The sequence below is a fragment of the Podarcis filfolensis genome (genome assembly GCF_964270895.1).
Source record: "Podarcis filfolensis genome assembly, chromosome: W".
NCBI lineage: Eukaryota > Metazoa > Chordata > Lepidosauria > Squamata > Lacertidae > Podarcis > Podarcis filfolensis.
This window is the reverse complement of record NC_139619.1, coordinates 42,604,040-42,748,218: the sequence shown is the minus strand read 5'-3', so window position 1 is coordinate 42,748,218 and position 144,179 is coordinate 42,604,040. Positions and strand designations below refer to the sequence as shown.

At 46.9% G+C, this 144,179-nt stretch overlaps 1 protein-coding gene across 1 annotated transcript; it reads right to left on the bottom strand.

Moving 5' to 3' along the window:
* Positions 1 to 38,762: 38,762 nt before the first annotated feature.
* Positions 38,763 to 116,010, bottom strand: LOC310753818 (inositol polyphosphate 5-phosphatase OCRL-like; the record flags this gene model as incomplete). Its single annotated transcript, XM_083595152.1, is given in 17 exon segments — positions 38,763 to 38,878; positions 38,962 to 39,073; positions 39,894 to 40,021; positions 40,712 to 40,796; positions 41,320 to 41,369; positions 41,372 to 41,505; positions 44,222 to 44,384; positions 45,193 to 45,358; positions 45,833 to 45,839; positions 45,841 to 45,932; positions 46,431 to 46,566; positions 47,972 to 48,075; positions 50,063 to 50,101; positions 51,587 to 51,798; positions 51,906 to 52,005; positions 52,718 to 52,825; positions 115,972 to 116,010. Coding segments are annotated over 17 exon segments (1,791 nt in total).
* Positions 116,011 to 144,179: the final 28,169 nt, after the last annotated feature.

Genomic DNA, 144,179 nt, shown 5'->3' with positions numbered 1-144,179 from the left:
GAGTTTGTGCATCATGCGTGACAGACCTCAGCAACTCAGCATTTTGGCTAATCGACTTTATTTACATATCAACACACACACGGAGCACTGCAACATGGCTCCCTCTCTCTCGAGCATCAGACAGCAAAGAGAAAAAGAACAAAGGACAATAGTCCCACTTCACGGAACACAGGAACACAAACATCCTGTCGCCGTCACTTCCCACTCTGTAGAGTCAAAACATAGACAACAATCCCATGACTGCAATCATGGAGCTGGAATTCTAACAGTTTCAAGCGCTACCACAGGTTCCGCAGAATATCTGTACTGCATGGTTTAGTGTGGCAGCACCTGCCCTTTGGAACTCCCCGCCTCTTGCAACAAAGCACGTGCCTTTGCTAGACACTTTTCAGGCACCTGCTAAAAGCATTCTTGTTTAGGCAAGCATACCTAGGAGCTTAGGAAGTTGAAGAAATTTTCATCTCTTTTAATATTTTAGCTTTTGTATGTTTTAAAGTAGGATTGTTGATTTTTCTTGATTTTACTGCTGTGGTGGTTTTTTGGTTTTTTGTTTTGGTAAACTACTTTGCAGGCTTTTTAAAATAAATTTTATTAAATAAAGAAGCAATACATAGAACTCAGAATAGAAATATATAGGAAAATATATACCCCCCCATTTTCTTTATTTTTCCTTCTCCTCCTCCTGCTGCTGCTCCTCCTCCTCGTGTTCCTCATCTGAAGGAAAAGGCAAAGAACCACCATTAAAATTGGTGCCTGGTATGTGCAACCATATGCTGTATTTTTATTCTTTTTGGCAAGAAAATGGGCACACAAGGAGGCAGCAAACCTTTGTGCCCTTCCGAGGCACATGCGCAGTCTGCTACTGGCCTCTGGTCTCCTGCGCATGGGGTGGGGGTGGGGGGGAGGCCACCCCTTCCACGCAGCGAAGGCGACCTTGGCATGGGTACCAGCTGCCCACAAAGGCGCACTGAACTGGGCTCCAGACTGTGGTGGGACTCCCCTAAGCCCCAGCCAACATGGCCAGCGCTCATCAGGGATGATGGGACTTGAAACCCATTGGGAGGGAGGGCCATGTGAAGACAGGATTCTCAAAAATACCTCTGGCTTGCGGCTGCTGGAGTGTTGCTGGCAACGCCTGGAGTTTCTCTTCAAGCTCCCAGAGCTTCAAACGGAATACTTCAGCTTCCTTAAATACTGTTTCAGCTGCATGCCACACCTCAGCCAAAAGAGCTGCTTTAACTCAGAAAAAGAAGGGAGCATCTGTGCATGTCATTCCGGTCAAGTTGCACCAAAGTGGGACTTGTTCATCTGAGCTCCCCAAGCTGGTTTTTCTAATTGTTTGACTGGGGTTGTTTGTTGGTTTTTCTTTAATTTGGAGCAAGGCCTCTTTATGTGCCCTTTCAATCCCCAAGAGCCAGCACTGTAAATCAGTTTTAAGGGAGTCTTAGAAGCACAGCTGCCGCCACCCCCCACCCCCCACACCTCAACATCACCAGCAGTTACACATACAGGCTTTTAAAACTTATTTAATATCTTTTTTAAAAAGTTAACCTTGTAATTCCTAAATCATTTTAAACACTTTGAAATACTTCCTAAAATTCTGCTTTTTAACATTTAGGTAAATGATGTAATAAAGGAACCCAAATGGCCAGATATTTCCCTGTTTCAGTTTTATCCCATAATGTATCCATTTTGCTACATGCCAACAATACGGTGTTGTTAGCACAAACATTCTGAGCGTCTGCACATGCGCGAGCAGTGAAACCTGGAAGTAACCCGTTCCGTTACTTCTGGGTCGCCGCGGGACGCAACCTGAAAAGACGTAACCTGAACCAAGCGGAAGAAGAGGTATGACTGTATTTGAGGATTTGCTTCTCTGATAGGAGTACCGGGTCTCATCAGATGACAGCCTCGGCCTTGAAGGCATCAAGATCTGCACAAGCAATTCTTAGCTTTACCAGAACTGAAGGCGGCAATGGGATTGCCCCTGCTCTGAGAAGATATACAGTGGTACCTCGGAAGTCAAACGGAATCCATGCCAGAAGTCCGTTTGACTTCCAAAACATTCGGAAACCAAGGCGCGGCTTCCGATTGGCTGCAGGAGCTTCCTGCACTCGATCCAAAGCCGCGGAAGCCCCGTCGGACATTTGGGCTCCAAAGAACATTCACAAACCGGAACACTCACTTCCGGGTTTGTGGCGTTCGGGAGCCAAAACATTCGAGTCGCAAGGCGTTTGGGATCCAAGGTACGACTGTATTGGTAAGGGGTCCCCACAGGTAACATGGGGGGGGGGAGAATGATGGGGGGATCGGGAGAGACAGGGAAGCCCGGAGGGAACGCCCCCCCTAGCCCAGCTCCCACCCCAAGCCAATATCACCAGTGGCTGGAGCAAAAGAGCAGAGGAACCATGCACCGGGGACCGGCTGGGGGCTAGAAGAACGCGGCGTGGACCCTCCCCTGCCAGTGCAGGGGGGCACAGCAAAAACCATGCTTTATCTTATTTAGTTTATTTTCAGTCCATTTCTTATCCGTATTTTAAAACCCTAGGAACCCAGGTAGGCGGCCTGAACCACTGGAGCTCATTTCCTGGAACTGCCACCTCAGCCCTGAACTAGGGACCCAACACCAAGCCCTGGGGGTCCCACGGGAGAATTCAAACTGCCCCTTTTTCTTGTTCCCTTCTCTCTCTCTCTCTCTCTCTCTCTCTCTCTCTCTCTCTCTCTCTCCTCCTTCTTCTTTAGTTATACAAACAACCCTCCCTTTTTTATTAATACATTATTACTCATTATTCATCCATTTCTATTCACTTCTTACTCATTTACTCATTTTCATTATTATTACTTTCTCTTTTTTTTTAAAAAAAGTTTTTTTTAAAAATTTCTCATTAAAGAATTCTCTCTATATATCTACTTTTCCATCCCCACTCCCCCCTTTTTCTATTTACTTATTAAAATGGTTTTTTTCTTTTCCTTCTCTTTTCTGAACAAACAATTTTCAGTAGGATTTTTTATGTTTTCTTTTTCTTTCTTTCTTCTTTTTCTCTCTATCTCTTTTCTCTCTTTCTTATCTTTTCTTTTCCATCTTGTCTTTTGTCTCACACTATAACTTGAACCACCACAGCGACTTTTGATTTTTAAATAGAATTCCATTAGCCTTTACATTTTTAACTTTTGACTCTTATCTGCAAACCCGCAGCCCCACCTCCCCACCTTAACACTGGGAGGGCCATGTCCCCGGAATTTGTGAAGACAGGATTCTCAAAAATACCTCTGGCTTGCGGCTCCTGGAGTGTTGCTGGCAACAGCTGGAGTTTTTCTTCAAGCTCCTGGACCTTCATACGCAATGCTTCATCATCCTTAAGTACTGCTTCCGCCCCCATCTTAGGGCTATTGGGCGCCTTCTTCAGTATTTCAACATCCTGGAGAGGACAGACACTTCCTGCTAGACATTTACTCCAGACATTTACAGAAGGCACAGAGGCACTGGTTGAAGAAGTTGGGAATGAGCAGACAGTGCTATTGCTGAGAAGGAGCTCCACCCCAGGGTGCTAAAGAGCTCTTTCCCTAGCCTGCAGGTGCCAGAAGGCCAAGCACTCGTGTTGCAGTGGTGGTACTTCAGAGGAGAATGAGAAAAGGCTGCTCTGGATTCTGGGTATATAAATGGCCTTGCCTGAAGCTGTGGATTGTGCTCTGCATTAGCAGAGAGGCTCTACTTAGTTGCAAATGAAGCACATTTCAGTCATTATAGAAACCGGTGTTTCCATGCATGCTTGTTCAGGAACTATGTGAACTAGACAGCCGCTGTTTTAAACTAACCCTTTTTCTGGCAGGTTAAATGATTAAAGTTGACTTGATTCACTTCATCCGCCAACTACCCTTCTAAGCAACCAGAGCAATTGCAAATAAAAGGCTCTCCAACTGCTCGCTATCCCTATCTGCAAGCAAGCTCTCCCACAAAATGGGGGGGGGGGACAGGGGATCCCCGCTGCTGTGCTTTGCCTCAACGCCCCAAAGACAAGCCGTCCAGCTGGAGAAAAGGGGGGAGGGGTGTACGCCACAGGAACGGCCAAGAAAGTTGTTTTTTGCTCAGCAATGAGACGTTAAAGCAGACATACCTTCGTCTGGGTCTCTTCTCTCTCGAGTCGGGCTCTCCCTCTACTCAGCGGCGGCGGCTGCAGCAAGGTCGGGGCACCCCCCCAGCCAGCGGATTGGCTGGCTGGAACTGGCTGGAATGTCCCCGGATTTAATTAATGTCCCCGGATGTAGTCGGGACCTCCGATGCTGCTTGCTGCCATGGCGTCAGCCATTTTGCAGCGCAGGAAGTCCCCAGGCGTAAATCCGGGGACATTCCGGGGACAAATTTCTGCCGGGGACAGATTGCTGAATCCGGGGACTCTCCCTGGCAACTGGGGATGCCTGGTAAGCCTCCTTCTGGCCTTACCTGAGCAGCAAGTGCAGCTTGTCCTGGATCACCGTGGATCCCTTCAGCTGCCATCAAGCTCCCAGGTGTGGATCTGTTGTCCTGACCTGATTTTTAAATAGAATTCCATTAGCCTTTACATTTTTAACTTTTAACTCTTTATCTGCAAACCCGCAACCCCACCTCCCCACCTTAACACTGGGAGGGCCATGTCCCCGGAATTTGTGAAGACAGGATTCTCAAAAATACCTCTGGCTTGCGGCTCCTGGAGTGTTGCTGGCAACGCCTGGAGTTTCTCTTCAAGCTCCCAGAGCTTCACAAGGAATCTTTGAGTTTCCTTAAATACTGTTTCAGCTCCTTGCCACACCCCAGCCAAAAGAGCTGCTATCACTGAGAAAAAGAAGGGAGCATCTGTGCATGTCATTCCGGTCAAGTTGCACCAAAGTGGGACTTGTTCATCTGAGCTCCCCAAGCTGGTTTTTCTAATTGTTTGACTGGGGTTGTTTGTTGGTTTTTCTTTAATTTGGAGCAAGGCCTCTTTATGTGCCCTTTCAATCCCCAAGAGCCAGCACTGTAAATCAGTTTTAAGGGAGTCTTAGAAGCACAGCTGCCGCCACCCCCCACCCCCCAACATCACCAGCAGTTACACATACAGGCTTTTAAAACTTATTTAATATCTTTTTTAAAAAGTTAACCTTGTAATTCCTAAATCATTTTAAACACTTTGAAATACTTCCTAAAATTCTGCTTTTTAACATTTATGTAAATGATGTAATAAAGGAACCCAAATGGCCAGATATTTCCCTCTTTCAGTTTTATCCCGTAATGTGTCCATTTTGCTACATGCCAACGATACGGTGTTGTTAGCACAAACGCAAGTGGGTATGAGGCGATTACTAAAGAACTTTGGGGGACTGTGTCGTAACAAAGATTTGAATACAAATTATTCCAAGACAAAAGCCGTAGTATTGGGGGCACAGCCCAGGAAGCAGAAATGGCTCCTAAATGGACAAGCCATTGAACAAGTCAGGCATTTCAACTACAGTGGTACCTCTGGTTGCGAACGGGATCCATTCCGGAGCCCCATTCGCATCATGAGCAGAACGCAACCCGCGTCTGCGCGTGTGTGGGTCGCGATTTGCAGCTTCTGCGCATGCGCGTGACATCATTCTGTGCGTCTGCACATGCGCGAGCAGCGAAACCTGGAAGTAACCCGTTCCATTACTTCCGGGTCGCCGCGGGACGCAACCTGAAAAGACGTAACCTGAACCGAGCGGAAGAGGAGGAATGACTGTATTTGAGGATTTGCTTCTCTGATAGGAGTACCGGGTCTCATCAGATGACAGCCTCGGCCTTGAAGGCATCAAGATCTGCACAAGCAATTCTTAGCTTTACCAGAACTGAAGGCGGCAATGGGATTGCCCCTGCTCCGAGAAGATATACAGTGGTACCTCGGAAGTCAAACGGAATCCATGCCAGAAGTCCGTTTGACTTCCAAAACATTCGGAAACCAAGGCGCGGCTTCCGATTGGCTGCAGGAGCTTCCTGCACTCGATCCAAAGCCGCGGAAGCCCCGTCGGACATTTGGGCTCCAAAGAACATTCACAAACCGGAACACTCACTTCCGGGTTTGTGGCGTTCGGGAGCCAAAACATTCGAGTCGCAAGGCGTTTGGGATCCAAGGTACGACTGTATTGGTAAGGGGTCCCCACAGGTAACATGGGGGGGAGGAGAATGATGGGGGGATCGGGAGAGACAGGGAAGCCCGGAGGGAACGCCCCACCTAGCCCAGCTCCCACCCCAGGCCAATATCACCAGCGGCTGGAGCAAAAGAGCAGAGGAACCATGCACCGGGGACCGGCTGGGGGCTAGAAGAACGCGGCGTGGACCCTCCCCTGCCAGTGCAAGGGGGGCACAGCAAAAACCATGCTTTATCTTATTTAGTTTATTTTCAGTCCATTTCTTATCCGTATTTTAAAACCCTATGAACCCAGGTAGGCGGCCTGAACCATTGGAGCTCATTTCCTGGAACCGCCGCCTCAGCCCTGAACTAGGGACCCGACACCAAGCCCTGGGGGTCCCACGGGAGAAAGCAAACTGCCCCTTTTTCTTGTTCCCTTCTCTCTCTCTCTCTCTCTCTCTCTCTCTCTCTCTCTCTCTCTCCTCCTTCTTCTTTAGTTATACACACAACCCTCCCTTTTTTATTAATACATTATTACTCATTATTCATCCATTTCTATTCACTTCTTACTCATTTACTCATTTTCATTATTATTACTCATTTTTCTCTTTTTTAAAAAAAGGTTTTTTTAATTTCTCATTAAAGAATTCTATATATATATCTACTTTTCCATCCCCACTCCCCACCCCCTTTCCTCAAAAATACCTCTTGCTTGCGGCTCCTGGAGTATTGCAGGCAATGGCTGGAGGTTTTCTACAAGCTCCTGGACCTTCATACACAATGCTTCATCATCCTTAAGTACTGTTTCCGCCCCCGTCTTAGGGCTATTGGGCGCCTTCTTCAGTATTTCAACATCCTGGAGAGGACAGACACTTCCTGCTAGACATTTACTCCAGACATTTACAGAAGGCACAGAGGCACTGCTTGAAGAAGTTGGGAATGAGCAGACAGTGCTATTGCTGAGAAGGAGCTCCACCCCAGGGTGCTAAAGAGCTCTTTCCCTAGCCTGCAGGTGCCAGAAGGCCAAGCACTGGTGTTCCAGTGGTGGTACTTCAGAGGAGTATGAGAAAAGGCTGCTCTGGATTCTGGGTATATAAATGGCCTTGCCTGAAGCTGTGGATTGTGCTCTGCATTAGCAGAGAGGCTCTACTTAGTTGCAAATGAAGCACATTTCAGTCATTATAGAAACCGGTGTTTCCATGCATGCTTGTTCAGGAACTCTGTGAACTAGACAGCCGCTGTTTTAAACTAACCCTTTTTCTGGCAGGTTAAACGATTAAAGTTGACTTGATTCACTTCATCCGCCAACTACCCTTCTAAGCAACCAGAGCAATTACAAATAAAAGGCTCTCCAACCGCACGCTATCCCTATCTGCAAGCAAGCTCTCCCACAAAGTGGGGGGGGGACAAGGGATCCCCTCTGCTGTGCTTTGCCTCAACGCCCCAAAGACAAGCCGTCCAGCTGGAGAAAAGGGGGGAGGGGTGTACACCACAGGAACGGCAAAGAACACTGTCTTTTGCTCAGCAATGAGGCGTTAAAGCAGACATACCTTCCTCTGGGTGTGCTCTCTCGAGTCGGGCTCTCCCTCTACTTAGCGGCAGCGGCTGCAGCAAGGTCGGGGCACCCCCCCCAGCCAGCGGATTGGCTGGCTGGAACTGGCTGGAATGTCCCCGGATTTAATTAATGTCCCCGGATGTAGTCGGGACCTCCGTTGCTGCTTGCTGCCATGGCGTCAGCCATGTTGCAGCGCAGGAAGTCCCCAGGCGTAAATCCGGGGACATTCCGGGGACAAATTTCTGCCGGGGACAGATTGCTGAATCCGGGGACTCTCCCTGGCAACCAGGGACGCCTGGTAAGCCTCCTTCTGGCCTTACCTGAGCAGCAAGTGCAGCTTGTCCTGGATCACCGTGGATCCCTTCAGCTGCCATCAAGCTCCCAGGTGTGGATCTGTTGTCCTGACCTGATTTTTAAATAGAATTCCATTAGCCTTTACATTTTTAACTTTTGACTCTTATCTGCAAACCCGCAGCCCCACCTCCCCACCTTAACACTGGGAGGGCCATGTCCCCGGAATTTGTGAAGACAGGATTCTCAAAAATACCTCTGGCTTGAGGCTCCTGGAGTGTTGCTGGCAACGCCTGGAGTTTCTCTTCAAGCTCCTGGAGATTCACGCGGAATGTTTGAGTTTCCTTAAATACTGTTTCAGCTGCATGCCACACCTCAGCCAAAAGAGCTGCTATCACTCAAAAAAAGTTTAAAAAGTTTTTTTTTAAATTTCTCATTAGAGAATTCTATATATATATATAAGTACTTTTCCTTCCCCACTCCCCCAGTTTTTCTATTTATTTATTACAATGTTTTTTTTCTTTTCCTTCTCTTTTCTGAACAAACAAACAAACCATTTTCAGTAGGATTTTTTGTGTTTTCTTTTTCTCTCTATCTCTTTTCTCTCTTCCTTATCTTTTCTTTTCCATCTTGTCTTTTGTCTCACACTATAAGTTGAACCACCACAGCGACTTTTGATTTTTAAATAGAATTCCATTAGCCTTTACATTTTTAACTTTTGACTCTTATCTGCAAACTCCCAACCCCACCTCTCCACCTTAACACTGGGAGGGCCATGTCCCCGGAATTTGTGAAGACATGATTCTCAAAAATACCTCTTCCTTGTGGATCCTGGAGTATTTCTGGCAACAGCTGGAGTTTTTCTTCAAGCTCCTGGACCTTCATACGCAATGCTTCATCATCCTTAAGTACTGTTTCCGCCCCCGTCTTAGGGCTATTGGGCGCCTTCTTCAGTATTTCAACATCCTGGAGAGGACAGACACTTCCTGCTAGACATTTACTCCAGACATTTACAGAAGGCACAGAGGCACTGGTTGAAGAAGTTGGGAATGAGCAGACAGTGCTATTGCTGAGAAGGAGCTCCACCCCAGGGTGCTAAAGAGCTCTTTCCCTAGCCTGCAGGTGCCAGAAGGCCAAGCGCTGGTGTTGCAGTGGTGGTACTTCAGAGGAGTATGAGAAAAGGCTGCTCTGGATTCTGGGTATATAAATGGCCTTGCCTGAAGCTGTGGATTGTGCTCTGCATTAGCAGAGAGGCTCTACTTAGTTGCAAATGAAGCACATTTCAGTCATTATAGAAACCGGTGTTTCCATGCATGCTTGTTCAGGAACTCTGTGAACTAGACAGCCGCTGTTTTAAACTAACCCTTTTTCTGGCAGGTTAAACGATTAAAGTTGACTTGATTCACTTCATCCGCCAACTACCCTTCTAAGCAACCAGAGCAATTACAAATAAAAGGATCTCCAACCGTGCACTATCCCTTTCTGCAAGCGAGCTCTCCCACAAAGTGGGGGGGGACAGGGGATCCCCACTGCTGTGCTTTGCCTCAACGCCCCAAAGACAAGCCGTCCAGCTGGAGAAAAGGGGGGAGGGGTGTACACCACAGGAACGGCCAAGAACGCTGTTTTTTGCTCAGCAATGAGGCGTTAAAGTAGACATACCTTCCTCTGGGTGTGCTCTCTCGAGTTGGGCTCTCCCTCTACTCAGCGGCGGCGGCTGCAGCAAGGTCGGGGCACCCCCCCCCCCAGCCAGCGGATTGGCTGGCTGGAACTGGCTGGAATGTCCCCGGATTTAATTAATGTCCCTGGATGTAGTCGGGACCTCCGATGCTGCTTGCTGCCATGGCGTCAGCCATGTTGCAGAGCAGGAAGTCCACAGGCGTAAATTCGGAGACATTCCGGGGACAAATTTCTGCCGGGAAAAATTGCTGAATCCGGGGACTCTCCCTGGCAACCGGGGACGCCTGCTAAGCCTCCTTCTGGCCTTACCTGAGCAGCAAGTGCAGCTTGTCCTGGATCACCGTGGATCCCTTCAGCTGCCATCAAGCTCCCAGGTGTGGATCTGTTGTCCTGACCTGATTTTTAAATAGAATTCCATTAGCCTTTACATTTTTAACTTTTGACTCTTATCTGCAAACCCGCAGCCCCACCTCCCCACCTTAACACTGGGAGGGCCATGTCCCCGGAATTTGTGAAGACAGGATTCTCAAAAATACCTCTGGCTTGCGGCTCCTGGAGTGTTGCTGGCAACGCCTGGAGTTTCTCTTCAAGCTCCTGGACCTTCATAGGCAATGCTTGAGTTTCCTTAAATATTGTTTCAGCTGCATGCCACACCTCAGCCAAAAGAGCTGCTATCACTCAAAAAAAGTTTTAAAAGTTTTTTTTTTTAAATTCTCATTAAAGAATTCTATATATATATAACTACTATTCCATCCCCACTCCCCCCCTTTTTCTATTTACTTATTACAATGGTTTTTTTCTTTTCCTTCTCTTTTCTGAACAAACAAACAAACCGTTTTCAGTAGGATTTTTTGTGTTTTCTTTTTCTTTCTTTCTTCTTTTTCTCTCTATCTCTTTTCTCTGTTCCTTATCTTTTCTTTTCCATCTTGTCTTTTGTCTGACACTATAACTTGAACCACCACAGCGACTTTTGATTTTTAAACAGAATTCCATTAGCCTTTACATTTTTAACTTTTGACTCTTATCTGCAAACCCGCAGCCCCACCTCCCCACCTTAACACTGGGAGGGCCATGTTCCCGGAATTTGTGAAGACAGGATTCTCAAAAATACCTCTGGCTTGCGGCTCCTGGAGTGTTGCTGGCAACGCCTGGAGTTTCTCTTCAAGCTCCTGGACCTTCATAGGCAATGCTTGAGTTTCCTTAAATACTGTTTCAGCTGCATGCCACACCTCAGCCAAAAGAGCTGCTATCACTCAAAAAAAGTTTTAAAAGTTTTTTAAAAAAATTTCTCATTAAAGAATTCTATATATATATAACTACTATTCCATCCCCACTCCCCCCCTTTTTCTATTTACTTATTACAATGGTTTTTTTCTTTTCCTTCTCTTTTCTGAACAAACAAACAAACCATTTTCAGTAGGATTTTTTGTGTTTTCTTTTTCTTTCTTTCTTCTTTTTCTCTCTATCTCTTTTCTCTCTTCCTTATCTTTCCTTTTCCATCTTGTCTTTTGTCTGACACTATAACTTGAACCACCATAGCGACTTTTGATTTTTAAATAGAATTCCATTCGCCTTTATATTTTAAACTTTTGACTTTTACATTTTTAACTTTTAACTTTTGACAAGCTCCCAGGTGTGGATCTGTTGTCCTGACCTGAATACAAAAGAAGTGATTTTACATCTCCATTCCAACACGAAACGAAAGCCCAGAGCCTGGCTTCATGCTCCCCCTCATCTGGAATATGGTCACTTCCAGCCCCCTCCCAGCCCAAGGATCTCCTTGTAGAGGACTGCTTGTATGACAGAGAGGTTTTCTGTGGAGTGCTGCCTCCCTCTGCTGGTGCAAGCTGTTTCTCCAGCAGAAAAATGCTTCCTGGTAGATTGGAAGTGGCCACCCCTCTTTCCTGAACCCATTCCATATGCATCCCGACCCCAACTATCAGGATTTGCCATCTGGCCTGACTCTACAGTGCTGCTGATACACAAGATAGGCAATAGCCTGCCACTCACTAACCTAACTGCAGCCTTGCAGGAAAAGAATATAAGAGCAGCCAGAGATTTTGTAGTCCAGCCTATTCACATAAGCAGACCAGTCCCCTGCAGCGCACACCCTCCTACTCAAAACCAAGTCAGCTCACCGCCATAAACTGGGCCTCTTTCTCCTGCTTCACTTCTGAGATATTTCAGGGCAGGCTGGATTAAAGTCGGCTCACATTCCTGGCAAGGCTGTTTTCGTCCACGGAGTTTGTTCTATGAGACACATGAGCCAAATAGCCGAGGAGACAGTTTTTTAGCTGCCTGTCATTCATACACTTTATACTGAAAGGATTTCAGGGGCAGATGCTCTTTTTCTGCATGGAGGGTGGGGGTTTCCAAAGGGGCACTATTCAGACCTGCATTCATGGCTTATGAGTCGTCGCCATGTGACAACTGCACATCATGCTGATGTGTTGAAGGGCTGATGTTGCACTTCCAGGTAGAAGAGCTCGTTGGCATTATTTTAGGCTCTCTGTCAATTGACTTTGTGACATGATGGGGGGGGGGGAGTTCTTATTTTTAGAGTATTTACCTGCAACCTATTATGTGGGAATCTCAAGGTACTTTACAACTAGGTCTGAAAATAGGCAAACATTGAAATGCAGCAGAATAAACAGGCCTACAGTAAAAAAATATCTTTCAAAGCCCATATTGGCTGGCAGCAGCATCCCCCCAAATCCATGATGGATAAACACTTTCCCCACATGGAGCAGAATTGCACCCATGTTGGCAAAGGCCTCCTTTCTAGAAGGGGGAGCAGAGGCTGCCCCCACCCACTGCTCTCTTCTCCCAGGCATCTGAAGAGACAAACAGCTCCCCTTCTCTACCTGGCTCCATCTCTCACCAGGCCCAAGCAGTATGGCCAGGGGTCAGGGATGGGGGCAGTTGTCCAAACCAGCTGGAGAGACTCAAGGAGGCATTACAGCCTCAAAGCCCTTTCCCTACCTCTCAATCTGGACTTACCTGGCCTTGCCCCTGGCCGCCTTTAGCCAGATCAGCTGTGCTCGGAGCTGGGACAGACCCCTCTGGAGACTTAGAGGTAGAGGAAACAGCCTGGGTCCCCGCAAAGGTGATCACACTTTTCCTACTCCCAGACTGCAGGCTAGAGAATGTCGCTGCACGCTGGTGACCCGTTCCCTGGGTGGTGCACTGGGAAGAAGAAACCTCATCCAGTGATGGGAGGGAAGCACTTTGGCCAGTGCCATGGGGCCTTTCTTCGGAAAGCTGCTCGGGGACCTGCAATGGAGCACTGCCCAAGGAGGAGGAAATGTGGGAGGCCTGCTGGGAAGGCTGCTGGGACCCCGACTCTTCCTGGCTAAGGGAAGCAGCTCTTCCAGTGGTATCTCTGGGAACAGAGGGCATCAAAGTGAGCTGGCAATGAGAAGGCTCAGCCAGGTGGGAGCCGGAGGTCTCTGGGGTCGCACCCAGGGATTCGTTGGGCGAACTTTTCTTCTCCATTCTGTGGACACGAAGGCAAGTCTTCTGACCACTGTACCAGCTGGTTTCAAAGGCTATTTTTTATGAAAGCTTGAAAAACAAAGAAAACACAGTGTCAGATAGCAAGCATTTTGAAAACATAAAAATGAAAAGAAACAGAAGACGAAAAGCTTTCTTCTTTGTTGCAAAGTAATGCCCAAGAATAAGCCCAGAGTAGGTAGGCCTTTTTACTCCTGGGGAAATCACCGGCAATTTCATGCCAAATGCAGCAGAGGGAAGGGGCACAGGAGCTGCTATGAAACAGACGATCCTCAAATCACAGCTGTTTGATGCAGGGATGGAATCAATCCTTTTGCTTCAGTAAAAACCTCAAGGGTCGTAGGTTGTGCTTAAATGAAGTGGATGGTGTTACAAAGGATCTCAAAATGAAAGACCGTTTTTCGATTTGAAAACTGTTGAATAATCTTTACCTATCCTGGGAACAGTACATGAAGAACTACATGAAGATGATGTACAGATGGTATACAACACCAGTGCAGTTAGGGAAAATGTTCAAAACTAGTTCAAATATATGTTGGAAGTGTAAGGAAAAGGAGGGAATATTTTATCATATGTGGTGGGAGTGTAAGGTAATTAAAACATTTTGGGAAATGATATACAATGAATTGAAGAAAATACCCCATTTAACATTTGTTTAAAAACCCGAGGCATTTTTGTTGGGGATTGTAGGGAAAGATCTGCCAAAAAAGTTGAAAAACATCTTCATGTATGCGACAACGGCCGCGAGAGTTCTGGTTGCACAAGGATGGAAGACTGAAGAAACCCCAACTAAAGAATCATGACGAGAAAAGTTGATGGACTATGCAGAAGTGGCAAAATTGACATATAAGCTACAGGACAAGGATAACTGTGACTTTAAGGATGAATGGGAACCTTTTACAAAGTCTCTGAAGACGCAACAAAGTGAATTGGACTCCTTGGCAGGTTTTGAATAAACATCCACAATTTTTTTTTACTGATAATAATCAGCTCTACAGTTTGAGGATCTATACAACTTTGTAACATGCAGAAAACAGCAATATTAGAGAAATCAAAGACTGGAACTGAGGGAAGTTGGGAGGTGGAGTGGGGGGGTGGGTTCTGGGGGGGAGGGGGAAGGGGGAGGGAGGAAAAATGGGGGGGGACTAAGGATATGTTTTTGGATAATATGTCTTGTTATAACTTTGAATATATATATATATTTAATATCCTGGGAACAGTACACCGCAGTGGTGGGCAGTTCCACAGACCCTCCTCCTCTGCTCAAAATGCATACAGACCCATCTTTGCGCGGGGAAGATCCAGACAAAAGGAGTCTGTTTTCAAAGTACCCGCGGAGGGGTTTCCATCCTCTTGCCTCCCCCGCCCCCCGATCACTGTTTCACTCCGGAAGGCGTCTCAGACCTGGGTGGAGCAGCCACAAATGACAGGCAAAGAGACAAGGTCCTGCCCACATTCAGGCTTCCTCATGATCGTGTGGAATCTGTACACGTTTCTGTTGGCGCTTCCACTAGTGATTTATCTGTACAATATCGGACTTCATTTCAGCCAACCACATCCTTCCTCTTCCCCCGACAGCATACTAGAGTTCATACGGATTTCAAAGCATGCTTTGGGAACTTGTATGCTTAGCTTTAAACTCCACAAAATTAGCCTATGGCTAGGATGCTATTTATCAAAGTCTGTGTCCATTAAGATATGGTCAGATACAAGTATGCTTTCCCCCTTGTTATACAATTATTATTTTTAAAATTGCATTCAACCATTTACTATTTAAACAGCTTATACACCACTTGACTATAATCATCTCTGAAGTGACACACGAGAAATACATTGCCGAAAAAGTTAACATTGAAGACATCAGACTTCCGTTACAAAGACCTGCTGGCATAAAAAAAGGATTCGGTAGGTGCTGGGTGCTCTGCCTGATGCTCTCAACTGACAAGATGTAGGTGTGGTTGAATCAAATGGGAACAGTGACCACAGTGCTATCAAATTCAACCTACACAGTATGGAAGTGGACAATTGCTAAGGAAATCCAGAACAGACACATTTGACTTCAAAAGAGGAGACTTCCTCAAAATGAGGGATTGGGTAAAAAGGCAGTTGAAGGGGGAAAGTCAAGGATGGTGAGCCCTTCTGTGCTCCAGAGGGCCTGGGTGGCCTCATTCCCCTCTTGTTCTGAGCACTGCAGAGGGAGGCAAACATGTCCTTCCTGGGGGCTGGTCCCTCCCCGCCCTGTTCCTGGAGGGCAGCAGGAGGAGGGGGCTGCTGCAGCTGCCTCCTTTGGGGGCATGGCTCACCTTGCCTGCTCCTGCCCTCCTCCAACACACACAACCTTACCTGCCTCAGCCATCCATGGGGGCTTGAGAGTGTGTGAGCAGACTTTGTCATGGGAGGAGGCAGGCCTTGCAGAGGAGGAATGCTGGGGGCAGGCATTCAAACTCAGCCCTGAAGCTCACTGGGTGACCCTGGGCCAGGCACTCACGCTCAGCCTAACCTACCTCAAAGGGTTGTTGTGAGGATAAAATGGGGGGGGGGGAGAACTCTGCACACCAACTGGACCTCCTTGCAGGAAATGGGGGCTATAAATGTAATTGTGTTATTTGTACCCCACCCACCTCACTGGGTTTCCCCAGCCTCTCTGGGCGGCTTCCAACACATATTAAAACAACAAACATTCAAAGCCCCCCTATAAAGGGCTGCCTTCCAGAGGTTTGATAGTTGCTCATCTCCTTGTCACCTGTAGGGAGGGCGTTCCACAGAGAGGCTGCCACCACCGAGAAGGCCCTCCCTCTGCCTGGTTCCCTGCAACCTCGCTTCTCGCGGGGAGGGAACCACCAGAAGACCCTCGGAGGAGGACCTCCGGGCTGAAGGATGGGGGTGGAGATGCTCCTTCAGGTATACTGCGCTGAGCTTCCTGACCTAACATTTGCCTCGCTTAACATAATTAATTAGTAAGTGAAGTTTTCCTCTTCCATTCAAGCAGTACAGGAAGTAAGAACGTGCAAAAAGGAGTACTACTTCTAGAATTCCCAGCTCCTGACATAAAACAGCACAAAGGTTGCCTTTTCTTGACCATCAATCACCTGCGCAAAGTCCCTACACCACCCCCTATTGTGCTTCATTACAGCCCCATCGGTCAGGCCGGACACTGAGGTCCAGCGCTGAGGGCCTTCTGGTGGTTCCCTCATTGCGAGAAGCGAAGTTACAGGGAACCAGGCAGAGGGCTTCTCGGTAGTGGCGCCCGCCCTGTGGAATGCCCTCCCACCAGATGCCAAAGAAATAAACAAGTATACGACATTTAGAAGACACCTGAAGGCTGCCCTGTTTCGGGAAGCTTTTAATGACTGATGTTTTAATGTATTTTTAATCTTTTGCTGGAAGCCGCCCAGAGTGGCTAGGGAAACCCAGCCAGATGGGCCGGGTAGAAATAATTAAAAAATATAATTATTAAATTATTATACGCGTTAGAAACAGAATTTGAAGGGGCAGTCTTTTCTGGCATTGCCAAATGAAGCTGCTGACCCATTTCTAAGTCCTAAAATCCACAATTTCTCTGAATGCCTGAAAAACCCAGTGGTGCAGGACCTCCTAGCATGCCATCTGCTGGGGAACATTTCCTAGCACTTGGCTGGGAGCTGCTGCAGCGCTATAGTCAGGAAAGGCTTTCTGTATATCGGTAAGTCCCAACAGTTGAATAGGAACCTTCAAAAACAATGTATGTATTTGTATCTCATATGTTTTAAGCTATTTCACATGTCCACCAAGCACGAGAAACTGTCCCTTCATCTTCTTGACATTTCCAACAAATATTTGGTATGTTTACATGTATTCTAAATAACTTCTCGGGAGTTAGATGCCAACAATACTGAAATATATATATATTTAAAAGTCTATTTTAAGTCATAACTCAATTATTATTTTAACTCTTTAGTCCACATATGTTACCACTATTCCAACGGTACAATATAACCAAAAAAAGAGAAAATCTTGCCCCTTTAATCATGCACTTTTTAATCTGTTCCTCTTCCATTTAGGATTTCAACAAAAGTTTGTACATTTTTGATATCACATGATGTGCACAATTGTATCTCAAAACCCGTCTTCCACTCTTCCGTACCCCAAGTCTTCATTTCCAACTAGAATCTCTCAATCAATCAATCAATCATTTATTTGTATGTTGCCTTTCCAAATTTCAAACCATGTGCAAGGCAGCTTACAAAAAAATTAAAATATTACATAACTGCAAACATAACAAAACTAGTCGTAAACAATGAACAAAATATCAAAAAGTACACAACGAAATTGAAAAAAAATCCACATAAATAATAAGATTCCATGGAAATCATATAATCCAAACTAAAGAGATAAAAAATTATCATCAGCAACAGCAAACCCCCCCCCCCGGAAAAAGAACCCATAAACAACACCCCAACCCTCTTTTATTAAGTGTAAAAGAGAAACCCCTTGTTTAAATTTTACAATCTCCCCGTTTCCACTTTAAGAACTCTCAGTAGATTAACCATTTCTCTTTATCCGTCACCCTTTTGTCTATAAAAAGGGTCTTCTGGTGAAACAGAGCCTTTGTGTATAAACTAACTTTATATCTATTTTCAGATTCTTAATACGCCACACACGTCTAATACAGTGGTTCTCAAGGTGCGCATTTACTCTGATTTGATCTACCACAAATATCCAAGCCATCTAACCCTGAAATCCTAACCTTCTAATTCCAAGTCTCTTCTTTCTCAATATCCCCCATTCCGTTAACCGCACCAAGCAACAAGCTGTAAAATGCAAGTTTAAAACGCAAGCTTTCCTTTGCATCTCGCAGAACTTTAAATGTAATTCGTGGTTTTTTCACCTGTCCTCCAAACTTCGGTCTTTTTGCCATCCTTTAAATGGGAAATCAGTAGTCGAGCCATACTTTTTGGTAAAATGTTCGTCTGGATCCCGGAAGTCCTACCTGAGAAGAACAATAGGAGTGTCCGCTAGCGCCAGCCACTTCTCCTTCTGCAAGCAGCGCCACCCGAATTCCCGCCTGGGATGAGCCGCTAAACTCAGCCGCCGGAGAACGACTGGGGCGGGCGGCAAGTGGGAGGGGGAAGTTGTGTGCTTCTGTCCCGTCAGAAAAGTGCTGGTCCTCCCCGGAGGCAGCCTGCTTGCAGAAAAGGGGGCTGGGCTGCCTCAAAGCCCGTCAAGGCCACAGGCTGCTAGCATGACTCATCCCGGCTTTATCATCTGAGGGGAAAGGGTGCGTGGTCTTAAATGCTGGCCTTGGCAACTTGGCTGGGCCAGCTTAGCCTCCCTCACAGAAGGTTGTTCTGAAGATACACTCAGGAAAACACCCGAGGCATGAAGAAGAAGAACGAGGAGAGTCTGGAAAGGGGGGTGGGGAGCGCTCCCACCCCAGCCGCTCCAGGATGGGAAGTGCGTCCCAGGGGAAGCGGGATTCAGGCGGAGGAGGACGTCGGGTTGGGTGGGGGTTGCCAGGAGCAGCACAATGTCCTTCGAACCCCCGGCTTCCACTCTCCAGGCAGGCACCCAATGTGGCCAGCTGGCACTCCAGCCTTGGCGTGCAGATCCCGGGTTCAGCCCCAGATCTCTGGAGCAGAAAGGCTCTTGGGCGTGAATATGAAAGGCAGCATCTGTCAGAATAGGTCATACTGAGCCAGTACAGATGAACGTGACTATTGGTTCGCTTCCTCTGCTATCTGCCTTTTTGGGCACCTCAGAGGTGGCAGAGAGAGGCAGGGGAGAGACTCCGGCCTCTACAGAAGGCTGCACCCCTTTCCTCCATGTCCCCACCCCAACTCTTAGGACCAGAAGCAAGAGACAGCTTTGCTGAGCACGTGCCCCTTCCCAGGGAGATGCAACTCTGCACTACTGTTCCCTGAATTGCTTGCGAAGCCATACTCCAGGCTCCAGGCTCTTATTGTCACAGCCCTGCAGGATCAGACCAAGGCCCATCTAGTCCAGCTCTCAGCAGCCCAGCAGATGTCCAAGGGAAGCCCCAAGCAGACTCCAAATGCAGCCCCACTCTCCCCACTGGGGACACCCGCAACTGGTAAGCAGAGGTAGAGTGCCTCTGCGGCTGGAGGTGCAACATGGTCTAACCCTCCATGAATTTGACGAATCCTTTCTTAAAGCCATCCCCGTCAGTGCCTCTGGAAGGAGGAAATTTCAGTGTCACTAGGCACTCTGTGTCTGGCCTGAATCTGCCATCATTCCGCTTTCTTAAAGAGATCCAGGTTCTGATATTATGAGGAGGAAACATCGCTCTGCACCTTTCCCACATCATGCATACTTCTATGATGTCCCCACTTTCCCCCCCCCCCTCGCAAAGCCCCAAAGCCTCCTACATTGTAAGCCTTCCTTACAGGGGAATCATCAGAACCACCTGTGCTGCAGAGCTTCTGGCTGCAGGCGACTCATGGAGATTTGCATTGACTGCTGCAATGCACCCCTAATGATTCAGATTGTATCATTATAGTGTCATTGTGTTGATTTGTTATTGATATATTAAAGGGGCCTGGGACTTGCCTGTCCATTCCCAACAGCAAGGGCCCCTCGCCAGTTGGCTTGCTTCCTCTGAGGCCGCCTCAGCTCCTGGCAGCCCACACCCCCTGGCCAGCCCCAGAGGCACCATTCTCTGGGGGAGAACAGCTGGGCAAGCCTTGGGGAGGCAGAGATGGCATCCGAGGAGGGAGGGAAGGAAAGAGGGACAGAGGCCAGTGTCTCCCGCGGCACCCCGACCATCATTCAAGGCACCCCAGCTGCCACAGCACACTGCTTGAAAACCACTGCAGAACTGGGATGGGAAAGGTTTCTAGTCCAACTAACTGGTCTGGAGAAGAGGAAAGGCAGCCATGCTTGCTCCTTTGTCTTCTCCGAGGAGACTTCCAGCCTGACTTCTCATCTTGAGGCCCCAGCGAGAAGTGGGAAGAGGAGGAGGAGGAGGAGAAGGAAGCATCCCCAGAAGAAGTGTGCTCCCCACCAGTAGGTGCTTCCACCCCCCACTCCTAAATCTGCTTCCAACAGATACTGGGGGGGGGGGCATCCTGCACCATCTGGTCAATTCCTGGTGTTAGGAGAATTAGAAGGTCTAAGATATAAACACATACATAAATACCGTAAGTAGTTCTCATCACAAAAGAATATGCAGGTAAACCCATGAACAGACAGGTAAACCCATCAACAGGTTTCCTGCCAGACAGGAGTCTGCTGTAGGCCGCCCCTTCTGTGATTTATGTATCGTTTTTCGCTGTATCGAATCGTATCCTTTTTGCTGTATCTTTCTCATTGACTTTAAGAATGGATCTGAATGTATTTTTCCTCAAAATGCTGTACTTTTTCTTGGTCAAATTTGAAGCTTTCCTTGTTGGGTCGAATTGCAGCTATAAAGATGAATGTATTGCCTAGAATGCTGTTTTTGTTTCAAACACTGCAAATTGTGGACAAGATGGATTGTTTCAAGAAGTGGCAGAAAGATATCTCTAGATTTGTCTGGCAGGGCAAGAAGCCCAGAATAAAATTTAAGATATTAACTGATGCAAAGGAAAGGGGTGGATTTGCCCTGCCAGACTTTAAACTTTACTATGAATCAGCAGCATTCTGCTGGTTGAAAGACTGGCTGCTTCTTGAGAACACAGACATTTTGGATTTAGAAGGTTTTAACAATGTTTTCGGGTGGCATGCATATTTGTGGTATGACAAGGTTAAAGCACATAAAGCATTTAAGAACCATATTGTCAGGAAAGCTTTGTTCAATGTTTGGATAAGATATAAGGATCTATTGGAAAACAAAACACCAAGGTGGCTGTCACCAATGGAAGCAAAAGCCCAGAAAAAGCTCAGTATGGAGGCCAAATGGCCGAAATATTGGGAAATTTTGGAACAAGAGGGAGATAGACTAAAACTGCAGAGTTTTGAGAAACTAAAAAACAAAGTGCGAGATTGGCTTCATTACTATCAGATAATGGAGGCATATCATTTGGACAAGAAAACTGAAAACTGTATATCATGAAAATGATATACAGGTGGTACATGACCCCAGTCAAGCTTGCAAAAATATATCACTTGCCCGATAATAAATGTTGGAAATGTAAAGAAAATGAAGGTACATTCTTTCACCTTTGGTGGACGTGCCCAAGAATCAAGGCTTTCTGGGAGATGATATATAATGAAATGAAAAAGGTATTTAAATATACCTTCCTGAAGAAACCAGAGGCCTTTCTTCTGGGCATTGTCGGCCAATTGGTGCCAAAGAAGGACAGAACTTTTTTTACGTACGCTACAAGAGCAGCAAGAATACTTATTGCAAAGTATTGGAAGACACAAGATTTACCCACTTTGGAAGAATGGAAGATGAAGATGATGGACTATATGGGATTGGCAGAAATGACTGGCAGAATCCGGGACCAGGGAGAAGAGGCGGTGGAAGAAGATTGGAAGAAATTTAAAGACTATCTACAGAAATATTGCAAAATTAATGAATGTTAGAAGGTTGTTGGATAGAAATTAAGTGGTTTCCAGCTGTAATGCTTTAAGAATATGGAAGAAGGGTATGGTGTTGGATTGGAAATAAGTGGTATTAGTAACAAAGTTAATAAGAATATGCAAAAATGAATTGATAATGGATGAAAATACTGAGTTATAAAATGTCAAGATATAGAGATAAGATAAATGAAAGAGGGTAAGGATTTGCTGATTTGATTATTTAAATGGGAATACAAGAAGGGGAGGTGTGAGGAAGTCAAAGAAACAAGCAAATGAGTTTTAAATTATGAAAAAGAATTGTTTTTAATTTTTTGTATCTTTTTTGTGTGTGTTTATTCTTATTTTTTTCTTGTTTTTTTATTATGTGTTTCTGCATATCTGTTTTTTGTAAAATCTTAATAAATATTTCTTTTTAAAAAAATGCTGTTCTTTTCTAAATGTATCCAAATGTATCCGCATGGGTTTTTGTATTTCCCCCCAATCTCATCGCCTAGAGAATGTTCCTTAAATGTAACAATCACTTGTTCCAAATGTATTTGATTCAAATGTATTTAAGGCCCCACTTTTCACATGGTGTCCTGTTGTGTGTTCGGAAAGTACTCTTTATTGTTTGATTTGGGTTAATGTCAGAATAAAAGCGAGTTCCTTCAAAATAACACATTCCTTTTTATCTTACCAATTTCTCATATTGTAAGAAGCGGAAGAAGAAACCATAGAGAGCATTCATATTTTCCTTCTGATCAATGAAGTCAAACGTTACAATTATCCATTTTAGAATGAGCACCTATAGGGAGAAGACAGATCTCAGTAAGCCAAAGCAAGGCCAAGACAACAAACCCCTTCTGGAATATGCTCAGCGTGTACAACATCTAGCTGAATCATCACCAGGATAACTAAGTCAGACTGGGGAAAATATCATTCTTCAGAACCAAGACATCATTACCATGCTTTCCAAGTTACCTGAAAGTCACTAGAACACTTGCGAGCACAGAGCCAAGACACAGCTGAAATAAGAGAATCCTGCAAACTTCGGGGTTTGTAGATGGTTGTAAAGGTTGCTGAAAGGTTTCTAGTTCACTAGTTGGAAACAGCTTCCAGGCTAGGCAGGACCAAGGTTGCTTTGTAACTGTTGCTGTCTGCCTGCTTGCCATCGTGCATATTTGTAAACCATTTCTGCCAAAATATATCCATCTGCAATAGTAGTTTCTGGAAGCAGACCCTGCAAGAGTGCACACTCCATGAAGTCCATTTGAAGAGTGTTACGGAATGGAGGGGGGGCATATGAACGAAGTCTTACTCCCGAGTAAGAGACGTAGAGCCCGAGGCGATGACCTCAAGGGAACCCTGCCACACTAGGACTCCCCTCGCCCCGTCACAACGTTGCACCAAGCACCGCACAAAAGTCCAAAACCCCGAGAAGAAAGCGCCATTTCTGACCCCGTATCCCGATGCTATACACGATCGATGTATTTGATGAATGAACAATGTATTTGCATGAGGATGCGCTCTAGCCAATCAGATGGCATTGAATGTAGCCCTTCAGCCAATCGCAGCAATGCCATGGCTCTGCAGAGGCAGCTCAGCTCCAGCTGTTTTGCACGCTCCACTGAGCGCTGACAAGGTGATGACAGCTCCCGCTGCGAGAACAACGGACTGAGTCAATCGAAACCTCCTTACCCTGTTAATCCAATCAAAACTAGATGTTGTTCAGTCGTTTAGTCGTGTCCGACTCTGCGTGACCCCCTGGACCAGAGAAGAAGAAGAAGAAGAAGAAGAAGAAGAAGAAGAAGAAGAAGAAGAAGAAGAGGAGGAGGAGGAGGAGGAGGAGGAGGAGGAGTTTGGATTTCATATCCCGCCTTTCACTCCCCTTCAGGAGTCTCAAAGCGGCTAACAATCTCCTTTCCCTTCCTCCCCCACAACAAACACTCTGTGAGGTGAGTGGGGCTGAGAGACTACAAAGAAGTGTGACTGGCCCAAGGTCACCCAGCAGCTGCATGTGGAGGAGCGGAGACTCGAACCCGGGTCCCCAGATTACGTGACTACCGCTCTTAACCACTACACCACGCCAGGCCCTCCTGTCTTCCACTGCCTCCCGCACTTTGCTCAAACTCATGCTGGTAGCTTCGAGAACACTGTCCCACCATCTCGTCCTCTGCCGTCCCCTTCTCCTAGTGCCCCCCATCTTTCCCAACATCAGGGCCTTTTCCAGGGAGTCTTCTCTTCTCCTGAGGTGGCCAAAGTCTTGGAGCCTCAGCTTCAGTATCTGTCCTTCCAGTGAGCACTCAGGGCTGATTTCCTTCAGAATGGATAGGTGTGATCTTCTTGCAGTCCATGGGACTCTCAAGAGTCTCCTCCAGCAGCAGAATTCAAAAGCATCAATTCTTCGGCGAATGTGAGCGGTATTGGCTTAGGCATTGATTGGACCTGACTATATCTGACTCCTGCCCATTGTGCAGGAAGTCCCAGTAAGGGTAAGCCACCGGTAGGGAGAGCCCTGTCGATGCGAACCAACTCAAGCTCCCCCTGGTGCTCCCGTCGGGGTCGTGTCAAGGCCTTAGTCCCCCAGCCGGGCTTCAGACTAGATCAACACCCCCGGATTCCTTTAACGGAATACCCTTAAGCATGGAGGGGCAGGTGATGGCCACACCTCCCCTCCCCCACACAAGGTCAAACAATGCCTAACCGCAACCCTAACAAAGTTGTGACGATTGCTACGAGGTAGGCGAAAACCAAGTGTCCAGTGCCAATTTGCCAAGTGGTAAAATTCCTACCAGGCCCCTCGGACAACCAAGGCGAACAACCAAAGTCCACAGCAAGGCCATTGCCTAACCTGCAAAATAGGGAGGGAGGGCGGGTGATTGAGGAAGCGAGCCAAAGAGGAAGTCCTCTGGGGGCTGGCTGGCCCGGCTCTGACGTGGCCGGGATCCCATAGGCAACGGGGGACAGAGTCCCCCGCCCCTGGTGGGGAGTGGGTGGCCACGTGGTCCACCACAACTCCTCCCCACCGGGAAGTGGAGCGGATTTCCCAAGACATATCCTGTATTTGCATGTTACCCCAACACATTCCCCCTATGTTAACCATGTATAACCCTCCCCTTTTCTGGTGGAGTGCTGATGTTTAGTGAACTGTCTGCTGGGATAAGATAGGAACTTTTAAAAGTCCTTGTCACCCCGTTCTCGGGGTTCAATTCCTCTCTGAACCTGTTGCGCGATAAACTTTGGTCTCCGCTATTTGCTCCGGTTGGTGGCTGGACTCCTTCTTTGTTCCGCAGGGACCCACGGGCTCTGAGCAGCCTCCCATCTCGATTTTTCCGTAACAACAGAAACTCGACTAACCCTCTTGAGAGAAGAAAGGTGGCTTTTGCTCCCGCTGCAATGTTGTAATCTAAATAAGCACATCTTCCTACAAGTGAATAGTAGCCACCTATCTGGGGGGAAATAAAGTGGTATGCTGAGAGACATGGTTACGGTGGAGAGCAAATCTGTGTTCCACAATCCGAACATCCCGAGAGAAACCAGGTGGCAGCTTTTTTTTACTGTGTCCACAGAACTCAATGAAAGCCTGTGGGATGTAAACACAGGAGCAGTCAGTGACAACATTCCTAGAGTGTACATGTTAGAACATGGGGAGGGATGTTTTTCCAGCAAGCAGGTAAACTTCCTGGGGACGGACTTCCTCCGCATGTGACCAGAGGTGGGTGTGGCCTCACCTGTGCAGGTAAATGATAAAAGCACAGGGCAGGCAGCCATCTCTCTCTCTTGCCTCTTGCCTCTCTCATCTTCATCTTTCAAAGAAGCAGGATGCCCTCTTGGCTCTCAGCCAAGAGAGGAGGATAGGATTATCTTCCTGTAAGATAGATTCTAAATGTATTTTACCTTTTTAAGCCTGTCTGCCTTCTGGGATCATATTGTGAACAGAACGTGAGTAAACTCTTTTATACTTTTATAAAGACTGTGTCGTGTCTTGTATTTTAAGAGGGATCAAAAGGGGGAAATTACCAGAGTAATTATTATAGAGGTTCTAGCGAACCTGTGCAGACGTTACCGTTGCGAACTTAAAAGGGGGAATGTTATAAACTCTGCTGATATTTTGGGAACTTGTTAGCACAAGTTGGACTAGGATATAATCTCACAATATATCCTCTCCTGCATCCCTGAACATTCCCACAAAGCCAACCAGTGGTTTTGCAGTTGCTTTCCATGGACATTTTGCAACCAAGCACAGAATTCCTTGAACCTCGGAAACGCTTCTGATTTCTGCTTGAGCATGAACACATGAATGTACCTGGAAAAAGCATCAATCAATACCATGAAGTACTTTGCTCCACCTAGAGAGGTTGCAAGTGGACCAACAAGGTCTGCGTGGACAGTCTGGTAGGCTTTAGATGCCCACCTGCCAGAAACCTTGCCCTATTGAACTGTGTGTCATCATGATGGCCTTGGCCGGTTGTGAGTTGTGAAGGCCGCTTCCTGCAAGGCCCTTTCCACCTGGCCTGGGGGGCAGGGCCCAGACACCAGCTCTACTAAAGAGGCTCCTGGTGAGACCAGAGGGACATCGCTCGGCCTGACAAGAAGCCCAAACTATTGGATTCTTTTGCCCCATCTTTTTGTGCCTGCTAAACAGCCGTGTCATGCTTATGATCATATTTTATTCTCTTGGGAATTCTGCTGTTTTAAATGTGCATTTTATATTTGACTTTACTTAGCAATGTTGTTGTTTTTTTGGGGGGGGTGCTTAAGTTTTTTGTTTTGTTTTTGTTAACTTTGTGTTAAATATGTATTCTGTAGTTGACTTCCTTTGTAATGTTTTATTTTGAAATCTTTAATATTTCAGTTTTTGGTTAACTATGTTGCTTTAACTGTATACTCTATATTTGACATTCTTCAGATTGTTTTATTTATGTTTTAATATGCTGTAAACTGCTTTGAATTTTTTCTTGAAAATATAAAGCGCTATAGAAATGAAATAAATAATAATAATAATAATAATAATAATAATAATAATAATAATAACGTTCATTGAAATGTTGTGTCCAAAGACTGCAGCCGATGGAGAGATCACCCCTCCCTCAATTTTCTATCAGATTATTTAGATTTGGTAAATAATTCTTAATGCTATTCTTATTGTATTGATTATTATAATTGATTTATGTAGTTCTGACGGTTTAGCTGCCTTGAGCATGAAAATAGAAAGGCAGGATACAAACCTAATCTAATAAAGAGCCCTCCTCCTCCTCCTCCTCCTGAGCCTGGGGCAGGACCGTAGCCTGAGAGAGAGAGGGTTGCACAGTTCCCCAATTATTTTGGAGGAATTCCACACCACACATTTAAAGCTCTTACACCACTTGAAAGAGTCCAGGCTTTCCCTCAAGAATCCTGGGAACTGCAGTTTGCCAAGGGTGCTGAGAGATGTTAGATCTGTAGCAAACAGAGGTTCCCAGGATGTGTTGGGTGAATCTGTGACTCTTAGTGCAATGCTTCTTGAAATGTGTGGTTGTGACCATTGTCCTCATAACAGCACTGGGGTTCGGAGTGCAGTGTGTGTGTGTGTGTGTGTGTGTGTGTTGCAGAATGGTTTAATTAGCTCATTCTCCTCCTAGCACATCGTCTTCATTCAACTCTGGCTGTTGACTGAATGCTTTCTTATAATTATTCTTATGTTTAAGTGGGCTTTGGCCTCCTTCCAGACAGCAGCTTGAAAGGGAAGCAGAGGAAAGCTCAAATGATGACAGAAGGCAGGGGCATCCAACAAGCAAGAGTTTTGGTTTGGATGTGACACTTTTAGACTTCCCCAGGCCATCCCGAAGCCCCAATTTCACTCGGCCCCATTTCACTCTGGTCCATCTGAGTATCTCCTTTCCACCTATGCCTCCCCTCCCCCCCAAATATTCACAATTAAGAAATCAGAAAACAACCCCCACCTCTCTTTCGACAGAACTAGATGGAATGATCAGGCATAGCAACTCCTGCAGAGAGGATAAAACCAAAATGTTTCCAAGGGACACATTTATCAAACAAGCTATCTGCCCATAGCTCAGTCAGTAGAGTGTGAGACTCTTCATCTCAGGGTCGTGGGTTGGAGCCCCACGTTGGGCAAAATATTCCTGCATTGCAGGGGGTGGACTAGATGACTCTTGTGGTCCCTTCCAACTCTACAATTCCATGATATCCTGTGAGGAGTAGTCTGAAGTGAAGGCACAAGACAGGAGTTGATCATCATGTGAGCTGCGCACAGGTGGGCTGAAGCGAGCTGCTGACCAGTCCTGTGGAGCCTCCTTTTATTGAGACAAATATGCAAGCTAGGCAGATACATTTTGGGCTGTGACCTTTACACACCTTTGGTCCCAAGATCGTGGGGTGGTACAAAGTTATTTTGGCACCTGTTTCCACCGCGTCATTTTCCCCTTGCACAGTGTATGACGAAGGAGACAAAAGGTCTCAGGGACAAAGGTTACAGACAGGACACCGCAGACTGCTGGGACCGCAAAAGGTCAGACAGAGGGAACGATGTTCCAGACAGCCATGACTTTGTCTGTGAGGGGGAGTATGCTACGCACCCCAGGGTGACGCGTGCAGGCAGACTGTGGCTGCCTGCTGGTGGGGAGTGTGCTCCCTCTGGACCCCACTGCCCACTCCGCGATTATCCCTACAGTAGTCAACTGAGTTTTACTCAGAAGAGATGCGTCAAAATCAACACAGCCATGTAATTTGTGCCCATCAATTTAAATAGGTCTGCTGTGGAAAGGACTGATGTTGACTACAACCCTGATGTTTTCTGATTATTTTATAGAGCGTTTCCCTCAATACCAAAAAATGGAGGCAGAGACAATTTACTGAATTTCAAAACCACCGAAGCTTTATTGAATGAACAAATCAATTTATTACAGCCACAAACCAGAATATGGACTTATACAGAGATAGAGAACATGTAGAAGAAGAAGAAGAGTTTGGATTTGATATCCCGCTTTATCACTACCCTAAGGAGTCTCAAAGCGGCTAACATTCTCCTTTCCCTACCCCCCCCCCCCAACAAACACTCTGTGAGGTGAGTGGGGCTGAGAGACTTCAGAGAAATGTGACTGCCCCAAGGTCACCCAGCAGCTGCATGTGGAGGAGCGGAGACGCGAACCCGGTTCCCCAGATTACGAGACTACCGCTCTTAACCACTACACCACACTGGCTCTCATATATATGTAGGTTAAAATTAAAATCTATAAGCTAGAACACAGTAAAGAATACAGATGTGAAACTATTAAAATGTGTAGTTTAAGACCTTAACCGCTAATTTTAAATATGCATGTCAATGCTTTATTATAAGTAAGGCAGGTAAAATAATTATTACTCTTAATAGTGTTCATTGCTATGAGGCTTCTTGAAGCAATTCAGAATACAATCAACATTAGCAGAACACTTTCCTTTACAAGGACAATTTAAAAAGCAACAATTTAAAAGCAATAAAAAAGTAATATTGCATAGGAAAGAATTCTAAAACAACAGCAATGATCACAATTAGCAACAACACACAATGAAACAGCAAGCAAAAATTGCCACTCCATCATCGCTGAGTCTTGAAACTTGTGTCTTCTCCCCATAATCGAAACTGACATCAAGTCTTATGTCATCTGGAAGAGAATGAAGGAGAAGAGAGATGAATTTCTGCCACATTTACTGATTCACCAAATTGACCTGGCCCCCATTCCACCCTATTTACAAGGAGGCTTTATGGATCCTGTCTTTGGTGGCAACGACTCCTTCCAAGCCTGCAGTTTGGCCATCTTTGTGCTGTGGCAGGATTTCACAGCCACATGACCCAGGAGGTCTGCATCAAGCAAGGATGCTGCAGCTACTGAGTGGGCTCTCCTTAGTCTGGAAAGTACGACTGAGGGAATTGGCTGGCTCAGGGGGCGTGACCAGCCCTATTTATCGCTGGCACGGCCGGGGATCTCCCTCTTTTGCCGGACTTGGTTTTTCGCCTACCTGGGGGGGGGGGGGTTGCGAGTTGATGTGCATCAGCAGGACTCCCTCTACTGGTGGTTAACCCTTCCCGGGCTTCAAGCGGACAGGCTGAAGCCGGATAGTCAGTTAGGACCAATGCCTAAGCCAATACCACTCATCACCTGTAACCAATAAAGTTGTGGCCATATTTAGCCCATTAACCTGAAATAATTGTGTCATGTGTCTTTATTTCCACTTTGGAACTCGCCACGCAATAGGGCTCTTTTTGTTTTTTTATGCACCCACAGACCCCAAACGGCTCTCCACAGGAACACAGTGGTGCATCTCATGTATGGGGGGGGGGGGATTCCAACACTCCCCCCACCCCCAGCAAAGGAAAGATAAGAGAAGCATTTCCAGCATTTAAAAGAGCCCTCAGCATAATGCTTTTAGGACAGCAGCCCTGCCTGGAGAGCGAAGGGGGCTGCTAGGAAGGTCGTCAAAGCATCAAGGCATAGATGAGCCAAAGAATGCAATGAAAACTCTCTTAGAGTCAGAGTGACTGACAGGAAGACTGACAGAACCCCTGTCTGTTGCAGTTGATGGCTGAAGAGTTGAGAAACGGAGAAGGGGTAGAGAGAGGGGGGTGTATAGTGGCTAGAATTCTGGACTAGGAGGACCTGGGAGATCCGAGTGCAAATCCCCACTCAGTCATGAAGTGCACTGTTTGATGTTGGGTCCAGTCACTCTCATCCTAGCCTGCCTAACAGGTTTGTTGTGAGGGGGCAAACAGGGGGAAAGGCAAGCCATAAATGCCACCTTGAACTGCTTGGATGAAAAGTGGGCTACGAATGTAATAAAAAGCATCCCAAAATAATGATCATGGAAGGTACCCTGGGGATCATCTAGTCCAACCCCCTGCAATGCAGGAATATGCAGCTGTACCTTATGGGAATCGAACCTGCAACCTTGGTGCTATCTGCAGCTCCCTCTAACCAGCTGAGCTGCAATGAGATTTGAGGGAGAATGGGAAGGCGGGTGGGAAGAGAAGTTAAGCTGTTCAGGAAGGGGTTGAATTCCATGGGGATGCTGGCCGTGTGGGGGACCCCAAACCCTCGCCCCAGAAGATTACAAAAAAGAAGCAGTCGAAATCCTACTTACAGATTCACGATGCTGGCCATCTCTTCAGGTGAAATCCCCTCCTGTTTAAACTCAACTGCTTTAAAATGCTCACACAACACTAACTCTGACCCTTGCCTCTAACCCTATTGCTACTCCTCTCTGTCTAAAACATACAGGAAAATATGTGCACAAAATATACAGATGAAAATGAAATGATAAAGTGAAAGCATTTGTTGAAATACAGTAGAGAACTCACGCCTCCCGAGTTGAGGGAGGCCTTGCTTTGCATGCAGGAGATCCCAGGTTCAGTCCAGGATCTCCACCAGACAGGGCTGGGACTGCCCCCTGTTTGAAAACCCTGCAGCGCTGCTGCCAGTCAGTGTAGGCAGTGCTAGGCTAGATTGACTCTGTCAAGTGCAACTTCCTATGAATGCTCCTCTTATACGATTTCTCGAAACACAAGCAAGCTACCTTATCAACGAGTTGTGAGAGTTCATTCATGGCTTTTAACAAACAGCAGAAACCATTTTATTATTTCTATGTGAGTACAGAAATCCTGAATATGAAAGGAAGGAAACTTCCTGCCTCTGCAATAAAGGCAGCTGCACTGCTAGGTGAGCTGTCCCGATGCCAACTGAAACAGACCCTCCAAAGATTCAAAGGTGAAAAGGGAATTTTGAGCATCTGAGCACAACTGGGCCGTCTTCTGCGTTAACGTGAAGTGCAGGAAGTGATTGCCTTGAGCAGGGGTAGGCAACCGAAGGCCCGGGGGCCGGATGCGGCCCAATCGTCTTCTCAATCCGGCCCACGGACAGTCCGGGAATCAATGTGTTTTTCCATGAGTAGAATGGGTCCTTTCATTTAAAATGCACCTCTGGGTTCTTGGTGGGGCATAGGAATTCGTTCATTTTCTCTCTCCAAATTATAGTCCGGCCCCCCACATGCTGTGAGGGACGGTGGACCAGCCCACGGCTGAAAAAGGTTGCTGACCCCTGGCCTTGAGCCTCCTCAGGACTGGCGCAGGGGCCGTGCATTTCAGGGTGCCAGCCAAGGCCCCTGCCCCAGTACTGATTGCTGATTCTACTGAGTCCATCAGTATATTGTTGTGAAGTGACCTGGCATTTTTAATGAAGTGCAATATAGGCTTGTCTTACATCTTTAACAACAACAACAACACAGTAAATTGCACAGAAGAATTCCATGTTGCCTGTGGGAGCGGCTGGGTAGACCTCTTTGCAGCTGCATGATCCAGGCATTTGATCTATAAGCAACTGGTCAATCTTCATAATTGGCTCTGACTTCGTGTAGGAGATGGAACGCATTCTTCTATTTCTCACCCCCGTATTCCACCCCCACCCCCCTCCTCCTATACTCGGACGGTGCCGACTACTCATCTCTACAGAGTGAAATGTTTATGAGTCCTGCAGATCTAGTCTCAGACGTCAAACCTCTACCCCAAAGACGGGGGAGCCTGTGACCTTCTAGAGCATACATTTCTTTGGACTGCTATATGCTGAAGTGAACAAATGTTTTGTCTGAAACCCTTGAGAGCTTCTGTGGGCCGCCCGAGAGAGCACTGGGCTAGAGGGATCATGGGGATGACTTGTTCCACAACAGCAGATGGCATGCAGAAATTTAAACTGTAGCAAAGGGAGGTAAACTGTCTAGCTAGCTAGCTAGCTATGTCTTGCTGAAAGTGCATGCACTCCTCTTAGCCAAAGCCCCAATAACTGCAAGCGTGAAGCCACACAAACACGCCTGATCTCAACACTGTCTTGGGGGAAACTCCCGATGCTGGAAAATTCATGTGCTCAATTTCTGCACATTGAGACAGGAGCCAAAGAAAGCACACGCAGAGTAGGGGGGCTCATAAAAAAGGTTTCTTTGGGAGGGGGTGGGTTGAGGTTTGCTCCGATGTGAAAGCTAAAGAGCAGGCTTTCACAGAGAAAGGAGCAGAGTGAGGCGGAAACTACCGGGACCCGTGCTTTCCAGGCACGCTGACGGGAGGGATGAGTCCAGCATTGCATTGTTGGGTCGTATTTTCAGTGACAACTATTTATGACAGAGGTTTACAGAAAATTGATCTAAAACCTCTGCTTGTAAGAGGCTATGGGCATTTGAAGAAGCCCATCATAATCTTTACATGAAATGTATCTTTAGAACACCGGTGGCGTCATGTCCCCATTTGTTGCCTTAGTTTCTCCATCAATGCACCACCCACAATTTGCCATCATATTGGCATCAGGTGTTTTCCAGGCCAGTGAATGTCAGCAACCCCTTCTTCTAAAGCTGCTTCCCCAGTTTCATCCAAAATAGAAAGAAATGCCATTTGGTAGCCCATTGAGAAGCTTTGGGAAGTAATGAAATACATTTCTGAAAGTTATTTATGGATGCACAAGGTCACCACATCTTTGCTTAAGGTGAATGGAAAGGAACATTTCCCCAGGCGGCACACCACTGTCCCCGAATCTTGTCCGCTGCTTGGTCATTTCAACAGATTGTGTGTCTTAGTAAGATTTTGTACATTTCAGAAAGCTTTCCCTTGCCTACAAATGAAGTGCATGATTTTTCAAAAACTTATTAATGCCCCGTGCTTTTACTTCTGGTGTGGTAAAAAATTGCAGAATCTGGCTATCATTTAAAGCAGTGTAAGACGCTGGTTTACGTTTCCCCTCACATTTGGTGACTAGGTAGGGATATGCAGTTTTGTGTTTTGTTTTTTGAAGAGTTCCTAAGGAGTCCTGCTGCTTCCGAGTTTTATTTTGGGGGTTGTTGTTGTTTTTGTTTACAAAAAGGTAATCCAGTTGTAACCTTTTTCTAGGTACAATTCTGTACATTCTGGTACTACCTGTTCACTCATGGTCCCTCCAAATCCCTTTGTTTCTTTTAGCAATGTGTCCTTGTGTATCTGCTACCTTTGCTTACAGAATTTCTCCTGAGGGGCGCTTTGAACATGTCCCGTAATACATGTGGATAAAAGGAATCGCCTTTGTTAATTTCAAAAGCCATTTTATTTCTTCCATGATTTTCTTCTGTTGTTAATTTATTTTGCAAACGCAAGTGGGGTTTAGTCACCAGAGAGGTGGAGTCTGTGGTTTTGCTCAATAGGTCATGGTCATTTCAAGAGCCATAGGGCCTGAGATGGTTCCAGCTCTAATTTACGTGTAAGATTAGGAGTCCAAGAATGTGGAATCAGTACTGCAGAAGGTCAGTTCTGACATACTTCCCCCCTAAATAGTGGGTGAAGTCCTTTTGGAAAGGACTCAAAGGTTTCAAAGTGTCAAGTTTTGCTGTACTGAAGGACTGTCCATATCTAATCTATTAGAACATTGAACCCTCCTCCCCACTCCAGGAATTTTGCTATCCAAAGTGGGTTTGAATTTGGATAATAAAAGTTTCCAGTCGAGTAGATTTATATATTTTAGTGAAGGTAAGCAACTTAAAATGACCACAGACCCAGTAAAACTCATTACAAAGAGAAGAGAAACAACATTTAAAAGCAGATACAAATAATGAGGCATTATTCTTTTCTCAAGAAACCAGCAAAATTTCACTTTTCCTGTTTTATTTTAAGCATGCTTTTTATTCAAGTTTTTAACAAACAACAAGGGGGTAAGCTGCTGACTATAGGCAGACTATCCTTTCTCAAGGGCCATTCCAAATGTGTACAATTGATGGCTCCAAAGTAAGCTGCACTCTGTGAGTCCAGAGGGCAACTGGTGCCATTGTCCCTGTTAGCATTTTGTAAGAAAGGGCACCAAGATTTCATCAAGCTGTCTGCCTTGATGAGACTTGCAGTGAGGATCCCTTTGATAAGCCATCGGCAATGCATAAAGGAGGGCAGGTGGCTTGGTGAGCAGGGAAAGTCTTTCAAAGATTTGGACCAGCGATGTGCCTTTGCTTCGGGCAAAGGGTGATGGTGGATGGATCATAGCTACCTAACTCAGCACTGTCTGTACTGATTGGCAGTGGCTCTACAAGGTTCCAGGCAGGTGATGTTTTCAGTTTCACCTGGAGATGCTGGAGACTGTTCTGGGACCTGCATCACCAGTGAGCTCTGGTCCTCCCTTAAGGAGTTCGGCGGCTCAATGGTCTGACTCTGTGGAAGGCACCATGCTATTCCCCTTTAAATTAGCCATTTCGACAGAAAACATGAGAACTGGAATTTTGCTCTTGAATTGATTTTTGGATCGCCTGCATGCCAAGCACATACTTCTACCACTGGGCCAGCACCCTTCCTCAGTGACTGAGGTCTCATTGCACACAGCCATCCAGCAAGCAAAAAAATGGTATTGTTAGAAGGGCAGAGTGGGGAGCAAGAGATTCAGGGGCCGGTTTTAGACCCACAGTGCTCGGGTTTATTCTGCTGCCTGCTTGACATTGTGCCTCCTTTCCCCCTACCTTTTATTCCTATGAAAGTTTCACAGTGTCGCTGCTTGGGATTCTGGATAATCTATGGTGTTTTTCTTTTCAGTTTTTTTAATTAATTTTCCAAAAAAATTTTAAGACAAACAAACAAACAAACAAACTGAAATATACTCAGAGTCGCAAAGTGATTTCATGCTCTTTATTCAGCTCATAGTGGTGAGGAGGAATGAATGAATGTCTCCTCAAAGTATCTGCTTTATATACATTATTTACACAATGGGCTGCACATGATTGGCTAATTCCGGAATTCTACTGTAAGCCAATCAGGTTGTGGATTCACTTCTATCTGGAGCATGATTGGGTGGTTCCTGCCAACCAATCATACTGCTGCATTGTTCTAGGACCAATCAGACTGCTGCATTCTGAATCCTATTGTTCTAGGACCAATCAGACTGCTGCCTTTTGGATCCTATTGTTCTAGGACCAATCAGACTGCTGCAGTTTGGATCCTATTGAACTCAGTACATAACACAAACAAACATACATCCTAATTGTAATTAAACCAATCTTGATAACATTGTTAAGTGACTTCCTCAAATCCCCCTGGTTGAATTTCATTGTATTTCATTTTAACAGTTTTCCAAAATCAATCTTCTTTAAAAAAAAAATATAACTTGATCACTTCACATCTTTCATTCTTTCTAATCTAGCTTGAAACATCTTAATTCCTATCCTTACATATTTAAACCCTAAGCCTATCTCATATTTGCAAGCTTTTCCAGTTAGGTTATCTTGACATATTTAGCTAAATAATCTTTGACTTTTGTCCATTCTTCCTGGTACTCCTCCTCCTTCTGGTCGCGGACTCTTCCCGTCAGGTGGGCTAGGCCCGGGATTCTGGAGAATCTATGTGACTAGATGCTTGTAACGTATGCCAGGCAATCTGGCACAAGTGGGTAGGGTTGCCATCCGCCGGGATTTGGCCGTTGGAAACAAGTGTCCATGCGGGAAACGCTTGAATGTCCAGGAAAATCCCAAGGTATAGCAATTCTACACGTGGGGAGTAGGGACGCAAGCGCAAATCAGAATAAAGCAAAGGCTGGGAAAGTTCAGACAGAAACACACACACACACACTATTCCTCAAGACACAGGATCATAGAATTGTGGAGTTGGAAGGGACACCGAGGACCATCTAGTTCCGTTATTCCCAATCAGGGGTCCGTGGCCCCATCCCTTGCCTCCCTCCAACTAATTTTCTCTCATATTGGCATGGCAATAGCATACATTTTATGGGTGGTCTTGTTGTTTTTAGTATACCTAAAATCCTTTGCTTATTACCCCACATTTTGTTCAAAAAATTGCTTTGCAGAGGTAACTACCATAGAGTTATCAATTTTTTCAAAAGTAGGGGGTCTGCGGCTTGGCTTTTGAAAAATAAGGGGTCCTCAGTAATTAGCCAATTAGGAACCACTGATCTAGTTCAATCCCCTACAATGCAGGAATAATGCAGTTGGCCTATACAGGGATCAAACTTAGGACCTTGGCATTATCAGCACCCCGCTCTGAACATCTGCGTCACCTTCAGAGTTGTTGTTGTGGGAGCTGTAGTTCACCAAAGTAAATATTGAAAGGATCCTCTTTTCACATCAAGGACAGACCATGCCAAACATCTACCTTATGCACAAAATTGACTCCCCAAGCTCTTCTTGTGTTTTAAGACGCTGGGATGTGGGGAGCCGGAAATTCCACTGGGCTGGCAGAAGCCCCTTTTGTGACTCAATCGAGCTCTGTCTTCAACCCCCATTTTAGTTTGGAAAACTCCTCCCTTTTCCTTTAACACACTCCCCTCCCCCCACTTTCCTGCATTCCACTCTTTTTCATATCGAAAGCAATTTCTAATGTCCACTGCCAGGACCAGCTGAGGATGTTCTTGCTTGAGGCAGAAACACCCTGAGCCTTGCCTCTGCTTCTCCTTTAGGAAAGGAGGCTGGAGAGGAGCAGGTTGTGTTGGCGAAACCCTCACAAGGGCCTGACCGTGGTCACAATAGTGGCATGGCTGCAAGCATGGTGCTCTATGGACCTTGATCTGCCCCCCCTTGAGCCAATGGCCTCGCAACGCCTCATGCGCAGGTTGGCCCTGCCAATTCCTAGGGTGCCCAGTTGGATTATTTCAGTGGGGAAGGGGGAAGTTCCCAATCCCGTTCCACTGCTCAGCACCTGCTTCCCCCCCCTCAAAGTGATCCATCTAGCCTCCACTCCATCCCACTTCAAATGAAAATAAGTAATAAAAGAGCTCCCATCCAGACTCTGCAGTCTCCATAGCTGCTCTCAGAGCTCCAGTCTCCTTTGGTCATTTTTGGGACTCCCTTGAGAAGAACAAGTGGACATCTAGGAGTTGCTGTTGGTGGTGGTGGCGGGAGCAGGGCTCAGCTCCTCCTGCTCTTAAGTGTGCTCTGCTCAGTTCTGCAGCCTTATCCCTTGGCACCAGGTGCACATATGCTCTCATAACCCCCTCAAGCCAAGCCCAGTTCTTTTTCTTCCTCTGCTCTCCCTCCTACCACTGAGCCCTGGAGACAAAGCTTAATGGGGAGAGGGGAGGGCAGACCTCCCCTCAAGAGTCTATTCAATAATTCGCAGCCAGCTGCTGCTGGGCTGAAACTTGCAAGCTGCAAGCAGTATGAGGAAGGAAAGCAATTGAGAAACACCTTGGGGAAGCAATGTAGCCCTCTTTCTGCACCTGCAAGCCTTGTTGTGAAGAGCGAAGTCAGATTCCATGGTATCTGCACGACCTGATGCCCCATGCAGCACCCCCTCTCCACAGCCTCTCCCTCATGTGTGCTGCGAGGGCCCAAGGCGGCTACATTTGGAAAGTCTGGCTGAGCTTCAGAGCAGTGGAGAAACCAGCCAAGGCAAGTGTAGCTCCCCTCCAAACACCAGAACAATCTCTGCACAACGGATCTTTCATTTTGAAACAACCGCTTCCCAATAAATTAAGAGTGTGTGTGCACCAAGTACAGGAACCCAGGACAGAAAAGCAGAAAGACAAAGTTGCAGAACTTGGGGTCGGGTGGGGAGCCCAACCCAACCCAGCTGTACCCACTGCCTCAGCTCCCCTCCTGCTTCCCAGCCTGCGCCCCCTCCTCCTCCCTGGTCCCTTTAGGCAGTGCTTAGTGTCTCATGAAGAATGAACACCCTAGAACTCTACTTGGCAGAATGGGGACAGATAGCTGAACTATAGAGAGCAGGCTAAGGCGTACGTGGGCCACAGTGGCTGCCCTGCCCCTTCTTGATGAGCATCAAGGCTGGGGGGACAGAGAAAGAGGTCCTGCAATCCCAGGACAGGCCAGGAATCCTTATGCCTGGTACCCACCAAGAGTAGCACATGCTCAGCTGCAGCAGAAGGGGAGAGCGTGGACTACTGCGCAGGGACTGAGAGCAGCAGTGGTGGTAGTAGGATGGGCAGGGGAATGACTGTCCTCCAACAGGGTCCCTCCCCAAGCACCCTGAACCTGCTGCCAATGCCCTGGAACCATGTGGAAAGCCAAGTGTGCAACCGTGTCAGGAGTCAAGAGGAAAAGGTGGAAAGGGCAAAGCACAGGGAAGGGAGCTGGCACATGGCAAGATGGCACAAGGGGAAGGGCAGGCACCAGAGAACAGAGGCTGGGCCTTGCCTCTTCCCTCCCCACTTCGTCTCCAGTCACGCTTGGCACCTTTCGCAGTCATCCACCCCCAGCAGGAAGCCCAGGAGGAAGCCGATGGCACTCGGCAGAACGTTGGGCAGAGGCCGTAGCAGGAGGCTGGCGAAGAGGGTGGCTGCAGGGAAGCGAAAACATTTGCATGAGAGGAGGCGGGAGCAGGAGGAAGGCCAGCTCCCAGCCAGGACAGGCAGGCCTTACCTAGCATGTTGCCACTGACATTGTTGCTCTCAGAGTATTTCAGCAGCTCCCGCAGGAAAGCCACCACGAAGCGGAACACGTTCTGGTGCGACCGCGGCAACTGGCAGATCACCTGCAAGACAGGGAGGGGCGGTTTGGAGTTTCAGTGCAGAGCTTTGCTAGAGGAGGGGCATGGATCACTAGCACGGTGTACTTGTTATGTTTGCAGGTTTAGACCTGGCATAAAAAAAAAAAAAGAATGTTTAAAATGGTAACCGGACTACAACTCTGCTGGGAACTTTGGGGAATAATGCAACTGCAGAGTCGGAAGGGACCACAAGGGTTAACTAATCGAACCCCCTGCAATGCCTAAGGTGGGACTTGAACTCAGGACACTGAGATGAAGAGTCTTATGCTCTACCAACTGAGATATCTTGGGGGAAGGGCCATAGCTCTGCAGTAAACCACCTGCTTTTCATGCAGAAAGTCTCAGGCTCCACCCCCAGCATCTCCCAGGAGGGTAGGGAACATCCCTTGTCTGAAATCCTGGAGAGCCACTGCTTGTCAATTTCAACAATACTGAGCTAGATGGCCCAGTATATGGCCGCTTCCTGGGTTGGAAATTCAAGCGAGGTTCACTGAAACAGGTGGGCTATTGTTACAAGTCCTGGTCAGAAAGCAAAAAGGCAACATGTGCGCACCCCACCCCCCTCCACAACGGAGAGGGATGGTTATCAAAGGAGACATCAGCAACCTCTGCAGTTAACAAGGCTTCCCAGACCAGACTAGCCCTCCTGCCAGTGTGCCGGTTTACTGGCTTTCAGGGATGTTTTAGTGGATTTCCTGTTACTCGCGGCAACATTTGGACTAGATGACTTTGGAAATCCCTTCTGATTCTATGCTTCTGTACACACCACAGACCAGCCAGGAAGAGATGGGGCTCTGGGGCCGACCTGGCAACAGAGGTGGCTGTCATGTGAGCACTCAAGGCAGCGCTGATACAGTTCATAGCAAAGGACTGGTTCTGGCACTGCCTCCAGGAAGATGAGCAGAGCTTCGGCCACCGAGTGGTCACTGCCAGCTATTGACAGCCTGGCAAGGGAAATGTTCTGTCCTGTTACCTGCAGCCTGCCTCCTTCCCAGGCTGGTCCAAAGCAAGAAGCTTGGTCCTTATACATCTGGGCCCACCTTGCAAGTTTCCCCTTTTGGCGCAAGGTGGACCTTGAACCCGCAGCCCTGAGATTAAGAGTGTCACGCTCTACCAACTGAGCCACCCCACTGTAATTATCCCACACCTCCCCTCTTGACGAAGCTGCCTGCAAAGCTGATCTGCCGAGGAAATGTCCTTCTGCAGGCATGGTTTCAATCCAAACAGCAAATACTAGTGGTCAACTCCAAAAGTGCGGTCAACAAACCCTGCTTGCCAAAGAACAATTGAACGCACCCTTGAAGCTCCTTTGCAGCCATGTCTTTACCTTGACACCACGTATGATGCTAGATGTGGGGCCTGCGGGCCTGTCAAGATTCCCCACCTCTGCTCTATCTAGCCAGGCTGATGTTTTCAAATGGGGGTTAAAGCTGTGAAGCTGTTTGGATGCATGACTGGACTTGACTGTGGGCATTTCATTGTGCTGTGTCCCAGAGCCTTAAGGATGGGCTGGCCTAGGAACCTAAGCCACCAGGTATATAAAAGTGAGGTCCACTCCAGCCAAGAGCGAAAGAAAACCACCAAGCAGCCCTGCTCCCCAACAATGTCCCCCAGAGAGGATACGGATCGTCTCGGAAATGCTGGTGTCCAGGCACTCAGTTATCTCCTGCAGCTCGTCCTGCGTCCCCGGGGTCTGGAAGAGGTCCTCCTGAAGCAGAGTATCACCCATGCGTTCGGAAGGGATGAGGTACATCCTGGATAGCATGAAGAACAATCCAGCCCTGGGGTGCATAATGTGAGGTCGAGGAATGCCACAGTGGAGAGAAGCCCATCACCAAGAGAGCTGGCGCAAGGGCTGAGAATTGTATCCCGCCTGCTTTCCACAGTAGCATTCCTACTACCCTTCTCCTGATTTGGGGCAATGGGAGAGTGAAATCATTCCCCGCTTCTTCTAGTGGCCAGTCTCAGAGAGCCGCTTTGCTAGGGAGAGACAGACAATGGTTGGGAACACTTGGGTTCTTCTGAGCCGCTCTAAGGAAGACCGTATGCTGGATGTCCCACCCGCTGCCGCTCCACCAAGGTGCCACTATACTCACAGCAGGAGTTTGTAAGAGCGAGTCGGTAGCTAAGATATAAATCAATTGGGACGTTTGGAACCTGCACACCCCAAAACTGGTACTGGATTCCAGCCCACACCCATCCTTTCAATGGTACCGTCCCCCTCAGCTCACCTGGTGGCAGGCATTCTTGAAGAGGTGGTCCACCAAAAGGCAGATCTCCTTGGCCGCTCAGTGGAGTCATCACCATCCTGGGGTACGATATCCAGAAACTGCTTCTCCTGGAGGTCCAATGACAAGGGGGACTGGCATGAGAGCCTGACAGAATGTGTGCCTGTATGCATTCTTTCCTTGCTCCAGCTGGGTGGACAAGTCTTGCCCTCTGAGGCCACAACTAGGGCTGGGTGATAGCTGGCTTTCAACACAGTGATATATCACTAGCTAAACATTGCAATACACCAATATATCACGATGTCTGAAATAAGATGGAGCTATGTAGAGGCATTCGCTGGCTTCACGGTTTCCCCCGCATTGTGATTTCTGCTGCCCCCTGCAGGAGGGCAGGGGAAAGCTGAACCGGCAGAGTCCACAGGGGCTGCAGGAATCTAGAGAAGCATCGTCTGGCTTCACAGTTTCCCCCCACATGGTGTTTTTTGCATAGTACACACACACATCATGATTTGCAATATATTGCCAGGTCAGAAATTATGAAACCAGTCTCACTATCTAGACTTCAAGCTGATTTGAAAATATATCTATATTGACGTATTGCCCGGCCCTAGCCACAGCAAGCATCTCAAGGGGGAAAACAAAAAACAAATTGCTCGCACCCCAAATCCAAGCTCCCCCTCCCCCTATTAATATGCAGCTCGTAATCCTCCCACTCCGGATGTGCAGTTCACCCAAAAGCTTACTGAATATGCAGCTGTGGACATGAGGTTTGGCTAACATTTTATTCAAATTGCTGGAATCTGCCCTGGGACCTTAGGGTGAAGGGCAGGAAATAAGTAACAAAAACAGCAACAGAACATGGATGGGCCTTCATAGGTTGATGGGCTGCAGCCCCAGCCAGCATGATGAGATGATGGGGTCACATGTTCACCACCCCTTGTCTAGAGCACGTTGCAGAGGCAGTGGTAGAAACTGAGCAACAGCTGGAGCCCCAGCCCACGACTTTGTCTGGGCAATGCAGCACACAGCAGCTGGTGAACCATGCCTCCTGCCTCCTTCCCATCTTCCTCTCCAGAAATGTTCAGGGTGGTTAGTTCTATCTCAAGCTACCACATTCAAGAGAAAGAGAAAGAGAGGAGGGGGGAGCAAGAGAGCTTTAGGAGCACAGCAGTGGCAAGCAGCCCATCACTAAAAGGAGTTGACAAGGATGGAGAATTTGATCCCCTCATCCCCAGGGCAGCTGTTGATTAGGACCCAGTTCATCCCGCCACCAATACTCCCCGCCCCTGTCTTGAGAGAGAGAGAGAGAGAGTGTATTGATGTGGGGAATGACACATACTGTATCAGAGTCTTAGTGCAAGAGTAGCTGGTGCATGCTAAAGAACACAGGAGCCTTGCTGGGTTAGATCAGCATTTTGTTCCCAGAATGGCCAACCACATGCCCTTGGGAGTCCATAGGGACACGGGGACAAGAGCACTCTGTCCATCATGTTCCCCAGAAACTGGTAATCAAAAGCATGTGGTTTGTGATAATAGTGGCAAGAAATAGCCCTGACCGGTAGCCACTGATAAACATATCCTCCATGATTCTCAATGTCTACAGCTGTCCAAATTGACAGTCACCACTGTCTCCTTGTGGCTAGGATAATACACCCAAGTATATCTGATTTCGAGAGGAGTGACATTTCCCTGAGCCACCCCAAAGCAGCCACTACCGCTTCCCAAATGCCAGTGCTCAGGTGGTAAGAGTAAGCCAGAGTGGCATAGCCTGTGCAGCAGTGGCTGAGCACAGAAACAAGGAGAAAACTGGCTCTTGGGGCCAGAGGGGGCTGGCGCCTGCATCATGAGACTGGGCTTTCTGCCTCCCGTGCTGCCAATCGCAAGCGGACCCAGAGTCAAGCAGCGCAAAATCAGTTACAAGCAGTGCTGGCAAATTCTGGTTTCGTCTCCGTTCTCCTCTGCCGAGTTCTACAAGGGCCACGTTGAGACTAGGGAAGAGAAAAACGCAGAGAGCTAGAGTCACCACCTGGACTGGATTTGAGTCAGAAGGCAGGCAGGTGAGGTTGGTGGGGTAGTGCCTGGTTTGCCCTAAGGGACCAGCTGCCACTGCATGGAGCAGCTGCTGATCGTTGACAAGGGCAACTCCATTTACGTGCCTTCGAGGCACATGCACACTGCCGCAAAGCTGGAAGGGGCACTTGAAGGGGCAAAAATGTCCCCCCCCCCCAAGAGCACAAAAGCGGCAAAGTGGCATGGAAACAGCATCTCGACTCCCTCCCAGGAGCTTTGGCACCGACCTCTCAGGCCTGTGGAGAGTTGGAGCAAGGAGTTTTGCAGGGAGGCTGCTGGTTTTCAAAAGGCCTTTCCAAAGGGCTTCCGGAAGTTTAGAGGGTGTTTGCAGGCTTTTCCAATGCTGTCCCCAATATACGCAATTTCATTTAAACGCACGGTACCTCGGAACGCAACCCCCGTGTAAACGGGGCGTTGCCTGTACCTGATTTGAGCCCGCTACAAGAACATCTAGAGGATAGCAAACCAACTGTTACCTTTTCTAGGAAGCTGTCTTCTCCCTGAGATCAGAGGAGGAAGGCAAGAGCAAAAGACAACCAAGGGTGTTAATGGCACAGGCCCTGAGAAGAGAAAGAAACAGCCCGTTGGCTGAACAGTATCTGGGCAGATGGCAGGGAAATGCACACGGTTCAGTGGCCCTGCGAAAGGGCAGGTGGGAGGACCAGAACCTGGGATGACTCAGTCAAGGCAAACAAAGGGCATGAACAGCACACAGGAAGCGGACGCACAGCTACAGAAGCTGAAGCTGAATGCAGCGGAGGACCCCCAGCCCCCACATTTCTGAGTGGAAGAGCAGCTGTTTTTCAAGCAGGCAAGCAGAGTGGGAAGGGTAGACATCCAGCACAAGGCTTCCAAGGAGGTCCCGAAGCAGCTTGGTAGGTAGCTCCCACTGATGGTGAGGAAATAGTCCTTGCCACGGTCAAGGTGAAGGACAAAGATAGCCTCAATCTTCTCTTCCTTGCTGACGTACACATCCAGGGAAATGTCCACCGTCTCACCTAAAATGGGAGGAGGTCAGGTAGATACACTCTTTGGCACAGCCAGGTTTGCTTGTCTGTAAATTAAAAGTGAAGACAGTGAAGAATTGAACAGAAGGACACAATGCGAGCCTGCTGGATCAGGCCAATGGCCCATCTAGTACAGCATCCTGTTCTCACAGGTGTATGGGGGAAACCTTAACTTCAAGAATTAGGAGAAGAAGCGACTCAGTCCCCCCCCCCCCACTTTCCTCTCTAGTCCTCCAAAGCAGCAGCTGCACAGAAGATGGTGACAGGATACTGGAGGGTAAGAGAAAGTGATCCTAACAAAAGAATATAAAAAGGGAAAGGATTTTTGCGCCCCCAATGTAACTTTCTTTTTTAGTTTACATTTCATTGAGTTTTTAAAAGTTTGGCTAGTTGTATATGTTCCCCAAGATATTTTTGTGCCTCCACAACATAAAAATATGCATTGTTTTAAAAAAGTAATTTTTGGACGGACTGCTCTCACTGGTTCCCTGCGATGCCAAAAGGTGTTTGGGGACCCTCCAGCATTGTTTGGCTTCAATTCATTTGTGTGTGTGTGTTTGTTTAAAGCTGGCCACACACACTTTTACACTTTGGGCTCCACTGCTTTGACGTGTGGCCCTTGGAGGCTTGAGCATGGGGCAATGCAGCCCACAAATGTTAAGCCTCCCCTGCTCTACCAAACTCCCAAGGTTTGAGGGAGGAGGGTTGGGAAGAGGAGGAGAAAAGGAAGGCCTTCCCTAGATGACCCTTGGGGTCCCTTTCCAACTCTACAGTTCTCTGATTCCAGAGAGAGACGCGCTGGGCTCCAAGTATCCCTCGCAGGGCTCAGCGCAAAGCCATGGCTTCCAATACTGGCTGTCACTGAGCTTGGGGATAAAGGAGAAGTGGAGGGTGACCTGCCCGTTGTTTGTGATCTGGAACCTCTCCTTCTGCAGCTGCCGGAACTTCACATTCTCAAACGGAAACTGCAGAGCAAAAGGGGGGGGGGGGAGGAAAGAGAGTGCTTGCCTTCAGCAGAGGCAAGGAAACGTGCTCCAGGGGGAAGTTTGTCCTTGGCCCCGGGCTCTCATTTAGGGGACTGCACATGCAACAGGTCCACGTGGGGCTCTCCAGATATTGCTGCACTTGCCACTGGCCATGTTGGCTGGGGATGATGGGAGTTGTAGTCCAGCATCTGGAGGGCACCACGCTGGCTACCCCTGGAGTCTTTGCCTGCGAGGAAGAGGAAGAGGCTGCCGCTCAGTGGAAGGGCATCGGCCTTGCATGCAAAGGTCCCAGGTTCTATCCCCAGCATCTCCAGGTAGGGCTGGGAGAGATCACCCGGAAATCCTGGGGAACCGCTCAAGACTGAGCTAGATGGGCCAAGGGCTTCTTTCCCCCCTGGTCTTTTTGCAGCAAACCCTCTTTAAGGGGTTGGAGAGGATCCTATTAGTCTTTACCTCCCTCCAGGGAGGGAAGGAATTCGTTCTCCATCCTGTCCATCAACTGAACAATATCCTCAAACACTTTCCGGTACCGTCGGTCAGCCACAACCTTCACCTATGGGGGGGGGGGCAGAGCACATTTGTTGGAGCTATGGACTGAAAGGGGGGGGCATGAGTTAAGAGCAGAAAGGCCTGATGCACCCCCCTGTTCCCAGCCCTGAAAGAGGCAAGTACTGTAACTCTGAGAGCTTCCCCAGGATGGCAGCGGCTGTGACTTCCAGAGCCAATGGGCTGAAGCCAAATGCTCCAAGCCAAGTACCACAGAAGCTCCATTGCATGAATGGAGCCAACGGTTAAGGTATACAGTTCATCCCATGTGGTCTGCCATGCCTGCAGGAGCAGCGTGTACTCAGAAGAGTGGAGAATGGAAGCCTAGGGATTTAACAGAGCCAAAACCTGCCCACTCCTTGCACCGGAAGTCATTGGCCAAGGAGGAGCTCTGTGGAAAGGGGCCTGGTTGTTGGTCAGGACCTGCCCAGATTCGAGGAGGTGCCACATAGCAGGCAACTAAAAACCCTGAATAGACGATAGCCCTGGCCAGGGCAGGTCTTACCCCTGTGAGGAAGAGGGAGCTGACGGGCTTGTGGTCGCTCCTTTTTAATTCCATGTGGCTTCGGTAGCTGAGCTGATTCACGCTGCCTCCTCTCCAGAGGATTGGCTCACACCATGCTGGCACACGGCACTTCCCACTGCAAGGAGACAGTTGGACTGGCTGAGGCAACACACAAGGCTCACACAGTCCAACTTTGGCTCCACACACGGCCTGTGATCTTGACCACGGTTAAGAGCTGGAGATGATGGGGCTTGGGAGTCCAACTTCTGAAGGGGCGGACCTTGCAGGTGTGCAGGCATTTTGCCTCATGGAGAGAGTTGTCAGGAAATCAAAAGCTGCCATCTACCAGGTCAGAATGAATTTCTGACCTCCCCCAGTTTGGATTCCTACATTGCAGGGGGTTGGACTAGATGACCCTCGTGATCCCTTCCAACCCCACAATTCATTAATTAAGTCTCCTCTGGCTGGCAGCAGCTCTCTGTGGCCCAATCCTTTTTCAGGTGGAGGTGCCTTTCAACTTGAGACTCTGCATACAAAGCATATGGCACACCACCAAATGATGATCCTTCCCCAAAGCAAGGGGCCCCGTTATTCTTGTTCAGACACTATTTTTTCAGTGATCCAAAAGACCCTTTCTGGCACCTGAAATGCTGCCCAAAGGAGCCTGCCCTTTTCCGGCTTCGTCACTACATGTTCCGCCTGTCCTTTTGATTTCCCCATTACCACAGCAAGAGCAATGAAACTAGCAGGCCTAGGTGGCTTCTGACAGTTGTCAAGAACCACAAGAATATGCCAAATCATGGATGGTGAGGCTCAATGGCTACTAGCCATAATGGCCACAGAACATACTCCACCAAGAGAAGCAGTATGGCTTGGAGGAGGGGAGCGTGCTGTTGCACCCAGGTCCTGTTTGTGGGCTCCCCAAGAGGCATCTCATTGGCCAATGTGAGAACAGGACGCTGGGCCAGATGGACCAATGGCCTGATCCAGCAGGGCTGCTCTCATGCTCTTATGAGAGAGCACCAAGTCTAATTCCCAGACTTCCTTGACACAAAGAGGATTCTCATTCAGCCTGCTGCACCTTTCAAGGAACTGCAACACCGCTTATACACACCACGAAACAGAGGATGCTGGTTATCAGGACAAATGTGGGGGAAAGGAGCCAAAACATTTCCAGAGCAGGGATGGCTTGAGGAAGACAACATATCACAGCCTTGCATTTCACAACTCGCCTAGCAGCCTTTGGCAACCCGGAATTCCATGCAAGCAAAGTGAGCAGGTGAAGGAGAGCTGGATCTCTCTCTTCCTCTGTGGCTTGGTGTCCATTCTGGCTGCAGAGGAAAGGAAGTCCGTCCAGCCCTCAACTCTAGCCCTCCTCCAACAGCTTGCTTAGCAGAAAGCCATGTTTAAAATATATGTTTTACTAGCCTGCTCAGGAGGATGGAAAGGCAGGACACTACTAGCATCTCAGCAGACTAGGAAAAACAAACAAGCCTTGCAGAAGAATGTTTGAGAGGACTTACTTACAAAGGCTCAACTATCAAGCAGGATCTGTTTTAGAGTCAAATTTGTACGTCGGGATGAACTTGATCTCTCCCTCTGTGAAATCAGCAAAAGCTGTCTTTTGGGTACGCTGAATGTTTAGCTAAAGCCAAAAAGAAATTGCTTATCAACAGAGAAGCAAAAGACCCCCTGTTGCCTGACAATGGAATCTATTAACAGCCACTGTTGTGCTGGAAGACCAAGGTGAAGTACTAGTAGGTTAAAGGTAAAGGGACCCCAGGTTGGACAGTGTTCTCGAAGCTACAAACATGAGTCTGACCAAACTGCGGGAGGCAGTGGAAGACAGGAGTGCCTGGCGTGCTCTGGTCCATGGGGTCACGAAGAGGCGGACACGACTAAACGACTAAACAACAACAACAACAACAAAGGGACCCCTGACCATTAGGTTCAGTTGTGACCGACTCTAGGGTTGCGGCGCTCATCTCGCTTTATTGGCCAAGGGAGCCGGCATACAGCTTCCGGGTCATGTGGCCAGCATGACTAAGCCGCTTCTGGTGAACCAGAGCAGCACACAGAAACGGTGTTTACCTTCCCGCCAGAGCGGTACCTATTTATCTACTTGCACTTAGACGTGCTTTCGAACTGCTAGGTTGGCAGGAACAGGGACCGAGCAAGGGAAGCTCACCCCGTCGCGGGGATTCGAACTGCCGACCTTCTGATCGTCAAGCCCTAGGCTCTGTGGTTTAACCCACAGCGCCACCCGCGTCCCTACTAGTAGGTTAGCCAAGTGCAAAAAAAGGGGTATACCTGCTGAAATCCTATCTTATACACAATTATTAAAGGTACAGGATGCTTGTGCATTTTTGCCCCATGTCATCTTAAATTACTTTGCTGCATCACACAACAGGAAAATCCTCTAACTCAGGAGCAGCAGACACGTGGCCCTCACAATGCTGCAGAACTACAATTCCCATCATCCCTGATTACTGGCCATGATGGCTGGAGCCAACAGGAACTGCAGCTCAGTAACATCTGGCAGACCACAGGTTAGCCATACCTACAATATGCAATGTTATATGTACCAATAATCCATACAAACTGTTAACAACCACCAGAATACACCCCGACACTATGAGCAACTGCAAAACCATCCTTTCGCATCCTACGTTGGCTCCCAGGACGTTTCTGAGCACAATTCTGAGTGTTGGTGCCAACCTTTAAAGCCCTAAATGGCCTCAGCCCTGAAAGAGTGTCTCCATCCCCATTGTTCAGCCCAGGCATCAGGGTCCAGCACCGAGGGCCTTCTGGCGGTTTCCTCACTGTGAGAAGCAAAGTTACAGGGAAGCAGGCAGAGGGCCTTCTGAGTAGTGGCACCTGCCCTGTGGGACACCCTCCCGTCAGATGTCAAGGAGATAAGTAACTATACAGCCTTTAGGGAAGTTTTTAATGTTTTATGATGGTTTTGCGTATGTTGGAAGTCTGAGGCTGCCCCCCCTTGCCTTCCTTGCAGCATCCTTCTCAAAGGGCTAAGGCATGACTACGCTCACAGAGTTTAAATCCACCATAAGGTGCAGCAATCAGGCCTCTGTTTCAACACAAAATACCAATGATCCTTATGCCAAGTGGGAGAAAGGTCGTCAACATGATGAACACACAAACCTTGGAGAGAAAAATGTAAAACAAAAAGCACCAGCAATTTAATTGGACTTAATGGAAGTATCTGCTGATAAGAACATGTGAGCAACGCAGATTTTCCAGACAGATGCAAAACCTAGAGCAGGAAACCTTAGACCTTTCGATATTGCTGGACAGCAGCTATGCTGGGGCTGATGGGAGTCCAACAACATCTGGAGCGTGTGCTGAGCTAGGAAAGCCCTCTAACTGGGAAACTGCAGAGCAGTCCTACTTATTCCAAGGCAACCCTCCAACTTAATTGGGACTTGCTTCTAATTCAGGTTGCACAAACCTGCAACCTTAAAAAGCATTTGTAGAAGTCGCAGTCATCCTATGTTCTTTGCTCCTAACTGCCTGAAAGTGGCTTCTCTAGCCTAGGCTGGGGTATCCCAGACAAAGGAAATAAACAGGGCAATATCCTAAACCACCACATATAACACAAAGATGTCTCTCACCTGGTCGTAGGTCAGAAGTCTCTGAAGCTCATTTTTAGTGATCAGATGACAATGCTGGAAAAAAGCAAAGCAACCACAGCTACAGGCTAGCTCACGGGGTCGGGGGGCGGGGGGGCAGCCTGCTGCCACTTCCTGCAATATGTAGTAAGACTGATAACTAGGATTGGGCAGTATGATCATATTAGGCTAGTGCTCTGTGAACTAGACTGGCTCTTGAACTGCTTCCAGGCCCAATTCAGAGCATCCCATTTGGCCTTTCAAGTGTTTCAAGGTTTGGGAAAAGGGTACCAGAAGAAGGCCCACTTATGTTTGCACTGCCTCTCCACTGACTAGAATCCCTTTCCCAGGGAACTCCTGCTCTTTCAAGCATGGCAGGGCCTTTTCAGTCATGGCACCCGACCTTTCAGAATAATCTCCCAAAGAGGTTCACCTGGCCCCTGCTTTGATGTCCTTTCAGCAAAGACTTTTCGAATTTCCCCTGGTACGTTAATTCATGGGCAGGGCGCTTGTGGCCCTCCAAACCCTGCTGTAGTACACAGGAACATAGGAAGCTACCTTATATTGAGGCAGACCATTGACCCATCAAGCTCAGGACTGACTACATGGACTGGCAGCAGCTTTCAGGCAGAGATCATGCCCAGCCCGATCTGCACACACTGGTGACTGAGCCTGGAACCTTCTCCATGCAAAATGGCCGCTCTGCTTTCGCCTTACTGCCCTTAACAAACTGCAACTCCCACCCCGATCACTGGAGAAGTTGCCCACATTTGCTATAATCTAATCTAATACATCTCTGCCACTCGCTTTATGTTGCTCTCTACTGGCTGCTCTAGTAGAAACCTTAGTGGTGCAGCTGCAGCAGCAGGGATCGCCGACACTGCACCCTCCTGGTGTTGCTGAAGTGGAACTCTCATGAGCCCCAGTCAGCAAGGCCAATTCTTAGCAATTATGGGAATTTTGGTCTATCAACATTTGGAGAGCACTATGCTGCCTGCCATAAAGAAGGCTGATCACCGAAGAATGGATGCTTTTGAATTCTGGTGCCGGAGGAGACTCTTGAGAGTCCCATGGACTGCAAGAAGATCAAACCTCTCCATTCTGAAGGAAATCAGCCCTGAGTGCTCACTGGAAGGACAGATCGTGAAGCTGAGGCTCCAAGACTTTGGCCACCTCATGAGAAGAGAAGACTCCCTGGAAAAGACCTTGATGTTGGGAAAGATGGAGGGCACAAGGAGAAGGGGACGACAGAGGACAAGATGGTTGGACCGTGTTCTCGAAGCTACTAGCATGAGTTTGACCAAACTGCGGGAGGCAGTGGAAGATAGGAGGGCCTGGCGTTCTCTGGTCCAGGGGGTCACGAAGAGGCGGACACGACTAAACAACTAAACAACAACAAATGCTGCCTACCCTGAGCTACACACAGGCAGGAAAGTTACAGAAACATGACTCAGTTTGCTTCTCCAGATAGCGGAGACCAACAAGTTACATCAGCCAAGGCTCTCTCCCTCCAAGCCCTCAAAACGCACTCGTTTTCATGATTGTCAGCTGCGGCAGACCCTGGTCAGGGGGCAGGAAGCTCATCTGGGCACAGATATCCTTGTAATCCTGGTTTCGGCGCTCAAAGTCTTCCACGTGGGCAGCAAGGTGGGAATTGACCATGCAGAAGCTGGTATTGTTGCAGACAAACCTCGCGTCCACACACCCCTTGTTACCCTGCAGGGGCGGAGCAAAGATGGCTGTTAGTGAGCAAGCAGGAAAGAGGGGGGAACTGGTTGGCAGAGATTAGAAAAACAGATAGACAGACAGAAAGATAGACGTGGGGAATTCCGCTGTCAGGGTCTACTCCCCATCTTCCCCATGATGCCTGTGCCCACTGTCTCCCTCATCACTTCCTTGATGCGGCTGAGCTGGTCCTTCCTGACAAAGATGAGCACCAGCTGCACCTAGAAGATGCAAGGTACTGGGATGTCTATCAGCTCTGTTCATTGCTTGCTGTCCTGGGCCGGCTGGATGCAGATAGGAGTGGCAGGTGGCACCAACTGGGGATCCCCCAAGGGAAGAAGGCTCAGAGCCAGGGAACTGGTGGGGGGTCGTCAGAGGGAGAAGAGGGAGCAGACTGTGAGCAAGAGGAGGTGTTGGAAACTGAAGAGGCAGGAGGGCAGGAAGATTCTACGGCAAACAGCAGTCCAGAATCCGAGGCAGAAGTGGAGGCTTGAGGCGGGGGTCAAGAGGCAGAGATCAGGCAGGCTGCTGAAGAAGCCAGGGGGTCTCCCCATCCTGCTGCGATCAGCTCCCCTCCCTGCTGGTCTCCCAGAACACAGAGAAATTAAGAGGATGGAGCAAAGACAGGCAAGGTGTCAGAGTCTCAGGTTGCTTGGGAAGGACCAGGGGGAGGAGGAGACTTCAGAGAGTGGTGGGAGGGTAGCAACCTTCAGCCTTCACAACTACCTCACTGGGGCAAGACCTGTTGGGAAAGGTTTCTGTGATCACTAGGCCTGCACGGTTTGGGTTTCTTTGAATAAAGAATGTTGGCTTCTTTTGAATAAAACACCACTGACACCAGGAGTTTTTTCTTGCTGACCTCCTCCTCCTCCTCCTCACTCCAGCTCCTGACAGCTGTCTGGCTGCTGAAGAAATGGGTGGGGTTGGACTTACTTTCTTGTACTTGGATTTGGAACGCAAAGCCTTTCCCACAGCTGTCAGCCACTCTTGCTCCTTTGTCGAGTCCAAGTAGAAGAAAGCCTCTGTGCTCAGGTCCAGCTCCTGGAACCGAATGCCCAAGTGCCAAAGAGAAGGATGTGGAACTGCAGGAATAGGACTCCCATCGGAACAGACGTGCTGGTTAAATATGCAAAGACAACAGGAGTGTGCAAGGGCAGGCAAGATCAGGACCAAGAACAAACAAGTAATACCAGCCACTTCCTCCTCAGCTTAGCTATTCGGGGCCCCAAAGGAGCTTTGCTAATGAAAGAAAAAAAGCCTTTTCCTTGTATTTTTTAAGATGTGTCAGCCAGCCTGATATCTAAGCACTATCCCAGTAGCCACAGGCAACCAGAAATTCTTTGAAGGCAAGTGAGTTGGTTGATCTTTCCATTCTTCCTTCACCTGGCAACCTGGTTTCCAGGCTGGCTTTCCGGGAGCAGAAACCCACCTCTCAGATCTGCTGTGCCAAGCTTGTTTGCTAGAAGATTACCCCGTAACACCCTTGTCCTCTTTGCAAACCTCCTAAATGGCTAGCCTTCTGTGTTTCCATTTATTTTTTTTAAAGATATTTATTGGAGTTTTACAAAGATATAAATTTAAAAGATCATATAAAAAGAAAAAAATACAATAAAAGAAACATAGAAAAATACATAAAGTAAGAAAAGGAAAATAAAAACAAATCCATTTTTGTAACCCTAACTCGTTATCTTATTTCCTTGGCCTCCTCACACCTCCCCTTTTTGTATTCCCATTTAAATAATCAAGTCAGCAAATCCTTACCCTCTTTCGTTTATCCTAACTCTATATCTTAACATATTATAACTCTATATTTTCATCCATTTATCAATTCATTTTTGCATATTCTTATTAACTTTGTTGCTAATGCCACTTATTTTCAGTCCAACATCATTTTAAGATTCATTAATTTTACAATGTTTCTGAAGATAGTCTTTAAATTTCTTCCAGTCTTCTTCCACCAACTCTTCTCCCAGGTCACGGATTCTGCCAGTCATTTCCGCCAATTCCATATAATCCATCACCTTCATCTGCCACTCTTCCAGGGTGGGTAGCTCTTGTGTCTTCCAATACTTTGCAATAAGTATTCTTGCTGCTGTTGTTGCATACATAAAGAAAGTTCTATCCTTAGAAGATCTACCCACCGTGGAAGAATGGCAGATGAAGCTTATAGACTATATGGGACTGGCAGAAATGACCGGCAGAATCCGAGACCAGGGAAAAGAGACGGCGGAAGAAGATTGGAAGAAATTTAAGGACTATCTTAGGAAACATTGTAAAATTATTGAAGGTTAGAACGATGTTGATTCAGAAATTAAGTGGTTATAAGCTGTAATGATTATGTGATTAAGAAAAGAAAGGTTAAAAATTATATAGAAATTAGGGGAAGGATTTGCTGAATTGAATTAATTAGAGATTGGAATACAGAAAGGGGAGGTATGAGGAGGTCGGGAAAGTAAGTTTTATGAATATAAGGGATTGGAATTATACTTGTTGTTGTATGTGTTTTGTATGTTTTGTATGTATTTTTACTGTTTTTGTTTTTTGTTTTGTTTTTTCTATTTTATATAAACTTTTAAAACCTTAATAAATATTTTATATATAAAAAAAAAGAAAGTTCTATCCTTCTTTGGCACCAATTGGCCGACTATGCCCAGGAGAAAGGCCTCTGGTTTCTTCAGGAAGGTATATTTAAATACCTTTTTCATTTCATTATATATCATCTCCCAGAAAGCCTTAATCTTTGGGCACGTCCACCAAAGGTGAAAGAATGTACCTTCATTTTCTTTACATTTCCAACATTTATTATCGGGCAAATGATAAATTTTCGCAAGCTTGACTGGGGTCATGTACCACCTGTAAATCATTTTCATAATATTCTCTCTTAAGGCATTACATGCCGTAAATTTCATACCGGTGGTCCACAACTGTTCCCAGTCATAGAATCATAGAATCATAGAATCATAGAGTTGGAAGAGACCACAAGGGCCATCGAGTCCAACCCCCTGCCAAGCAGGAAACACCATCAGAGCACTCCTGACATATGGTTGTCAAGCCTCTGCTTAAAGACCTCCAAAGAAGGAGACTCCACCACACTCCTTGGCAGCAAATTCCACTGTCGAACAGCTCTTACTGTCAGGAAGTTCTTCCTAATGTTTAGGTGGAATCTTCTTTCTTGTAGTTTGGATCCATTGCTCCGTGTCCGCTTCTCTGGAGCAGCAGAAAACAACCTTTCTCCCTCCTCTATGTGACATCCTTTTATATATTTGAACATGGCTATCATATCACCCCTTAATCTCCTCTTCTCCAGGCTAAACATGCCCAGCTCCCTTAGCCGTTCCTCATAAGGCATCGTTTCCAGGCCTTTGACCATTTTGGTTGCCCTCCTCTGGACACGTTCCAGTTTGTCAATGTCCTTCTTGAACTGTGGTGCCCAGAACTGGACACAGTACTCCAGGTGAGGTCTGACCAGAGCAGAATACAGTGGCACTATTACTTCCCTTGATCTAGATGCTATACTCCTATTGATGCAGCCCAGAATTGCATTGGCTTTTTTAGCTGCCGCGTCACACTGTTGGCTCATGTCAAGTTTGTGGTCAACCAAGACTCCTAGATCCTTTTCACATGTAGTGCTCTCAAGCCAGGTGTCACCCATCTTGTATTTGTGCCTCTCATTTTTTTTGCCCAAGTGCAATACTTTACATTTCTCCCTGTTAAAATTCATCTTGTTTGTTTTGGCCCAGTTCTCTAATCTGTCAAGGTCGTTTTGAAGTATGATCCTGTCCTCTGGGGTGTTAGCCACCCCTCCCAGTTTGGTGTCATCTGCAAATTTGATCAGGATGCCCTTGAGTCCATCATCCAAGTCGTTGATAAAGATGTTGAATAAGACCGGGCCCAAGACAGAACCCTGTGGCACTCCACTAGTCACTCTTCTCCAGGATGAAGAGGAACCATTGATGAGCACCCTTTGGGTTCGGTCAGTCAGCCAGTTACAAATCCACTGAGTGGTAGCATAGTCAAGACCGCATTTTACCAGCTTCTTTACAAGAATATCATGGGGCACCTTGTCAAATGCCTTGCTGAAATCAAGGTAGGCTACATCCACTGTGTTCCCTTCATCTACCAGGCTTGTAATTCTGTCAAAAAACGAGATCAGGTTAGTCTGACATGACTTATTTTTCAGAAATCCATGCTGACTATTGGTGATCACAGCATTCCTTTCTAGGTGCTCACAGACTGTTTGCTTAATGATCTGCTCCAGAATCTTCCCTGGTATTGATGTCAGACTGACTGGGCGGTAATTATTTGGGTCCTCTCTTTTCCCCTTTTTGAAAATAGGGACAACATTTGCCCTCCTCCAGTCTGCCGGGACTTCGCCTGTTCTCCAGGAATTCTCAAAGATGACTGCCAGTGGTTCTGAGATCACATCTGCCAGTTCTTTTAATACTCTTGGATGCAGTTCATCTGGCCCTGGAGACTTGAATACATCTAGACTAGCCAAGTATTCTTGTACTATCTCCTTAGTTATTCTGGGCTGCGTTTCCTCTGCTGAATCATTTGCTCCAAATTCTTCAGGTCGGGCATTGTTTTCTTTATCGGAGAAGACTGAGGCAAAGAAGGCATTGAGGAGTTCAGCCCTTTCTGTGTCCCCTGTTTGCATTTCACCATCTTCTCCTCTGAGTGACCCCACTGTTTCTTTGTTCTTCCTTTTGCTACGAACATACCCATAAAAGCCTTTTTTGTTGCTTTTAACCTCTCTAGCAAGCCTGAGTTCATTCTGTGCTTTAGCTTTTCTGACTTTGTGTCTACACGTGCTGGCTATTTGTTTGAATTCCTCTTTGGTGGTTTCCCCCCTTTTCCATTTTTTGTACACATCCTTTTTTAATCTTAACTCAGTTAAAAGTTCTTTAGATAGCCACCCTGGCTTCTTTAGGCACCTTCCATGTTTCCGTCTCATTGGTATTGCCTGAAGTTGTGCTTTTACTATCTCCCTCTTAACAAACTCCCAGCCATCATGAACTCCCTTTCCTTTTAGTATTACTGTCCATGGGATCTCACCAAGCACTTCCCTAAGTTTTATGAAGTCGGCTTTCTTAAAGTCGAGAAATTGAGTCCTAGTATGCTTGGCTGCTCCTTTCCGCTGTATAGTAAACTTCAGAAGAGCATGATCACTCGCGCCTAATGATCCTTCCACTTCTACCCCACTAACCAGGTCATCAACATTGGTTAGGACCAGATCTAAAATGGCTGTTCCTCTTGTTGCTTCTCCCACTTTCTGGACAATGAAGTTGTCTGCAAGGCCAGCGAGGAATCTGTTTGACCTTATGCTCTTGGCTGAGTTTGACATCCAACAAATATCCGGGTAATTGAAGTCCCCCATTACTACTATCTCCCTTCCTTTTGCATGCTTGGCCATCTGTTCCAGGAAGGCATCATCTATGTCCTCCGTTTGGCTTGGGGATCTATAGTAAACTCCCACAATGAGGTCACTGTTATTCTTCTCTCCCTTAATTTTGACCCAAATGCTCTCACTTTGGCTTTGAGGTTCTAAACCTTGGATCTCTTCACAGGTATACACCTAAGGTGTGAAACCTAAGACGCTGGCAAGTTAGCAATGTCATGTGACTTTAAGTAGTCAAGCTCGTTAAGTTGTTAAGTTGCTCAGTATATAAAGAGTGTTTGTTTTCTCTGCCTGTGGGGCGTGAAGCAAAAATGTCTGAAAGCTCCGGAGGTGTTTCTGTTATCTTTCTGCAATAAACCTGTCTTTGGAAAGACAGGCTTCCCTGTGTCGTTATTTCTTTGCTGCTGAGACTTTGAAGCTTGTACTGCAACAAGAATCTCTGCACTGGACTTAGTTAATGCTCTGCAAAGAGAACTGTTGCTGGTGGCGCAGCGGAAGCGTTTACTGGACCAGTACACAGACTCTCTTAGGTTATGGCTCCTTCTACGTTTCTACAGCTGTATTGTGTGCAGAGAAAGTGAAAGCAGCTTTCGGATGAGAGAAGACCAGCTTGGTCGTAAATCCAGCTCTTAAAGGAACTGAGAGGCTGCAGAAAGTTGAGAGAGCTGCGTAAGTGAAGATTTACAGCTTCATTAGCTGCAAAAGGCTAGCTTGACCTCCCGTTGTGTTTTTGTTTTGTTAATAAAAACAGAGAACGGTGGTAGGTTGCTAGTGAAGAGACGGAGGGAAAAAAGTTTAAAAGGCGTCAGAGGAGGCTGGAGGTGTCTGAAAAGTGAGTAAAACAAATCCCAAGGGGAAAGAGAAGCAAGGGCACACAGAGGGAGTAGCAGCAAACCCCAAGAATGGCAGTGGAAAATTTCCAGGTTCCCTTTACAAAGTTGAACTCTGCTAATTACGTGCAGTGGTCTAAGAGGGCTCAAGTCTGGTTGGAAGCCAAAGAAGTGTGGGCTGACTATGTCCAGAGGCGAAAGCCGTTTATGGCTGTTGCAGCAGATGCCACAGCAGAGCAACAGGCTGCTGCACATGCTCAGAACAGGGAACATGATAAAATGGACACTAAAGCTAGGTGCATGTTGATGGTATCGATAGACGATTCCCAATTACCTCATGTGGAAAATTTAAGGTCTGCATTTGAAATTTGGGAAGCTCTTAGGCGAATTCACCATAGAGCCACGCCCGGAGAGAAGGTGAACATTATACATGCTTTGTATGAGTTGAAACTGAAGCCAGGGGATAGTGTGGTTGAACACACGTCACAGATGACTGAGTATTTCAACCGACTGTCATCTCTAGGTGTGAATTTTCCTGAAAATATTAAAGTTTATACTCTGCTTAGCAGCCTGCATGCAGGGTTTGAAAACTTAGTACTAACTTTACAAGTTTTGCCAGAGGACCAGCTGAATATGAATTATGTGACTGGTAGATTGTGTGAGCAAGAATATCAACATCATCGAAAACGTATTGATAATTCAAATACCCCAAGGGTTGGATGTTCAGATAATTCCCAGTGTGGGGGAACTAGCAGGCAGAGCTGTAAGGAAGCCTCACAAGTGTCTGCTATGGCCAGCAAGTCATGTTTTCGATGTGGCAGCAGGTTTCATTTGATAGCAAAGTGTCCAGAAAAGCAACAGGAATTTCAACAGTCCAAGGCCAGTTTCCGGAGCTACAGGGGAAGACGACGTGAGAACTACAAGAATCAACGATCCAGAGGGGGAGCAGGTGCTGATAAGGGACTATCTGCAATGGCAGCACAACAGAGTCCTAAAAGGAGCCAACAAACCTTGAAGTGGATAATTGACAGTGGAGCAAGTCACAGTTTAGTTCCAGCGACATCTAGTGGCAGCTTGATGAACTGCAAGACATTGCCAGTTGCAAAAACTGTGACTATAGCAGACAATAGTAAACGAGAAATGAACCTTAAAGGCACAATTTATGTTAATTGTTTGCAAACTAACCTTCCTGTTTTTGTTCTTCCAGGAATGAAGAATGGACTTTTGAGTGTGTCATGCCTGGTAAAAAGTGGTTTTAAGGTCGAGTTTGAAAATGATGTGTGCACCATTTCGAAACAGGGGAAGGAGCTAGTTAAAATTCCCTGTGAGGATGGGCTTTTTGTTTTGGATGAAGAGCAGTTAGCAGCAGGTAGATGTTCAACAGGTGAAGCGCAAGCTAAGTGTGTAAATAAGGCTCCTCATACAGGTTGTGCACATCTACTACACAGAAGGTTAGCTCATATATGCTTTAAGTATGTAAGCAAGATGCCAGATTTAGCTGAGGAGTGTAACATTAAACCCTGTCCAAATTTTCTGGATTGTTGTGCTTGTAAACATGCTAAGGTTAAGACATGTAACTATCCTAGATCTGATAGAGTAAGCAAAAAACCCTTTGAACTTGTGCACACAGACGTGTGTGGCCCTATGCCAGTCAAATCGCTTGGAGGTGCGAGATTTATGCAAATTTTGGTGGATGATTTTTCAAGGGCTAGTTGGGTTTTCTTTCTGAAAGAAAAATCACAAGCAGCTTCCATCCTGATGGATTGGATTGAAGAAGTCGAATGTAAATTTGACACCAGGGTACGTAAAATACAATCAGATCATGGTGGGGAATATGTGAACCACACGCTGGAGACGTGGTTAAAAAGGAAAGGTATAGTTCATAGACTTACCAATCCCTATTCACCACAGGAGAATGCAGTTGCCGAAAGAAAATTTCGTACATTACAGGAAGCCATTGCTGCTTTGCTGTTTGATTCTGGACTTCCACAGCGTATTTGGGCTGAGGCTGCACTGTATGCGAATTATACTTTTAACAGAGTATACAATAGCACAGTAGGCAACACTCCTTACTTCATGCTATTTGGGAAAAAACCAAAAATTGATCATCTAAGAGTTTTTGGATGTCGTGCTTATGTGCTGGTGCCTAGGGCACAACGTAGGAAAGGCGATCCTAGATCTAAAGAAATGTTTTTCTGTGGTTATCAAGCAAACACAAAAGGTTGGAGATTTGTCAATGTAGAAGGCAATCAAACGAAAATCACAATCAGCAGAAGTGCAGAATTTTGTGAACAGGATGGTTGGAATAAAATTCATGGAAATCCTGACATACTATTTGATGTGGTGAACAGTAACAATGAAACTCAGGCCCCTGGGCAGGTATTAGTTCCAGAACAGGCTGAGGAATTTGAGTCTAAGGACGAGGGTGAGAAATCGTCTAGTTCACCCAAGTCTGTAAAGTCAGAATCTTCTAGCTCTAAAAGTTCACCTGCACAGCAAGAGAGACGTGTAAAGTCAGAATCAGAAAGTTCTTCAACTACTAGTGACAAACAGGTGACGACTAGTGATTCTGGGTCAGAGGGAGAAACTGAAGGAACATCGCAGGAACTGTTAAGGCGTTCCAAGCGTACCAACAAAGGTAAACCTCCTGAAAGGTACCAAGCTATTAGTGTTTGGGCTGGTTTGGCAAATTGCGAACCTGAAAGTTTTGAGGAGGTTGAGCAATTACCCCAGGAGGAGGCCAGTAGGTGGCGTGAGGCCATGCAAAAAGAGTTGAATTCTATGAAAGAACTAGGTGTGTTTTCCATCACCAAACTGCCAGAAGGTACCAAGGCAGTAAGTTGTAGGTGGGTGTACAGGATAAAGACAACAGCGATGGGGAAACCAGAGTACAAAGCAAGGCTTGTAGCTCGAGGTTTTACGCAAAGAAAGGGGTTACATTATTCCGAAGTCTATGCACCCACTTCAAGGAGTGAAACCCTACGGGCACTATTAGCAGTTGCTGCTCAGAAAGGGTTCAAAGTGAATCAATTTGATGTCTCTACAGCTTATCTTCATTCAGACTTGGCTGAAGAACTCTATATGGAGCTACCGCCAGGATTGAAAGTTGGTAAATCAAATCAGGTATGGAAACTACATAAATCTATTTATGGACTCAAGCAATCTGCTCATAATTGGAATGAGTGTTTGAATGACGTTTTGGTAGGCATTGGTTTTAGCAGGAGCAAGGCTGACAATTGCTTATATTTCAGAGGTTCAGGAGATGCTCAAGAATCTTTGCTTGTTTATGTAGATGACCTGATTTATACTTCAAAGACACAAGAACAAGTAAAAAAACTAGCCAAAGAGTTAAATAAACACTTCAAAGTTAAGAATCTTGGTGATGTGAAGGTCTATCTTGGTGTTCAGATAGATAGGACCAAAAATGGCAGTTTTCTACTGAATCAAAAAGGCAAGATATTGCAAATGTTGAAAAAATTTGGCATGACGGAGTGTGCAGGTGTTAGAACACCAATGGAAATGGGTTTTGTAAAAGACAATGAGTTCAAGGATAGTGCTGAATTCAAGCGTGCTGAAATCTTTCAGTCAGCACTGGGAAGCTTACTTCATCTTTCGCAATGGAGTAGACCAGATATTGCTTACGCTGTTAACTTACTCAGCAGAGAAGCTTCAAAACCTAGTGTAAATGCATGGAAAGGAATTCAAAGAGTGTTAAGATATTTACAATACACCAAAGATTTTTGCCTTGAATTATCTTCTGAAGGACAAGCACAGATTACTTGTTGGGCAGATAGTGATTGGGCAAATTTAAAAGATAGAAAATCAGTGTCTGGCTGTGTAATAAAATTTGGTAACTCTCTGATTGGGTGGAGATCCAAGAAACAGAACCTGATTGCTTTGTCGTCAACAGAAGCTGAGTTCTGTGCCTTATCTGAGTTATGTAGAGATCTAGAATTTTACAAATGCTTGGCACAAGAGATGTATGAAAAGGCCATCACTCCAATCACTGTATGGGGTGATAATCAACCGTGTCTTAAGTTAGCACAAAATGGGCAGTTTAAAGGTCGTACAAAACATTTGGATATCCGCTTTCAAAATGTTTGTCAAACGGTAAAAGCAGGAATTGTTAAATTAAATTACTGTCCCAGTCATGAAAATCAAGCTGATGGTTTTACGAAACCGCTTGGGTTTCAGCGGCATGAAAACTTTTGTGAAGAAATGGGTCTGAAGTAATTTTGTTTTTGCATTGCCAGCGAGAGGGGGTGTTAAGGTGTGAAACCTAAGACGCTGGCAAGTTAGCAATGTCATGTGACTTTAAGTAGTCAAGCTCGTTAAGTTGTTAAGTTGCTCAGTATATAAAGAGTGTTTGTTTTCTCTGCCTGTGGGGCGTGAAGCAAAAATGTCTGAAAGCTCCAGAGGTGTTTCTGTTATCTTTCTGCAATAAACCTGTCTTTGGAAAGACAGGCTTCCCTGTGTCGTTATTTCTTTGCTGCTGAGACTTTGAAGCTTGTACTGCAACAAGAATCTCTGCACTGGACTTAGTTAATGCTCTGCAAAGAGAACTGTTGCTGGTGGCGCAGCGGAAGCGTTTACTGGACCAGTACACAGACTCTCTTATCCCTGACATATAACGCCACTCCTCCTCCTTTCTTGTCTGGTCTGTTTCTCTGAAATAGATTGTATCCCTCCATTATTACATTCCAATCGTGGGACTTATCCCACCAGGTTTCAGTGATTCCTATTATGTCATATTTAGTTTGCTGTACCAAGAGCTCAAGCTCATCTTGTTTATTTCCCATGCTTTGCGCATTAGTGTACAGACATTGAAGTCCATTAATCATTCCCCCGTGTCTCTTATTTAAGGATTTTTTCCTCCCACCACTAGGTCTGCGTGCTGTTTGCTCCATTCGGTCTATGACATTTGGATGATCATCTTCATCAATTGATAGACTCCTACCTTCAGGAGCACTGTCTCCCTCCCCCACATTAGTCAGTTTAAAGCCCTCCTGATGAGGTTTCTGAGATTTTTTGCAAAAACATTCTTCCCAACCGTTGTGAGGTGCAGCCCATCGCTTGCCAGAAGTCCATCTTCAAGAAACTGCATTCCGTGATCTAAGAATCCAAACCGTTCCTGTTTACACCATTTGCGAAGCCAGTTGTTCACTTCCACTATTTTTCCCTCTCTCCCTGGGCCACGTCGTTCAACTGGGAGGACAGATGAGATGACAATTTGTGCATTTAATTGCTTCAATTTCCTGCCCAGAGCCTCGTAATCTCTTTTGATCTTCTGGAGGCTATTGCTTGCAGTGTCATTGGTTCCCACATGAACCAAGAGGAAGGGGTATTTGTCAGTGGGTTTTATGATTCCTTGCAGTCGTTCAGTTACATCTTGGATCTTAGCCCCGGGGAGACAGCACACTTCCCGAGACATCTTGTCAGGCCCACAGATCACTGCTTCTGTTCCCCTCAGTAGGGAATCCCCTATCACCACTACACGCCTCCTCTTAGGTCTGGTCGGGGTTCTTCCGTGAGCTGTCCGTTCCAAGGTCGCCTGCACATTCCCTGAGGACTGCCTTTGCTGCTCGTCTTCATATACCTGATCAACTGTAATGAGGGAGAGATCCTCAAATGGAGTCTGCTCTTCGTCTTCCATGCTAGGGGAAAGGACCTCAAAGCGATTGCGTATTTCTAAACAATCAGAGCGAACCCTGGGCCTCCTACTTCTTTGAGTCACGTTTCTCCATATATCTGGCTCCTGTGTTGGTGAACTAGCCTCCTTCTCAGGGGAGTCCCCTGTCTCCTCCTTGGTGGAGACGGTGTGCTCTGTTGCTTCCAAGAAGAGCTCCAGCTCTCTAATTCTTTGGAGCGTAGCTACACGTTCCTCCAGTTGCTGGACTTTGTCTTTTAAGAGGGCAATCAACATGCAATTGCTGCAGGTAAAGCTGCCTGCAACCTTTGGCAAGATGGCAAACATTGCGCAGGAACCACAGGCGACTGCAGCTGTTCCCTCACCCTCCATCTTGAGAAGGTGTCGTTGGGGGTGACTACAGCGGTCCTCCACCATAAAAAGCGTGAAGACAGGACAAATAAATCCCCCCAAATAAACCTATATCTCCCCCAACAAACGTTTGAGACTAGCTCCCCTAAATCTAAAAGATGGATCAAACTGCGCGCGCCACTAGGCGCGCACCGCTGCCCTACAAGCTCTGACAAGCTCCTCCAACAGCTTATCACCTACCTCAACAGAAGCCCTGCCCCCTCTGACCTTTGCACAGAGAAAGCAGCTAATCAGCCACAAGAAACTCACACAAGAAAACCCTTTTTGTTCCTTCTTCAGCTGCTGCCCTACAAGCTCTGACAAGCTCCTCCAACAGCTTATCACCTACCTCAACAGAAGCCCTGCCCCCTCTGACCTTTGCACAGAGAAAGCAGCTAATCAGCCACAAGAAACTCACACAAGAAAACCCTTTTTGTTCCTTCTTCAGCTGCTGCCCTACAAGCTCTGACAAGCTCCTCCCACAGCTAATCACCTACCTCAACAGAAGCCCTGCCCCCTCTGACCTTTGCACAGAGAAAGCAGCTAATCAGCCACAAGAAACTCACACAAGAAAACCCTTTTTGTTCCTTCTTCAGCTGCTGCCCTACAAGCTCTGACAAGCTCCTCCCACAGCTTATCACCTACCTCAACAGAAGCCCTGCCCCCTCTGACCTTTGCACAGAGAAAGCAGCTAATCAGCCACAAGAAAATCACACAAGAGAACCCTTTTTGTTCCTTCTTCAGCTGCTGCCCTACAAGCTATCAAACATAATGTTGTGACCAATATCTTGTGCCTATTCAATCATAGCAGATTTAACCATTTCATCCTGCGTATTCCATTTCAACAGCAAGTTATACATTCTTGAAAGTATCTTAGTTTTGGGGTCTAACAATTCTGTTTCCAATTTTGATTTTTCCACCTGGAAGCCAATTTTTTTGTCCAAATTATAGGCCTCTCTTATTTGATAATAATGAAGCCAGTCTCGCACTTTATCTTTTAATTTCTCAAAACTCTGCAATTTCAATTTATCTCCTTCTTGTTCCAAAATTTCCCATTATTTCGGCCATTTGGCCTCCATATTGAGCTTTTTCTGAGCCTTCGCTTCCATTGGTGACAACCACCTTGGGGTTTTATTTTCCAATAAGTCTTTATATCTTATCCAGACATTGAACAATGCTTTCCTGACAATATGGTTTTTAAATGCTTTATGTGCTTTAACCTTGTCATACCACAAATATGCATGCCACCCAAAAACATTATTAAAACCTTCTAAGTCCAAAATGTCTGTGTTCTCAAGAAGCAGCCAATCTTTTAACCAGCAGAATGCTGCTGATTCATAGTACAATTTAAAGTCCGGCAGGGCAAATCCACCTCTTTCCTTTGCGTCAGTTAGTATTTTAAATTTTATTCTGGGCTTCTTGCCCTGCCAGACAAATCTAGAAATATCTTTCTGCCACTTCTTGAAACAGTCCATCTTGTCCAAAATTTGCAATGACTGAAACAGAAATAACATTTTTGGCAATACATTCATCTTTATAGCTGCAATTCGACCCAACAAGGAAAGCTTCAAATTTGACCATATTTCTAAATCTTTTTTCACTTCTGTCCAGCATTTCTCATAGTTATCTTTAAATAAGTTTAAGTTCTTAGCAGTCATATTAACCCCCAAGTATTTTACTTTCTTAGCTAATGTCAAACCAGTCTCCTTCTGAAACCTCTCTTTCTCAATCGGTGTTAAGTTTTTCTCAAGAACTTTAGTTTTTGACTTGTTCAGTTTAAATCCTGCCACATGACCAAATTCTTGAATCAGTTCTAATACTCTTTTCGTACTAGATTCGGGCTCCTGTAACGTCAAAACTAAGTCATCTGCAAAAGCCTTCAGTTTGTATTGTTTGGCTCCAACCTGAATACCTTTAATCAGACGGTCCCTTCTAATCATATTTAACAAAACCTCCAGGACCGAAATAAAAAGCAATGGGGAAATTGGGCAGCCTTGTCGTGTCCCTTTCTCTATCTTAAATTCCTCTGTCATCACATTATTGACTATTAGCTTAGCTTTTTGCTCTGAATAAATTGCACTTATACCATTTTCAAACCCTTGGCCCACCCCCATTCCCTGAAGATTTTTCTTCATAAAATTCCAAGAAATATTGTCAAAAGCTTTTTCCGCATCTATAAAAATTAAAACTGCTTTGGTATTGATATTCACTTGCAGCTTCTCCAAAATATTAATTATGTTCCTCGTATTGTCAGACAAATGTCTACCTGGAAGAAAGCCGGCTTGATCTTTATGTATCTCTTCAGTTAATACCTTTTTTAATCTGTTAGCCAAAATATCAGCAAAAATTTTGTAATGCACATTAAGCAGGGATATGGGACAGTAGTTCTTAAGTTGTGTCTTTTCAGACTCAGTTTTCGGTATGAGTGTAATGTCAGCTTCCTTCCACGACTCTGGCGCCTTTTTCCCCTCCAGAATTTCATTACAAACCTCCTTTAGTGGCTGAATTAACCAATCTTTCAGAGATCTATAGTATTTGGAGGTAAGACCATCCGGCCCTGGAGATTTGCCCAACTGCATATTCTGAATGGCACCTTCAACCTCCTGTTCTGTAATTTTGTGATTCAACATTATCTTATTTTCTTTTTTTTTCAATAAATATTTATTAGATTTTCCAATTTTATATAAACACAAAAAGAAAAAGAAAAAGAAAAATATTAAAAACAAGTCAATTTCCATAACAATTTTTCAATAACATGTTTCTTTGACTTCCTCGTACCTCCCCTTCTTGTTTTCTAGTTCAACTTGTTAATCCAGCAAATCCTAATCTCTTAACATTCCTTTTAAAATAACACCTTATTTTCCACTCAACTTTTTAAAATTTAGTGACTTAAACAATTTTAATCCCTATTATCTTTATCATAACAGCTAGAGACCACAAAAATTCAATCCAACATCTTTTCAGAGTTCATTAATTTTGTAGTATTTCTGTAAATAGTCCTTAAATTTCTTCCAATCTTCTTCTGCTGACTCTTCTCCCTGGTCGCGGATTCTGCCGGTCATTTCTGCCAGTCCCATACAGTCAATCAACTTCATCTGCCATTCTTCCAGAGTGGGTAGATCTTGAGTCTTCCAGTACTTTGCTATAAGTATTCTTGCTGTCGTTGTAGCATACATAAAAAAAGTTCTGTCCTTCTTTGGCACCAAATGGCCGACTATGCCCAAGAGAAAAGCCTCTGGTTTTTTCAGGAAGGTATACTTAAATACCTTTTTCATTTCATTATAAATCATTTCCCAGAAAGCCTTAATCTTTGGGCACGTCCACCAAAGGTGAAAGAATGTACCTTCAACCTTCTTACATTTCCAGCATTTATTATCGGGAAAATGATATATTTTTGCAAGCTTGACTGGGGTCATGTACCACCTGTATATCATTTTCATAATATTCTCTCTCAAGGCATTACATGCCGTAAATTTCATACCTGTGGTCCATAACTGTTCCCAGTCAGCAAACATGATGTTGTGTCCAAGATCTTGTGCCCATTTAATCATAGCTGACTTAACCGTTTCATCCTGTGTGTTCCATTTCAGCAGCAAGTTATACATTTTTGACATAATTTTATTTTTAGGTTCTAGCACTTCTGTTTCTAATTTAGATTTTTCCACCTGGAAGCCAATTTTCCTGTCCAAATTGTAAGCCTCCATTATCTGAAAATAATGAAGCCAGTCTCGGACTTTATTTTTTAGTTTCTCAAAGCTCTGCAGTTTCAGTTTATCTCCTTCTTGTTCCAAAATTTCCCAATATTTTGGCCAATTGGCCTCCATATTGAGCTTTTTCTGAGCTTTCGCTTCCATTGGTGACAACCACCTTGGGGTCTTATTTTCCAATAAATCCTTGTATCTGATCCAAACATTAAACAGAGATCTCCTAACAATATGATTTTTAAATGCTTTGTGAGCTTTAACCTTATCATACCACAAATATGCATGCCATCCAAAAACATTGTTAAAACCTTCTAAATCCAAAATGTCCGTGTTTTCAAGAAGCAGCCAGTCTTTCAACCAGCAGAATGCTGCTGATTCATAGTACAGTCTGAAGTCTGGCAGGGCAAAGCCACCCCTTTCTTTTGCGTCAGTTAAAATCTTATATTTTATCCTGGGCTTCTTGCCCTGCCAGACAAATTTAGAGATATCTTTCTGCCACTTCTTAAAACAGTCCATCTTGTCCACAATTTGTAATGTTTGAAACAAAAATAACATTTTAGGCAATACATTCATCTTTATAGCTGCTATTCGACCCATCAAGGAAAGCTTCAAATTTGACCATGTTTCGAGATCTTTTTTCACTTCTGACCAGCATTTCTCATAATTATTTTTAAATAAGTTCCCATTTTTAGAAGTCATGTTGATCCCCAGATATTTCACCTTCTTCACCACAGACAGACCTGTTTCATTCTGAAATTTCTCTTTTTCAAACAATGTCATATTTTTCTCTAAAACCTTAGTTTTGGTCTTGTTCAATTTAAATCCTGCCACCTGACCAAATTCTTGAATTAATTCTAAAACTCTTTTGGTACTAGATTCAGGCTCCTGTAACGTCAAGACTAGATCATCTGCAAATGCTCTCAATTTATACTGTTTAGCTCCGACCTGTATGCCTTTAACCAACCGGTCCCTTCTAATCATATTCAGCAAAACCTCCAGGACCGATATAAAAAGTAAAGGGGAGATTGGGCACCCTTGTCGTGTCCCTTTTTCAATCTTAAATTGTTCCGTAACCACATTATTTACAATTAATTTAGCCTTTTGTTCAGAGTATATTGCACTTATACCATTTTCAAAACCTTGGCCTACCCCCATACCCTGTAAGTTCTTTTTCATAAAACTCCAAGAAATGTTGTCAAAGGCTTTCTCCGCGTCCACAAATATCAAAACAGCTTTAGTATTTATGTTCACATCTAACTTTTCCAAGATGTCAATTACATTCCTCAAGTTATCAGATATGTGTCTTCCCGGCAGAAAGCCCGCTTGGTCCTTACATTATCTTATTTTCTTGAGAGATTTTTTGTAATCCATTTGTTCTTAAAAATTGGTCTATATCAGTCTCTTTCTGTGGCCCTTGTGTATATAGTTGTTTAAAATATCTCTGGAAACACTTTCTAATCTCCAATGGATTCTGTATATTCTTTCCTTCCACATCCAGATTTGTAATAGTATTTAATTTTTGTCTTTTTTTCATCTGCCAAGCTAGCAGTTTCCCACATTTATTAGCTGATTCAAATGTCTTTTGTCTCATCTGCTTAATTTTCCATTCAACTTCCTGATTTATCATTTTCATGTATTGTACTTGATATAATTTTATTTCTCTCAGAATCTCTTGCGACTTTGGTTTCGCTCTTAATTTCTTCTCTCCTTCTTTTATTTTTTCCAAGATTTTATCTTTTTTCTCATTTTGTATTCTCTTCTTTAATGCATTCTGTTGAATCAGAAACCCTCTCATAACCACTTTGCTTGCGTCCCAGATTACTCTTTTTTCAACCGTAGTCTTCAAATTTATCTCAAAATAGTCTCTCAGGATTTTTTGGGCCTTCTTAGTGACCTCTTGATCTCTAAATAAGGTGTCATTCATCCTCCATCTGAAGGAACCGATTGGTGTTAATTTCATCTCCATCTTCACTGCATTGTGGTCGGAGCAGGTTTTTGGGCAAATTTCCGCTTTTCGAATCTTAGGTGCCAGTCCTCTAGTTATCCATATTTGGTCAATTCTTGTCCATGTCATGTTGGCTTCAGAGAAGAATGTTCCCTCTCTTCCAAGGGGGTTCTTGGATCTCCAAATGTCAATCAAGTCCATATTGTCAGTCAGTTCAAAAAAGGTTTTTGGTAGTCTGCCATCTTTAGTTACAACTTGTCTCTGCGACTTATCCATATTTGTAGATACCACTCCATTCATATCTCCCATCAGGATAATATTATAGTCCATGTAGTCAAGCAATGTCTCTTGCAATTTCCTAAAAAAATCAGATTTCCCCTCATTTGGTGCACAATCAAAAATTTTTCTCCTTGTGATTGAATTTCAATTGCCCCCCATCTTCCTTGTTCATCTTTAAAAACAAATTTCGGTGATAGGCTCTCTTTAGCATAAATAACAACTCCTCTCTTTTTAACCTTGTCCGATGAAATAAACTCTTGACCCAATCTTTTATTAATCAGTACTTTCCTGTGAAGCCTTATCACATGAGTTTCCTGTAAACAAATTAAGTCCAATTGTTCCTGTCAGAGCTACCCTAGGTCCCAGCTCACAAAGGACCAACGCTGCTTCGTTGTTAAGTACAAAAGTCTTTATTGAAGTTCAGTTTCACTTCCAGAGCCGCAGCGCGCAGCTCTACGTCTCAACTGTCAGACCGCTGATGCTCCGTCTGAGTCTCCTCCCCCTTGACACCAATTTAAGATTCTAGCCTTGCTCCACCTTTTTCGCTGCTCTTTCCTCCTCTGGGTCCGCCTGCCCGCCCGGGTCTCACCCCTTCTAGCCTCCTCTGAGGCTGATTCCCCAGAGCCGTCTCCCTCCCTCCGGCGGGCTTTAGGAGCTGGTTCCCCATCCGGGTCTCCTGCTGTCCCGCGCGCCTGCACATTTGAACTTGGCGCGCGCGCCCAGCCAGCAGCTTTCCTCCTGACCGTTTCACTGCTGCTGTCACTGCTTCCCCCTTTGGGGGGGCTAGCTGCAACTGACCTCCCTTCCGTTCCTCCACTCTCCGATGGAGGCGTGGTCAGCCCTGACTCCCTCTCTGGAGGAGACGCTGGCCCTGACACATGTGACTCTTCCCCCCCACTACGCTCTGGTGGGGAAACTGGTCCCGATCCTCCACTGCTGTTTTGGGGTTCCCCTCTGGCTCCTTGTTTCTGGTGAGTCCCCCCTGGGACCCCCCTTGCCCTGACCATCGGCGCCCCCTTCTGGGAATCTTCTGATTCACTGGAGAAGCTCATGGAATCTCTCGGGCCACTGTCATACTCCCCTACGTTGCCCTCGGATTCTTCCCCTTCGCTCTCCCATTCCTCTCTCCCCATTGCTCCTGCTCCTGATTCCCTGACATCCATCCCCCCCTCGAAGCCCCCCCTTCCCCCCCTCCCCCTCTTCGGGTGTGGGTTCCGGGTGCTCCAGTGCTGTGGGTGTGAGTGCGGGATACCATTCTTCCCCCCTGGTGTGTAGCCGGTCCGCTGGATCCGGCCCAACCGCAACGGGCTCGTCGACGTCGATTTCCTCTGCTTCCATCTCTCTGCTGATGTGCTCGAATCCAGGATCCTCCCGCAACACGTCCATGTCCTCCCCTCCCCCGGGTACCTCTGGTGAGACTGCTTGCAAAGGTCCCCGCAGCAGCTCCCTGCGCCACCCCACCTCCGGTTGAGTGTCCCACCAATAGGAGCGGTCTGTGGCAAACCCCGAGAGTGACCCCTCCGGGGAGCTAGTTTCCGGCGTCGTCTCTTCAGCTGATGAAAAACCCTGGAACGTACTGGCTGACAGTGTGGGTGTGAAGAGCCAGTCGTCGAAATACTCTGCCGGCATAGGTCTGTGTGGGAAGAGTGCATGGAACTCATCTTTAAGATAGTGCTCCTCCACGGCATAGCACGGTACCCACCTGTTGGCGCTGGCTGGGGTACCTTCCCTGGCGAGGAGGTATTCCACCCCCTCTTCCGCCCACCTCGAGTCCAAAATCTCCATGACCTCGTTGAGTGGCGTCGCCCTCCGTGACCCCTCCCTCTTCGGAGATTCGTTAAGCGGGTCTGGCGCGTTCCCTGGCGCCTGAAACCTGTGGGGTGCCCTGTAGGGTGTGAGCACTGACCTATGAAAGACTGGGTGCATTCTGGAGCCCTCCGGGAGCGTCAACCGGAAGGCCACTGGATTGATTTGCGCCACGACCTGGTAAGGCCCCAGCTGCTTGTGTTTGAGCTTCCTCTTGGCTAGCGTTCTGGCCGGCACTGCCTGGGCAGCTAACCAGACCCAGTCCCCCACCTGGATGTCCTCCCCGACCCTCCTGTGCTTGTCTGCCTGCACTTTGTAGGCGTGTTTCGCCAGTTCCAATTGCCTTCGGAGTTGCTTGTGGACCTCCTGTAACTCTGCTGCTAAGTGCTCTGCTCCCCTTGGCTCCCCCTCCCCCTTCGTCTCTAACCCCGGGAAAGTTCTGGGATGCCGCCCATTATTGGCGAAGAACGGTGTCACTCCTGTAGACCCGTGCTTCGTGTTGTTGTAGGCAAACTCGGCCAGCGGTAGGTAGTCCACCCAGGTCGAGGGTTGTTGATTGGCATAGCATCGCAGGTACTGCTGCATGATGGTGTTGACCCTCTCCGCTTGCCCATTGGTCTGCGGGTGTCGTGCCGACGCTAAGTTGATCTTGACGTTCAGGATGCCCAGCAGCTTCTGCCAGAAGCTCGAGACGAATTGGCGACCCCGGTCGGACAGGATGGACCGCGGCAAGCCGTGAGCTTTGAACACGTGGTCTATGAACAGCTTGGCGGTCTGTTCCGCTGTGGCCACCTTCGCACACGGAATAAAGTGCGCCATCTTGGTGAACATGTCTACGACCACGAGTACCGCTGTTTTGCCTCGCGAACTGGGCAGATCTGTGACAAAGTCCAGGGCCACTCTCTCCCACGGTTCGAGCGGCGTCTGTAGGGGTTCTAGTAGACCCGCCGGCTTCCTGTGTACCGGCTTGGCCCTTTGGCAGGTGTCACACCTGGAGACGTAATCCGCGACTTCTCCCCTCACCTTGGGCCACCAAAAGTCTCTGGTTACTAATTCCGCCGTCTTGTCCTTGCCGAAGTGCCCAGCGCTGGGCGCGTCGTGTAACTGCTGCAAGACTTTCGCGCGGAGGTCGTCTCCGGGTACGTAGAGAGCCCCTTTGCGGATGAGCAGTCCGTCTCGTATTTGGAACTCGTCGTCCTTCGCTGCGCCTTTTCGCACCTCCTCCATCTTGGATTGCGTGAACGAATCCGTCTGCAGCGCTCGACGCACCGTGTCCAGGTCCACGGCAGCTGAAGCGCACGCCCACGCTTTCGGTGCGAAAATGTGCTTGGCCGCCACCGGCGACGCTTCCTCGAGATACTGCGGCTTCCTGGATAGTGCATCCGCCATGACGTTGTTGTCTCCCGGGATGTATTCTATCCAGAAATCGAAATCCGCAAAGAACTCCACCCAGCGAATGTGTCTCTGGTTCAGGAACCGCGCCGTGCGCCAGTACTCCAGGTTCTTATGGTCCGTGCGGACTTGCACTGTGTGCCTGGCTCCAACGAGGAAGTGCCGACCCGCCTTGAAAGCTGCATGAATGGCCAGCAACTCCCTGTCCCAGATGGTGTACTTCTGTTCCGCCTTGCTGAGTTTCCTGGAGTATAATGCGCACGGTCTCCATTCCCCTTGCGGATCTTGCTGCAACAGGACGGCCCCCACCGCTCTGTCCGAGGCGTCCGTCTCAACCCTCATTGGTCTGCTGGGGTTTACATGTAGCAGCTGTTCTTCAGACGCGAAGAGACGCTTGAGTCTCCGAAAGGACTGCTCCGCCTGGTCCGTCCAGGTGAACTTCTTCTTCTTGGAGCTGAGGGTGTCCGTGATGGCCGCCGTCTCCTTCGCGAACCCCTTGATGAACTTGCGATAAAAGTTGGCGAAGCCGACGAACTTCTGGACCTCCTTCCGATTGCCCGGGCTCTTCCAGTCCAACACCGCGCGGACCTTGGTGCTGTCCATGGCGAGTCCCTTGTCGGACAGCTTGTAGCCCAGGAAATCCACCTCCGTCATGTCGAACTGGCACTTCTCTAATTTGGCGTAAAGTCTGTGCTCCCGTAGCCTCTGCAGGACCTCCTTGACGTCCCTCTCGTGAGCCTCCTGCGATACCGAGAAGACCAGGATGTCGTCCAGGAAGCAGACGCACTTCTTGTAGAGGAGTCCCGCTAACACGTGATGCATGAAAGCTTGGAAGGTATGGGAGCCATTTTGCAGACCAAAAGGCATTACGCCATATTCATAGGTGCCTAAAGGTGTAAACATGGCTGTTTTCCACTCATCGCCCTCCCGCATGCGTATAAGGTTGTACGCCCCTCGTAGATCCAACTTGGTGAAGATCCGTCCCTTCCTCACCGTCGCGAGCAGGTCGTCGATCTTGGGCATGGGGAATGCTGCGGGCTTTGTTTTGGAATTTATGATCCTATAATCAACTATGAGCCTGCGTTGGGGCGTGTCCTTCTTCTTCACGAAAAACACGGGACTGCCCCCCACTGCTTTAGATTCTTGGATGAACCCCCGCTTCAAGTTGTGATCTATGAACTCCCTGAGTTCTTGCAGTTCGTCTTCAGACATGGAATACAGTTTCCCAGTCGGCAGCGTCGCTCCCGGCAGGAGGTCAATCTTGCAGTCGTAAGGCCTGTGGGGAGGCAGGTTATCCGCTTCCCTCTCGCAGAAGACCTCCAAAAACTCCTTGTACTTGTTGGGTACCGCTTGCACCATGCCTAGGTGTAACTGCGGTTCATCCTCTTGCCCCTCCTCCTCCTGGCGGGTCTGGATGCAGTGTTCTGCGCAGTAGGAGGAGCAGAAGGTCAATTGCCGCTGGTACCATGCTAATGCCGGGCTGTGCTTATCCAGCCAACTCATACCCAACACTATGGGCGTGTCTGACAGGTGGGTGACGTTGAAGCTGATGACTTCGCGGTGGTTTCCAATTTGCATCACCATCGGTGGTGTTTGCTGTACCACCTCTCCTCCCAGTAGCTTCCTGCCATCGACCGTGACGACATTTAGGGGCATGGTGGCTGGCAGGAGTGCTATGCGATGTTGCTTGATAAAGTCCACTCCTACAAAGTCTGCGTTGCTCCCAGAGTCAATGGTTATTGGTACTTGCAGGGTGTGCCCATTGGGCAACTGGAGCGATGCGGTGAGTTGCACCACTGGTTTGGGTGGGAGGGGGTCTGTGGGCTGTAAAATCTCTGGGGACTGCTTCACTGACTCGCCTGGTTGGGCCCCAGTCCTTCCCCTTCCAACCAGGCTTCTTCTTCCCCCTGCAGCTGTTTCGGCTGCTGACCTGTTCCCTTTACTGTTGCTGAGGCTGCAGTGTGCTTCTGGAGCCTCTGGGGACACTCTTTGGCCATGTGCTGTGCACTGTCGCAGATGTAGCACTTCCTGGTCCCTCTAGGGTTTTTAGTTGCCTGCTATGTGGCACCTCCTTGAATCTGGGCAGGCCCTGACCAACAACCAGGCCCCTTTCCACAGAGCTCCTCCTTGGCCAATGACTTCCGGTGCAAGGAGTGGGCAGGTTTTGGCTCTGTTAAATCCCTAGGCTTCCATTCTCCACTCTTCTGAGTACACGCTGCTCCTGCAGGCATGGCAGACCACATGGGATGAACTGTATACCTTAACCGTTGGCTCCATTCATGCAATGGAGCTTCTGTGGTACTTGGCTTGGAGCATTTGGCTTCAGCCCATTGGCTCTGGAAGTCACAGCCGCTGCCATCCTGGGGAAGCTCTCAGAGTTACAGTACTTGCCTCTTTCAGGGCTGGGAACAGGGGGGTGCATCAGGCCTTTCTGCTCTTAACTCATGCCCCCCCTTTCAGTCCATAGCTCCAACAAATGTGCTCTGCCCCCCCCCCCAATAGGTGAAGGTTGTGGCTGACCGACGGTACCGGAAAGTGTTTGAGGATATTGTTCAGTTGATGGACAGGATGGAGAACGAATTCCTTCCCTCCCTGGAGGGAGGTAAAGACAAATAGGATCCTCTCCAACCCCTTAAAGAGGGTTTGCTGCAAAAAGACCAGGGGGGAAAGAAGCCCTTGGCCCATCTAGCTCAGTCTTGAGCGGTTCCCCAGGATTTCCGGGGGATCTCTCCCAGCCCTACCTGGAGATGCTGGGGATAGAACCTGGGACCTTTGCATGCAAGGCTGATGCCCTTCCACTGAGCGGCAGCCTCTTCCTCTTCCTCGCAGGCAAAGACTCCAGGGGTAGCCAGCGTGGTGCCCTCCAGATGCTGGACTACAACTCCCATCATCCCCAGCCAACATGGCAAGTGGCAAGTGCAGCAATATCTGGAGAGCCCCACGTGGACCTGTTGCATGTGCAGTCCCCTAAATGAGAGCCCGGGGCCAAGGACAAACTTCCCCCTGGAGCACGTTTCCTTGCCTCTGCTGAAGGCAAGCACTCTCTTTCCTCCCCCCCCCCTTTTGCTCTGCAGTTTCCGTTTGAGAATGTGAAGTTCCGGCAGCTGCAGAAGGAGAAGTTCCAGATCACAAACAACGGGCAGGTCACCCTCCACTTCTCCTTTATCCCCAAGCTCAGTGACAGCCAGTATTGGAAGCCATGGCTTTGCGCTGAGCCCTGCGAGGGATACTTGGAGCCCAGCGCGTCTCTCTCTGGAATCAGAGAACTGTAGAGTTGGAAAGGGACCCCAAGGGTCATCTAGGGAAGGCCTTCCTTTTCTCCTCCTCTTCCCAACCCTCCTCCCTCAAACCTTGGGAGTTTGGTAGAGCAGGGGAGGCTTAACATTTGTGGGCTGCATTGCCCCATGCTCAAGCCTCCAAGGGCCACACGTCAAAGCAGCGGAGCCCAAAGTGTAAAAGTGTGTGTGGCCAGCTTTAAACAAACACACACACACAAATGTATTGAAGCCAAACAATGCTGGAGGGTCCCCAAACACCTTTTGGCATCGCAGGGAACCAGTGAGAGCAGTCCGTCCAAAAATTACTTTTTTAAAACAATGCATATTTTTATGTTGTGGAGGCACAAAAATATCTTGGGGAACATATACAACTAGCCAAACTTTTAAAAACTCAATGAAATGTAAACTAAAAAAGAAAGTTACATTGGGGGCGCAAAAATCCTTTCCCTTTTTATATTCTTTTGTTAGGATCACTTTCTCTTACCCTCCAGTATCCTGTCACCATCTTCTGTGCAGCTGCTGCTTTGGAGGACTAGAGAGGAAAGTGGGGGGGGGGGACTGAGTCGCTTCTTCTCCTAATTCTTGAAGTTAAGGTTTCCCCCATACACCTGTGAGAACAGGATGCTGTACTAGATGGGCCATTGGCCTGATCCAGCAGGCTCGCATTGTGTCCTTCTGTTCAATTCTTCACTGTCTTCACTTTTAATTTACAGACAAGCAAACCTGGCTGTGCCAAAGAGTGTATCTACCTGACCTCCTCCCGTTTTAGGTGAGACGGTGGACATTTCCCTGGATGTGTACGTCAGCAAGGAAGAGAAGATTGAGGCTATCTTTGTCCTTCACCTTGACCCTGGCAAGGACTATTTCCTCACCATCAGTGGGAGCTACCTACCAAGCTGCTTCGGGACCTCCTTGGAAGCCTTGTGCTGGATGTCTACCCTTCCCACTCTGCTTCCCTGCTTGAAAAACAGCTGCTCTTCCACTCAGAAATGTGGGGGCTGGGGGTCCTCCGCTGCATTCCGCTTCAGCTTCTGTAGCTGTGCATCCGCTTCCTGTGTGCTGTTCATGCCCTTTGTTTGCCTTGACTGAGTCATCCCAGGTTCTGGTCCTCCCACCTGCCCTTTCGCAGGGCCACTGAACCGTGTGCATTTCCCTGCCATCTGCCCAGATACTGTTCAGCCAACGGGCTGTTTCTTTCTCTTCTCAGGGCCTGTGCCATTAACACCCTTGGTTGTCTTTTGCTCTTGCCTTCCTCCTCTGATCTCAGGGAGAAGACAGCTTCCTAGAAAAGGTAACAGTTGGTTTGCTATCCTCTAGATGTTCTTGTAGCGGGCTCAAATCAGGTACAGGCAACGCCCCGTTTACACGGGGGTTGCGTTCCGAGGTACCGTGCGTTTAAATGAAATTGCGTATATTGGGGACAGCATTGGAAAAGCCTGCAAACACCCTCTAAACTTCCGGAAGCCCTTTGGAAAGGCCTTTTGAAAACCAGCAGCCTCCCTGCAAAACTCCTTGCTCCAACTCTCCACAGGCCTGAGAGGTCGGTGCCAAAGCTCCTGGGAGGGAGTCGAGATGCTGTTTCCATGCCACTTTGCCGCTTTTGTGCTCTTGGGGGGGACATTTTTGCCCCTTCAAGTGCCCCTTCCAGCTTTGCGGCAGTGTGCATGTGCCTCGAAGGCACGTAAATGGAGTTGCCCTTGTCAACGATCAGCAGCTGCTCCATGCAGTGGCAGCTGGTCCCTTAGGGCAAACCAGGCACTACCCCACCAACCTCACCTGCCTGCCTTCTGACTCAAATCCAGTCCAGGTGGTGACTCTAGCTCTCTGCGTTTTTCTCTTCCCTAGTCTCAACGTGGCCCTTGTAGAACTCGGCAGAGGAGAACGGAGACGAAACCAGAATTTGCCAGCACTGCTTGTAACTGATTTTGCGCTGCTTGACTCTGGGTCCGCTTGCGATTGGCAGCACGGGAGGCAGAAAGCCCAGTCTCATGATGCAGGCGCCAGCCCCCTCTGGCCCCAAGAGCCAGTTTTCTCCTTGTTTCTGTGCTCAGCCACTGCTGCACAGGCTATGCCACTCTGGCTTACTCTTACCACCTGAGCACTGGCATTTGGGAAGCGGTAGTGGCTGCTTTGGGGTGGCTCAGGGAAATGTCACTCCTCTCGAAATCAGATATACTTGGGTGTATTATCCTAGCCACAAGGAGACAGTGGTGACTGTCAATTTGGACAGCTGTAGACATTGAGAATCATGGAGGATATGTTTATCAGTGGCTATTTCTTGCCACTATTATCACAAACCACATGCTTTTGATTACCAGTTTCTGGGGAACATGATGGACAGAGTGCTCTTGTCCCCGTGTCCCTATGGACTCCCAAGGGCATGTGGTTGGCCATTCTGGGAACAAAATGCTGATCTAACCCAGCAAGGCTCCTGTGTTCTTTAGCATGCACCAGCTACTCTTGCACTAAGACTCTGATACAGTATGTGTCATTCCCCACATCAATACTCTCTCTCTCTCTCTCTCTCTCTCTCTCTCTCTCTCTCTCAAGACAGGGGCGGGGAGTATTGGTGGCGGGGGGGGGAGGGGAGGGGGGATGAACTGGGTCCTAATCAACAGCTGCCCTGGGGATGAGGGGATCAAATTCTCCATCCTTGTCAACTCCTTTTAGTGATGGGCTGCTTGCCACTGCTGTGCTCCTAAAGCTCTCTTGCTCCCCCCTCCTCTCTTTTTCTTTCTCTTGAATGTGGTAGCTTGAGATAGAACTAACCACCCTGAACATTTCTGGAGAGGAAGATGGGAAGGAGGCAGGAGGCATGGTTCACCAGCTGCTGTGTGCTGCATTGCCCAGACAAAGTCGTGGGCTGGGGCTCCAGCTGTTGCTCAGTTTCTACCACTGCCTCTGCAACGTGCTCTAGACAAGGGGTGGTGAACATGTGACCCCATCATCTCATCATGCTGGCTGGGGCTGCAGCCCATCAACCTATGAAGGCCCATCCATGTTCTGTTGCTGTTTTTGTTACTTATTTCCTGCCCTTCACCCTAAGGTCCCAGGGCAGGTTCCAGCAATTTAAATAAAATGTTAGCCAAACCTCATGTCCACAGCTGCATATTCAGTAAGCTTTTGGGTGAACTCCACATCCGGAGTGGGAGGATTACGAGCTGCATATTAATAGGGGGAGGGGGACGGCGACGGAGGTAGCAGCCTAATTAGAGCCTCCGACTTCAACTAAGCGTTTTTATTAGTTTTTATTAGTTTTTATTAGTTTTAGCCTCTTCCAGACCTCAAAACTGCACCTTAAGGACTTTAAAGACTATTGGCTGTCTGTCTCGTCGCCTCGTTTTAATTAGTTTAGTCTTTTATTGTTTTATTGTTTATTTATTGTTTTACCGTCGCACTGTTTACTGATACTGCTACACTGACTTACAACCTTGGAGCTCCCGGACGACGGATTGGCTTGAAATACAGCTAAAGAAGCAGAGGAAACCGCTGAACTCCATTGAGCCTAACTTCGATAAGATAAGTCCAAGAACTCCCCCATGAATACCCTCCCGCCCCAAGTTAAGGCTTAAAGAAGGAAAGGTAGGGAGGCTCCCTGATCCAACAGCCTGGATACCGGTTTTCCAAACTTTACCTCTACCTTTATTTCTACAATAAAGTGCCCAATAAGGGAAGCTTCCAACTTAGAGAATGGTGTTCACAAGACAGAGCTATAAAGAGCTGGGAATCCCCCTCACCAAAGCGGCTGAACCCTCTACAAGAGGAAGGCAGGTGAAAATCTCACAATATTTTAAACCGAAAACAGACAAAATAAATAATGCTGACAAACGATACCCCCACGAATGGTCCATAGACCGCACCAGGTACGGGGAGCCTATGGAAACAGACGAAGAAGGGGTGGGAGTCAATCTGGCAACGGAAATAAAACAAGCTGCCATAGAAGATGAAACCTCAGTGAATCAACCGGGGCTGGAGCAGGAACAAGAGCCACAAGAGGAAAACCCAGTAACTAAGACAGATGACCCCTCCCAAAGACCCAGGCCCGGGGAGAAGATGGGGTTTCACACGAATGAGGACCTGGAGGACACAAGAGCCCAATATCTGGACTTGGAATGCCTCCCCTACACACTAACAGGGCTATATAATGATCTGTTAAATGAACAGAAGTTGCAGATAGGCAGAGAACTGGGACACATCAAAGACTTCCTCTCAGAATGCTTGGGCCTACTTACCACCCTGACTGAAATAACTAGGAGAATAGACATCTTGCATTCATATAAAGTTCTCTCTAGCACACCAAACGATAACAGCATTAAGGAAAATAAAACCCGACATGAGGTGGAAAAAAGGAAAACATCTAGGATCAAAGCAAACCAGAAGGGAAACTTAATAGACCCTAAGAAACCCCTCTTAAAGGGGAAGTGTCCCAGGAATAAAGAGAAGAAGCCCAAGAACGTAAAAATGGGAAGGAAGACAAAGCTCCCATCTCGAACAAAGAAAACGAACTTCACAAGACTATTTAAGCTACTAGAGAATTCAAATTCAACGAGCCCAGCTAACCCAGTTCTGCCACCCCTTGATAAAAGTCGAAGCCCAAGCCCAAATAAAAACCTCCATAAGGCTGGGCTTTTCAATTCAACAGAGGAACTCCATAAGGCTAGGCTTCATAATTCAACAGAGCAATTAGCGCTCCCAAATGGAACCGCGGGAAAATCAAGGGAAAACCCGAGCCCTAAGCAAGAAACTACTCCTAAAACAACATACTCTCGCAGAAATCTAATTCTTAATAAACAAAAACTTATCATCCTACCTGTATACATGCACAAAGATCTCCTTTCCCCAGCACAACAGAGAATCTATATTCTCAAGAAAACTGAATTAGCCGTTAGAGGGCTCGTCCCAGCAGAAAACATCATTAACGTTAAATTTCTGCCATCAGACAAGGACCTAAACAGAGTTGTGGTAACATTCAGAGACTGGCACACAACCAAACTAGTTTCAGACAATAAGGACACGCTACAAAGGGTTGGATTGCAGGTGACTCGCCTATTCGAAGTGTCCGGTACTCCCACTCCTCTCATCGAAACAATCAAGACTGATAAGATAAAAATAAAGCCGACAATGTCTATGATGGACAAGAACTGTAAGATGCTTCAACTAGAGGCAGATAAAGCCCCAAACCAGCTGGCTAAAAGACCAAAAACCCTATCCCCAAACCACGTACCAGATGAAAGCTCCAGCATAGAGAAGGAAAACCGTTTCATAGCAACTATTGAACAAATACATAAAGCTCAGGACGCACTAATTGAAAGATTAGCATCCATAAGGAAATCTATTACACTCCTAGCCACACCCGTCACCAGGGAATTTAACTATGCAACTTATACCACAAAACCTTTATCCAACAGTGAGTGGACACTAAGGCGATTCCTATCGCCAGAGGAACTCGGACCTACGGAACCACCTATAGCAAAGAAAACAATAACACATCAAGCTGAAATAGCGGTACCACCAGGCAAGAACGGTTCAATCTTTGTGGACAACCTAGGAGCCCTAGACACCATTCACACGGATGACTGAAATAAGGTCACGAGGAAAGAACGCCCCTCCGGGACACTAAAATATGTCCAAGCACACACCGTGCCAAAATGTCCCACTATACACCCCAAAAGGGACATAATGAATGATAAATTCCAAATTGGCCAGAAGCCTAAGTTTGATTGTCCCTTGAGATGTCTGACAATCAAAAATCACAAGCTGACCACCTGTACGTGGAACATCGCAGGGTGGGGAGCTAAAAGCAAAGATCCCAATCTAATGGACTTCCTCACTAAATTTGACATCCTATTCATCCAGGAAACCTGGTCGATAGACGAGCTCTACCTGGATAATTACCACTCGTGTATAAAAAGAGCAACACCTAGTCAAAGAGGGGGCAGACCCAAAGGAGGCTTAGCCTTACTGTTCTCAACGCAGATACAAGCTAATATTACCCAATTACCCTCCAATGATGAATGGTCTGTAGCAGCAGTTTTAGATTTTGGACAAAGCAAACTGCTATGCATAAACTTATACTTACCTACATGTCGACGGCAGGCACAAGTAGAACAACTATGGAAAGAAGTGGAAGCCCACTTGGTGCAATGGAGGAGACAACACCCGTCAGCCATGATACTACTAGCTGGTGACCTAAACGCAAGAGTGGGCCCCAACGACAATGCCCTATACGCACATTTTCACCAATGGCCTCCAGAAATGGAAACTATCCCACCCCTAATGACAAGATCATCCTACGATAAGACATGCAACATTGGAGGACTACATTTAGCACAGATGGCCTACAGACAGAATCTACACTTACTGAATGGGGCTATACAAGGAGATTATCCTGGTCAATATACATATTGGTCAGGACACAAACTGTCAACGATAGATTATTGCATTGCTTCCCAGGACCTGATCCCTAGGATATCAAAATTCAACATTACAGCAAGAGCTGAAAGTGATCACCTACCTTTATCCCTCGTGTGCGATTTACCCTTTGATCTGCCCAAACCACAACACAGATATCAACCAGATCTAACACCTGGAACAGGCCTCAAGAAAATCAGATGGAATGGACAAGTGAGCGAGCGGATATCTAATTGGTACAAATCTGAGGAGAGCTACCGTCTCTCAAAAGCAATTATGAAAGGGTGCCTAGAAACAGAGGAGAGCGCCCTGAACATGATGACAACATATGAAATGCTTATACAAAAAATTCAAGAGTTTGTTGTAAAACCGAATTCCAAGTCTCCCCATCATAGGAAAGCTTCCAGGGAGTGGTTCGATCACGAGTGTATAACCTCCAAGAAATCATTGATCCACTCCTTCATCTGCCATAAGGATAATCCAACAGAGGATAACAGACAAAAGATGCTTGAAGCCAAAAGAAGCTACAAAAAACTCCTGACACAAAAGAAAAGATACGCAATGAAGTTATTATGGCAGCAACTGATAGAGGCCTCCAAATCAAGTAACCCATCATTATTCTGGAGAATCGTAGCTGTACAGCCGGATAGGGGCCTATCACAACTATCCTGCTGCATATCAATGAAAGCTTGGGAAACACACTTCCATAATCTTTACGAGGAATCTAGCGATGAGTCCTATGCATTAGACATACCGGAAGATCAGATACAGCCATGGCCAGCAGTCTCAATAACAGAGACTCATCTGCTGATTGACCAACTAAAGAACGGGAAAGCCCCCGGAATTGACTGTATACCAGCGGAACTTTTTAAAACCAATGCGAACTGGTGGGCCCCCTTGCTAGCCTCTCTGTTCACATATATAGATAGAACTGCACAGATTCCACACGACTGGGGGACTTCCATCATTATTCCCATTTACAAGAAAGGCTCGAGGGACGATCCCTTCAACTATAGACCTATAAGCCTCCTGAATATAATAAGTAAATTATACGCTAAACACCTCAGCGAGAAACTGTGCGAATGGATAGAAAGAGCGAAGATTCTTGATGATGCACAGGCAGGATTTAGACAGGGGAGATCCACAATGGATCACTGCCTGATCCTACAGCACCTAGCTGAGAAATACACGTCGCACCACAATCACCACCTATTCGCAGCATTTGTAGATTTTAAAGCAGCCTTTGACTCCATCCCAAGAACCCGACTCTGGGACAAACTTAACAAATCATCCATAGACCGACGTCTGCTGCTACTAATATACAAATTGTACAACAACACACGACTTCGTATAAGATGCAGCCAAAGAAGGTCAACTCTCTAATTTCATTAGAACAACAAAGGGAGTTAAACAAGGATGCATTTTGGCCCCCTTTTTGTTCAACATCTATATAAACTCCCTAATAGACCACCTACAAGGAGCGGATACACACGCCCCAAAATTAGCAGACAAAAAACTGCCTATCCTACTCTATGCAGACGATGCGGTTATATTGTCCCAGACTCAGATGGGCCTCAAAAGAGCTCTTAACAGCTTATCCCAATACTGTAGAGAAGAGAAATTAACAGTGAACTACCAAAAAACAAAAATCATGGTTTTCTCTAACAAAAGAAAAATATACAGATGGAATTTAGACAATCAGGAGATTGAACAAGTGACATGCTTTAAATATCTAGGAGTTATATTCCAAGCATCAAGGAAGAAGACTGCCCACATAAATTACAGCTCCTCTACAGCACAAAAAAGTACAACAGCAATCCTAAGATTCCATCGTACAACGGGAGGAAATTTCATTCCTGCTACAATTAAACTATTCGTTGCAAAACCAACAGCACAAATACTATACGGCGCACCACTCGTCTCCCTCTCTAATCTAGACCCATATGAAAAGATACAATCAGGTTTCCTTAGATCACTCCTGCAAACACCTAAATGTGTCCCAAACGCCGCCCTACGACTGGAAGCGGGCTTATACAGCATTAAAGCCAAAGTATGGATAAGAACCTTATGCACTTGGCTAAGACTTAACAACTCGCCGGCTGGACTACTTTCCCTGATGCTTCTTGACAAATTCCAATCTAGTTGGTTGAAGGGCACTCTCAGAAAACTGGCCACATATGGTCTCTCCCCAGAGTATCTATTAAGTTTAGAAAGGGGAAGGGCCAAGAACATAATCAAAGAAAGACTCAGGGACATTGAAGCCCAAAATGACTTTAATCAACTTCCGATAACTTACAAACTTCTATACATCCCCCAAAGGCCCCATCTAGCAAACTATCTCAAAGTTCTAGACAACGCTAAACACCGATGGGCATTTTCCAGGGCCCGCTTTAACGCTCTCCCTTCAGCTCTTCTAGAGGGAAGATACAATAAAATACCGATCGAACAAAGATTATGTCCCTGTAAAAGCAATGAAATCGAAACCATTGGGCATGTCATCTTATACTGCCCATTATATCGAGACTCAAGAAAAGAGCTGATCGAACCAATTCTGAGGAAAATACCTCGCAGTACAGACGACACCTATATCAGACACCTCTTAGCTGACAAAGAGCCCGAAATTAACAGGTCCGTGGCAAAGTACTGTTACATTGCAACAAGAATAAGATGAGCAATGATGTCAACAACGGAGTTCAAATTGTAAACATCGAAGGAACGATAATAAACAGTAGCGACACCTGAATTGAATTTTTAAAACTTTAAAAGTCAAAACCTGGTTATAAATATAAGCACCAATTCTGTGAATTGGCCATATTACTACTGTATTTGTAGCACAATACTACTTTTAATGTCATATTTTTATAAATTGCTTCCTGGTCACTGACCGTATTAAAGATATTTGATTTGATTTGCCCACAGTCAAGTCCAGTCATGCATCCAAACAGCTTCACAGCTTTAACCCCCATTTGAAAACATCAGCCTGGCTAGATAGAGCAGAGGTGGGGAATCTTGACAGGCCCGCAGGCCCCACATCTAGCATCATACGTGGTGTCAAGGTAAAGACATGGCTGCAAAGGAGCTTCAAGGGTGCGTTCAATTGTTCTTTGGCAAGCAGGGTTTGTTGACCGCACTTTTGGAGTTGACCACTAGTATTTGCTGTTTGGATTGAAACCATGCCTGCAGAAGGACATTTCCTCGGCAGATCAGCTTTGCAGGCAGCTTCGTCAAGAGGGGAGGTGTGGGATAATTACAGTGGGGTGGCTCAGTTGGTAGAGCGTGACACTCTTAATCTCAGGGCTGCGGGTTCAAGGTCCACCTTGCGCCAAAAGGGGAAACTTGCAAGGTGGGCCCAGATGTATAAGGACCAAGCTTCTTGCTTTGGACCAGCCTGGGAAGGAGGCAGGCTGCAGGTAACAGGACAGAACATTTCCCTTGCCAGGCTGTCAATAGCTGGCAGTGACCACTCGGTGGCCGAAGCTCTGCTCATCTTCCTGGAGGCAGTGCCAGAACCAGTCCTTTGCTATGAACTGTATCAGCGCTGCCTTGAGTGCTCACATGACAGCCACCTCTGTTGCCAGGTCGGCCCCAGAGCCCCATCTCTTCCTGGCTGGTCTGTGGTGTGTACAGAAGCATAGAATCAGAAGGGATTTCCAAAGTCATCTAGTCCAAATGTTGCCGCGAGTAACAGGAAATCCACTAAAACATCCCTGAAAGCCAGTAAACCGGCACACTGGCAGGAGGGCTAGTCTGGTCTGGGAAGCCTTGTTAACTGCAGAGGTTGCTGATGTCTCCTTTGATAACCATCCCTCTCCGTTGTGGAGGGGGGTGGGGTGCGCACATGTTGCCTTTTTGCTTTCTGACCAGGACTTGTAACAATAGCCCACCTGTTTCAGTGAACCTCGCTTGAATTTCCAACCCAGGAAGCGGCCATATACTGGGCCATCTAGCTCAGTATTGTTGAAATTGACAAGCAGTGGCTCTCCAGGATTTCAGACAAGGGATGTTCCCTACCCTCCTGGGAGATGCTGGGGGTGGAGCCTGAGACTTTCTGCATGAAAAGCAGGTGGTTTACTGCAGAGCTATGGCCCTTCCCCCAAGATATCTCAGTTGGTAGAGCATAAGACTCTTCATCTCAGTGTCCTGAGTTCAAGTCCCACCTTAGGCATTGCAGGGGGTTCGATTAGTTAACCCTTGTGGTCCCTTCCGACTCTGCAGTTGCATTATTCCCCAAAGTTCCCAGCAGAGTTCTAGTCCGGTTACCATTTTAAACATTCTTTTTTTTTTTTATGCCAGGTCTAAACCTGCAAACATAACAAGTACACCGTGCTAGTGATCCATGCCCCTCCTCTAGCAAAGCTCTGCACTGAAACTCCAAACCGCCCCTCCCTGTCTTGCAGGTGATCTGCCAGTTGCCGCGGTCGCACCAGAACGTGTTCCGCTTCGTGGTGGCTTTCCTGCGGGAGCTGCTGAAATACTCTGAGAGCAACAATGTCAGTGGCAACATGCTAGGTAAGGCCTGCCTGTCCTGGCTGGGAGCTGGCCTTCCTCCTGCTCCCGCCTCCTCTCATGCAAATGTTTTCGCTTCCCTGCAGCCACCCTCTTCGCCAGCCTCCTGCTACGGCCTCTGCCCAACGTTCTGCCGAGTGCCATCGGCTTCCTCCTGGGCTTCCTGCTGGGGGTGGATGACTGCGAAAGGTGCCAAGCGTGACTGGAGACGAAGTGGGGAGGGAAGAGGCAAGGCCCAGCCTCTGTTCTCTGGTGCCTGCCCTTCCCCTTGTGCCATCTTGCCATGTGCCAGCTCCCTTCCCTGTGCTTTGCCCTTTCCACCTTTTCCTCTTGACTCCTGACACGGTTGCACACTTGGCTTTCCACATGGTTCCAGGGCATTGGCAGCAGGTTCAGGGTGCTTGGGGAGGGACCCTGTTGGAGGACAGTCATTCCCCTGCCCATCCTACTACCACCACTGCTGCTCTCAGTCCCTGCGCAGTAGTCCACGCTCTCCCCTTCTGCTGCAGCTGAGCATGTGCTACTCTTGGTGGGTACCAGGCATAAGGATTCCTGGCCTGTCCTGGGATTGCAGGACCTCTTTCTCTGTCCCCCCAGCCTTGATGCTCATCAAGAAGGGGCAGGGCAGCCACTGTGGCCCACGTACGCCTTAGCCTGCTCTCTATAGTTCAGCTATCTGTCCCCATTCTGCCAAGTAGAGTTCTAGGGTGTTCATTCTTCATGAGACACTAAGCACTGCCTAAAGGGACCAGGGAGGAGGAGGGGGCGCAGGCTGGGAAGCAGGAGGGGAGCTGAGGCAGTGGGTACAGCTGGGTTGGGTTGGGCTCCCCACCCGACCCCAAGTTCTGCAACTTTGTCTTTCTGCTTTTCTGTCCTGGGTTCCTGTACTTGGTGCACACACACTCTTAATTTATTGGGAAGCGGTTGTTTCAAAATGAAAGATCCGTTGTGCAGAGATTGTTCTGGTGTTTGGAGGGGAGCTACACTTGCCTTGGCTGGTTTCTCCACTGCTCTGAAGCTCAGCCAGACTTTCCAAATGTAGCCGCCTTGGGCCCTCGCAGCACACATGAGGGAGAGGCTGTGGAGAGGGGGTGCTGCATGGGGCATCAGGTTGTGCAGATACCATGGAATCTGACTTCGCTCTTCACAACAAGGCTTGCAGGTGCAGAAAGAGGGCTACATTGCTTCCCCAAGGTGTTTCTCAATTGCTTTCCTTCCTCATACTGCTTGCAGCTTGCAAGTTTCAGCCCAGCAGCAGCTGGCTGCGAATTATTGAATAGACTCTTGAGGGGAGGTCTGCCCTCCCCTCTCCCCATTAAGCTTTGTCTCCAGGGCTCAGTGGTAGGAGGGAGAGCAGAGGAAGAAAAAGAACTGGGCTTGGCTTGAGGGGGTTATGAGAGCATATGTGCACCTGGTGCCAAGGGATAAGGCTGCAGAACTGAGCAGAGCACACTTAAGAGCAGGAGGAGCTGAGCCCTGCTCCCGCCACCACCACCAACAGCAACTCCTAGATGTCCACTTGTTCTTCTCAAGGGAGTCCCAAAAATGACCAAAGGAGACTGGAGCTCTGAGAGCAGCTATGGAGACTGCAGAGTCTGGATGGGAGCTCTTTTATTACTTATTTTCATTTGAAGTGGGATGGAGTGGAGGCTAGATGGATCACTTTGAGGGGGGGGAAGCAGGTGCTGAGCAGTGGAACGGGATTGGGAACTTCCCCCTTCCCCACTGAAATAATCCAACTGGGCACCCTAGGAATTGGCAGGGCCAACCTGCGCATGAGGCGTTGCGAGGCCATTGGCTCAAGGGGGGGCAGATCAAGGTCCATAGAGCACCATGCTTGCAGCCATGCCACTATTGTGACCACGGTCAGGCCCTTGTGAGGGTTTCGCCAACACAACCTGCTCCTCTCCAGCCTCCTTTCCTAAAGGAGAAGCAGAGGCAAGGCTCAGGGTGTTTCTGCCTCAAGCAAGAACATCCTCAGCTGGTCCTGGCAGTGGACATTAGAAATTGCTTTCGATATGAAAAAGAGTGGAATGCAGGAAAGTGGGGGGAGGGGAGTGTGTTAAAGGAAAAGGGAGGAGTTTTCCAAACTAAAATGGGGGTTGAAGACAGAGCTCGATTGAGTCACAAAAGGGGCTTCTGCCAGCCCAGTGGAATTTCCGGCTCCCCACATCCCAGCGTCTTAAAACACAAGAAGAGCTTGGGAAGTCAATTTTGTGCATAAGGTAGATGTTTGGCATGGTCTGTCCTTGATGTGAAAAGAGGATCCTTTCAATATTTACTTTGGTGAACTACAGCTCCCACAACAACAACTCTGAAGGTGACGCAGATGTTCAGAGCGGGGTGCTGATAATGCCAAGGTAATAAGTTTGATCCCTGTATAGGCCAACTGCATTATTCCTGCATTGTAGGGGATTGAACTAGATCAGTGGTTCCTAATTGGCTAATTACTGAGGACCCCTTATTTTTCAAAAGCCAAGCCGCAGACCCCCTACTTTTGAAAAAATTGATAACTCTATGGTAGTTACCTCTGCAAAGCAATTTTTTGAACAAAATGTGGGGTAATAAGCAAAGGATTTTAGGTATACTAAAAACAACAAGACCACCCATAAAATGTATGCTATTGCCATGCCAATATGAGAGAAAATTAGTTGGAGGGAGGCAAGGGATGGGGCCACGGACCCCTGATTGGGAATAACGGAACTAGATGGTCCTCGGTGTCCCTTCCAACTCCACAATTCTATGATCCTGTGTCTTAAACACAAATCTTGAGGAATAGTGTGTGTGTGTGTGTGTGTGTGTGTGTGTGTGTGTTTCTGTCTGAACTTTCCCAGCCTTTGCTTTATTCTGATTTGCGCTTGCGTCCCTACTCCCCACGTGTAGAATTGCTATACCTTGGGATTTTCCTGGACATTCAAGCGTTTCCCGCATGGACACTTGTTTCCAACAGCCAAATCCCGGCGGATGGCAACCCTACCCACTTGTGCCAGATTGCCTGGCATACGTTACAAGCATCTAGTCACATAGATTCTCCAGAATCCCGGGGCTAGCCCACCTGACGGGAAGAGTCCGCGACCAGAAGGAGGAGGAGTACCAGGAAGAATGGACAAAAGTCAAAGATTATTTAGCTAAATATGTCAAGATAACCTAACTGGAAAAGCTTGCAAATATGAGATAGGCTTAGGGTTTAAATATGTAAGGATAGGAATTAAGATGTTTCAAGCTAGATTAGAAAGAATGAAAGATGTGAAGTGATCAAGTTATATTTTTTTTTTAAAGAAGATTGATTTTGGAAAACTGTTAAAATGAAATACAATGAAATTCAACCAGGGGGATTTGAGGAAGTCACTTAACAATGTTATCAAGATTGGTTTAATTACAATTAGGATGTATGTTTGTTTGTGTTATGTACTGAGTTCAATAGGATCCAAACTGCAGCAGTCTGATTGGTCCTAGAACAATAGGATCCAAAAGGCAGCAGTCTGATTGGTCCTAGAACAATAGGATTCAGAATGCAGCAGTCTGATTGGTCCTAGAACAATGCAGCAGTATGATTGGTTGGCAGGAACCACCCAATCATGCTCCAGATAGAAGTGAATCCACAACCTGATTGGCTTACAGTAGAATTCCGGAATTAGCCAATCATGTGCAGCCCATTGTGTAAATAATGTATATAAAGCAGATACTTTGAGGAGACATTCATTCATTCCTCCTCACCACTATGAGCTGAATAAAGAGCATGAAATCACTTTGCGACTCTGAGTATATTTCAGTTTGTTTGTTTGTTTGTTTGTCTTAAAATTTTTTTGGAAAATTAATTAAAAAAACTGAAAAGAAAAACACCATAGATTATCCAGAATCCCAAGCAGCGACACTGTGAAACTTTCATAGGAATAAAAGGTAGGGGGAAAGGAGGCACAATGTCAAGCAGGCAGCAGAATAAACCCGAGCACTGTGGGTCTAAAACCGGCCCCTGAATCTCTTGCTCCCCACTCTGCCCTTCTAACAATACCATTTTTTTGCTTGCTGGATGGCTGTGTGCAATGAGACCTCAGTCACTGAGGAAGGGTGCTGGCCCAGTGGTAGAAGTATGTGCTTGGCATGCAGGCGATCCAAAAATCAATTCAAGAGCAAAATTCCAGTTCTCATGTTTTCTGTCGAAATGGCTAATTTAAAGGGGAATAGCATGGTGCCTTCCACAGAGTCAGACCATTGAGCCGCCGAACTCCTTAAGGGAGGACCAGAGCTCACTGGTGATGCAGGTCCCAGAACAGTCTCCAGCATCTCCAGGTGAAACTGAAAACATCACCTGCCTGGAACCTTGTAGAGCCACTGCCAATCAGTACAGACAGTGCTGAGTTAGGTAGCTATGATCCATCCACCATCACCCTTTGCCCGAAGCAAAGGCACATCGCTGGTCCAAATCTTTGAAAGACTTTCCCTGCTCACCAAGCCACCTGCCCTCCTTTATGCATTGCCGATGGCTTATCAAAGGGATCCTCACTGCAAGTCTCATCAAGGCAGACAGCTTGATGAAATCTTGGTGCCCTTTCTTACAAAATGCTAACAGGGACAATGGCACCAGTTGCCCTCTGGACTCACAGAGTGCAGCTTACTTTGGAGCCATCAATTGTACACATTTGGAATGGCCCTTGAGAAAGGATAGTCTGCCTATAGTCAGCAGCTTACCCCCTTGTTGTTTGTTAAAAACTTGAATAAAAAGCATGCTTAAAATAAAACAGGAAAAGTGAAATTTTGCTGGTTTCTTGAGAAAAGAATAATGCCTCATTATTTGTATCTGCTTTTAAATGTTGTTTCTCTTCTCTTTGTAATGAGTTTTACTGGGTCTGTGGTCATTTTAAGTTGCTTACCTTCACTAAAATATATAAATCTACTCGACTGGAAACTTTTATTATCCAAATTCAAACCCACTTTGGATAGCAAAATTCCTGGAGTGGGGAGGAGGGTTCAATGTTCTAATAGATTAGATATGGACAGTCCTTCAGTACAGCAAAACTTGACACTTTGAAACCTTTGAGTCCTTTCCAAAAGGACTTCACCCACTATTTAGGGGGGAAGTATGTCAGAACTGACCTTCTGCAGTACTGATTCCACATTCTTGGACTCCTAATCTTACACGTAAATTAGAGCTGGAACCATCTCAGGCGCTATGGCTCTTGAAATGACCATGACCTATTGAGCAAAACCACAGACTCCACCTCTCTGGTGACTAAACCCCACTTGCGTTTGCAAAATAAATTAACAACAGAAGAAAATCATGGAAGAAATAAAATGGCTTTTGAAATTAACAAAGGCGATTCCTTTTATCCACATGTATTACGGGACATGTTCAAAGCGCCCCTCAGGAGAAATTCTGTAAGCAAAGGTAGCAGATACACAAGGACACATTGCTAAAAGAAACAAAGGGATTTGGAGGGACCATGAGTGAACAGGTAGTACCAGAATGTACAGAATTGTACCTAGAAAAAGGTTACAACTGGATTACCTTTTTGTAAACAAAAACAACAACAACCCCCAAAATAAAACTCGGAAGCAGCAGGACTCCTTAGGAACTCTTCAAAAAACAAAACACAAAACTGCATATCCCTACCTAGTCACCAAATGTGAGGGGAAACGTAAACCAGCATCTTACACTGCTTTAAATGATAGCCAGATTCTGCAATTTTTTACCACACCAGAAGTAAAAGCACGGGGCATTAATAAGTTTTTGAAAAATCATGCACTTCATTTGTAGGCAAGGGAAAGCTTTCTGAAATGTACAAAATCTTACTAAGACACACAATCTGTTGAAATGACCAAGCAGCGGACAAGATTCGGGGACAGTGGTGTGCCGCCTGGGGAAATGTTCCTTTCCATTCACCTTAAGCAAAGATGTGGTGACCTTGTGCATCCATAAATAACTTTCAGAAATGTATTTCATTACTTCCCAAAGCTTCTCAATGGGCTACCAAATGGCATTTCTTTCTATTTTGGATGAAACTGGGGAAGCAGCTTTAGAAGAAGGGGTTGCTGACATTCACTGGCCTGGAAAACACCTGATGCCAATATGATGGCAAATTGTGGGTGGTGCATTGATGGAGAAACTAAGGCAACAAATGGGGACATGACGCCACCGGTGTTCTAAAGATACATTTCATGTAAAGATTATGATGGGCTTCTTCAAATGCCCATAGCCTCTTACAAGCAGAGGTTTTAGATCAATTTTCTGTAAACCTCTGTCATAAATAGTTGTCACTGAAAATACGACCCAACAATGCAATGCTGGACTCATCCCTCCCGTCAGCGTGCCTGGAAAGCACGGGTCCCGGTAGTTTCCGCCTCACTCTGCTCCTTTCTCTGTGAAAGCCTGCTCTTTAGCTTTCACATCGGAGCAAACCTCAACCCACCCCCTCCCAAAGAAACCTTTTTTATGAGCCCCCCTACTCTGCGTGTGCTTTCTTTGGCTCCTGTCTCAATGTGCAGAAATTGAGCACATGAATTTTCCAGCATCGGGAGTTTCCCCCAAGACAGTGTTGAGATCAGGCGTGTTTGTGTGGCTCCACGCTTGCAGTTATTGGGGCTTTGGCTAAGAGGAGTGCATGCACTTTCAGCAAGACATAGCTAGCTAGCTAGCTAGACAGTTTACCTCCCTTTGCTACAGTTTAAATTTCTGCATGCCATCTGCTGTTGTGGAACAAGTCATCCCCATGATCCCTCTAGCCCAGTGCTCTCTCGGGCGGCCCACAGAAGCTCTCAAGGGTTTCAGACAAAACATTTGTTCACTTCAGCATATAGCAGTCCAAAGAAATGTATGCTCTAGAAGGTCACAGGCTCCCCCGTCTTTGGGGTAGAGGTTTGACGTCTGAGACTAGATCTGCAGGACTCATAAACATTTCACTCTGTAGAGATGAGTAGTCGGCACCGTCCGAGTATAGGAGGAGGGGGGTGGGGGTGGAATACGGGGGTGAGAAATAGAAGAATGCGTTCCATCTCCTACACGAAGTCAGAGCCAATTATGAAGATTGACCAGTTGCTTATAGATCAAATGCCTGGATCATGCAGCTGCAAAGAGGTCTACCCAGCCGCTCCCACAGGCAACATGGAATTCTTCTGTGCAATTTACTGTGTTGTTGTTGTTGTTAAAGATGTAAGACAAGCCTATATTGCACTTCATTAAAAATGCCAGGTCACTTCACAACAATATACTGATGGACTCAGTAGAATCAGCAATCAGTACTGGGGCAGGGGCCTTGGCTGGCACCCTGAAATGCACGGCCCCTGCGCCAGTCCTGAGGAGGCTCAAGGCCAGGGGTCAGCAACCTTTTTCAGCCGTGGGCTGGTCCACCGTCCCTCACAGCATGTGGGGGGCCGGACTATAATTTGGAGAGAGAAAATGAACGAATTCCTATGCCCCACCAAGAACCCAGAGGTGCATTTTAAATGAAAGGACCCATTCTACTCATGGAAAAACACATTGATTCCCGGACTGTCCGTGGGCCGGATTGAGAAGACGATTGGGCCGCATCCGGCCCCCGGGCCTTCGGTTGCCTACCCCTGCTCAAGGCAATCACTTCCTGCACTTCACGTTAACGCAGAAGACGGCCCAGTTGTGCTCAGATGCTCAAAATTCCCTTTTCACCTTTGAATCTTTGGAGGGTCTGTTTCAGTTGGCATCGGGACAGCTCACCTAGCAGTGCAGCTGCCTTTATTGCAGAGGCAGGAAGTTTCCTTCCTTTCATATTCAGGATTTCTGTACTCACATAGAAATAATAAAATGGTTTCTGCTGTTTGTTAAAAGCCATGAATGAACTCTCACAACTCGTTGATAAGGTAGCTTGCTTGTGTTTCGAGAAATCGTATAAGAGGAGCATTCATAGGAAGTTGCACTTGACAGAGTCAATCTAGCTTAGCACTGCCTACACTGACTGGCAGCAGCGCTGCAGGGTTTTCAAACAGGGGGCAGTCCCAGCCCTGTCTGGTGGAGATCCTGGACTGAACCTGGGATCTCCTGCATGCAAAGCAAGGCCTCCCTCAACTCGGGAGGCGTGAGTTCTCTACTGTATTTCAACAAATGCTTTCACTTTATCATTTCATTTTCATCTGTATATTTTGTGCACATATTTTCCTGTATGTTTTAGACAGAGAGGAGTAGCAATAGGGTTAGAGGCAAGGGTCAGAGTTAGTGTTGTGTGAGCATTTTAAAGCAGTTGAGTTTAAACAGGAGGGGATTTCACCTGAAGAGATGGCCAGCATCGTGAATCTGTAAGTAGGATTTCGACTGCTTCTTTTTTGTAATCTTCTGGGGCGAGGGTTTGGGGTCCCCCACACGGCCAGCATCCCCATGGAATTCAACCCCTTCCTGAACAGCTTAACTTCTCTTCCCACCTGCCTTCCCATTCTCCCTCAAATCTCATTGCAGCTCAGCTGGTTAGAGGGAGCTGCAGATAGCACCAAGGTTGCAGGTTCGATTCCCATAAGGTACAGCTGCATATTCCTGCATTGCAGGGGGTTGGACTAGATGATCCCCAGGGTACCTTCCATGATCATTATTTTGGGATGCTTTTTATTACATTCGTAGCCCACTTTTCATCCAAGCAGTTCAAGGTGGCATTTATGGCTTGCCTTTCCCCCTGTTATCCCCCTCACAACAAACCTGTTAGGCAGGCTAGGATGAGAGTGACTGGACCCAACATCAAACAGTGCACTTCATGACTGAATGGGGATTTGCACTCGGATCTCCCAGGTCCTCCTAGTCCAGAATTCTAGCCACTATACACCCCCCTCTCTCTACCCCTTCTCCGTTTCTCAACTCTTCAGCCATCAACTGCAACAGACAGGGGTTCTGTCAGTCTTCCTGTCAGTCACTCTGACTCTAAGAGAGTTTTCATTGCATTCTTTGGCTCATCTATGCCTTGATGCTTTGACGACCTTCCTAGCAGCCCCCTTCGCTCTCCAGGCAGGGCTGCTGTCCTAAAAGCATTATGCTGAGGGCTCTTTTAAATGCTGGAAATGCTTCTCTTATCTTTCCTTTGCTGGGGGTGGGGGGAGTGTTGGAATCCCCCCCCCATACATGAGATGCACCACTGTGTTCCTGTGGAGAGCCGTTTGGGGTCTGTGGGTGCATAAAAAAACAAAAAGAGCCCTATTGCGTGGCGAGTTCCAAAGTGGAAATAAAGACACATGACACAATTATTTCAGGTTAATGGGCTAAATATGGCCACAACTTTATTGGTTACAGGTGATGAGTGGTATTGGCTTAGGCATTGGTCCTAACTGACTATCCGGCTTCAGCCTGTCCGCTTGAAGTCCGGGAAGGGTTAACCACCAGTAGAGGGAGTCCTGCTGATGCACATCAACTCGCAACCCCCCCCCCCCCAGGTAGGCGAAAAACCAAGTCCGGCAAAAGAGGGAGATCCCCGGCCGCGCCAGCGATAAATAGGGCTGGTCACGCCCCCTGAGCCAGCCAATTCCCTCAGTCGTACTTTCCAGACTAAGGAGAGCCCACTCAGTAGCTGCAGCATCCTTGCTTGATGCAGACCTCCTGGGTCATGTGGCTGTGAAATCCTGCCACAGCACAAAGATGGCCAAACTGCAGGCTTGGAAGGAGTCGTTGCCACCAAAGACAGGATCCATAAAGCCTCCTTGTAAATAGGGTGGAATGGGGGCCAGGTCAATTTGGTGAATCAGTAAATGTGGCAGAAATTCATCTCTCTTCTCCTTCATTCTCTTCCAGATGACATAAGACTTGATGTCAGTTTCGATTATGGGGCTAAGACACAAGTTTCAAGGCTCAGCGATGATGGAGTGGCAATTTTTGCTTGCTGTTTCATTGTGTGTTGTTGCTAATTGTGATCATTGCTGTTGTTTTAGAATTCTTTCCTATGCAATATTACTTTTTTATTGCTTTTAAATTGTTGCTTTTTAAATTGTCCTTGTAAAGGAAAGTGTTCTGCTAATGTTGATTGTATTCTGAATTGCTTCAAGAAGCCTCATAGCAATGAACACTATTAAGAGTAATAATTATTTTACCTGCCTTACTTATAATAAAGCATTGACATGCATATTTAAAATTAGCGGTTAAGGTCTTAAACTACACATTTTAATAGTTTCACATCTGTATTCTTTACTGTGTTCTAGCTTATAGATTTTAATTTTAACCTACATATATATGAGAGCCAGTGTGGTGTAGTGGTTAAGAGCGGTAGTCTCGTAATCTGGGGAACCGGGTTCGCGTCTCCGCTCCTCCACATGCAGCTGCTGGGTGACCTTGGGGCAGTCACATTTCTCTGAAGTCTCTCAGCCCCACTCACCTCACAGAGTGTTTGTTGGGGGGGGGTAGGGAAAGGAGAATGTTAGCCGCTTTGAGACTCCTTAGGGTAGTGATAAAGCGGGATATCAAATCCAAACTCTTCTTCTTCTTCTACATGTTCTCTATCTCTGTATAAGTCCATATTCTGGTTTGTGGCTGTAATAAATTGATTTGTTCATTCAATAAAGCTTCGGTGGTTTTGAAATTCAGTAAATTGTCTCTGCCTCCATTTTTTGGTATTGAGGGAAACGCTCTATAAAATAATCAGAAAACATCAGGGTTGTAGTCAACATCAGTCCTTTCCACAGCAGACCTATTTAAATTGATGGGCACAAATTACGTGGCTGTGTTGATTTTGACGCATCTCTTCTGAGTAAAACTCAGTTGACTACTGTAGGGATAATCGCGGAGTGGGCAGTGGGGTCCAGAGGGAGCACACTCCCCACCAGCAGGCAGCCACAGTCTGCCTGCACGCGTCACCCTGGGGTGCGTAGCATACTCCCCCTCACAGACAAAGTCATGGCTGTCTGGAACATCGTTCCCTCTGTCTGACCTTTTGCGGTCCCAGCAGTCTGCGGTGTCCTGTCTGTAACCTTTGTCCCTGAGACCTTTTGTCTCCTTCGTCATACACTGTGCAAGGGGAAAATGACGCGGTGGAAACAGGTGCCAAAATAACTTTGTACCACCCCACGATCTTGGGACCAAAGGTGTGTAAAGGTCACAGCCCAAAATGTATCTGCCTAGCTTGCATATTTGTCTCAATAAAAGGAGGCTCCACAGGACTGGTCAGCAGCTCGCTTCAGCCCACCTGTGCGCAGCTCACATGATGATCAACTCCTGTCTTGTGCCTTCACTTCAGACTACTCCTCACAGGATATCATGGAATTGTAGAGTTGGAAGGGACCACAAGAGTCATCTAGTCCACCCCCTGCAATGCAGGAATATTTTGCCCAACGTGGGGCTCCAACCCACGACCCTGAGATGAAGAGTCTCACACTCTACTGACTGAGCTATGGGCAGATAGCTTGTTTGATAAATGTGTCCCTTGGAAACATTTTGGTTTTATCCTCTCTGCAGGTGTTGCTATGCCTGATCATTCCATCTAGTTCTGTTGAAAGAGAGGTGGGGGTTGTTTTCTGATTTCTTAATTGTGAATATTTGGGGGGGGGGAGGCATAGGTGGAAAGGAGATACTCAGATGGACCAGAGTGAAATGGGGCCGAGTGAAATTGGGGCTTCGGGATGGCCTGGGGAAGTCTAAAAGTGTCACATCCAAACCAAAACTCTTGCTTGTTGGATGCCCCTGCCTTCTGTCATCATTTGAGCTTTCCTCTGCTTCCCTTTCAAGCTGCTGTCTGGAAGGAGGCCAAAGCCCACTTAAACATAAGAATAATTATAAGAAAGCATTCAGTCAACAGCCAGAGTTGAATGAAGACGATGTGCTAGGAGGAGAATGAGCTAATTAAACCATTCTGCAACACACACACACACACACACACACACACACACACACACACTGCAATCCGAACCCCAGTGCTGTTATGAGGACAATGGTCACAACCACACATTTCAAGAAGCATTGCACTAAGAGTCACAGATTCACCCAACACATCCTGGGAACCTCTGTTTGCTACAGATCTAACATCTCTCAGCACCCTTGTCAAACTACAGTTCCCAGGATTCTTGAGGGAAAGCCTGGACTCTTTCAAGTGGTGTAGGAGCTTTAAATGTGTGGTGTGGAATTCCTCCAAAATAATTGGGGAACTGTGCAACCCTCTCTCTCTCAGGCTACGGTCCTGCCCCAGGCTCAGGAGGAGGAGGAGGAGGAGGGCTCTTTATTAGATTAGGTTTGTATCCTGCCTTTCTATTTTCATGCTCAAGGCAGCTAAACCGTCAGAACTACATAAATCAATTATAATAATCAATACAATAAGAATAGCATTAAGAATTATTTACCAAATCTAAATAATCTGATAGAAAATTGAGGGAGGGGTGATCTCTCCATCGGCTGCAGTCTTTGGACACAACATTTCAATGAACGTTATTATTATTATTATTATTATTATTATTATTATTATTATTATTTATTTCATTTCTATAGCGCTTTATATTTTCAAGAAAAAATTCAAAGCAGTTTACAGCATATTAAAACATAAATAAAACAATCTGAAGAATGTCAAATATAGAGTATACAGTTAAAGCAACATAGTTAACCAAAAACTGAAATATTAAAGATTTCAAAATAAAACATTACAAAGGAAGTCAACTACAGAATACATATTTAACACAAAGTTAACAAAAACAAAACAAAAAACTTAAGCACCCCCCCCAAAAAAAACAACAACATTGCTAAGTAAAGTCAAATATAAAATGCACATTTAAAACAGCAGAATTCCCAAGAGAATAAAATATGATCATAAGCATGACACGGCTGTTTAGCAGGCACAAAAAGATGGGGCAAAAGAATCCAATAGTTTGGGCTTCTTGTCAGGCCGAGCGATGTCCCTCTGGTCTCACCAGGAGCCTCTTTAGTAGAGCTGGTGTCTGGGCCCTGCCCCCCAGGCCAGGTGGAAAGGGCCTTGCAGGAAGCGGCCTTCACAACTCACAACCGGCCAAGGCCATCATGATGACACACAGTTCAATAGGGCAAGGTTTCTGGCAGGTGGGCATCTAAAGCCTACCAGACTGTCCACGCAGACCTTGTTGGTCCACTTGCAACCTCTCTAGGTGGAGCAAAGTACTTCATGGTATTGATTGATGCTTTTTCCAGGTACATTCATGTGTTCATGCTCAAGCAGAAATCAGAAGCGTTTCCGAGGTTCAAGGAATTCTGTGCTTGGTTGCAAAATGTCCATGGAAAGCAACTGCAAAACCACTGGTTGGCTTTGTGGGAATGTTCAGGGATGCAGGAGAGGATATATTGTGAGATTATATCCTAGTCCAACTTGTGCTAACAAGTTCCCAAAATATCAGCAGAGTTTATAACATTCCCCCTTTTAAGTTCGCAACGGTAACTTCTGCACAGGTTCGCTAGAACCTCTATAATAATTACTCTGGTAATTTCCCCCTTTTGATCCCTCTTAAAATACAAGACACGACACAGTCTTTATAAAAGTATAAAAGAGTTTACTCACGTTCTGTTCACAATATGATCCCAGAAGGCAGACAGGCTTAAAAAGGTAAAATACATTTAGAATCTATCTTACAGGAAGATAATCCTATCCTCCTCTCTTGGCTGAGAGCCAAGAGGGCATCCTGCTTCTTTGAAAGATGAAGATGAGAGAGGCAAGAGGCAAGAGAGAGAGATGGCTGCCTGCCCTGTGCTTTTATCATTTACCTGCACAGGTGAGGCCACACCCACCTCTGGTCACATGCGGAGGAAGTCCGTCCCCAGGAAGTTTACCTGCTTGCTGGAAAAACATCCCTCCCCATGTTCTAACATGTACACTCTAGGAATGTTGTCACTGACTGCTCCTGTGTTTACATCCCACAGGCTTTCATTGAGTTCTGTGGACACAGTAAAAAAAAGCTGCCACCTGGTTTCTCTCGGGATGTTCGGATTGTGGAACACAGATTTGCTCTCCACCGTAACCATGTCTCTCAGCATACCACTTTATTTCCCCCCAGATAGGTGGCTACTATTCACTTGTAGGAAGATGTGCTTATTTAGATTACAACATTGCAGCGGGAGCAAAAGCCACCTTTCTTCTCTCAAGAGGGTTAGTCGAGTTTCTGTTGTTATGGAAAAATCGAGATGGGAGGCTGCTCAGAGCCCGTGGGTCCCTGCGGAACAAAGAAGGAGTCCAGCCACCAACCGGAGCAAATAGCGGAGACCAAAGTTTATCGCGCAACAGGTTCAGAGAGGAATTGAACCCCGAGAACGGGGTGACAAGGACTTTTAAAAGTTCCTATCTTATCCCAGCAGACAGTTCACTAAACATCAGCACTCCACCAGAAAAGGGGAGGGTTATACATGGTTAACATAGGGGGAATGTGTTGGGGTAACATGCAAATACAGGATATGTCTTGGGAAATCCGCTCCACTTCCCGGTGGGGAGGAGTTGTGGTGGACCACGTGGCCACCCACTCCCCACCAGGGGCGGGGGACTCTGTCCCCCGTTGCCTATGGGATCCCGGCCACGTCAGAGCCGGGCCAGCCAGCCCCCAGAGGACTTCCTCTTTGGCTCGCTTCCTCAATCACCCGCCCTCCCTCCCTATTTTGCAGGTTAGGCAATGGCCTTGCTGTGGACTTTGGTTGTTCGCCTTGGTTGTCCGAGGGGCCTGGTAGGAATTTTACCACTTGGCAAATTGGCACTGGACACTTGGTTTTCGCCTACCTCGTAGCAATCGTCACAACTTTGTTAGGGTTGCGGTTAGGCATTGTTTGACCTTGTGTGGGGGAGGGGAGGTGTGGCCATCACCTGCCCCTCCATGCTTAAGGGTATTCCGTTAAAGGAATCCGGGGGTGTTGATCTAGTCTGAAGCCCGGCTGGGGGACTAAGGCCTTGACACGACCCCGACGGGAGCACCAGGGGGAGCTTGAGTTGGTTCGCATCGACAGGGCTCTCCCTACCGGTGGCTTACCCTTACTGGGACTTCCTGCACAATGGGCAGGAGTCAGATATAGTCAGGTCCAATCAATGCCTAAGCCAATACCGCTCACATTCGCCGAAGAATTGATGCTTTTGAATTCTGCTGCTGGAGGAGACTCTTGAGAGTCCCATGGACTGCAAGAAGATCACACCTATCCATTCTGAAGGAAATCAGCCCTGAGTGCTCACTGGAAGGACAGATACTGAAGCTGAGGCTCCAAGACTTTGGCCACCTCAGGAGAAGAGAAGACTCCCTGGAAAAGGCCCTGATGTTGGGAAAGATGGGGGGCACTAGGAGAAGGGGACGGCAGAGGACGAGATGGTGGGACAGTGTTCTCGAAGCTACCAGCATGAGTTTGAGCAAAGTGCGGGAGGCAGTGGAAGACAGGAGGGCCTGGCGTGGTGTAGTGGTTAAGAGCGGTAGTCACGTAATCTGGGGACCCGGGTTCGAGTCTCCGCTCCTCCACATGCAGCTGCTGGGTGACCTTGGGCCAGTCACACTTCTTTGTAGTCTCTCAGCCCCACTCACCTCACAGAGTGTTTGTTGTGGGGGAGGAAGGGAAAGGAGATTGTTAGCCGCTTTGAGACTCCTGAAGGGGAGTGAAAGGCGGGATATGAAATCCAAACTCCTCCTCCTCCTCCTCCTCCTCCTCCTCCTCCTCCTCCTCTTCTTCTTCTTCTTCTTCTTCTTCTTCTTCTTCTTCTTCTTCTTCTTCTTCTCTGGTCCAGGGGGTCACGCAGAGTCGGACACGACTAAACGACTGAACAACATCTAGTTTTGATTGGATTAACAGGGTAAGGAGGTTTCGATTGACTCAGTCCGTTGTTCTCGCAGCGGGAGCTGTCATCACCTTGTCAGCGCTCAGTGGAGCGTGCAAAACAGCTGGAGCTGAGCTGCCTCTGCAGAGCCATGGCATTGCTGCGATTGGCTGAAGGGCTACATTCAATGCCATCTGATTGGCTAGAGCGCATCCTCATGCAAATACATTGTTCATTCATCAAATACATCGATCGTGTATAGCATCGGGATACGGGGTCAGAAATGGCGCTTTCTTCTCGGGGTTTTGGACTTTTGTGCGGTGCTTGGTGCAACGTTGTGACGGGGCGAGGGGAGTCCTAGTGTGGCAGGGTTCCCTTGAGGTCATCGCCTCGGGCTCTACGTCTCTTACTCGGGAGTAAGACTTCGTTCATATGCCCCCCCTCCATTCCGTAACACTCTTCAAATGGACTTCATGGAGTGTGCACTCTTGCAGGGTCTGCTTCCAGAAACTACTATTGCAGATGGATATATTTTGGCAGAAATGGTTTACAAATATGCACGATGGCAAGCAGGCAGACAGCAACAGTTACAAAGCAACCTTGGTCCTGCCTAGCCTGGAAGCTGTTTCCAACTAGTGAACTAGAAACCTTTCAGCAACCTTTACAACCATCTACAAACCCCGAAGTTTGCAGGATTCTCTTATTTCAGCTGTGTCTTGGCTCTGTGCTCGCAAGTGTTCTAGTGACTTTCAGGTAACTTGGAAAGCATGGTAATGATGTCTTGGTTCTGAAGAATGATATTTCCCCCAGTCTGACTTAGTTATCCTGGTGATGATTCAGCTAGATGTTGTACACGCTGAGCATATTCCAGAAGGGGTTTGTTGTCTTGGCCTTGCTTTGGCTTACTGAGATCTGTCTTCTCCCTATAGGTGCTCATTCTAAAATGGATAATTGTAACGTTTGACTTCATTGATCAGAAGGAAAATATGAATGCTCTCTATGATTTCTTCTTCCGCTTCTTACAATATGAGAAATTGGTAAGATAAAAAGGAATGTGTTATTTTGAAGGAACTCGCTTTTATTCTGACATTAACCCAAATCAAACAATAAAGAGTACTTTCCGAACACACAACAGGACACCATGTGAAAAGTGGGGCCTTAAATACATTTGAATCAAATACATTTGGAACAAGTGATTGTTACATTTAAGGAACATTCTCTAGGCGATGAGATTGGGGGGAAATACAAAAACCCATGCGGATACATTTGGATACATTTAGAAAAGAACAGCATTTTTTTAAAAAGAAATATTTATTAAGATTTTACAAAAAACAGATATGCAGAAACACATAATAAAAAAACAAGAAAAAAATAAGAATAAACACACACAAAAAAGATACAAAAAATTAAAAACAATTCTTTTTCATAATTTAAAACTCATTTGCTTGTTTCTTTGACTTCCTCACACCTCCCCTTCTTGTATTCCCATTTAAATAATCAAATCAGCAAATCCTTACCCTCTTTCATTTATCTTATCTCTATATCTTGACATTTTATAACTCAGTATTTTCATCCATTATCAATTCATTTTTGCATATTCTTATTAACTTTGTTACTAATACCACTTATTTCCAATCCAACACCATACCCTTCTTCCATATTCTTAAAGCATTACAGCTGGAAACCACTTAATTTCTATCCAACAACCTTCTAACATTCATTAATTTTGCAATATTTCTGTAGATAGTCTTTAAATTTCTTCCAATCTTCTTCCACCGCCTCTTCTCCCTGGTCCCGGATTCTGCCAGTCATTTCTGCCAATCCCATATAGTCCATCATCTTCATCTTCCATTCTTCCAAAGTGGGTAAATCTTGTGTCTTCCAATACTTTGCAATAAGTATTCTTGCTGCTCTTGTAGCGTACGTAAAAAAAGTTCTGTCCTTCTTTGGCACCAATTGGCCGACAATGCCCAGAAGAAAGGCCTCTGGTTTCTTCAGGAAGGTATATTTAAATACCTTTTTCATTTCATTATATATCATCTCCCAGAAAGCCTTGATTCTTGGGCACGTCCACCAAAGGTGAAAGAATGTACCTTCATTTTCTTTACATTTCCAACATTTATTATCGGGCAAGTGATATATTTTTGCAAGCTTGACTGGGGTCATGTACCACCTGTATATCATTTTCATGATATACAGTTTTCAGTTTTCTTGTCCAAATGATATGCCTCCATTATCTGATAGTAATGAAGCCAATCTCGCACTTTGTTTTTTAGTTTCTCAAAACTCTGCAGTTTTAGTCTATCTCCCTCTTGTTCCAAAATTTCCCAATATTTCGGCCATTTGGCCTCCATACTGAGCTTTTTCTGGGCTTTTGCTTCCATTGGTGACAGCCACCTTGGTGTTTTGTTTTCCAATAGATCCTTATATCTTATCCAAACATTGAACAAAGCTTTCCTGACAATATGGTTCTTAAATGCTTTATGTGCTTTAACCTTGTCATACCACAAATATGCATGCCACCCGAAAACATTGTTAAAACCTTCTAAATCCAAAATGTCTGTGTTCTCAAGAAGCAGCCAGTCTTTCAACCAGCAGAATGCTGCTGATTCATAGTAAAGTTTAAAGTCTGGCAGGGCAAATCCACCCCTTTCCTTTGCATCAGTTAATATCTTAAATTTTATTCTGGGCTTCTTGCCCTGCCAGACAAATCTAGAGATATCTTTCTGCCACTTCTTGAAACAATCCATCTTGTCCACAATTTGCAGTGTTTGAAACAAAAACAGCATTCTAGGCAATACATTCATCTTTATAGCTGCAATTCGACCCAACAAGGAAAGCTTCAAATTTGACCAAGAAAAAGTACAGCATTTTGAGGAAAAATACATTCAGATCCATTCTTAAAGTCAATGAGAAAGATACAGCAAAAAGGATACGATTCGATACAGCGAAAAACGATACATAAATCACAGAAGGGGCGGCCTACAGCAGACTCCTGTCTGGCAGGAAACCTGTTGATGGGTTTACCTGTCTGTTCATGGGTTTACCTGCATATTCTTTTGTGATGAGAACTACTTACGGTATTTATGTATGTGTTTATATCTTAGACCTTCTAATTCTCCTAACACCAGATGGTGCAGGATGCCCCCCCCCCCCCAGTATCTGTTGGAAGCAGATTTAGGAGTGGGGGGTGGAAGCACCTACTGGTGGGGAGCACACTTCTTCTGGGGATGCTTCCTCCTCCTCCTCCTCCTCTTCCCACTTCTCGCTGGGGCCTCAAGATGAGAAGTCAGGCTGGAAGTCTCCTCGGAGAAGACAAAGGAGCAAGCATGGCTGCCTTTCCTCTTCTCCAGACCAGTTAGTTGGACTAGAAACCTTTCCCATCCCAGTTCTGCAGTGGTTTTCAAGCAGTGTGCTGTGGCAGCTGGGGTGCCTTGAATGATGGTCGGGGTGCCGCGGGAGACACTGGCCTCTGTCCCTCTTTCCTTCCCTCCCTCCTCGGATGCCATCTCTGCCTCCCCAAGGCTTGCCCAGCTGTTCTCCCCCAGAGAATGGTGCCTCTGGGGCTGGCCAGGGGGTGTGGGCTGCCAGGAGCTGAGGCGGCCTCAGAGGAAGCAAGCCAACTGGCGAGGGGCCCTTGCTGTTGGGAATGGACAGGCAAGTCCCAGGCCCCTTTAATATATCAATAACAAATCAACACAATGACACTATAATGATACAATCTGAATCATTAGGGGTGCATTGCAGCAGTCAATGCAAATCTCCATGAGTCGCCTGCAGCCAGAAGCTCTGCAGCACAGGTGGTTCTGATGATTCCCCTGTAAGGAAGGCTTACAATGTAGGAGGCTTTGGGGCTTTGCGAGGGGGGGGGGGAAAGTGGGGACATCATAGAAGTATGCATGATGTGGGAAAGGTGCAGAGCGATGTTTCCTCCTCATAATATCAGAACCTGGATCTCTTTAAGAAAGCGGAATGATGGCAGATTCAGGCCAGACACAGAGTGCCTAGTGACACTGAAATTTCCTCCTTCCAGAGGCACTGACGGGGATGGCTTTAAGAAAGGATTCGTCAAATTCATGGAGGGTTAGACCATGTTGCACCTCCAGCCGCAGAGGCACTCTACCTCTGCTTACCAGTTGCGGGTGTCCCCAGTGGGGAGAGTGGGGCTGCATTTGGAGTCTGCTTGGGGCTTCCCTTGGACATCTGCTGGGCTGCTGAGAGCTGGACTAGATGGGCCTTGGTCTGATCCTGCAGGGCTGTGACAATAAGAGCCTGGAGCCTGGAGTATGGCTTCGCAAGCAATTCAGGGAACAGTAGTGCAGAGTTGCATCTCCCTGGGAAGGGGCACGTGCTCAGCAAAGCTGTCTCTTGCTTCTGGTCCTAAGAGTTGGGGTGGGGACATGGAGGAAAGGGGTGCAGCCTTCTGTAGAGGCCGGAGTCTCTCCCCTGCCTCTCTCTGCCACCTCTGAGGTGCCCAAAAAGGCAGATAGCAGAGGAAGCGAACCAATAGTCACGTTCATCTGTACTGGCTCAGTATGACCTATTCTGACAGATGCTGCCTTTCATATTCACGCCCAAGAGCCTTTCCGCTCCAGAGATCTGGGGCTGAACCCGGGATCTGCACGCCAAGGCTGGAGTGCCAGCTGGCCACATTGGGTGCCTGCCTGGAGAGTGGAAGCCAGGGGTTCGAAGGACATTGTGCTGCTCCTGGCAACCCCCACCCAACCCGACGTCCTCCTCCGCCTGAATCCCGCTTCCCCTGGGACGCACTTCCCATCCTGGAGCGGCTGGGGTGGGAGCGCTCCCCACCCCCCTTTCCAGACTCTCCTCGTTCTTCTTCTTCATGCCTCGGGTGTTTTCCTGAGTGTATCTTCAGAACAACCTTCTGTGAGGGAGGCTAAGCTGGCCCAGCCAAGTTGCCAAGGCCAGCATTTAAGACCACGCACCCTTTCCCCTCAGATGATAAAGCCGGGATGAGTCATGCTAGCAGCCTGTGGCCTTGACGGGCTTTGAGGCAGCCCAGCCCCCTTTTCTGCAAGCAGGCTGCCTCCGGGGAGGACCAGCACTTTTCTGACGGGACAGAAGCACACAACTTCCCCCTCCCACTTGCCGCCCGCCCCAGTCGTTCTCCGGCGGCTGAGTTTAGCGGCTCATCCCAGGCGGGAATTCGGGTGGCGCTGCTTGCAGAAGGAGAAGTGGCTGGCGCTAGCGGACACTCCTATTGTTCTTCTCAGGTAGGACTTCCGGGATCCAGACGAACATTTTACCAAAAAGTATGGCTCGACTACTGATTTCCCATTTAAAGGATGGCAAAAAGACCGAAGTTTGGAGGACAGGTGAAAAAACCACGAATTACATTTAAAGTTCTGCGAGATGCAAAGGAAAGCTTGCGTTTTAAACTTGCATTTTACAGCTTGTTGCTTGGTGCGGTTAACGGAATGGGGGATATTGAGAAAGAAGAGACTTGGAATTAGAAGGTTAGGATTTCAGGGTTAGATGGCTTGGATATTTGTGGTAGATCAAATCAGAGTAAATGCGCACCTTGAGAACCACTGTATTAGACGTGTGTGGCGTATTAAGAATCTGAAAATAGATATAAAGTTAGTTTATACACAAAGGCTCTGTTTCACCAGAAGACCCTTTTTATAGACAAAAGGGTGACGGATAAAGAGAAATGGTTAATCTACTGAGAGTTCTTAAAGTGGAAACGGGGAGATTGTAAAATTTAAACAAGGGGTTTCTCTTTTACACTTAATAAAAGAGGGTTGGGGTGTTGTTTATGGGTTCTTTTTCCGGGGGGGGGGGGTTTGCTGTTGCTGATGATAATTTTTTATCTCTTTAGTTTGGATTATATGATTTCCATGGAATCTTATTATTTATGTGGATTTTTTTTCAATTTCGTTGTGTACTTTTTGATATTTTGTTCATTGTTTACGACTAGTTTTGTTATGTTTGCAGTTATGTAATATTTTAATTTTTTTGTAAGCTGCCTTGCACATGGTTTGAAATTTGGAAAGGCAACATACAAATAAATGATTGATTGATTGATTGAGAGATTCTAGTTGGAAATGAAGACTTGGGGTACGGAAGAGTGGAAGACGGGTTTTGAGATACAATTGTGCACATCATGTGATATCAAAAATGTACAAACTTTTGTTGAAATCCTAAATGGAAGAGGAACAGATTAAAAAGTGCATGATTAAAGGGGCAAGATTTTCTCTTTTTTTGGTTATATTGTACCGTTGGAATAGTGGTAACATATGTGGACTAAAGAGTTAAAATAATAATTGAGTTATGACTTAAAATAGACTTTTAAATATATATATATTTCAGTATTGTTGGCATCTAACTCCCGAGAAGTTATTTAGAATACATGTAAACATACCAAATATTTGTTGGAAATGTCAAGAAGATGAAGGGACAGTTTCTCGTGCTTGGTGGACATGTGAAATAGCTTAAAACATATGAGATACAAATACATACATTGTTTTTGAAGGTTCCTATTCAACTGTTGGGACTTACCGATATACAGAAAGCCTTTCCTGACTATAGCGCTGCAGCAGCTCCCAGCCAAGTGCTAGGAAATGTTCCCCAGCAGATGGCATGCTAGGAGGTCCTGCACCACTGGGTTTTTCAGGCATTCAGAGAAATTGTGGATTTTAGGACTTAGAAATGGGTCAGCAGCTTCATTTGGCAATGCCAGAAAAGACTGCCCCTTCAAATTCTGTTTCTAACGCGTATAATAATTTAATAATTATATTTTTTAATTATTTCTACCCGGCCCATCTGGCTGGGTTTCCCTAGCCACTCTGGGCGGCTTCCAGCAAAAGATTAAAAATACATTAAAACATCAGTCATTAAAAGCTTCCCGAAACAGGGCAGCCTTCAGGTGTCTTCTAAATGTCGTATACTTGTTTATTTCTTTGGCATCTGGTGGGAGGGCATTCCACAGGGCGGGCGCCACTACCGAGAAGCCCTCTGCCTGGTTCCCTGTAACTTCGCTTCTCGCAATGAGGGAACCACCAGAAGGCCCTCAGCGCTGGACCTCAGTGTCCGGCCTGACCGATGGGGCTGTATTGAAGCACAATAGGGGGTGGTGTAGGGACTTTGCGCAGGTGATTGATGGTCAAGAAAAGGCAACCTTTGTGCTGTTTTATGTCAGGAGCTGGGAATTCTAGAAGTAGTACTCCTTTTTGCACGTTCTTACTTCCTGTACTGCTTGAATGGAAGAGGAAAACTTCACTTACTAATTAATTATGTTAAGCGAGGCAAATGTTAGGTCAGGAAGCTCAGCGCAGTATACCTGAAGGAGCATCTCCACCCCCATCCTTCAGCCCGGAGGTCCTCCTCCGAGGGTCTTCTGGTGGTTCCCTCCCCGCGAGAAGCGAGGTTGCAGGGAACCAGGCAGAGGGAGGGCCTTCTCGGTGGTGGCAGCCTCTCTGTGGAACGCCCTCCCTACAGGTGACAAGGAGATGAGCAACTATCAAACCTCTGGAAGGCAGCCCTTTATAGGGGGGCTTTGAATGTTTGTTGTTTTAATATGTGTTGGAAGCCGCTCAGAGAGGCTGGGGAAACCCAGTGAGGTGGGTGGGGTACAAATAACACAATTACATTTATAGCCCCCATTTCCTGCAAGGAGGTCCAGTTGGTGTGCAGAGTTCTCCCCCCCCCCCATTTTATCCTCACAACAACCCTTTGAGGTAGGTTAGGCTGAGCGTGAGTGCCTGGCCCAGGGTCACCCAGTGAGCTTCAGGGCTGAGTTTGAATGCCTGCCCCCAGCATTCCTCCTCTGCAAGGCCTGCCTCCTCCCATGACAAAGTCTGCTCACACACTCTCAAGCCCCCATGGATGGCTGAGGCAGGTAAGGTTGTGTGTGTTGGAGGAGGGCAGGAGCAGGCAAGGTGAGCCATGCCCCCAAAGGAGGCAGCTGCAGCAGCCCCCTCCTCCTGCTGCCCTCCAGGAACAGGGCGGGGAGGGACCAGCCCCCAGGAAGGACATGTTTGCCTCCCTCTGCAGTGCTCAGAACAAGAGGGGAATGAGGCCACCCAGGCCCTCTGGAGCACAGAAGGGCTCACCATCCTTGACTTTCCCCCTTCAACTGCCTTTTTACCCAATCCCTCATTTTGAGGAAGTCTCCTCTTTTGAAGTCAAATGTGACTGTTCTGGATTTCCTTAGCAATTGTCCACTTCCATACTGTGTATGTTGAATTTGATAGCACTGTGGTCACTGTTCCCATTTGATTCAACCACACCTACATCTTGTCAGTTGAGAGCATCAGGCAGAGCACCCAGCACCTACCGAATCCTTTTTTTATGCCAGCAGGTCTTTGTAACGGAAGTCTGATGTCTTCAATGTTAACTTTTTCGGCAATGTATTTCTCGTGTGTCACTTCAGAGATGATTATAGTCAAGTGGTGTATAAGCTGTTTAAATAGTAAATGGTTGAATGCAATTTTAAAAATAATAATTGTATAACAAGGGGGAAAGCATACTTGTATCTGACCATATCTTAATGGACACAGACTTTGATAAATAGCATCCTAGCCATAGGCTAATTTTGTGGAGTTTAAAGCTAAGCATACAAGTTCCCAAAGCATGCTTTGAAATCCGTATGAACTCTAGTATGCTGTCGGGGGAAGAGGAAGGATGTGGTCGGCTGAAATGAAGTCCGATATTGTACAGATAAATCACTAGTGGAAGCGCCAACAGAAACGTGTACAGATTCCACACGATCATGAGGAAGCCTGAATCTGGGCAGGACCTTGTCTCTTTGCCTGTCATTTGTGGCTGCTCCACCCAGGTCTGAGACGCCTTCCGGAGTGAAACAGTGATCGGGGGGCGGGGGAGGCAAGAGGATGGAAACCCCTCCGCGGGTACTTTGAAAACAGACTCCTTTTGTCTGGATCTTCCCCGCGCAAAGATGGGTCTGTATGCATTTTGAGCAGAGGAGGAGGGTCTGTGGAACTGCCCACCACTGCGGTGTACTGTTCCCAGGATATTAAAAATATATATATATTCAAAGTTATAACAAGACATATTATCCAAAAACATATCCTTAGTCCCCCCCCCCATTTTTCCTCCCTCCCCCTTCCCCCTCCCCCCCAGAACCCACCCCCCCACTCCACCTCCCAACTTCCCTCAGTTCCAGTCTTTGATTTCTCTAATATTGCTGTTTTCTGCATGTTACAAAGTTGTATAGATCCTCAAACTGTAGAGCTGATTATTATCAGTAAAAAAAAATTGTGGATGTTTATTCAAAACCTGCCAAGGAGTCCAATTCACTTTGTTGCGTCTTCAGAGACTTTGTAAAAGGTTCCCATTCATCCTTAAAGTCACAGTTATCCTTGTCCTGTAGCTTATATGTCAATTTTGCCACTTCTGCATAGTCCATCAACTTTTCTCGTCATGATTCTTTAGTTGGGGTTTCTTCAGTCTTCCATCCTTGTGCAACCAGAACTCTCGCGGCCGTTGTCGCATACATGAAGATGTTTTTCAACTTTTTTGGCAGATCTTTCCCTACAATCCCCAACAAAAATGCCTCGGGTTTTTAAACAAATGTTAAATGGGGTATTTTCTTCAATTCATTGTATATCATTTCCCAAAATGTTTTAATTACCTTACACTCCCACCACATATGATAAAATATTCCCTCCTTTTCCTTACACTTCCAACATATATTTGAACTAGTTTTGAACATTTTCCCTAACTGCACTGGTGTTGTATACCATCTGTACATCATCTTCATGTAGTTCTTCATGTACTGTTCCCAGGATAGGTAAAGATTATTCAACAGTTTTCAAATCAAAAAACGGTCTTTCATTTTGAGATCCTTTGTAACACCATCCACTTCATTTAAGCACAACCTACGACCCTTGAGGTTTTTACTGAAGCAAAAGGATTGATTCCATCCCTGCATCAAACAGCTGTGATTTGAGGATCGTCTGTTTCATAGCAGCTCCTGTGCCCCTTCCCTCTGCTGCATTTGGCATGAAATTGCCGGTGATTTCCCCAGGAGTAAAAAGGCCTACCTACTCTGGGCTTATTCTTGGGCATTACTTTGCAACAAAGAAGAAAGCTTTTCGTCTTCTGTTTCTTTTCATTTTTATGTTTTCAAAATGCTTGCTATCTGACACTGTGTTTTCTTTGTTTTTCAAGCTTTCATAAAAAATAGCCTTTGAAACCAGCTGGTACAGTGGTCAGAAGACTTGCCTTCGTGTCCACAGAATGGAGAAGAAAAGTTCGCCCAACGAATCCCTGGGTGCGACCCCAGAGACCTCCGGCTCCCACCTGGCTGAGCCTTCTCATTGCCAGCTCACTTTGATGCCCTCTGTTCCCAGAGATACCACTGGAAGAGCTGCTTCCCTTAGCCAGGAAGAGTCGGGGTCCCAGCAGCCTTCCCAGCAGGCCTCCCACATTTCCTCCTCCTTGGGCAGTGCTCCATTGCAGGTCCCCGAGCAGCTTTCCGAAGAAAGGCCCCATGGCACTGGCCAAAGTGCTTCCCTCCCATCACTGGATGAGGTTTCTTCTTCCCAGTGCACCACCCAGGGAACGGGTCACCAGCGTGCAGCGACATTCTCTAGCCTGCAGTCTGGGAGTAGGAAAAGTGTGATCACCTTTGCGGGGACCCAGGCTGTTTCCTCTACCTCTAAGTCTCCAGAGGGGTCTGTCCCAGCTCCGAGCACAGCTGATCTGGCTAAAGGCGGCCAGGGGCAAGGCCAGGTAAGTCCAGATTGAGAGGTAGGGAAAGGGCTTTGAGGCTGTAATGCCTCCTTGAGTCTCTCCAGCTGGTTTGGACAACTGCCCCCATCCCTGACCCCTGGCCATACTGCTTGGGCCTGGTGAGAGATGGAGCCAGGTAGAGAAGGGGAGCTGTTTGTCTCTTCAGATGCCTGGGAGAAGAGAGCAGTGGGTGGGGGCAGCCTCTGCTCCCCCTTCTAGAAAGGAGGCCTTTGCCAACATGGGTGCAATTCTGCTCCATGTGGGGAAAGTGTTTATCCATCATGGATTTGGGGGGATGCTGCTGCCAGCCAATATGGGCTTTGAAAGATATTTTTTTACTGTAGGCCTGTTTATTCTGCTGCATTTCAATGTTTGCCTATTTTCAGACCTAGTTGTAAAGTACCTTGAGATTCCCACATAATAGGTTGCAGGTAAATACTCTAAAAATAAGAACTCCCCCCCCCCATCATGTCACAAAGTCAATTGACAGAGAGCCTAAAATAATGCCAACGAGCTCTTCTACCTGGAAGTGCAACATCAGCCCTTCAACACATCAGCATGATGTGCAGTTGTCACATGGCGACGACTCATAAGCCATGAATGCAGGTCTGAATAGTGCCCCTTTGGAAACCCCCACCCTCCATGCAGAAAAAGAGCATCTGCCCCTGAAATCCTTTCAGTATAAAGTGTATGAATGACAGGCAGCTAAAAAACTGTCTCCTCGGCTATTTGGCTCATGTGTCTCATAGAACAAACTCCGTGGACGAAAACAGCCTTGCCAGGAATGTGAGCCGACTTTAATCCAGCCTGCCCTGAAATATCTCAGAAGTGAAGCAGGAGAAAGAGGCCCAGTTTATGGCGGTGAGCTGACTTGGTTTTGAGTAGGAGGGTGTGCGCTGCAGGGGACTGGTCTGCTTATGTGAATAGGCTGGACTACAAAATCTCTGGCTGCTCTTATATTCTTTTCCTGCAAGGCTGCAGTTAGGTTAGTGAGTGGCAGGCTATTGCCTATCTTGTGTATCAGCAGCACTGTAGAGTCAGGCCAGATGGCAAATCCTGATAGTTGGGGTCGGGATGCATATGGAATGGGTTCAGGAAAGAGGGGTGGCCACTTCCAATCTACCAGGAAGCATTTTTCTGCTGGAGAAACAGCTTGCACCAGCAGAGGGAGGCAGCACTCCACAGAAAACCTCTCTGTCATACAAGCAGTCCTCTACAAGGAGATCCTTGGGCTGGGAGGGGGCTGGAAGTGACCATATTCCAGATGAGGGGGAGCATGAAGCCAGGCTCTGGGCTTTCGTTTCGTGTTAGAATGGAGATGTAAAATCACTTCTTTTGTATTCAGGTCAGGACAACAGATCCACACCTGGGAGCTTGTCAAAAGTTAAAAGTTAAAAATGTAAAAGTCAAAAGTTTAAAATATAAAGGCGAATGGAATTCTATTTAAAAATCAAAAGTCGCTATGGTGGTTCAAGTTATAGTGTCAGACAAAAGACAAGATGGAAAAGGAAAGATAAGGAAGAGAGAAAAGAGATAGAGAGAAAAAGAAGAAAGAAAGAAAAAGAAAACACAAAAAATCCTACTGAAAATGGTTTGTTTGTTTGTTCAGAAAAGAGAAGGAAAAGAAAAAAACCATTGTAATAAGTAAATAGAAAAAGGGGGGGAGTGGGGATGGAATAGTAGTTATATATATATAGAATTCTTTAATGAGAAATTTTTTAAAAAAACTTTTAAAACTTTTTTTGAGTGATAGCAACTCTTTTGGCTGAGGTGTGGCATGCAGCTGAAACAGTATTTAAGGAAACTCAAGCATTGCCTATGAAGGTCCAGGAGCTTGAAGAGAAACTCCAGGCGTTGCCAGCAACACTCCAGGAGCCGCAAGCCAGAGGTATTTTTGAGAATCCTGTCTTCACAAATTCCGGGGACATGGCCCTCCCAGTGTTAAGGTGGGGAGGTGGGGCTGCGGGTTTGCAGATAAGAGTCAAAAGTTAAAAATGTAAAGGCTAATGGAATTCTATTTAAAAATCAGGTCAGGACAACAGATCCACACCTGGGAGCTTGATGGCAGCTGAAGGGATCCACGGTGATCCAGGACAAGCTGCACTTGCTGCTCAGGTAAGGCCAGAAGGAGGCTTAGCAGGCGTCCCCGGTTGCCAGGGAGAGTCCCCGGATTCAGCAATTTTTCCCGGCAGAAATTTGTCCCCGGAATGTCTCCGGATTTACGCCTGTGGACTTCCTGCTCTGCAACATGGCTGACGCCATGGCAGCAAGCAGCATCGGAGGTCCCGACTACATCCAGGGACATTAATTAAATTCGGGGACATTCCAGCCAGTTCCAGCCAGCCAATCCGCTGGCTGGGGGGGGGGTGCCCCGACCTTGCTGCAGCCGCCGCCGCTGAGTAGAGGGAGAGCCCAACTCGAGAGAGCACACCCAGAGGAAGGTATGTCTACTTTAACGCCTCATTGCTGAGCAAAAAACAGCGTTCTTGGCCGTTCCTGTGGTGTACACCCCTCCCCCCTTTTCTCCAGCTGGACGGCTTGTCTTTGGGGCGTTGAGGCAAAGCACAGCAGTGGGGATCCCCTGTCCCCCCCCCACTTTGTGGGAGAGCTCGCTTGCAGAAAGGGATAGTGCACGGTTGGAGATCCTTTTATTTGTAATTGCTCTGGTTGCTTAGAAGGGTAGTTGGCGGATGAAGTGAATCAAGTCAACTTTAATCGTTTAACCTGCCAGAAAAAGGGCCAGTTTAAAACAGCGGCTGTCTAGTTCACAGAGTTCCTGAACAAGCATGCATGGAAACACCGGTTTCTATAATGACTGAAATGTGCTTCATTTGCAACTAAGTAGAGCCTCTCTGCTAATGCAGAGCACAATCCACAGCTTCAGGCAAGGCCATTTATATACCCAGAATCCAGAGCAGCCTTTTCTCATACTCCTCTGAAGTACCACCACTGCAACACCAGCGCTTGGCCTTCTGGCACCTGCAGGCTAGGGAAAGAGCTCTTTAGCACCCTGGGGTGGAGCTCCTTCTCAGCAATAGCACTGTCTGCTCATTCCCAACTTCTTCAACCAGTGCCTCTGTGCCTTCTGTAAATGTCTGGAGTAAATGTCTAGCAGGAAGTGTCTGTCCTCTCCAGGATGTTGAAATACTGAAGAAGGCGCCCAATAGCCCTAAGACGGGGGCGGAAACAGTACTTAAGGATGATGAAGCATTGTGTATGAAGGTCCAGGAGCTTGAAGAAAAACTCCAGCTGTTGCCAAAAATACTCCAGGATCCGCAAGGAAGAGGTATTTTTGAGAATCCTGTCTTCACAAATTCCGGGGACATGGCCCTCCCAGTGATAAGGTGGGGAGGTGGAGTTGGGAGTTTGCAGATAAGAGTCAAAAGTTAAAAATGTAAAGGCTAATGGAATTCTATTTAAAAATCAAAAGTCGCTGTGGTGGTTCAAGTTATAGTGTCAGACAAGAGACAAGATGGAATAGAAAAGATAATGTCAGGGAATTGCCATCGGAGCCAGAGGGAGAGGGAAGGCTCCAGAGGGGTTCCGGAGAGCGTCTCGGGAGGGAGAGAATCAGCCCATCTTCTGGGGAAGGAATTCAGCGTAGCACCAGTGGAGAAGGGGGGCAGATGGGGGAATCGGCAAGGTGGCTCCATGACTCCTCGCTGGAGACCAGTGGGGAGAGCACGGGTCCTTCGCTGCCCACACCCTCCCTGCGCAGAAGGCTTCCGCGCAGGGAGAGTAGGCGGCAACTAGGCGTCAAAGAGCTTCTTTGCTGGAAGAAGTTCAAGAAACGCCCACTGACGGATTCTGCCAGCGATTGAGACAGCCACGGGTGAGTGGCTGTCCGGACTGAAAGGTTTCACCCAGGTAACCCAGCCAGGTGTGGCGTCGATTTACGCACGACCAACCCCTAGAACCATTACAGATAAGGAACAGAGAAAAGAGATAGAGAGAAAAAGAAGAAAGAAAGAAAAAGAAAACACAAAAAATCCTACTGAAAATGGTTTGTTTGTTTGTTCAGAAAAGAGAAGGAAAAGAAAAAAACCATTGTAATAAGTAAATAGAAAAAGGGGAAAGTAGTTATATATATATAGAATTCTTTAATGAGAAATTAAAAAAAAAAACTTTTAAAACTTTTTTTGAATGATAGCAGCTCTTTTGGCTGAGGTGTGGCATGCAGCTGAAACAGTATTTAAGGAAACTCAAGCATTGCCTATGAAGGTCCAGGAGCTTGAAGAGAAACTCCAGGCATTGCCAGCAACACTCCAGGAGCCGCAAGCCAGAGGTATTTTTGAGAATCCTGTCTTCACAAATTCCGGGGACATGGCCCTCCCAGTGTTAAGGTGGGGAGGTGGGGCTGCGGGTTTGCAGATAAGAGTCAAAAGTTAAAAATGTAAAGGCTAATGGAATTCTATTTAAAAATCAGGTCAGGACAACAGATCCACACCTGGGAGCTTGATGGCAGCTGAAGGGATCCACGGTGATCCAGAACAAGCTGCACTTGCTGCTCAGGTAAGACCAGAAGGAGGCTTACCAGGCGTCCCCGGTTGCCAGGGAGAGTCCCCGGATTCAGCAATCTCTCCCCGGCAGAAATTTGTCCCCGGAATGTCCCCGGATTTACGCCTGGGGACTTCCTGCGCTGCAACATGGCTGACGCCATGGCAGCAAGCAGCATCGGAGGTCCCGACTACATCCGGGGACATTAATTAAATCCGGGGACATTCCAGCCAGTTCCAGCCAGCCAATCCGCTGGCTGGGGGGGGGGTGCCCCGACCTTGCTGCAGCCGCTGCCGCTGAGTAGAGGGAGAGCCTGACCCGAGAGAGAAGAGACCCAGAGGAAGGTATTGAAGAAGATTTATTGCTCAGATAAGTCCTGGCGTCCAGCCAGCTTTGGCTGCGCAGCTACCGGCCAGGCCTCTGCACTTCAAAGGGCCACATTCCGAAGCTCTGAGCAAATGCAGAGTTAAGCAGTGGTCAGAGAAAGCTGCAAACTCAAGTGCTTTCCTTCAGTGTGCTTAAATAAAGTCCACTCAGGATCTTAGCAGCTAAAAGCAGTTTTATTTAAGCAGAAACTATCCATTGTCGAACAGCATCGTGAAAACACGTGCACTCTCCTCAAAAGCGAAAGTAGAGAGAAAGAACAAAGGCTGGAGACTCTCGGATATGACGCAGAATCTCCCCCCTCCCAATAGTAGGCAGGGCGTACACTCTGAGCTGTTTAACCCTCTAAGCTCAGGTTCTCCTCACACCCCCTCTCGCCCTGCGCTACTGTGGGGAAAGTATGTACAGAACTTACCCCCAACTCCAAACCACCACAAAACTCCCCATGACGCTGGAAGCTTAAAGGCTTGGTAAATCCATCGGCCAAGTTACTGTGACTGGCACAAGACTTCAGCCGAATCAAACCTGACTGAACACTCTGACACACATTTTGGAAACGTATGTCCAGATGCTTGGTTCTGGCCTTAAATTGCGCAGATTCAGCCAATTTCAAACAAGGTTGATTGTCTTCCCAAACCGTGATGGGCAAGCTACAATCCCCATTGATCTCTTGCACCAAGCATCTATAGAACTCTAGTTCCCGTCACAAATCTGACAGTGCGCTGAATTCAGCCTCAGTAGAAGACAGCGCAATGAGACTTTGCTTCCGGGACTTCCACCCAACTAGTGACTTCCCAAACTTTACCACCAACCCAGACACAGACTTGCGGTCCTGCGAATTTGCCCAGTCACTGTCCGCATAGCATGTGAGCTTCGGCTCACCTTCAGCTGGCAGCTTAAGACAGAAGTCTTTGGTATGCTGCAGGTAGCGCAGTACCCGCTTGATACCGTGCCAAGCACTCACACTGGGCTTTGACGCTTCCCTACTTAGCAGGTTGGTAGCAAAGGCAATGTCTGGTCTGCTCCATTGGGACAGATACAACAGACTACCTAGAGCTGACTGAAAGAGCTCAGCATTCTCAAACTCGGCACTTTCTGCTTGCTGGCTCTCTTTCACGAAGTTCGTCTCCATGGGTGTCTGAACTCCTGCACAATCGGACATTCTGCACTTCTCAAGCAACTGCTCAATCTTGCCTTTCTGACTGAGCAAGAAGCTACCATCCTCAGTTCTCGCTATCTGGACGCCTAGGTAGATCTTTACTGCACCCAGGTTCTTGAGCTGAAACCGCTTCCCAAGCTCTTTGGCAAACTTCTGCACCTGTTTGTCTGCCTTTCCAATATGGATGATGTCATCAACGTAAAATAACACCAGTTCCTGTGAGTCTCCTGATCCTCTAAGGAACAGGCAACTGTCAGCAAGACTCTTCCTGAAACCTAGTGTCAGGGAACTGACATCGGAGCCCAGAGTGGAGGTAGGGCTCTCCAACGATGCAGGAGAAGGGACCAGCAGGGAGAGGGAGAACACTTCCCTTGGGGAAGGAAATCGGCGTGACACCAGGAAAGAAGGGGAGGAGGGAAGGTCTTCGGAGAGAGGGCTCCAAGACCCTTCCACAGGGTCCAGCGGGGAGAGCCCAGGACCTCCGCTGGCCATGCCCACTCTGCGCAGGAGACTTCCGCGCAGGGAGGCTAGGAGGAGACTTGGCGTCAAACAGCTTTTATGTTGGAAGAAGTTTAGGGAACGCCCACTGACGGATTCTGCCAGTGACTGAGACAGTCGCCTTGTAAGGGCTGTCAAATCAGGGAAAGGTTTAGCTACCCCAACAGCTGGGAGCAGTTTGGAATTTACGCACAAGCAACCCCAATTCCCATTACACCTAGCTTCTCCAAAGCTTCATTCAGGCACAAGTTCCAATTCCTGGCCGACTGCTTCAGGCCGTAAATTGACTTGTGAAGTTTCCACACAGTACCTTGCTCATTGCCCTCAAACCCTGGAGGAGGAAGCATGTACAAATCCTCCTGGAGGTCTGAGTTCAAGTAAGCAACATCCACATCAAAATGATGCACCAGCAAACCTCTTTGTGCAGCAACGGCCAAGAGCAAACGTAGAGATTCACTCCTACAGGTGGGAGCATAAACTTCCGTATAATGCAACCCCCTGCGCTGCGTGAATCCTCTCGCCACTAATCTGGCCTTATACTGCGGTTCTCCTGTCGCTGTGGGCTTAAGACGGTAAACCCAGCGGCTACCCACGGCCTGTTTGCCCACCGGCAACTTCGTGAGGGAGAACACACCTAGAGACTCCATTGAGCTCATTTCCTTCTGCATCGCCTCATGCCATTTTCTGGCTTCTTCCTGAGGCAGTTTCTGAACATCCTCAAAACTCTCGGGTTCACACTGTGCCATTCCGACCCACACGCTAGTGACGGCAAACCTTTCAGGAGGTTTCCCCTTGGTCGTCCGAGCTGAACGGCGCAGCACTACTTCAGGAACCCCCTCTGACCCACTGGGGCCAGCCAGAACGTCCTTGGCATCAGAGAGCTCCCCCTCTGACTTACTGCGCCTTCTGGACTTCTCAGCCGAACCTGTGGGGGAAGATATAGCACTGCGTTGCTCAATCTTCACAGCCTTGGGAGAAGTTCTCCCCTCTGCCTGCACTGGGTCTGGACTCTGGGCCTCAGTAGCAGGTTCAACCTCTTCCTCTCCTTCATCGGCAGAGTCAAGCAGACTCTCTGACAGGATGTCAGGGTTCCCATGTATCCTTGCCCAGCCACTCTGCTCACAGAATTCAGCACTGTTGCTGAGCTGAATCCTGGACTGATTCCCTGACGGATAAGCAAACCTCCACCCCTTGGTCCCTGGCTCATACCCACAGAAAATCATCTTTTGGGACTTGGGTTCACCTTTCTTGCGTTTGGCCTTTGGTATGAGGACCCAAGCCTCACAGCCAAAAACGCGGAAGTAGTGCACTTTCGGCTTCTTTCCATGCAGCAAGAAGTAGGGTGTGTCACCTACCACTGAATTGAACGACCTGTTCAGAATAAAGTTGGCCGTTCGCCAAGCCTCCCCCCAAAAGCGCTGTGGGAGCCCGGCATCAAACAAAAGAGCTGCGGACATCTCCCCTAGAGTCCTGTTCTGTCTTTCCGCAATCCCGTTTTGTTGGGGACTGTGTGGAGAGGACAATCGGTGTTGAATCCCCTTTTTGCGGAAGAAACTTTGCAGTGCAGACCCGGTGAACTCCCCACCGCGATCGCTCTGAAAGTTTTGCACCCGTGTGGAAAACTGCAGTTCCACAGCCGCAATCCAGTCTTTGATTAGCGGCGCAGCTTCATTTTTGTGTTGGATCGTGAAGATCCAGGAGTTGCGTGTATGGTCATCAATCAGAACCAGCGCATATTTGGCTCCGCCCATACTGGTCACAGACATCGGACCACAAAAATCTGCATGAATTAACTGAAAAGCCCTAGTGGTCACCCTCTCAGACCTAGGGTATGTGCACATTTTTACCTTTGCAGACTTGCACGCTCTGCAATCTAGAAACTTAGCACATGATTTCATTTTGCACCCTTGCGTACACTCTGGGATCTTCTTCACTGACCCGCAGGACACGTGAGCCATGCGTCGGTGCCATAAGTGAGCACACGCATCATGAACTGGAACGTTGGCACACTGTGCTTGAGCCACCTCCGTGTCACCTGTACCTGCAAAAGAAGCATCTATCACAAACAACCTGTCTTTACATTCAACACTGACTAGTTGCTGTCCATTCTTAGAAATAGAACACTTATTGTTCTCAAAACACACTCTGTAGTTCTCAGCAAGAAGGGCGCTGACAGACAGCAATGTGCAGGACAGTCCTGGAACAACAAAAGCCTGGATTGAATCCTGTAAGAAAGAACAAAACAGTGAGCCAGTCTGCGTGAGTGGGTGTCGAGTCCCATCTGCTAAACAGACAGTCTTCCCAGAAGATACAGAGGTGCAGTTCTCCAGGAATCCTGCAGATGGCACTAGGTGATGGGACGCTCCACTGTCGATCACAAAAGCCAGCACAGCATCCTGTTGACAACTCTTGACTGCAGCCATAGAGGCTGCCAAATGTTTATGTTCAGTGTCTCTGCCAGCTGCCTTCGGCTTGCCTTTCCCACGCTTTGAAGAAGAGCCCTTTATCTGGTTGCTACGGGAGACGGCCTTCGGCTGTTCCTGTGCCTCCACTGGACATTCTCTCACAAGATGGGAGGGGGAGCCACAGTGACGGGGAGCAAAAAACAGCAGCTTCTCAAGTTTCACAGCCTTTTAAAGCACACAGTACTTCAAAGCAGGCTTCAAAGAAGCTTCCTCTAATTGCAGTAACTGTCGCCCATAACCTGAAGAAGATTTATTGCTCAGATAAGTCCTGGCGTCCAGCCCGCTTCGGCTGCGCAGCTACCGCCCAGGCCTCCGCACTTCAAAGGGCCACATTCCGAAGCTCTGAGCAAACGCAGAGTTAAGCAGCGGTCAGAGAAAGCTGCAAACTCAAGTGCTTTCCTTCAGTGTGCTTAAATAAAGTCCACTCAGGATCTTAGCAGCTAAAAGCAGTTTTATTTAAGCAGAAACTATCCATTGTCGAACAGCATCGTGAAAACACGTGCACTCTCCTCAAAAGCGAAAGTAGAGAGAAAGAACAAAGGCTGGAGACTCTCGGATATGACGCAGAATCTCCCCCCTCCCAATAGTAGGCAGGGCGTACATTCTGAGCTGTTTAACCCTGTAAGCTCAGGTTCTCCTCACAGGTATGTCTGCTTTAACGTCTCATTGCTGAGCAAAAAACAGCGTTCTTGGCCGTTCCTGTGGCGTACACCCCTCCCCCCTTTTCTCCAGCTGGATGGCTTGTATTTGGGGCTGTGAGGTAAAGCACAGCAGCGGGGATCCCCTGTCCCTCGGTTGGAGAGCCTTTTATTTGTAATTGCTCTGGTTGCTTAGAAGGGTAGTTGGCGGCTGAAGTGAATCAAGTCAACTTTAATCGTTTAACCTGCCAGAAAAAGGGCCAGTTTGAAACAGAGGCTGCCTAGTTCACAGAGTTCCTGAACAAGCATGTATGGAAACACCGGTTTCTATAATGACTGAAATGTGCTTCATTTGCAACTAAGTAGAGCCTCTCTGCTAATGCAGAGCACAATCCACAGCTTCAGGCAAGGCCATTTATATACCCAGAATCCAGAGCAGCCTTTTCTCATTCTCCTCTGAAGTACCACCACTGCAACACGAGTGCTTGGCCTTCTGGCACCTGCAGGCTAGGGAAAGAGCTCTTTAGCACCCTGGGGTGGAGCTCCTTCTCAGCAATAGCACTGTCTGCTCATTCCCAACTTCTTCAACCAGTGCCTCTGTGCCTTCTGTAAATGTCTGGAGTAAATGTCTAGCAGGAAGTGTCTGTCCTCTCCAGGATGTTGAAATACTGAAGAAGGCGCCCAATAGCCCTAAGACGGGGGCGGAAACAGTACTTAAGGATGATCAAGCATTGCGTATGAAGGTCCAGGAGCTTGAAGAAAAACTCCAGCTGTTGCCAAAAATACTCCAGGATCCACAAGGAAGAGGTATTTTTGAGAATCATGTCTTCACAAATTCCGGGGACATGGCCCTCCCAGTGTTAAGGTGGAGAGGTGGGGTTGGGAGTTTGCAGATAAGAGTCAAAAGTTAAAAATGTAAAGGCTAATGGAATTCTATTTAAAAATCAAAAGTCGCTGTGGTGGTTCAACTTATAGTGTGAGACAAAAGACAAGATGGAAAAGAAAAGATAAGGAAGAGAGAAAAGAGATAGAGAGAAAAAGAAAACACAAAAAATCCTACTGAAAATGGTTTGTTTGTTTGTTCAGAAAAGAGAAGGAAAAGAAAAAAAACATTGTAATAAATAAATAGAAAAACTGGGGGAGTGGGGAAGGAAAAGTACTTATATATATATATAGAATTCTCTAATGAGAAATTTAAAAAAAAAACTTTTTAAACTTTTTTTGAGTGATAGCAGCTCTTTTGGCTGAGGTGTGGCATGCAGCTGAAACAGTATTTAAGGAAACTCAAACATTCCGCGTGAATCTCCAGGAGCTTGAAGAGAAACTCCAGGCGTTGCCAGCAACACTCCAGGAGCCTCAAGCCAGAGGTATTTTTGAGAATCCTGTCTTCACAAATTCCGGGGACATGGCCCTCCCAGTGTTAAGGTGGGGAGGTGGGGCTGCGGGTTTGCAGATAAGAGTCAAAAGTTAAAAATGTAAAGGCTAATGGAATTCTATTTAAAAATCAGGTCAGGACAACAGATCCACACCTGGGAGCTTGATGGCAGCTGAAGGGATCCACGGTGATCCAGGACAAGCTGCACTTGCTGCTCAGGTAAGGCCAGAAGGAGGCTTACCAGGCGTCCCTGGTTGCCAGGGAGAGTCCCCGGATTCAGCAATCTGTCCCCGGCAGAAATTTGTCCCCGGAATGTCCCCGGATTTACGCCTGGGGACTTCCTGCGCTGCAACATGGCTGACGCCATGGCAGCAAGCAGCAACGGAGGTCCCGACTACATCCGGGGACATTAATTAAATCCGGGGACATTCCAGCCAGTTCCAGCCAGCCAATCCGCTGGCTGGGGGGGGGTGCCCCGACCTTGCTGCAGCCGCTGCCGCTAAGTAGAGGGAGAGCCCGACTCGAGAGAGCACACCCAGAGGAAGGTATGTCTGCTTTAACGCCTCATTGCTGAGCAAAAGACAGTGTTCTTTGCCGTTCCTGTGGTGTACACCCCTCCCCCCTTTTCTCCAGCTGGACGGCTTGTCTTTGGGGCGTTGAGGCAAAGCACAGCAGAGGGGATCCCTTGTCCCCCCCCCACTTTGTGGGAGAGCTTGCTTGCAGATAGGGATAGCGTGCGGTTGGAGAGCCTTTTATTTGTAATTGCTCTGGTTGCTTAGAAGGGTAGTTGGCGGATGAAGTGAATCAAGTCAACTTTAATCGTTTAACCTGCCAGAAAAAGGGTTAGTTTAAAACAGCGGCTGTCTAGTTCACAGAGTTCCTGAACAAGCATGCATGGAAACACCGGTTTCTATAATGACTGAAATGTGCTTCATTTGCAACTAAGTAGAGCCTCTCTGCTAATGCAGAGCACAATCCACAGCTTCAGGCAAGGCCATTTATATACCCAGAATCCAGAGCAGCCTTTTCTCATACTCCTCTGAAGTACCACCACTGGAACACCAGTGCTTGGCCTTCTGGCACCTGCAGGCTAGGGAAAGAGCTCTTTAGCACCCTGGGGTGGAGCTCCTTCTCAGCAATAGCACTGTCTGCTCATTCCCAACTTCTTCAAGCAGTGCCTCTGTGCCTTCTGTAAATGTCTGGAGTAAATGTCTAGCAGGAAGTGTCTGTCCTCTCCAGGATGTTGAAATACTGAAGAAGGCGCCCAATAGCCCTAAGACGGGGGCGGAAACAGTACTTAAGGATGATGAAGCATTGTGTATGAAGGTCCAGGAGCTTGTAGAAAACCTCCAGCCATTGCCTGCAATACTCCAGGAGCCGCAAGCAAGAGGTATTTTTGAGGAAAGGGGGTGGGGAGTGGGGATGGAAAAGTAGATATATATATAGAATTCTTTAATGAGAAATTAAAAAAACCTTTTTTTAAAAAAGAGAAAAATGAGTAATAATAATGAAAATGAGTAAATGAGTAAGAAGTGAATAGAAATGGATGAATAATGAGTAATAATGTATTAATAAAAAAGGGAGGGTTGTGTGTATAACTAAAGAAGAAGGAGGAGAGAGAGAGAGAGAGAGAGAGAGAGAGAGAGAGAGAAGGGAACAAGAAAAAGGGGCAGTTTGCTTTCTCCCGTGGGACCCCCAGGGCTTGGTGTCGGGTCCCTAGTTCAGGGCTGAGGCGGCGGTTCCAGGAAATGAGCTCCAATGGTTCAGGCCGCCTACCTGGGTTCATAGGGTTTTAAAATACGGATAAGAAATGGACTGAAAATAAACTAAATAAGATAAAGCATGGTTTTTGCTGTGCCCCCCTTGCACTGGCAGGGGAGGGTCCACGCCGCGTTCTTCTAGCCCCCAGCCGGTCCCCGGTGCATGGTTCCTCTGCTCTTTTGCTCCAGCCGCTGGTGATATTGGCCTGGGGTGGGAGCTGGGCTAGGTGGGGCGTTCCCTCCGGGCTTCCCTGTCTCTCCCGATCCCCCCATCATTCTCCTCCCCCCCATGTTACCTGTGGGGACCCCTTACCAATACAGTCGTACCTTGGATCCCAAACGCCTTGCGACTCGAATGTTTTGGCTCCCGAACGCCACAAACCCGGAAGTGAGTGTTCCGGTTTGTGAATGTTCTTTGGAGCCCAAATGTCCGACGGGGCTTCCGCGGCTTTGGATCGAGTGCAGGAAGCTCCTGCAGCCAATTGGAAGCCGCGCCTTGGTTTCCGAATGTTTTGGAAGTCAAACGGACTTCTGGCATGGATTCCGTTTGACTTCCGAGGTACCACTGTATATCTTCTCGGAGCAGGGGCAATCCCATTGCCGCCTTCAGTTCTGGTAAAGCTAAGAATTGCTTGTGCAGATCTTGATGCCTTCAAGGCCGAGGCTGTCATCTGATGAGACCCGGTACTCCTATCAGAGAAGCAAATCCTCAAATACAGTCATTCCTCCTCTTCCGCTCGGTTCAGGTTACGTCTTTTCAGGTTGCGTCCCGCGGCGACCCGGAAGTAATGGAACGGGTTACTTCCAGGTTTCGCTGCTCGCGCATGTGCAGACGCACAGAATGATGTCACGCGCATGCGCAGAAGCTGCAAATCGCGACCCACACACGCGCAGACGCGGGTTGCGTTCTGCTCATGATGCGAATGGGGCTCCGGAATGGATCCCGTTCGCAACCAGAGGTACCACTGTAGTTGAAATGCCTGACTTGTTCAATGGCTTGTCCATTTAGGAGCCATTTCTGCTTCCTGGGCTGTGCCCCCAATACTACGGCTTTTGTCTTGGAATAATTTGTATTCAAATCTTTGTTACGACACAGTCCCCCAAAGTTCTTTAGTAATCGCCTCATACCCACTTGCGTTTGTGCTAACAACACCGTATCGTTGGCATGTAGCAAAATGGACACATTACGGGATAAAACTGAAAGAGGGAAATATCTGGCCATTTGGGTTCCTTTATTACATCATTTACATAAATGTTAAAAAGCAGAATTTTAGGAAGTATTTCAAAGTGTTTAAAATGATTTAGGAATTACAAGGTTAACTTTTTAAAAAAGATATTAAATAAGTTTTAAAAGCCTGTATGTGTAACTGCTGGTGATGTTGGGGGGTGGGGGGTGGCGGCAGCTGTGCTTCTAAGACTCCCTTAAAACTGATTTACAGTGCTGGCTCTTGGGGATTGAAAGGGCACATAAAGAGGCCTTGCTCCAAATTAAAGAAAAACCAACAAACAACCCCAGTCAAACAATTAGAAAAACCAGCTTGGGGAGCTCAGATGAACAAGTCCCACTTTGGTGCAACTTGACCGGAATGACATGCACAGATGCTCCCTTCTTTTTCTCAGTGATAGCAGCTCTTTTGGCTGGGGTGTGGCAAGGAGCTGAAACAGTATTTAAGGAAACTCAAAGATTCCTTGTGAAGCTCTGGGAGCTTGAAGAGAAACTCCAGGCGTTGCCAGCAACACTCCAGGAGCCGCAAGCCAGAGGTATTTTTGAGAATCCTGTCTTCACAAATTCCGGGGACATGGCCCTCCCAGTGTTAAGGTGGGGAGGTGGGGTTGCGGGTTTGCAGATAAAGAGTTAAAAGTTAAAAATGTAAAGGCTAATGGAATTCTATTTAAAAATCAGGTCAGGACAACAGATCCACACCTGGGAGCTTGATGGCAGCTGAAGGGATCCACGGTGATCCAGGACAAGCTGCACTTGCTGCTCAGGTAAGGCCAGAAGGAGGCTTACCAGGCATCCCCAGTTGCCAGGGAGAGTCCCCGGATTCAGCAATCTGTCCCCGGCAGAAATTTGTCCCCGGAATGTCCCCGGATTTACGCCTGGGGACTTCCTGCGCTGCAAAATGGCTGACGCCATGGCAGCAAGCAGCATCGGAGGTCCCGACTACATCCGGGGACATTAATTAAATCCGGGGACATTCCAGCCAGTTCCAGCCAGCCAATCCGCTGGCTGGGGGGGTGCCCCGACCTTGCTGCAGCCGCCGCCGCTGAGTAGAGGGAGAGCCCGACTCGAGAGAGAAGAGACCCAGACGAAGGTATGTCTGCTTTAACGTCTCATTGCTGAGCAAAAAACAACTTTCTTGGCCGTTCCTGTGGCGTACACCCCTCCCCCCTTTTCTCCAGCTGGACGGCTTGTCTTTGGGGCGTTGAGGCAAAGCACAGCAGCGGGGATCCCCTGTCCCCCCCCCCCATTTTGTGGGAGAGCTTGCTTGCAGATAGGGATAGCGAGCAGTTGGAGAGCCTTTTATTTGCAATTGCTCTGGTTGCTTAGAAGGGTAGTTGGCGGATGAAGTGAATCAAGTCAACTTTAATCATTTAACCTGCCAGAAAAAGGGTTAGTTTAAAACAGCGGCTGTCTAGTTCACATAGTTCCTGAACAAGCATGCATGGAAACACCGGTTTCTATAATGACTGAAATGTGCTTCATTTGCAACTAAGTAGAGCCTCTCTGCTAATGCAGAGCACAATCCACAGCTTCAGGCAAGGCCATTTATATACCCAGAATCCAGAGCAGCCTTTTCTCATTCTCCTCTGAAGTACCACCACTGCAACACGAGTGCTTGGCCTTCTGGCACCTGCAGGCTAGGGAAAGAGCTCTTTAGCACCCTGGGGTGGAGCTCCTTCTCAGCAATAGCACTGTCTGCTCATTCCCAACTTCTTCAACCAGTGCCTCTGTGCCTTCTGTAAATGTCTGGAGTAAATGTCTAGCAGGAAGTGTCTGTCCTCTCCAGGATGTTGAAATACTGAAGAAGGCGCCCAATAGCCGTAAGATGGGGGCGGAAGCAGTACTTAAGGATGATGAAGCATTGCGTATGAAGGTCCAGGAGCTTGAAGAAAAACTCCAGCTTTTGCCAGCAACACTCCAGGAGCCGCAAGCCAGAGGTATTTTTGAGAATCCTGTCTTCACAAATTCCGGGGACATGGCCCTCCCAGTGTTAAGGTGGGGAGGTGGGGCTGCGGGTTTGCAGATAAGAGTCAAAAGTTAAAAATGTAAAGGCTAATGGAATTCTATTTAAAAATCAAAAGTCGCTGTGGTGGTTCAAGTTATAGTGTGAGACAAAAGACAAGATGGAAAAGAAAAGATAAGAAAGAGAGAAAAGAGATAGAGAGAAAAAGAAGAAAGAAAGAAAAAGAAAACATAAAAAATCCTACTGAAAATTGTTTGTTCAGAAAAGAGAAGGAAAAGAAAAAAACCATTTTAATAAGTAAATAGAAAAAGGGGGGAGTGGGGATGGAAAAGTAGATATATAGAGAGAATTCTTTAATGAGAAATTTTAAAAAAAACTTTTTTTAAAAAAAAAGAGAAAGTAATAATAATGAAAATGAGTAAATGAGTAAGAAGTGAATAGAAATGGATGAATAATGAGTAATAATGTATTAATAAAAAAGGGAGGGTTGTTTGTATAACTAAAGAAGAAGGAGGAGAGAGAGAGAGAGAGAGAGAGAGAGAGAGAGAGAGAGAGAGAGAGAGGGAACAAGAAAAAGGGGCAGTTTGAATTCTCCCGTGGGACCCCCAGGGCTTGGTGTTGGGTCCCTAGTTCAGGGCTGAGGTGGCAGTTCCAGGAAATGAGCTCCAGTGGTTCAGGCCGCCTACCTGGGTTCCTAGGGTTTTAAAATACGGATAAGAAATGGACTGAAAATAAACTAAATAAGATAAAGCATGGTTTTTGCTGTGCCCCCCTGCACTGGCAGGGGAGGGTCCACGCCGCGTTCTTCTAGCCCCCAGCCGGTCCCCGGTGCATGGTTCCTCTGCTCTTTTGCTCCAGCCACTGGTGATATTGGCTTGGGGTGGGAGCTGGGCTAGGTGGGGCGTTCCCTCCGGGCTTCCCTGTCTCTCCCGATCCCCCCATCATTCTCCCCCCCCCCATGTTACCTGTGGGGACCCCTTACCAATACAGTCGTACCTTGGATCCCAAACGCCTTGCGACTCGAATGTTTTGGCTCCCGAACGCCACAAACCCGGAAGTGAGTGTTCCGGTTTGTGAATGTTCTTTGGAGCCCAAATGTCCGACGGGGCTTCCGCGGCTTTGGATCGAGTGCAGGAAGCTCCTGCAGCCAATCGGAAGCCGCGCCTTGGTTTCCGAATGTTTTGGAAGTCAAACGGACTTCTGGCATGGATTCCGTTTGACTTCCGAGGTACCACTGTATATCTTCTCAGAGCAGGGGCAATCCCATTGCCGCCTTCAGTTCTGGTAAAGCTAAGAATTGCTTGTGCAGATCTTGATGCCTTCAAGGCCGAGGCTGTCATCTGATGAGACCCGGTACTCCTATCAGAGAAGCAAATCCTCAAATACAGTCATACCTCTTCTTCCGCTTGGTTCAGGTTACGTCTTTTCAGGTTGCGTCCCGCGGCGACCCAGAAGTAACGGAACGGGTTACTTCCAGGTTTCACTGCTCGCGCATGTGCAGACGCTCAGAATGTTTGTGCTAACAACACCGTATTGTTGGCATGTAGCAAAATGGATACATTATGGGATAAAACTGAAACAGGGAAATATCTGGCCATTTGGGTTCCTTTATTACATCATTTACCTAAATGTTAAAAAGCAGAATTTTAGGAAGTATTTCAAAGTGTTTAAAATGATTTAGGAATTACAAGGTTAACTTTTTAAAAAAGATATTAAATAAGTTTTAAAAGCCTGTATGTGTAACTGCTGGTGATGTTGGGGGGTGGGGGGTGGCGGCAGCTGTGCTTCTAAGACTCCCTTAAAACTGATTTACAGTGCTGGCTCTTGGGGATTGAAAGGGCACATAAAGAGGCCTTGCTCCAAATTAAAGAAAAACCAACAAACAACCCCAGTCAAACAATTAGAAAAACCAGCTTGGGGAGCTCAGATGAACAAGTCCCACTTTGGTGGAACTTGACCGGAATGACATGCACAGATGCTCCCTTCTTTTTCTGAGTTAAAGCAGCTCTTTTGGCTGAGGTGTGGCATGCAGCTGAAACAGTATTTAAGGAAGCTGAAGTATTCCGTTTGAAGCTCTGGGAGCTTGAAGAGAAACTCCAGGCGTTGCCAGCAACACTCCAGGAGCCGCAAGCCAGAGGTATTTTTGAGAATCCTGTCTTCACATGGCCCTCCCTCCCAATGGGTTTCAAGTCCCATCATCCCTGATGAGCGCTGGCCATGTTGGCTGGGGCTTAGGGGAGTCCCACCACAGTCTGGAGCCCAGTTCAGTGCGCCTTTGTGGGCAGCTGGTACCCATGCCAAGGTCGCCTTCGCTGCGTGGAAGGGGTGGCCTCCCCCCCACCCCCACCCCATGCGCAGGAGACCAGAGGCCAGTAGCAGACTGCGCATGTGCCTCGGAAGGGCACAAAGGTTTGCTGCCTCCTTGTGTGCCCATTTTCTTGCCAAAAAGAATAAAAATACAGCATATGGTTGCACATACCAGGCACCAATTTTAATGGTGGTTCTTTGCCTTTTCCTTCAGATGAGGAACACGAGGAGGAGGAGCAGCAGCAGGAGGAGGAGAAGGAAAAATAAAGAAAATGGGGGGGTATATATTTTCCTATATATTTCTATTCTGAGTTCTATGTATTGCTTCTTTATTTAATAAAATTTATTTTAAAAAGCCTGCAAAGTAGTTTACCAAAACAAAAAACCAAAAAACCACCACAGCAGTAAAATCAAGAAAAATCAACAATCCTACTTTAAAACATACAAAAGCTAAAATATTAAAAGAGATGAAAATTTCTTCAACTTCCTAAGCTCCTAGGTATGCTTGCCTAAACAAGAATGCTTTTAGCAGGTGCCTGAAAAGTGTCTAGCAAAGGCACGTGCTTTGTTGCAAGAGGCGGGGAGTTCCAAAGGGCAGGTGCTGCCACACTAAACCATGCAGTACAGATATTCTGCGGAACCTGTGGTAGCGCTTGAAACTGTTAGAATTCCAGCTCCATGATTGCAGTCATGGGATTGTTGTCTATGTTTTGACTCTACAGAGTGGGAAGTGACGGCGACAGGATGTTTGTGTTCCTGTGTTCCGTGAAGTGGGACTATTGTCCTTTGTTCTTTTTCTCTTTGCTGTCTGATGCTCGAGAGTGAGGGAGCCATGTTGCAGTGCTCCGTGTGTGTGTTGATATGTAAATAAAGTCGATTAGCCAAAATGCTGAGTTGCTGAGGTCTGTCACGCATGATGCACAAACTCTGCGGATCCCTAAGTGTGCCGGTGTCGCTTGGCATCGGTCGCTGTGATGTTCGGGCTGAAGAAAGCTTATGAAGCTCCCAAACGATCGACCAGGAGGGAGGGAACATGCCAGTCGGGCACGTGTCTCTGCCAGGGTGCTACTCGAGTGTAGGCTGAACTCCTTGTGGGAATGTTCAGGGGTGCAGGAGAGGATATATTGTGAGATTATATCCTAATCCAACTTGTGCTAACAAGTTCCCAAAATATCAGCAGAGTTTATAGACATTCCACTTTCAGTTCGCAACGGTAACGCTTGCACAGGTTCGCTAGAACCTCTATAATAATTACTCTGGTATTCTCTCTTAAGGCATTACATGCCATAAATTTCATACCTGTGGTCCATAACTGTTCCCAGTCAGCCAACATAATGTTATGATATACAGGTGGTACATGACACCAGTCAAGTTTGCAAAAATCTATCATTTGCCCGATAATAAATGTTGGAAATGTAAAGAAAATGAAGGTACATTCTTTCACCTTTGGTGGACGTGCCTAAGGATTAAGGCTTTCTGGGAGATGATCTATAATGAAATGAAAAAGGTATTTAAATATACCTTCCTGAAGAAACCAGAGGCCTTTCTCCTGGGCATGGTCGGCCAACTGGTGCCAAAGAAGGATAGAACTTTCTTTATGTATGCAACATCAGCAGCAAGAATACTCATCGCAAAGTATTGGAAGACACAAGATTTACCCACCCGGGAAGAATGGCAGATGAAGTTGATGGACTACATGGAACTGGCGGAAATGACTGGCAGAATCCGAGACCAGGGAGAAGAGTCGGTAGAAGAAGATTGGAAGAAATTTAAAGATTATCTAAAGAAACACTGTAAAATTAAGGAATGTTAGAAGGATGCTGGAATGAAGTTATGTGGTTTTAGCAATAATGTTATAAAGTGGTATGTAAAAATGGATTGTTAACAGGTAAAAATGTAAAGTTACAATATATCAAGATAAAATATCAAGATAAAAGCAAAAATGGTAAGGACTTGCTGAAACAACTATTGAACTAGAATACAAAAAAGGGAGGCGTCAGGAGGTCAGGGAAACAAGCAAATGAAAGATAAGGCATGGGAAGAGTGATTTGTTTTTAATTGTTTTTATTTTTCTGTATTTTGTATTTTTTGTTTTCTTTTTTTTTTCTTCTTTTCATTTTTGTAACTTCTTTGAAACTTTAATAAATATTATTTTAAAAATATATATATATAATAATTACTCTGGTAATTTCCCCTTTGTTCTCTCTTAAAATACAAGACACGACACAGTCTTTATAAAAGTATAAAAGAGTTTACTCACGTTCTGTTCACAATATGATCCCAGAAGGCAGACAGACTTAAAAAAGTTACATACACTTAGAATCTATCTTATACGAAGATAGTTCTTATCTCCTCTCTTGGCTGGGAGCCAAGAGAGCATCCTTAGATGTTTCCTCATCGAAGGAAGATGGCAGAGAGAGAGATATGGCTGCCTGCCCTGTGCTTTTATCATTTACCTGCACAGGTGAGGCCACACCCACCTCTGGTCACATGCGGAGGAAGTCCGTCCCCAGGAAGTTTACCTGCTTGCTGGACAGACATCCCTCCCCATGTTCTAACATGTACATTCTAGGAATGTTGTCATTGACTGCTCCTGTGTTTACATCCCACATACCCCTTCTCAGGCAATACAACACATACAAAACATAAACAACTTTATTCAACCACCCAGCGTCCCAGCTTGACACGTAGACTCTGCAAACTCTCTCTTGGTAGGGGTTTCGTCAGGATGTCAGCAGTCATCTCTTGGGTGCTGCAGTAGGATAGTTCCACAAGTCCATCCTGGATCATCTGGCGTATGTAGTGGTATTTAACCCCAATGTGTTTTGTTCTGGCTAGGAACTTCTCACTCTGCGTCAGCTTCAGGCAACTTTGATTGTCCTCTAGCAAGCTGACAGGCCCTTTTCTCACCAACCCAAAGTCCTTTATGAGTTGATCAAGCCAGGCGATCTCTCTGCAGGCTTCTGTTGCTGCAACGTATTCTGATTCTGTGGAAGATAATGCTACACAGCTCTGTTTATAACTGCCCCATGCAACAGGTCCATCCCCAAACATGAAAACATGACCACTTGTTGATTTATAGTCAGCATTATCCCCAGCCCAATCCGCATCAGTATACCCAACCAACTTAGGGTCTCTGACGGATGGTAACCTTAATTTACAATTCATGGTACCCTTCAAATATCGCACCACCCTCTTTACACCTGCCCAATCATGCTCAGTGGGAGAATTCACCTTTCTGCTAAGAATCCCCACAGCATTAGCTAAGTCAGGTCTACATGTGGTAACTAAATACAAAAGTTTACCAATCGCCGACCTGTAGTCATTGTTGTCTGGCAACTGCTTCGAATCCTGCTGATTCTTCAGGAAGTCAGTAGCCATCGGTGTAGCAACTGGATGTGCGTCTTGCATCTGCATGTGCTCAACTAGCTCGTGGATCTTCTGTCTTTGGCTGAGAAGAAATGAGCCATCCTCTTCTCTTTCCACCTGGATCCCGAGGTAGTACTGGACATCTCCTAGCTCCTTGACCTCCACCTCTTTGCTAAGGTGTTTTACTATCTGTGTATAGTCTTTTTCACTTGCTGTGGCAATAATCAGGTCATCGACAAAAGCTAAGATATATGAGAATTGTCCATTATTTGACTTACTGTACAAGCACTTGTCAGCGTCGCCTTGCTTGTACCCAAGTTGCGTCAGCATTTTATGCAACTTCTGGTTCCAGGCTCTAGCAGCCTGTTTGAGTCCGTAAAGTCCTTTCTGGAGTTTGCACACTAAATGTGCCTCATGTGGTTTTACAAAACCTTTGGGCTGTTTCATATAAATTTCCTCAGAAATCTGCCCATGTAGAAAAGCGGTAGCAATGTCAATGTGTTTCACCCTCATTTTCTTGGAGGCTGCAATGCTCAAAAGCATTCTTGCGCTGCTGTACCTCACGGTTGGTGCAAAAACTTCATCATAGTCTTCACCAAAACGCTGTGAAAATCCCTGTGCTACAAGTCTAGCTTTGTAGCGCTGCACTTCTCCTTCTGACCCCTTCTTAACCTTGAAAACCCATTTACTGCCAATGGCCTTCTTACCGGGAGGCAGCTCAGTGAGTGTCCAGGTCTTGTTCTGATGCAGTGCATCCATCTCCTCCTGCGCGGCCTTCCTCCAGAGACTGGCTTCTGCAGCTGGCATCTCATGTATCTCTTCCCAAGTGTATCTCCTGTATCTCTTCTTTGCCGACCCTGCAAAGTAGGACAGCCGTAATGGTAGGACACCTCTGTTGGTTCTGGACGAGCGCCTGACCTCTGGTTCTGCGACCGCATCAGCTTCCTCATCCTCCTCCAACGCAGGCATGTCCCCATCTGAGTCCTCCTCTTCGTCTCTGGTGCCGCCAGGGTTCTGGTCCTCTGCGTCTTCTGGTGCGTTGCCTGTAGGGGGCGCTGTAACACTCGAAGGCAGATTATTACTTTGTGGGGTCTCAAAAGGGAAATATACAAATTCTTGAGTCCTTTCTGACTCCTCGGAAGAATCCACAACAGTGTTCTTAATGTCTACTTTTCCATATTCATCAAAATAAACCGCATGGTATGCATTTGTCTTACCAGTTTGTAAGTCCATAATTCTGTATCCTTTGCCTCCAGAGGCGTATCCCACAAGGATACCTGCTTTTGCCCTGGAGTCAAGCTTGTGTCTGTGTTCCTTGGGCACGTGGAAGTAACACGGACTTCCAAACACACGTATGTGCGACAGATTGGGAGCTTTCCCATGCCAAAGTTCAAATGGTGTGCGCTCTGCACCTTTAGTTGGCAGTCTATTCTGCAAATAGACCGACGTGTATACTCCTTCGGCCCACAGCTTCTGTGGCAAACATGCATCCTTTAGCATGCACCTTGTCATATCCATAATGGACCTAAATTTTCTCTCAGCTATGGCATTCTGCTGTGGTGTGTAAGACACCAAACTGGGAGGGGTGGCTAACACCCCAGAGGACAGGATCACACTTCAAAACGACCTTGACAGATTAGAGAACTGGGCCAAAACAAACAAGATGAATTTTAACAGGGAGAAATGTAAAGTATTGCACTTGGGCAAAAAAAAATGAGAGGCACAAATACAAGATGGGTGACACCTGGCTTGAGAGCAGTACATGTGAAAAGGATCTAGGAGTCTTGGTTGACCACAAACTTGACATGAGCCAACAGTGTGACGCGGCAGCTAAAAAAGCCAATGCAATTCTGGGCTGCATCAATAGGAGTATAGCATCTAGATCAAGGGAAGTAATAGTGCCACTGTATTCTGCTCTGGTCAGACCTCACCTGGAGTACTGTGTCCAGTTCTGGGCACCACAGTTCAAGAAGGACACTGACAAACTGGAACGTGTCCAGAGGAGGGCAACCAAAATGGTCAAAGGCCTGGAAACAATGCCTTATGAGGAACGGCTAAGGGAGCTGGGCATGTTTAGCCTGGAGAAGAGGAGGTTAAGGGGTGATATGATAGCCATGTTCAAAGATATAAAAGGATGTCACATAGAGGAGGGAGAAAGGTTGTTTTCTGCTGCTCCAGAGAAGCGGACACGGAGCAATGGTTCCAAACTACAAGAAAGAAGATTCCACCTAAACATAAGGAAGAACTTCTTGACAGTAAGAGCTGTTTGACAGTGGAATTTGCTGCCAAGGAGTGTGGTGGAGTCTCCTTCTTTGGAGGTCTTTAAGCAGAGGCTTGACAACCATATGTCAGGAGTGCTCTGATGGTGTTTCCTGCTTGGCAGGGGGTTGGACTCGATGGCCCTTGTGGTCTCTTCCAACTCTATGATTCTATGAATTGTGGTTACGTGTGCAATTCCTTCCTTGGCCAGGAGAGCCTGCATTTCATTTGAGCAGTACTCACCTCCATTGCCGCTCATTAACACAGCTGGAGCTCTCTGGAATTTATTCTTGACCATGGCAATGTATTCCTGGAGCTTGTCCACTGTCTCACTCTTCTCTTTGAGGAAATATACAACACAAAATCTCGAAAAGTCATCCAGAAATATTAAAATATATCCATTCTTTCCCAGTAAGGGAACATTCATGGGTCCACATATGTCAGTGTGCACTATGTCAAGCACTTTGTTGCTTCTTTGTTCTGCACAACGTGGAAATGAAGGTTTTACAGCCTTCTCAGTAATACAGCTTATGCACTTTGCTGGAGCTTTGTTGCTCTGCTTTACCTGCAAACCTCTTACAAGTTCTCTTTTCTGTAGATCCAGAATGACGTTGGTATCCCTATGTCCAAGCCTTCTGTGCCATAGGTCCAGATCTGCTTCATCCTTCTGGCTGGAATGTGCCACTTTTGCAGACTGGTTCTCTGAAAGATCAAGCTCATATACACCATTGATTAGCTTTGCTTGAGCAACCACTTTGCCATTTTTAGTCACCTTGCATTCTCCATTTCCAAATGTGATCTGGAAACCTTTCTTGTCCAAAGTGGACACGCTGATTAAATTGCAGCTCAGCTCTGGAACATACAAAACTCTAGAGATTGTGTTCTCAATGCATTCATTGTTTATATTGCATTTCAGACTCATGGAACCTGCACCTTTTGCTTTAACAATGTTGCCATCTGCAATTTCAATTTCAGATCCTTCTTCATCATTTATCTCATTAAAATAGTCCTTTTTATATGAAAAATGCGAGCTCGCTCCTGAATCAATTATCCATTTATTACGTCTATTCTCACGATTTTGGACAGTTAAATTCCTTTCTTGCAGTAGCCATGTGCATTCACATTTCCCCTTCTTTTCCCCTTTTGGCTGAAAGGGGTGGGGTTACTTTGCTTTAGGAGCCCTGCAATTCTTTGCAATATGTCCTTCTTTGTTACAATTGAAACAAATCACTTTCTTAGGCATCTCTTTGGACTTTGTACATTGCCTAGATGCATAACTGCTGTCCATGCTTCTAGCATTTCTCACTGGAGATTCAGCTCTATCTCTGCATTCTTCTTTTAAATAACCAATCAAGTCTTTAAAAGTCAGACCTTGTCTATGGTCCATCAAACTTATAAAAGCGCTAAAGCGTGGTCCAATCGATGATAACAAAAATGCTATCTTTGTATCTTCATCAAAAGCTTTGGGAGTCAGATCAATTCTTTGAATAATCTCAGTAAACTTGTTGATGTGCTCTGTGAATTCCTCTTTTGAGTTCATCCTCACTCTGGTTAATTTACACACCAAGTTTCTGAAGCAGTTTATGCTAGATTCTCCATACACGCGCTCAATATCTTTTAAGATTTGAGACGCATCCTCTGTACTATTTATTAATGATAGCTGCTCATCACGAAGTCCACTCAAAATTATGTGTCTAGCTTCGCTGTTCATGCGTTTCCAAGCACTTATCTTGGCTAAATCTCCCTCAGACAATCCTGTAGGTTGAGGGTCTAAAGCTTCCAAAATGTGCTTATAATCTAAACATGCTATCAAGCGCTGCTTCCAGTGTATGAAATTGTGTTCATTCAGCACAGGCATTCCTAGCTTTGCATCACTATCAAAAGCTGCTCTAACCATCTTAAAATCCAAAATTTGAAAATTCTTCAAAATTTCAAAATCAAAATCTCAAAAATCTCAAAATACAAAACAATTCTTCACTGCCTTGGGTCACTGTGAACTCTGAGGGAAGGGGGGGGTTGCTTAATCCCCACTGTACTATGGAACAAAGGACCATGTGCTTACCAGGAAGTTAACTCAGAAAAATATTACTCAACTCAAAATCACAATCCAACGCAATCCTTCAAAAATACGCAGAAATATGCAATACTGGGGCCACTAACCCTTTGTGGGAATGTTCAGGGGTGCAGGAGAGGATATATTGTGAGATTATATCCTAATCCAATTTCTGCTAACAAGTTCCCAAAATATCAGCAGAGTTTATAGACATTCCACTTTAAGTTCGCAAAGGTAACGCTTGCACAGGTTCGCTAGAACCTCTATAATAATTACTCTGGTAATTTCCCCTTTGTTCCCTCTTAAAATACAAGACACGACACAGTCTTTATAAAAGTATAAAAGAGTTTACTCACGTTCTGTTCACAATATGATCCCAGAAGGCAGACAGACTTTAAAAAGTTACATACACTTAGAATCTATCTTATACGAAGATAGTTCTTACCTCCTCTCTTGGCTGGGAGCCAAGAGAGCATCCTTAGATGTTTCCTCATCGAAGGAAGATGGCAGAGAGAGAGATATGGCTGCCTGCCCTGTGCTTTTATCATTTACCTGCACAGGCGAGGCCACACCCACCTCTGGTCACATGCGGAGGAAGTCCGTCCCCAGGAAGTTTACCTGCTTGCTAGACAGACATCCCTCCCCATTGACTGCTCCTGTGTTTACATCCCACACTCCTGGCAGAAACTACGGAAGGGGAGGTTTTAGTCATGGGGAATTCACCATGCTCTGAAAAGGAAAACATTGATTTCAACAGCAGGCCTGCACAGCAGCAATCTACTCGCCTGCGAGTCTCATCATGATCAGTGGGACTTCTTCCCGAGCCGGCGGTGCATAAGATGGGCTGCACCCCTTGCACCCAACTTGTACCTAGAACTCTGCACAAGCCTGCACCAGAGAAGAGTGGAGCTGGAAGGGACCCCTGAGGGTCATCAAGCCAACCCCCTGGGACAATGCAGGAATCTCAAGTAGACTATCCCTGACCGATGGCCCCCCGCCTTCTGTTTTTCCTCTCAGCCAGGACACACAACAATGGAGACTGGAGGTGGGGGGAAAGATAAATTTTGACGAGGGAAAGGCAATGGGGCAGATTTGTCAGGTGCACACAGGCACAGCTTGAAGACTTTACGCAGAGAGGAACCCCACACGGGAGACACAGATACACAAGCACACAGAAGTCAATAACCCAAGAGTGGCTTCTAAGTGGGGGGTTGGCTGAGGACAGGGTGGGGCGAAAACATGTGGAGCTTTGCAGAGGGGAGGCAGAAAGTGTTCGTCAGAGGGAAACTCACTTTCCCTTTTTAGAAACCGGCCAAGATCCCTTCTGCATTTGCAGCGCTGCCCCCAAAGTGACCCTTTCAATCCACTTGATAGTCCAGCTGTAGGCGCTGGTCTTCCAGGTAGAATGAAAGGCGCACCCACCGATCCCGCTTCCTTCCTCTCCCCTTCCTGCCCCCCTCCGTTCTTTGCTCACCTGCCTCCTTCCCGTCCTCTCCCCTGCCTGCCTCCTCCAGCTGGGAGCGCCCACCCACGACCCCCAGCTTCCCAAGCCACCAGTGAATGTCCCCCCCCCGCAGGATGACACCCAGTGCGGACCGCCCCCACCCTGCTCCGCCACTGCTCTGGAAGAAGCTGTTCTGCTGAGAGCAGGACATCTCTGAAGACTCGGCTGGGGTTCTGTAATCTCTGGTAATACATCCCACTGGCTGAGGTGTGGTGAGCTGCAGACTGACTCCCACAAGTCACCAGCTGAGAGGTCCATGGTCCAGATGCCACTACACCCATAGGTGCTGAAAAGTACCAACTTGAATGGCTCTGAAAGGAAATCAGACAAATTCAACGTTGAGATTTCTATGCTGTCCATCGGACTGGGTTGCCCCAGCCATTCTGGGCGCTCCCAGCAAATTGAAACATCCAAAACAGTAAAACACCCCAAAATCTTTCCGGTACCGAAGCCAATTGGATTGACTGTTGAATCTTCTTCCAAGTACTTTGGAAAGGACAGGAGCTTTCCCTGCACTTGAGAGCAGTCAGCTAACGTAGGGGTACAGGACAGGCCACAGGCCACTCCCAGCTCAATCCCCTCACCTCAGCATCGGCCGCCTGAGGCAGCTGCCTCACTCTGGCTCATCAGAGGTCCGGCCCTGCTTGGGAATATGAGTGGGAGAGGGCCATTGCACTCAGGTCCTGCTTATGGGCTTGTTGTGAGCCTCTGCTGGGCAACTATGGGGAACAAGGTGCTGGACTAGATCATCCATTGGTCTAATCCAGAAGGACTGTTCTTACATCCGGGGTGGACTGGAGGCAACTCCAACTTGCAAAAAGCCCTGGAACACCAAGGATTGCAGACTCCCACACTCGCAAGCAAATGAACTATTGCTTCGCTTCTTAAACCAAAATAAAAAAAACAAACCCCTTTTGCCAAGCTTGGCGACCACGTCCAGTAGCAAACAGACCAATGAAAGTTGCATTTTTGCGTGGGTAGGAAGGGTGTCATTTTCCTTTGGCTGATTTAGGTCCTCGGCTTTTAGACTCCAGAACTGGCACAAACAGGGATGGAACTCTGCTTCAGTTCAAAGGGAGGTATGATTGGCAGGCAAGGTGACACAGCCAGTTATGTGGAAGGGAGGAGGAGGAGGGTGGGGAGGTCACAAGGGAGGAAAGAGCTCTGCACCTCAGCTCGGAATTCTTTTGGAAGAGTGGAGGGGAACAGAGGAAACCTTTCTTCCCTTTCAGTCTTTTCTCTCCCCCCCCCCTCCTTTTTCCTTTCCCCCCCTTTTTTAAGAATATGCTATACGGAATTTCCGAGGGGGAAATTCGCTAGGGATCTCGCCTTCCCCAGAAACCCCTCCACATACCTAGGGCGCGAGACAATGAGCTCGAGAAAGCCCTTTCCTTCCCCTGTCGCACCAAGCACCACATCTTTTTTTATGAAGAAAAGACCCTGCTTCCCTCTTTCTGGTATGAAACCGTATCAATATGAACGGGGACTTGGGCATGAACTCTGTATTTACATACTGCTGCGTATAGCCCAATCAAAAGCATCGGATTTGGACAGCTAGCCAATAGCGGATAGCGGCCTCTAGTGGACAGAATCTTTCTTGTGCCGCTGCCTGTTTCCGTTCTGCGGAGCAGTGGAGCTTTGCCAGCGTGACTGAGCTCCTGAGTGGCCGCCTGCTGAGAGAACAATGGACTCAGTCCATCAAAAGCCCATTAACTGGTTTCTATTGCCAAAAGTGATCCTTTGTTGCAAGAAATCTGTCAAGCCACTTCCCTTATGGACTGCCGGCTTAGGAAAAGCCCCTCACTTCAGAAAATCCACCCCCTGCATCAATTTCCTCCATTCCAACGCCATTCTTGCCCTTAAGGAAAGGACTCTTTCCCCCTCTATCTCCCGCCATAATCCCTCAAGTGTGAGGACACGTGTACACCCAGGGAAGTGCCCAAAGGTGACAATTACTGAGCAGTTAGTTGGCCAAAGAAACCAAGAGCCCATCACCAGACTTGCACCAGGGTATGGATGTGCAGGAGGGGCGCGGGTGGCGCTGTGGTCTAAACCACAGAGCCTAGGGCTTGCAGATCGGAAGGTCGGCGGTTCGAATCCCCGCGACGGGCTGAGCTCCTGTTGCTCGGTCCCAGCTCCTGCCAACCTAGCAGTTCGAAAGCACGTCCAAGTGCAAGTAGATCAATAGGTGCCGCTCCGGCGGGAAGGTAAACGGCGTTTCCGTGCGCAGCTCTGGTTCGCCAGAAGCGGCTTAGTCATGCTGGCCACATGACCCGGAAGCTTTATGGCGGCTCCCTCGGCGGCCAATAAGGTGAGATGAGCGCTGCAACCCCGAGTCGGTCACGACTGGACCTAATGGTCAGGGCTCCCTTTACCTTCAGCTTTACTTAAGAGGTGCCTTCACATGTTTGCCTGTGTTAAGCTTGTACTGAGTGAGAAGTCTGGACATGTTTGCCTATGGCCTGTCCACCGTCCCTCAGACCTGTGGGAATGTTCAGGATGCAGGAGAGGATATATTGTCTGATTATATCCTTATCCAACTTGTCTTAACAAGTTCCACAATTTAGCAGAGTAACATTCCCCTCTTCTAAAATTGGCAGCGGATGCGTTTGCTCAGGCTCGCTAAAGCCTCTATAATAACTGTTCTGGTATTTTCCCCTTATTCCCTCATAAAAGATAAGACACGACACAGTCTTCCATAAAAGTATAAAAAGAGTTTACTCACATTCTGTTCACAATCGGATCCCAGAAGGCAGACTTAGCTTAGAAAAGTAACATACACTTGAAAACTATTCCATAAGAAGACAGTCCCTTTGTCCTCTCTTGGCTGGAGGCCAAGAGGGCATCTTTGGCTAAGCAGATGTTGCTTCTTCGATGCATGTGGTGAAAGAGAGAGAGATGGCTGCCCTGCCCTGTGCTTTTGTTGTTACCTGCACAGGTGAGGCCACACCCACCTTTAGTCACATGTAGAGGAA